Here is a 113557-nt window from a genome sequence, read left to right as displayed (position 1 = left end):
ATTGTGCGTACTCAGGATATTGCTGCTGTTATCTTTCTCGACAGAATTATGCCACTTCTTTTCAAGTAGCTCCTCAATCATTCTCACAATGCTAGATCAAAACAACAATTTTATCCCCCACCCCCCTTATGAATCAAACTTGGGCTGTTTGTACCAAAAGCTTGAACAGTAACCATTCAGCTACACAATAGCCTACATTGCATGGTCATATCTGTAGAATTTCAACAGTTTGCAAGTGCTATAGGAGTATTAGGAAGTGCTTTAGAATATTGGAAAAGATTGTGGAAGTAAGCTTGAAACTTGGAGATAATAATTAGCACAGTTAAAAGCTCCATGAAGAAATTATGATTTGAAAAGTAGCTTACACGAGCAGCCGTTCTTGATTTCTGGTCTTGTAAGACACAAAATTCTGGCAGATTTTCATGCAAGGCTTTTTATTTATTTATTTATTTATTTACTGCCTTCAACAGAGGTAAACCTCCAATTACAGACTGCAGAGGAAAAAACAATACAATTAGCAAATATATAAACATACATCAACCGATAATACAAGTAATCAATAATGTAATCAATAATGGAATTAAACAATTTGGCACTATCTCTTGCCTTTCACCATACAAGAACAAAGACTTGTGCAATAATTACAGATATAAAATACCTATATATATATATAATTGTAGAATATAATAGAAAATAATGGAAAAAATAGTGATACTGGAATAATTACAGTGTATTTTTGTCATAATTATGATGCAATCATTTTTTTATATAGTTTGAATGGCAATGATAAATGTAAGGCCTGGTTATTCATTGAAAGCGTATTATACAAATCACACATTCTACTTAATGGGCTGCTTTTATATTTCTGAGTTTTAGGAATTTTCGGAATCAGTAAGTTTCGCCCACGTAAATTACTTTTTCTCCTATTGAATTGTAGTTGACTGAGGAAATAACTATTGTCTAATATACCGTTTACAGTTTTATGTAAGTATAAGTGATACAGAACATTCCACCTATTACAAAGGCTCTTAAAATTAAATTCATGCAGCAAATTTTGTTATGGCACATTATTTTGTACTGGCTTATTATATTTTATATAATATATGTAAATACCTCAAAAATTTCTTCTGTGTTCTCTCGATCTGACTGGGTTATTTTCTATAATATTTGTTGATTTTCAAAATGTAGTATTATTAGTAATCCTGGGCGGTGTGCATCCTCCATAACAAGAGGGAGTTCTTGTTTTATTAATGCTAAGAGCCCTAAACCTGACCCACCTAACCGAACAATGAAAGTATTTAGCGATGTAATACTTCTTTCTAGCCCACACCCTTGAGTACATGGCAACAGCAGTCCATATCTAAGACAAAAGTAAAAGAATTGTGGCTGCTTGCATGTAGGAATGTATAAAAGGAAAATTCGTTCTCGAGAAAACATGCAGTTCATAATCACAACGACTCTTGAGGTATGTGTTAACAGGCATAAACAGAACATGATTAATTCGGAATTAAACTTGGGCCAAATGACGATTAAAGTAGAAACGTTTCACCTTCACTGGCAAACCTTTACTTGTGAAGAAAATACATAATCTGGATGGAAGCTTCTGGAGTTAGCTCACAGCCAAGGGTTGCTAAATTACACCCAAATATACCAGAGTATTTCTGTAAAAGAACATGCTTAAATTGTTGGGAAGTTCTGTGCGTAAAAATTAACATGTTGCAAGTAAAACCTCAATGAACGCGTAGTAACATGTTTATGTAACCATTACAACCTATCAAAAAGATACTAGATGGTGAAGACGAAGGAGAAACTATTCATCAGAAGGTCTCAGTGTAGGTTACACGTACATCTGAACACTTTTAATAAAACCATTTTCTGCATATACATCCCAAACAGAGCAGAATGTGCAATACTATTAATACAATACAATACAATATATTTATTCATCGTTAGACATTGTACAATGCAATAGACGTCATCAGTTATTGGTTACATATTTGCTATTGTATATATGTAAATATATAATTACATATATAGAGAGGGATTACATGGAACTACAATATGTTATAGATAATATGAGACCATTAAGCCTTGTTTCCATGATATGAAAAATGCAATATGCTGACCAAGGCAGAAATTTATTCTTGGTACATTTGTACTTGGTGCAGAGTCTGAAGAAGACCTTGCTAGAAGGTTGAAACGTTACGTTTAGTTTATGTTTTATAATTTAAAAATATGTCTGCCTTGGTCAGCATATTGAGTTTTTCATAATATGAGAGTATAAAGTAAGAGCATGTAGACATAAAGGCCCAGCAGGGAGCATAAAACCTAGCAGGGTTAGAGTGTAGCAGGAAGGATGCCATTTTAGTTACAATGGAGCGTTGGACCAAGATGCATCGCACTTTTGTGATTGAAGCGTATTTCAAAAGTGGTGACAGTGCGGTAGATATGCAGCGGAATTTTCGACAGCAATTCAACATTGGGAGACATGGAAGAGTACAAGAACGGCACACAATTCAGAGGTGGGTTGATCAGATTCGTGCTACCACAAGTGCCACGAATAAGAAGCCACTGGGAAAACCGAGGACAGCGCGGACACCAGAAAACATTGAGAGGGTACGGAATGCTATTGACAGGAGTCATAGGCGTTCAGTAAACAAACATGCTGCAGTTTTACACTTGTCAGACAGAAGTGTGCGCCACATTCTCCACAGTGATTTAAGTGTTATTATCCGTACAAAATATAGGTGACCCATAAGTTATCCGAGCATGACTATGCCTCCCGTAAACAATTAAGTACAGACCTTATCGACCTATTGGACGAGAATAGAGACATTCTTCCCAACCTGATTATGTCGGATGAGGCACACTTTGAACTGACAGGCCATGTCAACAAACAAAACATGCGATACTGGAGTAATGTGAATCCACAGGAACTCCATGAAAAACCACTCCATAGTGAAAAGGTCACTGTTTGGTGTGGTGTTTCGGCTTCCAGGATTATTGGACCCTAGTATTTGGGATTAAACAGGAAACGTAGTCCCAGTCAATTTGGAACGTTACAGAAACCTACTGACGACTTTCCTGATTCCTGAATTACAGAGACAGGGCATTGATTTGTCATCAGTTTATTTCCAGCAAGATGATGCAACTGCACATACCGCTGGAGTCACGATGACAACGTTACGTACGGTGTTCGCGGGCAGAATCATCTCATGTTTTGGGGACATACCGTGGTCAGCGAAATCCCCAGATCCGAGTGCTTGCGATTTCTTTCTGTGGGGGTACCTCAAGAGCCGAGTGTTTACATCACGTGTCCCCAACTTAGAGATTCTGAAACGTTGCATCAGTGAAGAGGTCAAGGCAATTCCACCTGAAATGCTGGTGAAAGTAATGGACAGTTTCGTTCGTCGACTCAGTCAGAGCATCACAAAGGACAGTGGTTATCTCACACATGTGATTTTCAAAAAATAATTATTGTGTCATAAAATGGCATTATGTTATTTATCAATTATCACTATCGTCCTTTACATTCCCTATGTAGTGTTACTGTAGGAACTATAATAAACTGGAACATTGTTTCTGCCTGACCCAACTATGGCAGTGGCAATATACATAATAATACATAAAACAGGAAATAAACAATACAATACATTCTAGAATATTAAATCATTTTTGGGATGGATTTCAAATTCTTCTAGTTTGTAGAAGACTTTTCTCTTAACCAAAGTTGAAGTACACTTTTAAATTTCTTTAAGAGAGACACTGTGATCAGCTTCTGGCAACATGTTGTATAACTTAATTCCTAAATACTTATAACTATTGTGTGTTTTACTTAATCTGATTGATGGTGTGTCGAGCTTGTAACAGAATCTTGTATTGTGTCTGTGCACAGTGTGTCTTGCATTATAATTATGTACATTTTCTTTTGTATACACTAGACAGGTAAATATATACTATAAGCTTGGTACAGTCATTTTTTTTAGTTCTTTAATGAGATTTTTACAGGAAACAGACTGATCAAAGACCCCTGCCATGATTCGTAAAGCTTTTTTCTATCAGATAAATACATCCCCAGCACCAGATGAGTTTCCCCACAAGAGAATTCCATAAGTCAGAAGGCTATGAAAAAATGCATAATATGATTGCACCAACAAATTCTTGCTTATGCACGTTCTAACCTTTTTAAGCAGAAATGCCACCCTGGCAAGTTTGGAACATAGGTGATTTGTTTGGGACTCCCAAGATAATTTGGAGTCTAAGTGTAAACCAAGAAGTTTTACACAAGTCCATTCATGGCCATTTCCTAATGTAAAAAATAAGTTCTCTGTATTATTTTCATTAATTGTAAGTTGATTTGTTTCAAACCAAAAATTGGACATTTCCTCTATTTCCTTATCAAGCTTCTCTACTGTAAATTTGTCACTACCCACTGTAAGGAATGTGGTATCTTCTGCATATAAAACAGTCTTATGAGGAATAATATTAGGTGTCATTTATATAAATATTGAACAATAATGGGCCGAGGACAGAGCCTTGTGGAACTCCATTCTTTATATTTAAGGATTCTGATTTTATGTTGTCTACAGTGACCATTTGTTAAGTAGGATTTTATTAGACCAAGTTAAGTTCCTTTGATGCCATAGAAGTGCAATTTTTTAATTAATTAATATTTGATGGGAAACAGAGTCAAAGGCAATTCTATGACAAAAAAGCAACAAAACGAATGAACGGCAAATATTACGTCTACATAAATACTTTGCCTCCTGTCAACTACAAGTTTCCAGTTGGAATTAGAAACTATTCATGGTAAATATTTAATCCCAGCATAAATTACCTATCAAAAATAAGCTTGGATATTGAAAAACTAAAGTACAGATATGACAATCTATTTGCAAACTGAACATTAATGAGTGAATGGGTAAATATTTCACCACTAAAACATAGATAAAGATGGACACTCGTTTCAAATGAGGAAAATAATAAATAATTTTACATAATTTACTACGAATTAAACCCTAACAAATAACAAAAATGGTAAAAGTGGCTTACAAGATATCCGGTGATACTATTTCTTGCCGAGTTACTGCGGCATTGACAAATTTATCATTCAGGCATTGATTCTCATTTTATATATACAACGTTATATTTGATTCTATGATCTCGAATCATGTTTGCACGTATATATTATGAATGTTAAAATATTCAAAATTATCTTCCCCTAACAATTTTCTTTACATTTTATTAACGGTAAACAAAATTCATAAACTTTTATTTGAGAGGATAACACTGTATAAAGTATATTTCAACATTGTTATATTTAACGGTAAGGCTAATCATTTGATAACTCTAATCATCAAGTCATATTACAAAGTACATAAAATGCGTTAAAAATTAAAAATACAAGTTATGCATTCTCGTATCTAATAAAATTGTAAAATTATGATTTATTTTATAATACCACATAAACAAAAATTAAATTATAGAGGATTGGCCTGATTAGACTCTTCTTGTGATTTCAGTGGCGAATAAACAGAGTGTACGTGGATAATTTGTTGGCTGGCAGCGGAAAGAGTTTCTAAATTAATCTAGCAGTCAAAACGACTATTTACAAAGAGTGATTTCGAAGCTTACGTATCGAAATTGCGTAAGAAACTTCAGCCATCATCAAAATGGATTTCCTAAATTCCATTCCTACACATATGGTAAGTTGGACAGTTCCGAAATCAATGTCGTTAAAATGTCTTTAGTACCTTAGTCACCTTAACATATCTGCATATGTACTTTTACTAATAAGTACGTTGTACATTTACACAAAATTGTATAAAAGTACCTGTATTACGGGATACGGATAAGATACATTTTTTCTGAAGGTTTAAAAAATGCTTCGAACTTTAGAAATTGACACGTTTCGGCTAGAGTCTAATTTACGTCCTTCTTGCCTTTTGGTGGTAACCGATGGGAGTTAACAACACTGCATGGTTCTCTTTGTTTCCGCGTTGTGAATGCGTGTTAAAGAAGAACAGGTTCCAAAAACTTCTAGATAGTGTAGCCTAAAATACGTTTATCCCCAGTGATAATTCAGTGCATCGTTCAAAACCGTGCTAGCAGACAGCCGGCGCTCCGGCATCTCTTAGGGTAGCAGACAGCCGGCGCTTCGGCATCTGTTAGGGTAAGTAAGTTTTTCTTTTTACACTTTCTGTTCACGATAGACCCACTAACCATTCACGGGAACGAGGTATGCCTACGAGGTTAGGTTAGGCCTGTTAGGTTAGGTTCCATTAGCACTCATTTCACCCCTAAATATGTGCTTCATCATCGAAAAATGTCCTCAGTACGTTCAATCACGCAAATCCGGACAACATCGGTTTTTCTCGATTTTCTCCTCCAGGAAATCTTTCCCCGCCTTGGGATTTACTTTGTTGAATTCCTTATACAATAACCTTTCCAACGATATATGACACGTATTCCTTAGAAAAAGGACGTAAACTAGACTCTTACCGGCAGTCGCCCTCCCACTTTTTCTCGCACTATGCTAAACCTTATCATTACTACTTTGATCTAGTCAAAACACCTATAACTCATTTATTTCGTCCTTTTTAACATTGCTACTCACTTATTTTGCATTGCGGAACATTCTATAAGGTGTAATTATGAATTTCTCACGAAAATAATTTCAATATTTCATATTACGAGTAATTATTGCTGTTCCTTTTTTTTTTCGGTGAAAATTTACAGTAGTAACTCCACCGGAAGTACCTACCGCCATTTTGAAAATCACGTCATCATACCAAACTCGCATCATAACCAATAAAAAATGAACCGCCATATTGAAAATACAAAATTAACAATTTCCGAACACAAAAACGATTTACGCCTTTAAACACACAGTAAAATCAAATTGGAACCACACCAGTAAACACGAGGAGGAAACACGCCAATAAACACAAGGAAGAAATGAGCCTTAAAAATAAAAATGTAACCACGCCAATAAACACGAGAGAAAAACACGACATTAAAACACAAGGGGGAACGACAAAAAAAATCATTTACCCCTTTCAACGCACAGTAAAATAAAATTGGAACCACACCAGTAAACACGAGGAGGAAACACGCCAATAAACACAAGGAAGAAATGAGCCTTAAAAATGAAAATGTAACCACGCCAATAAACACGAGAGAAAAAGACGACATTAAAACACAAGGGGGAACGACAAAAAAAATCATTTACCCCTTTCAACGCACAGTAAAATAAAATTGGAACCACACCAGTAAACACGAGGAGGAAACACGCCAATAAACACAAGGAAGAAATTAGCCTTAAAAATGAAAATGTAACCACGCCAATAAACACGAGAGAAAAAGACGACATTAAAACACAAGGGGGAACGACAAAAAAAAATCATTTACCCCTTTCAACGCACAGTAAAATAAAATTGGAACCACACCAGTAAACACGAGGAGGAAACACGCCAATAAACACGAGAGAAAAAGACGACATTAAAACACAAGGGGGAACGACAAAAAGAAATCATTTACCCCTTTCAACGCACAGTAAAATAAAATTGGAACCACACCAGTAAACACGAGGATGAAACACGCCAATAAACACAAGGAAGAAATTCGCCTTAAAAATGAAAATGGAACCACGCCAGTAAACACGAAAGAGAAAGACGCCAGTAAAGACAAAGGGGAACAACACCAGTAAACACAAAGGGGAACGACACCAGTAAACACAAGGGGGAACGACACCAGTAAACACAAGGGGGAACGACACCAGTAAACACAAGGGGGAACAACTAAAGACAAAAATAAACCACTTCAATAAAAACTTTCAATTAAAAATCTTCATTTATACCAATGTTGGGGGCTCCGCCCCCAAACCCCCGAAACAATCCAAATCAAAATCACTAAATCTAAATTTCTATGAGTACCCGAATTTAAACCAGTAAACACAAGGAGGAACAACACCAGTAAACACAAGAATAAACCACTTTAATAAAAACTTTCAATTAAAAAATCTTCATTTATACTACTGTTGGGGGCTCCGCCCCCAAACCCCCGAACCAATCCAAATCAAAATCACTAAATCTAAATTTCTATGAGTACCCGAATTTAAAACTAAACGAAAACTAAAAAAATTACATTATAATCACAAATTACCTACTCGAAAATAAAAAGAAATCAAACTTACCTTACTAATCACAATTAGCTGGAACATAAACTTTTGCACATTCTGCCAAAAATTCCAAAAAAAAATTCTTTTCATTCTTCATTCGACGGTACATAAATTCCACCAAATAAGACTCAAAAAGTTCTTTGCTTCTATTAGCAGAGGGCAAAAACCTCTTCACTTCACTCCACAACCCCTCAATAGCGTTCGTATGACAACCAGTCTCCTTATCTTTGAAAGTAATAGAATGATTCACAGTCAAATGACGAAAACCTCTTTCAGACAAGCAATCATAGGCTTTCCAACAATCTGAATAAATAATGGTACCAGGCAAAATCTTCTTCTCAATCACACCCAACAAAGTATTCGCAGAACGATCTTCAACACACACCAAAAAACACTTCTTACCCTTCCTTTCCACTCCACCAAACACCCACTTTCCTTCCACAGTACGCCCTCTACTATACTTTCTCTTCCCAAACTTACTTTCATCAATTTCTACAATTTCATCAACACCACCAATTTTATCCTCTGATGAAAACAAAATCTCGGCGCATACTTCCCGACAAAAATTATACCAATCACAAACAGTCCTAGATGACAAGTTAAGTTCTCTAATAGCAACGGAATTACCAAACCTCCAACACCAAAAATACGTAATGTACAAAATCGTACTCAAACAAAGCATAGACCCCTCAAACCAACTTCCCTTCCTAACAGAACGACTAACAGCATGCCTCTTTCCATACACACGTCTCTGACATTTCCAAACAACACCATCAGAATTTGAATGTTTCACTTCATTCATTAACTCTCCACACACAGGACACTTGTAATTCGAAGATAAAATACCCCTTTCACGCAGCCATTTCAACAAAACCAACGAACCTTTATCACACAAACGCACCAAATCAATAAAACAATTGACTTCACCAAATTCGACGTCCGCGGACGTAGAAGCCGAGGCCATACCAACGGGGTGACCACACCAGTAAAATACGCTCAACCGGCAACTGATAACAAACTACTACACACCAACCACTAGCTAATTGAACATCACCAGAGCCACCTACCATGAACTTACTAAAATAAACATACGCTCGCTGACTTATCACATACAAACCACAACTTCCGGTGGATACACGGCACTAAAGTCACCAGAGCCACCTACCATGAACTTACTAAAATAAACATACGCTCGCTGACTTACCACATACAAACCACAACTTCCGGTGGATACACGGAAGTAAAGTCACCAGAGCCACCTACCATGAACTTACTAAAATAAACATAGGCTCGCTGACTTACCACATCCAAACCACAACTTCCGGTGGATACACGGCAGTAAAGTTTAACCTTTTTTTCACTTCCGTGACACACATTATGGCGCGAGCGTTCTGGATCGTCGTGCTTGTGTTTTGTCGATTGGGAGTGGGTATGCAGTGTTTCCAACCTTCTAAACCAAAAAGTACCTACTTCCGTTTTATTAATTTTCAATTTTTTCCAGTGTTTGAAATTATGCTAATATCTAAAATTTGGGTTGTATAACCATTGGCGGATAGCCCCATGAACCATTCACGGTAAGGTTAGGTTAGGCAAGCGTAGCTAAAATTTGGGGTCACGTCATCTTCTTGAAAAAACACGGGGTGGTTGGAAACTGACAGGGTGTTACGTCATCAAACGCACGGAACATCCGGTTCTCGTAGAGGAACTACATGGAAGGAATGGCAATTGCAATATTTTTATACATATAAACATGAATTATCGCTAAAAAAGATGAAACAATGACAGAAAATACATTCGGGAACTTCAACAATGCTACAGAAAGTGATTTGCGTAAGTAGTTTCTTCTGTAAAAATGAAGAAATCCATTTTGACTAGTTCAAAGTAAATCCATTTTGACTAGTTCAAAGTGTTACCACCTTATATACCAAGAGAAAATTAACTGTCCTTGCCCCCCACACACACACACACACACTCAGTTTTGAAACCCATTCGCCGCCACTGTATTGGAACATACCCTCTTCAACGGTTGCAACAGCTTTTGTAAAGCAGTATTTCAACCTTTACATTTACAGCAAATAGAAGATCAAAAAATGGAGCGAATTTACAATACCCCTCCCCGATTTTTGTAATAGTTCGCATACTCACTAATTGAGGCCTCCTAATCACGAATTTGAAGTTAAAATTTGGGAGTCGTGTGTAGAAATTGCAAAATAAGGGAGTCCGTGATCGCAACCGACAATGGACGATTGTTCATTATTTATCGCAAGATTTTGCTTTTTGAATACTTAAGGAACGAAATATATATTCCTGACCTTACTACGACCCCAAATTTTAACTATGCTTGCCTAACCTAACCTTACCGTGAATGATTCGTGGGGCTATCCGTCAATGGTTTGTGGGGCTACCCGTGCATGGTTTTACGACCCCAAATTTTAACTGTTTGCTTAACCTAACCTTACCTAAAATGGTCAGTGGTGCTATCCGTGAATCGTTTTGCGCTGATTGTGATAACGAACCGATAAAAATGTTATTTTCATAGCACTTTAACAGAAAACGCCATTTTCGTATCCTGCAATTTTACGATCGATGCATTGTTGCCAAGCTTACCTGTAATCAAATCAGTTCACATTCTCTTCTGCCATTCTTACACGATCCATGCTCTCCAAGTATGAAATCAACAGTGGTGCAATGCTGTAGACAGCGTAACTAATTGCAAACGTCAATTGTTCATATCAACAAACATGGTTGCCATACTTGCATACGGAGAATCATTGCGAGAAAAAAATGCTTATTTTACAACTTCTACACGTTAATGAACAATTTCTACACCTCACCCAAACATGTTAGCCTCAGATAAATTTCTTGAGTATAAGCAGTAGCATAGAAATTACACAAGGGTATTGTAAATTCTTGCCATTTCTTCACAAATCAAGGGTGTTTACTCCGTTCACGGACCCACTTTTTTTTTACTTATTTTGCAATTTCTAGACGTGACCGCCAAATTTTAACTGCAGATTTGTGATTGCTATGCCAAAATTAGTGAGTATGCCAAATTTGAAAGCAATTGAAGATACTTCCGGTATTGTCTATTTGCTCCAAATTTTCAGCCGATGGTGAAATTTTTTAGTTTCAAACTTTTCTATGTGAATTTTTTTTCAGCTGCATATGTAAGAGGCACAGATATGGTTGATTTGTCTTCCAGAACTCTTCCCTTGCAGAAACATTCTTTGTTTTGAAAGTTATTTTAATTGAAGTTGAAGCATTGTTTGTGTTGGTTTATAGTAACATGTTCTAAAATGCTGCCATATCATAGAAGCAAGAGTTTTGACTAACTCCAACACATAAAATTCGTAAGATAACACAACATCCAATGATGATGTCACATTCAAATGCAATTGTAACAACTTTCATCCTTAGTCTGTTTTACTGCACAATATTGTTTGTCTGAATATTTAATGGTTTTTAGCATTAAAAAATGTTAAAATTATCTGTACGTTTTGCAACAACACTATACTTGCAGTTCCACTTCAGAAATGTCATATATTCTTCAATTAGTGGAATTAAGTCGTTTTTTTACCATTATAAATGCTGTTTATTAATCATTCTCATTTTTTCTAGGACTATGATGGACAAAGAAAGGCAGAAAAGCTGTCTAGGATCATCATAACACTCTTTGGGGTAAGTACATGTCAGGTAAACTCAATTGTAAAGTAGGATATTAGAATATGAGCCTGATGAAGTTTATTTTGAATCAATTTTATAAACAAATAAACTTGTGGAGACTAAACAGCGAAAAGTAGAACCTGAATCATGTGCTCCATCAGGAATGAAACAATCGAACCCTGATTACAAGATGATGCTCATTATGCTACTTATAAATTATGAGCTTAGTTAAAAAAAATGTATTAAGAAATATAAAGATATCAAAATTTAAGGAGACACCCATCTGACAAATATGAACGTTATATTCTGCTCACATTCTTATCTTCTGTTCTCTGTAAATCATCGTTTCTCAACCTATGGGGAGCGACCCACTGCTGGGTCCGAAGGGGGCTGTTTTGTGGGTCGCGAAGTTGGGTTCGAAATTTTTTTACTGTCTTTTAAGAACCTATTACATTTAAATTACGAAGTCTTGAAAATACATATTTACTATCTAGAATGAAGTCTGTGTAACTTGTTTAAACAAGCATAAAAGGGGGCTTCTTAAAGTACTCGATGTTAGGAAAAATATGATTATGCACCCCTGCAAGTTATTCTGCCGGTATCCGTGCTTAGAGGGTCCCATTAAGTGTAATATCCTTCAAGGTGGGTCCTGGACTGAAAAGGGTTGAGAACCACCAATCTAGATAATGTGTCCAGGTCAAGTGATGTATTGAGTTTCGTTTTGTCTGGTGTGTGTTGCCTATTTCTTTCAATTTGTGAAGTGTCCAAGAATCACAAGTAGCAGGAATCCATAAGAATGTAGGTGTTAGACCCTGAAACAAAATCACCTAAATTAGCCTACTATATGTGATACAACATAGTAATTTTACACCAATATGAAAGTGATTTGTTCTAAAATATTTTTAGATTAATATATGATGTGTTCAGAGCACAATTGGCATAACTCAATTTTTTATGAAAATTGAGTTACATGTATAACTTAGAAGTGTGAAGTATCAACATTTCAGTGCTAGAAGTAAATATCTCCTAAGTTTCAAAGTCTTGATCATAGAGGCACCTTTTTGTGCTCCAGCAGCTAAACATAGTACTATCTGAATGTGCCATTTTCTCAAAAGTGTCTTAAAATGGAGTTATGCCTCTTGTGCTATGAACCCCTCATATGTTACTACAATATTATAAAAAATATTCCTTAAATCAACATTTTTCTTTGTCCCACATTTCACATAAGTAGATTCTGGATTGTTTCAAGTCAGGAGATAATACGTAAATGTTTTATTTTTATAAGTTTACTACACACTTTGTATTTTGTTTGACATTATTTCATGATAAAACATGTTTTCAAAATGTACCTGAAAACCCCTAAAATGTTAAAGAGTATATCACCTCAAAACTTTCTGTGAAATGATCATAATATTTGTTGCAAGTAAATGAAGTTGATTTGTTGCATTGGCTTCCTCTAAAGTAGGCGCTTGTATTTTTTTTCAGGGTGTTGGACTTATATGGGGCTACATAATCCAGCAGTTTTCACAGACTGTTTATATCCTCGGAGCAGGTTTTGTTCTTGCTTGTATCGTAAGTATTGAATCAATTTATTGTCATAATTATTACATAGTTTGCAGAATAATTCCTAATCTGTGGAGTTGGAGTATGGTTTCATATCATTAGAATGGTATTGACAATTACATCTTCAACTGCTGCTGGACCTGTACATGCAAAGATTTTTTTCAGTAAAATTTCGAGAAACAATCAATTTGTGTAATCTAGAGATGCTTAAGAGGAAGAAATGGCTTGTGCCTTAACTCCATGTGTGCTTCTTGTGAAAGAAGAATAGAATAGAATACTTTATTAGTCGTTAGACAACATGATTGCAATAGACTTCGTCATAATAAGTATATAAATACTAATATAAAAAATTACAAAAGAAAAGAAAATTAAAAATACATATTAAAATATTACACATTCAACAATACAGTTTGCAAATTACACTATATGTTTTATTACAGCGAGAGCAATTGGAAAATAGTACTCTATTTTGATTACAATACAAGTCATGTACAAAAACCCATTTTACAGCTCTGTGATGCATTATGAGTAGACATTTACATTTTACAGGCCCTGACGGAAGTGTTCTTCAAATTCCGTGACACTATATATACAATGTCGTACTAATATATTATTAATGTGTTTAGCAAACTGCTTGTTTTCTAAATTACGTATAGAAGCTGGTAGCAAATTGAATAATCTCATTCCATTATGTTTAAAAGATACATTTTAGAAAAGTTTGTTGGTACAGGCAGACGACCAGCAGGATTTTAGAAATCATGTTAATCTACGGTTGCTGCCGAGACTCTTGTGCTTTCACCATACTCCTTGCAAAATAATATAATGCTGTTGTTTTAAGTGGTTTTTATTTTTTCCATGATGCTTGATACTGGTTACCTGGCACTTCCTCCTGCTTACCCCAAGATGAACCCACACACAACAAACAACCTTGTACTTAAAATAACACTTATATTATTTTGCATTTATAAAAGTGGTTATGCAAACCTATAGGAACATAGTTATGCCATACTTGATACTGTTCCTTGGTTGATTTCTCACCACGATTCTTGTACCCTAAGTTTTCTTACAAGTCGTTCTTGAAAATTTGCAATTCTATTTTCTGAATACAAGATCTTATGTAGTGTTTTAGCTAAAATAAAAATTATAGCACCATAAGTGTACAATAGATATATAAGTGCATACTTGTATTAAATAATTTTTTACAGCTGCTACTGAATGTTCGAAGAGTTTTATTGGAGGACACAGTATTATTTATTTCCATATGTTTAACTTGAAATAGTTATACATTCCTCTTGTTACTTAATTTTAATAAATAAGAGTAAAAAACTAAACAGCGTGTACAATATTTATGCGTGAAAGAAATATTCCTTATATTTTGCCCAACTAAGAAAGTTATCACCACAGAGAAAAACTTCTTGACATATCTACCATTTCCTGTCAGAACTATAATTTCCCTCTGTACTTGATACACCATAGTATTGAAGCATTTCATCAGTATATCTTACCCAACACCACAAAATACTTTCTTCTTATTTATCTGGATCCTGATACCCAGGGACGTCTCGGGCAAAGTTGGGGTGGTTTTCAAATGCCCCTCCCCCAACATCAGAATATTTTAGTCCAAAATACTGGAAACTCTATTCTCCATCTAAGGGCTACTTAAGCACCTTAGTCTTCATTTCCATAATTTTCCTGCAATTTACATGGTGTGTTTTACCTGGGTGAAGATATAACTGGTCTTTATCCCACAATAAACAACCACCATTTTTCCACCAAAACGTAGACATCACAGTTGTCCTCACCTACTCAATCATGAGGAAAATGTCTGTCTAGGGCGAAACCATGGCCCCTCCTTTGAATAAGTGAAATGTCAACAAGTTTCACATAGTGTTTCCCTTATCCACTCATTGTTGTAGATCTGCCAGTAAACATGTAATGGTTTCGACTACCAAGAGTTACAGATTCAAATCAGAATCTAAACATGGTAGTGCGGTTGGAAAGCAAGAAAAAATGGAAGAATATTTCACTTCTGGCGGAGAACGTGCCCTATGGGGCCATATACTACATTAATTCCCAAACCTAAAATGCCCCAGACCCCAAGTTTTTAGTTTTTAAGCCCTCTTTTGTCTGTAATGGCTTCTTCAAAATGGCTTTAGAGAAGCAAGGTGTTGTGACAAGGAAAGACAGCGTAACCAGCAGAGGTAAAGGTCCCCATTTGTCCAGAGTATCTCCAAAAATTGGACTATAGATTGGATATGGATATCGAGGCCCTCCATGGGTGTCACTGGCCCTTTGGCTGTGTGCCAGAGGCGTCTGGAGGAGAAGCAGCATCATGACGGAAGATAGCAACCCGTAACACACAAATCATTACATTTTTAATATTTTTTTCTGCTGGTTTTGGTCCACTCCACTGCTTCCTTCCTTTTGATGAACGGTACCAGATGTCTTTCCTTATTCATTGAGAGACACAACTCACTCGATACAGCTAACCTAGGGCTCCAAAGGTGAAGTCTGTGTGATATGTTACCCTCTTAATCGTCATTATTGTTGTAATTTCCGATTTGTGCCAACAGAAGATGTTGTCTGAACGCAAATATATTTTAGTGGTGATCTGCTCTGATTAGAAGGAAAAAAATTAAGACCCCTTTCGTTTCAAAAATTTATTCTTTGTTCATATCACTGTGCCCTAATGAACAACCTCTATTTCAGATAACATTAACTAAATTACAGGTTTTGTAGTTGTGTGCTTGTTCGTATGTGTGCGTGTCTGCACACACACACACACACACACACACACATTTTACTTTGTCTCTAATTTTGCATCATCATTCTCAATTTACCGAGTACAGTACGGTGTATCGATAACGTAAATGCCCCCTTAAGGACGAAGCATGTGGCAACATGACGATGCCAGTTCTCATTGAGGTTCGTACCAGTGAACATCCTCAACAGTGCATCCTACGTTGAAAATTCAAGCACATTATATTGAAAACCTCATATTTCCAACAACTTTCCCCTCTTACCATTTCTTGCCATCTGCACTAATATTGCAGTTGTGTCAGACTTTTGAAACACCCTGTACATATGCAGATTGTTAAAACTGAACTATTATTATTTCATGGGCTTAGTCTGACACTATTTTGGATGCTACCGTTGAGTTCTGGCACATCGAGGACATAAGGTTTGATCCAAAACATGATCAAATAGCTGAAAGGGTTATTTTTAGACTTTTTGCAGCCATATTGGCCGCCATGTCTAATATTATTTGATAAAGTGGGTCTTTTTAATTTGTTATAATCATAATAGTCATAAACTGCAAATTAGGTGAAAATAAGATGTGATGAATGATAAATAACTGCAATAAAATAACAGGTTTCAGGTATAGAATCTTTGTCATGACCGCCATTTTGAAGATGCCATTCCAGACAAACGAGGGCTTAAAAACTTGGGGTCTGGGACATTTTAGGTTCGGGAATTAATGTAGTATCCACCCCCATACTTGAAGTATCTTTGTTCAAAAATGACATTCTAAACAAATTTGTTGTCAAGATTACAGCAAACATAGTAAAAACGTTATCGTTGTTGTATTTTCTTTGAATACTTTATTCTGCATACAAATATGAAGAAAAAAAGAAAAGTGCTTTCCAGGTACTATAAGAACTCTCATATCCTTTTGTCAATACATATCTTGTTCACGGCAGCTGAAGCTGAGAAAATGTAATCAGAGTCAGACCTGAATGTAGGTGAAAAAGGCATTGTAAAAGGGCTTCGCATTTACAGGTGTCTTGCAAATTTGCAAGTTTCTCTGAGGTCTAGAAAATCAAGGGGGGGGGGGTCACCACTGTTTGTAATGGGCATTTGGAGAAAATCTGAAATGAAGATAGAAAATCGAAATAAAGTTACATAAAATTAAAAGACAGAGTGCAAGATACAATTAAATCATTATGGGATGCCAAACATCCAATTTAATATGAAATCTGATCATAAACTGCTCGCCATTAAAAATGCAACACCCAGAAAGAGTAATCGGAATTGGACGAAATGTGCACAGTGTGTAGAGGAGAGGTGCAGAAGGAAATGATTAGGTGTTCAAGGCCGTCATGCATCATGTGCACCTGCCACACCATCTGGTAAGTGGTACCTATAGCAGGTCAGATAGGTGCAGAAGAGCAGTGAAAGTGCATGGTCGTGAGTGTAGTGTGTTAAAATCGGTCATCAATGCCACGTCGTCGAATACGGCAGCGATTCCAGCAGGTTTCCCAGTTTGATCGCGGCCGAATTGTTGCATACCTTGAATGCGGATTATCCTACCGTGAGATCGGTGCCCGTGTAGGACGGAATGAATCCACAGTGATCCATGCATGTGTGGAACCAGTGGGTCCAGGAAGGCACTGTAGAGCGACGTAGAGGTTCACAACGTCCACGTCGGACGACGGAACGAGAGGACAGAAGTCTGATACGCATGGCCCTTACAGACAGAACGGCCACGTCAACGAGGATTGCGCATGAAGTACGGGATGTTTTACAATGTCCAGTGTCCCCACGAACCGTGCTTCGTCGTTTGGCAAACCGGGGAATTTTTTCCCGGCGCCCACTGTTGCGGATTCCTCTGACGCTAGCATAGGCGTTTGCATCTGAGAAGGTGCCAAGACCGTCGTGCATGGATGGCGGAGTGGAATGCTGTAGTGTTCTCTGATGAATCCCGCTTCTGTATACAACATCATGATGGACGTACACGGGTGTGGCGGCACCGTGGCACTAGGCTCCATGACACCTGCATCATGCATCATCACACAGGGCCTTCATTGGGTATCATGGTATGGGGTGCCATCGCCATAGGTGTTCGTTCGCGTCTCGTACGCATTCAAGGAACATTGAACAGCCAACGGTACATCACACAGGTTCTCACCCCTGTTGCTGTCCCATTAATCCATGCACTGCATAATTCCACTTTTCAACAGGATAACGCATGCCCCCATGTTGCAAGGAATGTCCTCGCATTTATGGAAGCTAACCACGTGCCCCTGCTTCCTTGGCCAGCACGTTCGCCGGATATGTCGCCAATTGAACATGTCTGGTCCATGGTGGGTCGCCGGCTGGCCCAACTCAGGTTTCCGGCACGTAATGTTGAAGACCTCTGGCACCGTGTGGAAGCCGCTTGGGACGCCATACCGCAAGCAGACATCGATAGACTCATTCTGTCCATGCCTCGCCGTGTTGCAGCAGTTATTGCCGCCCGTGGAGGCTGTACACTAGGGTTACGACTAAAAAAATTTTTGCAAAATTTTTTATCTCCTGTGGTCGCAAATGATGAGCTTTTGTGACCTGATTACTAAAAAATAATTATTACAGGTGGCTCTAAAAAAAACTTCCCGCACCAACCCGTTTCAATTTCAGTGTGTGTCACAAGAAATGTATGTACGGTACTGTAGCCTGTAGATCTTTATAATATCGCTCACGATAAAATTACTAATAAGATGTGTTTATATTTTTAGTAAAACATTATTTAAAATAATACGTGTATTTGTATATGTATGTAGTTACAGATTATGCTAATTATACAGTGTGTGTGACTGTTGGTGGTTTCAAACAGCGAGGATTCTTCGGAAAGAGCATCACAATAAATTTAATATTTTTATAACCCTACATTATCAATAACAACTATTTTTGGGGCTCTTTCGAAACATACCACAAACAACATTTGAAAAGGGTATTATTAATGTAATAATTAGTAAATTAATGTAGTAATTATTAAATGATTATTTATTATGTGACAAATTGTGTATATTTTCAGGTTTCGTAGTTCAATATTAGTATTATAATGGCATATTATAAATCAAGTGAAGCGATTAAGAAAAAATGTGGAATCGTGGACGCAGAATGTAGCTATTGATGCAACAATAAGACGAGATGTACCTATAATTGAAATACTTAGTTCTTTTACTCGACTTCCGCGAAAGAAAGACATTATTGGTCGCTATCATACACTTCTGGAAACCGAGAAAGATAAGAAAGAAAGAATGGCTATGATAACTGGTGAGCTTCCTGTTCTCTGGGAAAAATTTAGCTTTCTAATTTTATCAAAACAAGCAATTATGTCAAAAGTAGTTAAATTGATTGAAGAGAACGATAAAAATAGAAAGAGGAAAAAGGATTCACTTCAAGTTGAAATTGAAAATATATTTGACATAACGAAAACAGAGTGACATTGGTGTGCCAAGAAGATAAAGAACTATACAAGTTACAAGTTAAATCACAAGGTAAAATTGGATATGTAACAAGCACAGTTGCTCCACAATCGTCCATCCATCCCTCTAAGCGAGTGCGAAAATCTGCTTCACAATCTGAACCAAATTCTGTCTTTGCCACTGATGTAGACGACGCATCATCAGCAGAAGTAAGTAGTGATGAAATTTTTCTGACACAGCATATGTATGTGAAAATGAAAATGACAAAAGAAAACGAGTCGTGCGTTTTTCAACATCACATGCAACTTAGTTGGTGACAAAAAAATATCTTTCAATTAATAAAGCTGCTCTAGTGTGCTCCAGTCTAGTAGAAGATGGAATCAGTGTTACAACACCATCACAGTCAGGTGTTTGGCGAGCTGTTATAAGAAGTGGCGAAGATGAAAGGCATAAAATAAAATCTATTTTGCAAGAAGAGAAACAATTCTGCCTTCATTTCGACGGTAAGCAAATTGCAAATCACGAGTATCAAGTGGTAATCTTGAAGAGTTCACTTAGAGAATTGAAATTAGGTATAGTAAAATGTGAGAGCAGGTTATTGCAGGATATTTTTAATGCACTGCAAAGTTTGCTGAATTAATTTGATGCATGGAAGAACTTCAAAATGATCTTATGTGACACAACAGCAGTAAATACTGGACGAGTAAATGGAATTGTTCAAAAATTAAAAAGTGAAATCATCACAAGAGGATTTGATCAGCCACAGTACATTGGCTGCCAGCACCATATTCTTGATAGAATCGTAAAGCATGTGTTAGACTTCTTTAATCCGATTTCTTCTACCAAACCAACTCTGAAATATGAATTCGTGGACGAAGTGATAAAACAATACGATGTCTTGCAGCAGTCCTACAGGCCAGAAAGTTAAATGATAACTGTTCAAAATCCAGGTTGGCGAGATGATTTTAGATTTCTGTATGAGTTATGTAGAGCATTCAGTTTCCTTAAAGAAACTGGTGCAATCCCAGCAATTAAAGGGAGAAAATTACCGTCTCTTCACAATGCCAGATGGAATTCACGTGCTACATATGCTCTTATTTCGTACTTCTTCATTCCTAAATGGAGAATATCACTGCAAATACCATGCTCTTTCATCTCAAATACATGGCAGGAAGCCTGGTTTTCTAACCAAATGTTCAACACAGAGATTCCCCAGAAACTGATGGATGGAATTTCCGAATTAAATTGCTCTGCAGCCATGAAGTGCTTTGTAACTCACTGGAATATTGAAAGATCCGTTGTAGATATATCACGGACGAATATTTGTGCCGAACGAGGGGTGAAATTAATGGAAGAACTGTACCGGAAATGCAAAACATAAATATTTGAATCTGAAGCTTATTTCAACTAATACATTTTGATTGTGCTGAATGTACTTAAATTTGAGAATTTTCATTGTCATTGGTGCGGAACATTTTTTATGAATTGAACGAAATAATTGTCATTTTCTGATTCTGTATTAAAAAGTTCATTGATTTCTACTACAGGCTAAAAAAATATTTTTTTGTCATAACCCTACTGTACACGCTACTAGCTCCTTTGGGGTTATGCAACCATGTTCTACGTGTCACATGTCACACCACCGAGCTCTAACTGTAATCATTTTCTTATCATATTATGAACTACATATTTGCCAAGTTTCGTGTTTCTATCTCAATTCTTTCTGGTTGTTGCAATTTTAATGGCGAGCAGTGTATTTTGACACAAATCATGTATTCCACTCCAGTGTGTATCAGTACTAATTTCTAGTTCCATTGTATTGTATGCAATACAGTATTGCATACAATACAAGCCACCATAGTTCCAAAGTACTGCAGGCAATGCATGTCATTTTCTTCAAGTGTATCTCTTGTGCAACAGTAGTTATGCAAATATAGTGCTAATAGTACTAAATTATGTTGCTTTATGAAAGCTTACACACAAACACAACATCTGACAACAAGGTAATTAGGAGAAAAATGAAACTTACCAGATGATAACATAGCTTCCTGCACCTGCAAGGGGTTCCTGAACATTACAAAGGTGCCAGCACTGCATCAAACACGCTGCACATGCCCAACAGTGTTGCCAGAACAATTTCGATCTTATAGCATGTGCTCAAACAGAAAATGCAAACTTTGAACTGTTTCTTGCATTTGAGAGGCCGATGGCATAATATGTTGTTTATTCATTCTGCAGGGTGGCTCAAAAAGTCACTTAACACCCTCGGTACACGGCCACTGCAGCACGGAACGTGGAAATGGTGATGACCAATTGTTGTCAGGCCAAGGGGGAACCACATTGACGCCACCCGCATGGTTGGCGGTCATCTTGATGTCCGCCATCTTGAATTCCACTTTAGAATTTTAAATGGGAAGGGGGTGATATGATATATCAAATCAGGCTAGAATTTCACGAGAAATGCAATGGTGAAGGTTTTTTTTTTATGTATCTTTAACCAGTAAAAAGTTATGACTCAATTCTTGTACCAATTTGCTCCTTTTCGAGGTGTTAGAAAAATGCCTTAAAATTTGTTTAGCACATCGGTAACGCATCGAGACCACAACTAGAAAGTGAAGTTAGCATGCCATTGCACAAGATTTTAATTGGATATATCCATGAAGAGGTGCGCATTATGAATGGTTGTCGCGAACAGTTGCCAGTGTGACGCTTCCATTAAATGAAAAGTCCTTCACAGTGACAAGGCTAATGTTTATGTTCATAAGGAAGTTCATAAACAGAATATTCGATGCTTTTTATCTGATAACCCATTTTCGACAGATCAAAGCTGAATGGTTAGTGCTGGTAAGTTAATGGTGTGGCGTGCTGTGTGGAACACAATTGGTTAGTCAATTTTCCATCAACAGAACCTTAAATGCTTATGGCTACTTGGATTTGTTAAATAAACAGGTTTTATCATCCTTTCTTTTGGAAGAAGGTACTTTTTACAGAGTTTTTTTCAATAGGGAGGAACACCAGAACACTATGGGTACGTTGTGAAGCAGTTTCTGTCCAAAGTTAGTTATCAGATGACAAGGGGTCGCATATTCTCTTTATGAACTTCCTTATGAAGGACTTTTAATTCAATGGAAGCGTCACACTGTAAATTGTTCGTGGCAACCATTCATAATGCACAGCTCTTCATGGATGTATCCGATTAAAATCGTGTACAATGGCATGTGAACTTCTCTTCCTAGACATCACTTTGATCTTGATGCATTACCGTTGCGCTAAACAAATTTTAAGGCACTTTTGTAACACCTCGAAAAGGAGCAAATTGGTACAAGAATTCAGTCAGAACTTTTTACTGGTTAAAGATACATCAAAAAAACCTTCACCATTGCATTTCTCATGAAATTCTAGCTTGATTTGATATATCATATCACCCCCTTCCCATTTAAAATTCTAAAGTTGAATTCAAGATGGCCGCCAACCATGCGGGTGGTGTCAATGTGGTTCCCCCTTGGCCTGATAACGATTGGTCATCACCATTTCCACGTTGCACGCTGCAGTGGCCTTGTACCGAGGGTGCTAAGTGACTCTTTGAGCCACCCTGTAGTTTTTGGACTTTTAACCACTGTTATTTTTAAAAAAAGATTTACCTACATTTCAGAGGCTGAATCTGCCTCAGTCTTCAGGGTAGTGTGTAGTCTGTTAGATCATATAAATGATCTATAAATGGTTGCCTTGGAGGATTATTCTTGGTGGCCTAGGCTCCACCGTGTCTGTTGGTCACAAGGACCTCTATATACATAAAGTTGCCAGGTAGGATTATCAGTGGCCCAGGCTCCACTTCGTCAGAGGACCACGTCGAGGCCACGATCAAAGCTTCGTGTCGCACCATTAGGTTTCCACCTGGATCCCCAGGGACCGGATCGCCCCGGATTGCATGTTGACGTAAAGGGATGGATAATAAACCTTTTCGAGCAAGGCCTCATCTCCAGGAATCTATCAACTTGGGCAAGCCCTGGCACCTAGCAGCCTGTTGAGTGAGATGAGTCAAGGCAAAATGGATAATAAACCTTTTCCTGCTCCCACAAAAATAGAAACTTTTTCAAAAAACAATAGATAGCAGCACTACACCAACGCATCCCCATGTCATACATTTACCCACAGAACACAACATAAACACTAAAAAATAGTTAATAAATTGTACAAAAATACAAACTACAAGAATCATAAACAACAACGGGACCAGGGTACACAATTTGGACACTATCCCTCCACACACATAGATCTCATGCATAGTCTCTATAGACTATTCATATACATTGCACACCAACCCTGCTTTACGTCAACATGCAATCCGGGGCGGTCCAGTCCCCGGGGATCAAGGTGGAAACCTAACGGTGCCACACGAAGCCTTGATCGTGACCTTGACGTGGTCATCTGACGAAGTGGAGCTTGGGCCACTGATAATCCTACCTGGCAACTTTATGTATATAGAGGTCCTTGTGACCGACAGACGCGGTGGAGCCTAGGCCACCAAGAAGAATCCTCCAAGGCAACCATTTATATGATCTAACAGACTACACGCTACCCTGAAGACGGAGGCAGATTCAGCTTCCGAAACGTGGGTACATCTCTCTTGAGTCACCAGAGATGAATTGTAAATGATTTGGTTTACGGATTGTAGAAATAAGCTGATAGGTAGCCAATTTTTTGTTAATGTTCTAGTTGAAATAATTAATTATTGCAAGTGTAAGTTCAATTTCTCTCCTTTACAGCTTACAATCCCTCCTTGGCCTATGTATCGAAGGAAACCTCTTTCATGGCAGAAGCCCAGACCAGAAGGTGACAGTGAAGTAACTACTAAATCCAAGAAGAAGAAATGATAATTTTGTTGAGGGAATGTTTTGTGTAATGTGCTGCATTCCATTGGTGATCAGTGACTTTGCAAATTGTTACAGAATTTTGTACATCGGTCTAAGGAGAGTGTATGCACCAGCATTTAAGGTGATGGAAAAGTGTGCAGTATGTATGTATATTTAAAGCTCTATAAATTAAAAAAAAGTTTGTGTATTATTTTCACCTAACCCTCAAATCTACATTATACTCGACTCCATGATTCAAGCCAACCTCCGTGGCAGAGTGGGTATCACAGCATGCTATGATGCCAGAGGTGCCCTTCCACATAGTAGTACACCGCAATGTCAACCTCACTTCCATGTAGTACCCCCTAGACTGCATTTTGCAGACTAACGAGGCTCTGGCATCTGGACCTATGGCCAGTATAATCCTCTGTAGGGCTGTGTGAGTTGTCCTTTGTTTTTTCGTATATGTCTGATTGTCCCTTTGCAGCCTGAGCTTTTAATCCAGGTAAGAATATTACACGTGTTTATTTGAGCTATGGTAAGGGACTGGGCCCCGTATAATGTGACAGGTGCAAAATAGGTGCTGACACACCCATAATTTTCAATTCAGTCAAGCGATGGGTGTTCTTTATGAATGTCCCTTCATCAATTTCATCACATCATCAATCATCCTGCTGGCAGAGTGGTTAGCAGATCGTGCTCCTGGCCTGGATATTTGTGAGTGTCCATTCATAAATTTCATCATATCATCACTCATTCCTATCTTCGCAAATTAGCCAAAAGTGGCACAAAAAGCAAAGTAAAATAAATCAAATCAAATCAATCATCCTATCTTCATGGTTAGCCAGAAGTGGCAGAAAAGTTAATTAAAATAAACCCAATCAGTCAACCGCTCCATAATTTAACAACCCTTTGAGAGCTAAGGTCTGCCTAGTGAATTTTTGTCAAGGGTGTGCATAGTTCAGGGTTGCTACGCGACTGGAAAACCTGGAAAACAGGGAAAAGTCAGGGAATTTGGTTGGTCAGGGAATAGTCAGGGAATTTTGGATATTTTCTGGAATTTACGTGCATTTTGGAGTTGCAGGAGAACCGGTTACAAAATGAATGAACGGTTCATTTCCACTTCCAAATTCAGTCACTTTCCACTTCCAAATCATAAAACATTCGGAACTGTTACCTTTTAAAAGACAGATTTCGATGTTTTCCGTAATATAAAATTGGTTCCAGCATGTGGAAAACTCAAATAATGGAGATATTTGATTCCTAAGTATGGCCCGCGTATAATTTTTTTTTGGGTGTATGGTTGGTCACCGGCCCCATTCAAGTTCTGAATTTCCGTAATATGTACTATTTTCAATAAATTAAAAATATAATAATTAAACATATTGCATATTTTCTAAAGGTACATGACCTAATTTTCTGTTGTTTTTCATTTGTATTGATATAGGCTAATTGAGGTTGTACATAGGTTACATTATAAAGCTTTGATATATGCCATTTTTTTTATTGATTTTTTTACACCACCTTAATTGTAATGACTTAGTGAAAATGGGGAAGTACAATTGTTATTTATTTTTTCATTGAATAGCATTATATTAATCACTTGGTAAATTTTCAGCTAATAACTTTGTATATTCATATTCATAATAATTAACGTGCCTGCATATTTAATTGAAAAATATGAGGTTCAAAAGCAAAAATCATGACGACAAACATGTCTGGAGAAATTTTATTTCTGGTCTGGAAAACCTGGAAAAGTCAGGGAATTTCATAATCAAAATATCGTAGCTACCCTGATAGTTGCATCAACTCCAATGCCATCATTAATTAGAAGTAGATTACAATTCTTGTCAACTGTGTGATTGATTTGGTTTATTTTACTTCGAATTTCTGCCACTGTGGCTAATCACGAAGATGAGTGATATGATGAAATTGATGAAAGAAAACACAAATAAGACCCAGGTCGGGATTCGAATCTGGGATCCATGGCATCGCAGCATGGTGTGCTAACCATGTGTGAACTCTTCCCTCCCTCCCACACCAAATCTGACATAAGTGTAGAAATGAAATGAAAATATTAATTTTCGAAAGCATTTAGAGACCAGAAATGCAGAATGTTTAGATTTTCATGCATTATGTATTCAATGTTCATGGTCACAATAAAGTTTTCCCTGATTGGGCAAACCTCTGTGTTGGAGTGGTTAGCACAGCATGCTACAATGCTAGTGGTCCTAGGTTTGAATCCCAACCTAGTCATGGGTGTTCTTTTTGAGCATACCTTCTTCAATTTCATTGTATCACCATATCATCTGCATCTCAATTAGCGAAAAGTGGCAGAAAAGCACCATAAAAATAACCTAATTCAATAAATCAAAGTTTTTCCAGATTTTACATTTTTCTAAATTTTATGTGTTTTCTCCCTAGGTCCCTGAAAAACTTCAAATTTATGTGCCACTATGTACACAAATCTGAAAATGGTAATTTCTCTTTTGTGATAAGTAGGGCTCGGGACTTTGTCCTATAAAACTTTCAAATATGTATGTAATTATGTTATAAAAATACTGACAATATATTGTGAGGTTCACTGCAATTATCCAAAATGTTATTTGCTATTATGTCATTTTTACACCTTTGTGGAAAGTAAAGCATAATTGGCAGCTCGCTATAAAAAAAGGGGGAATTTTTGTTCTGTACTAAAAGGTGTAAAACTTTGCTTCCGCCGTGTTTCCCCAAAAATATGACGCTGTAATGAAAAACATTGCTTACCCAGGCATTATTCAAAGTATTGTCCATCGCTGGCCACTACTTTCTCCCATCTTTCGGGCAGCATACAAATGCCGTGTCTAAAAACTTGATCATCTTTGGAGGCGATCCACGAATCGATCCACTTTTTGACTTCTTCATAAGATCGGAAGTGTTGGTCAGCCAGTTCATAAGCCATTGATCTAAACAGGTGATAATCAGAGGGAGCGATGTCTGGAGAATAAGGTGGGTGGGGTAGGACGTCCCATCTTAATGTTTCCAAGTACGTTTTCACCACTTTGGCAACGTGGGGTCTTGCGTTGTCATGCTGCAAAATCACTTTGTGCCTCTCGCTGTATTGCGGCCGTTTGTCCTTCAATGCTCGGCTCAAATGCATTAATTGCGTTCGATAACGAGCACCTGTGATTGTTTCACTTGGTTTTAACAACTCATAGTACACGACGCCGAGCTGGTCCCACCAAATGCAGAGCATGATCTTGGAGCCATGAATATTCGGTTTGGCCGTCGACGTGGAAGCATGGCCGGGATATCCCCATGATTTTTTGCATTTTGGGTTATCGTAATGAACCCATTTCTCGTCCTCGGTCACAATCCGATGCAGAAATCCCTTCCGTTTTTGCCTCTGAAGCAACTGTTCACAAACGCAAATAATCTTGAAATGCCATGGGCCTATATCCAGCAGTGTTGAACTCTGTTTATAGTGGTCACTATTTTATTATTTTTTAGCATCTATCTTAATCTATTAGGTTTGCTACTTTGATAAGAACACAATTAATTCTTATGCTTATGAACTTATCAACTAGGACTGTGAAATACTAATTAATGGCAATTTTTTAAAAATTTCTTAGGGCATTCAATTGTTATTACACTTATTACATATTTGATATTTTGTTTTGTCTTTATGCATCTCTAAGTTAATTAGCCTGTCATTGTTCTTAGAATTTGCAACACCACTGTTTAATATTACAAAATAATACAGTAAATGTTACTACTAAAGTGTGTTGTTTTTTTTTTTTCTTGTGGCAAAGTTTCATCCTAGCTCCCCAGAACCTTCTCAACTTTATGCTACCACCTACCTCTGGAGTGGAGTGGTTGGTACATGCTATGCCAGGGGGCCCAGGCCTCAGCATGAGTGTTCTTTGTGAGTGTCCCTTCATCAATTTCATCATATAATCACTCATCCTCAATATGGCAATTAGACAAAAGTGGCAAAGCATGGTGCTGAATAACAAAAACAAAACACACACATACATCATCATTATGTGTCTAGTCACACTGCACTAATAACATTTGAACAGTTTGTATCTTCTCCCAGGCTTTGTCCTAGGAAAATACTGTATCTTGTATTGTAGGCTTGAAAATGTTCTCTGAAACCAGGATGAAACATAGCTAGTAGAATGAATAATATTGTAATAGAAATATTTTTTGTAATATTTTGAAATGTCAGATCTATGAGAACAATGACATTAAGTGGAATTCATGAACACTGATTGATATACCAATAGAACTTGTCTTTTACCATTTTTTTAACATATTTAGCCAGAAAAGGTACGACAATTGTTGCTATCTTCATGCAGGATAAAGTGTTTTCACAATCTGAAGCTGTTTTTTATACATCCACAATTCCACTTTTCATGCTTTATTTTCGACTGCACTGGTTCTCTACCAGAGAGATTATTCACTATTTGCATATGCTTGCAGCCCACCCCCTCATGGAGCATTTCGTCTTTGGTTAACAAAGTTCTTTGACCAGCTGAAAAGGGATGTAGAAATTGTTTTTGCCCACCCGACTGTGGGTGTCTACAGGAGTTGTAAGCTCTACACCATAGTTCCTCTATCTTACTCGTGCAGGGAATGGACAACAGAAGTCTCTGTTGAATCTGTCGCATTTCACACTATGCCTTAGAAGTATTTCATTCCAGTGACAGGATCTTAGAGTAACCAACACTGTAGTATGGATAAGGAAAATGAAAGGGGGAAACTGATCTTGAAAAGACTTTTGCTTACATTTTCTTCCATTATTTTCAAATTTTATGTTTCGTTCTTGCAATGCAATGCCTGACAGAAATACAGTTGATATGCACCATGTTCATTCAAAAACAAATTAAGCACTCTTATTTGTTTCTGATTGAACCTCCAACGGATGATGAAGTTGTTCCAGCAATGCTTCTTATAATAATTATTATACATTGCTCGATTGCTTTTTGTGAGTAAAATGCATATTAGATTGTTGTTAACATTCATTGCCTAGGAGGGGGTCGTGCCCCTCCTTCTGTACATTCATATTGGTGGGTATTTCAGCAACTACTTTCAAAGCATGGAGATTTTAATATAATATCCACAAGGACACAAAATTGTGCAAATGGGAAGGGGGAGGTTACCACTATTATTTCATTTTATTGCTGCTTCTCTGCTATGTTTATTTTCTTGTATTACTTTTTCCTCCCCTTTGTATCCTATCTGCTTTCTATTATCTTTTTTTCTCGGTAACAGTTCGCTTTTTTTCATTTTTACAGAAGAAACTACTTACGGAAATGAGTTTCTCCAAGCTTTCCAACGTTCGTCGAGGTATTTTCTTTCATTGTGGAATATATTTGACCGGGAAATCTTGTATTTTTCAAGAGAAATATCTCACCGACGTACAATTGCCATTGCTTTCCTTACGTGAACTGCATGCTGCGTACGTTTGATGATGTAAACCCCTGTCAGTGTTTCCAACCCCTTTTATTTTTTTTACTATGCTTGCCTAACCTAACCTAACGGGAAATGGTTTGTGGGGCTATCCATCAGCTACCTGTGCATAATGTAAAATTTTCACACGGGACGAACACGATAGTAGGTATTTTTCGATGAAGAAGGTTGGAAACCCTGCATACCCACGACTTGTCAAAATGTGCCTTCCATATTGTGTGTTACGGAAGCGAAGAAGGGAATAAAAAAGACACTCTGTATGTGAAAAATTGTGTTGTTTTCGTGTAAAAAGCATAATGGCACCTTGAACTGCTTGAACTATGTGAAACACAAAATATCTGATTTTAATGTGTCTCCGATATAACGAACTGTTATACCCTCTTTCTCTCTCTCTCTCTGTCCTCTTATAATAATTAACGTAAATGACTGTGTTGCAAGTGATTGATTATTTTTCCAACCTGCGCAACACCTACGGCCCTCGCCCCTCCTCCAGAGAAACCAATGCTTGTTTCAATATTTTTCAAATATATGCAAGACCGTATAATATCTGTAAAACAAAATCTTTCGATCATTGGTTGAAAATAAATCATTGCCTATTTCTTCATGAAATATTAAAATACAGTGGTTTCCCATATATTAACTGGCAACAGTGTATTCGTAGTCGGCCAACGATTCGTCGTCTGTTATTGTAAAGGCAGAATTTGAAATCTCTCGCACGTCATGATGGTAATGGTATTCGAATGGTAATATTTCGTATCGCGTAAACGTACTCCAGAGAAGTTTTCTTTATAGAGAGGCACAGACTTCGAAGGTAAGCTTTATAGAAAATTGTGCTAAGTTTTAACTTCTGACTAGTACGACCACAAATTTGCACGAACTTTTTTTTTGGTCGTTCATTTTTTTTATTAGCGTTATGCCCAATGTTTGAGTAATTTATTAAATTTTCTAACGAATACATTTTGTTTAGTATTATCATTCGCATTTTTTGGTATAAGATCAAGCTAACATTTGTGGCATTATTTTATTTACATTAATAGGAAGATACAGGAGTTATTTTCTTGTGATTAGCCACGACCAGCTTGATGGCAAGTTGCAAGTTCTGACTTGCCTAGATTGCTTACCATTTTTTTTATATATGCAAGAACTTGAATTGTGCGAATTGACGCACAACGATGATTTGTGGACATTTTTAACTTGCTTAAATATAAATAACACATAGTGGCGTGATTGTAGATAGGATGTAAATGATTTGTCAAAAGTACCGGTAAATGAATTATCAGTTTTGACGCGTGATTATTAGCAACCGGAGAAAAATATAATTTAATGTCTTAACCAATGCTGGAACTGGGAGCATGCTACTTCCTCAGTTTTTATAAGAACATTTTCATGAATCGTCCCTCAAACTCGACATAACATCTTCCAGCAAGTGATTTCCGCTTTATGAACATATTGGATTTTTTTTCAATGTTGTATATCCATACTTTTCTGTATTTTTAACAAATAACTTAATTCTTCCTGAACTTATTTTGGAGTGATGCATGCCTAAATAGAAAAAAGGATGTATATTGGAAAATAAGTTGTGCTGGAAAGAAAGTTTCCTTCAAATGTTTTTTTTTTTAAATTGCAGGACAGATTTTTAGTTAAACTTGTAAATATTTCCTCTGTTTAGAGAATTTTGTAACTTGTACATTGTCAGTGTAAGCAAATGGTTAGAAGTGCTAGTATGGTGAAGCGTAAGGGTAATTTTGAGTCGGAAGCATGCCATTATAATTTTTTCACTGTTGGTAGCTGAATTTTTAAATCTGCAGGGATGTGGTGGATATGGTCATATATTAGAATGTATTGCACAGTTATTCATGCTGTTACCAGTTGAGTCTTCTTTACGAAGGCCACTCTCTTGCAAGAATTGGCTCAACTTCCTTTTGTTTTATTGTGATTTCATCATTCTATGAATACAATTTTAGCATCATTTGGGTAAAAATTTACTATCCTTCGGACACCTCTAATTTTTTCGTTTCGTCAATTTTTGACATTCGTACTTACGTATCTGCTTCGCAGAACATTCCTGAAGGTGTAGAACATCTAGAAATTGCAAAATAAGCGAAAATAAGGCGTTAGTTTTCGGAATGGAAACTGTCGGTTTTCACAATTTTTTTTGTTTCACAACCAAATATATATATTCCTGATACTACCACGACACCAAATTTTAACTATGTTTGCCTAACCTAACCACGTGCCAATGGTTCGTGGGGCTAGCGTCAATGGTTCGTGGGGCTAGCGTCAATGGTTCGTGGGGCTAGCGCCAATGGTTCGTGGGGCTAGCGCCAATGGTTCGTGGGGCTAGCGCCAATGGTTCGTGGGGCTAGCGCCAATGGTTCGTGGGGCTAGCGCCAATGGTTCGTGGGGCTGGCGCCAATGGTTCGTGGGGCTAGCGCCAATGCTTCGTGGGGCTGGCGTCAATGCTTCGTGGGGCTAGCGTCAATGGTTCGTGGGGCTTGCGTCAATGGTTTGTGGGGCTAGCTATTCTCCGTCGGAGAATTAATTTTCAACAAGCAACATGAATTTCAGCTATGAAACATTCCCACATCACACAAAACACCTTCCCGATGTTCGACAATGCTACAGGAACTTATTACGGTAAGTAGTTTCTTCTGTAAAAATAAATAAATCTGTCCGAAGGATAGTAAACTAGGACCGTTCCTGTAGCATTGTGTAACATCTGGAAGGCGTTTTCTGTCATGTTGGAATGTATCATAGCGGAAATTCATTATTTTTGTTGAAAATTAATTCTCCGATGCACAATAGCCTTTGGTGCGTATACCTTCGTACATTATCGTGCATCGTGATTGTGTTTTGTTGATTGCAGGGTTTCCAACCATGCCATTGTTTTCCGAAAAGATGACGTGTCGTTGATGGATTTTGAAATTCATACCGGGTGTGGAAGATCCAGTGGATTTTGTAATTGGGTACTTGAAAAAATCGGTAGCCCCACAAACCATTGACGGATAGCCCCAAAAACCATTCACGCATAGCCCCACGAACCATTTCCAGCAAGGTTTGGTTAGGCAAGCATAGTGAAAATTTTGTTCGTAAAATAATGCGAAGAAGCTTAAAAAAATTCCACTTGAGTAGTTTTTGGGTTATGAAGGCTGGAAACACTGCATCGACAAATAACAAGCACGACGCGAGTACGTGCTATACTGTGTCTTACGGAAGCAAAACAACTCAAATAAAGTAGTACTCGTAATGTGAAAAATTGAAATTACTTTCATCCAAAAAACGTGAATACACCTTCAAGAATGTTCCGCGAAGCAGATAGGTAAGTACGAATGTTAAAAGTGACAAAACTAAGAAGTTACATGTGTTTGTGGAATAATAAATTTTTACCATAAATTAAATAAAATGTTTAGCTTTATCTTAGTTGGGTTCATGGCTTTCTTAGACCATGATTTAAAAATAGAAAAATGCTGGCTCCTGAATTAGTTTTTAGTTTATACTACCCCTGATGTGAATACATGTATTTATATCTAAGAGAAGGAGCCTCCCTGATGGCATAAAGTAACATTGTCACCTTGGAATCAAGAAGTTCCAGGATTAATACACAATGGATGAACAGTGATTCAGGTCCCATTTTAAGCTGTAGGTCCAATGCCAATTAGCATATCTGAGCATAAAGTTGACTTAAACTTTTACTGACAGAAAGGCAGATTTTTTTTTATTCATTTGTGGCAAATCCATTTCAGTTTCTGCCTCAGTTTTAAGGTCATCGTGCACTAGGGCAGTGTTTCTCAACTGCCTGGGTGTGTCTCGGTACCAGGCCATGACAGTTCATTAGATCTAGTAGTTGCCAACTGTCTTAAACCAAATGTTATATTTGTCAACAAGTCTAGACATGTACCATTTGCCATATCTTATTTATTAATATTTAATTTCAGGGATTCTTATTAGTGTGTAAAGTTTAAAAAAATAAATTTTTGACCAATTTTATAAAATGAATTTGCCATGCTGTACCGTAACAACTCTTGACCACTACAGTAGGTAGCCAATAATGATGAAGACTTTGTCAGGTTAAGTGACCATTAAGTCAAATTATACATGGTACACTTGAAATTCAGAATAGAAATATTCTATACTAAATACCAACGTAAAGGAGATTTGATACTAGATTTTCAATTTTACATATAGTTCAAACAAAACTGAATCATTTTGTGTACATTTGACAAGTGTGTTAAGAGATGTATTAATATCCATTAAAACACATATTTTTGCAACAACGGCTTGTGTCGAACTGTGACTTCCATGTCAAAAATTGTATTTCAAATTTAGATATGGGTGTCTTTTTGCAGTAGATAGATATATGAAAACTGTTGAACAAGAGAAAAGAACAGCCAAGTAATGTATTTTCGTTGATTTGAAACACTGGGGGTTTAAAAAAACTGAAAAAGGCATCCAACCAAAAAAGCCACAGAATAAACTTTTTTTCCCCCAGAATGTATCTTTACTCTTGCAGATAGTTTTGTTGAAATACAATTTTAATTAAGCAACTTCTTCAACATTTTATCTGAGAATTTTTGCGACACAAATGTTTCACATAGGATATATTTATTGTTTCATCATGTTTTACATTTGTGAATAGCAGGTTAAGTATAGCCTATTGCTTCTGCATGTTTATGAAGACATGATAATGAATTAACTCTCATCCTTTGTGGCTCCTTTTTTATTATTTGTATTGTTTTCCTTTTATTTTAATTTACCATTTGCAATTTAAATCCTCATTTTTTTGCCATACGTTTTCAGTGTATCACCACTGCAGTCAAATATATTTTGAGAAAAGTGTCAAACAAGAATTCATCTTATGGCTGAATTTAGTTTCAATCCACTAGTGGATGATGAAGATGATGAAATTTTCTTGGGCCCCATTACTCTGAGGGAAATAAAGAAAACACTTTTCCAAGAAAGGAAACCTGAAGGCAGAAGGTGAGAATTGTACATTTGTCAGTAACAATCTTTTTTGTTATTATTATTATTCAAGGGTTAGAAAATATCAAATCACCCAATTTAAAAATAATTGGTGTCATGATCATTTTAGAAAAATAGAATAGTAAATAAGTTTCTACATGCTACAGGATGGCAGAGTTAGTGTTTAATATTTTTTTTTTATTTGGTTCTGAGGTAACCATTTTCTCAATGTGGTGTCACACATTTAAAATTTAGTAAAATTGGAGGTGCACATTTTAAGTGGATAAGAAAATGACACATATATCCCAATTTCAAGCCATTGTGCATTAATAATTTAAGAAAGCTTATTGTGTCTCAACATTTTAGGTATGTATAATTTATAATTTCAAAGTTTTATTACCAGGTGTGCCGGTTAATAATTCTTAAGTGATCCGAAAGTAACAAGTGTATCTGGGGAGAAAGGTAACAAATGCTTTATTCAAAGTATGCGCCATCGCTAGCTATACGTTGTGCCCATCTGTCCGTCAAATTGTGGATGCCCTTCCAGAAAAATCGTTCACATTTTGAGGTGATCCAGTCAGCAAGCCATTTTTCGACTTCTTCGTAATTGTTGAAGTGTTGCTGCGAAAGTGAGTGAGACATCGATGAAAACAAGTGGTAGTCCAAAGGAGCTAAGTCTGGTGAGCATGGCGGGTGGGGCAAGAATTCCCAGCCAAGTGCAGAAATGGTGTGTCTGATGCCTTTTGCTGTGTGTGATAAGGCATTGTCGTACTGCAAAATCACTTTTCCGTGTCTTGTCGTCCAATGTGGGAACTTTTCGATCAATACATGGTTCAAATTGATGAGTTGTTGACAGTAGCGAACGGCATTCACTGTTTCACCTGGTTTCAGAAGCTCATGGTACACCACACCCTTCTGATCCCACCAAATTCACAGCATTGTCTTCCTTCCGAAGCGATTCGGTTTTGTGGTCAATGTTGAGGGTTGTCCTGGGTCAACCCATGACTTTTTGCATTTTGGGTTCTTGAAGTAGATCCATTTTTCATGCCGAGAAAGCAACACTTCACACACAGTTTTTCGCTTTTCCATTTGTCTGTCGTTCAGATGATGTGGGACCAATTTTCCTGCCTTCTGGATCTTTCCCATGGCATGAAGACGATCAGATATGGTTTAGCGACCAACATTTATCTTCTCTGCCAGTTGTTGTTGTGTATAGTCTTCGTCCAACAGTGCTTGCAATTCGCCATCTTGGAATTCTTTCGGCTGGCCCGGTCGATCTTTGTCTTTCAAGTCGAAATCACCACTTTTGAAACGTCGAAACCAACGCACAGACGCGTCTTGCTTTAGGACACTCACCATATGTTTCCACAAGGATACGATGGCTTTCACTCTCATTTTTCTTTTGATTGAACAAGAAAAGCAGGACGTGCCGAACATGCTCCTTATTTGGTTTGAAGGGCAACATGTTTCCCACACAAACCCAATATCACGATCAATAGCGCTCGGTTGCACATCCACAGCATTTTGACAGGTACTATCCTGGCAACACACTGACGTAACAGTTGAGACTGTGCACCAACCCTTGCTTCCAGCGACTAAATTAAGAATTATTAACCAGCACACCTGGTATACCCCAATGTTTCAATCTCATGGGTATTCCCATAAGCAAGTTGATTTGGATCATCTAAAACTTTTGTGTTGCAATTGTTGTAAACTCAATTTTCATTAGTGATTGCTTTTTTAGATATAATTTATACATAGAATCCCCAAACCGATGTATCACTCATAAAAGTTGTGAGTAGCTGATTTAAGTGTAAGCTGTGCCTGAATTTTTGTCTTAGGTATTAATCATTTATCTAAATGATTTCCAATAATCTTCCAGCTTCAATATTGACAAATATTGTTCTTGTGCCTTTCTTGCAGACCAAAAAGTATGTTTGTTCCATGCATGCCACCAGTGTCAGAGAGAAAGGGGACACTCACAACAACAGGTATGATGTGTTTGTATGTATGTATGTGTATTCATGCATGTGTGTGTCAGTCAGTTCAGTCAAGAAGTGTATGGTCTGGCTGCCTTGTGCAAAAACAATGAATTCCAAAATACTGCCATAGTTCTTAGGTATTCGCGATTAAAATTACCACCTGAGCGCTAGTGTCGCTTCCAATATGGCCGCTCTAAGTAGGATAAATCTTTGTTTACATTCAGCAGCAGTACAAAATAGCAGCGTGTTGTCATGACTGGTATGGTAGAAAACGTTTAAATTACGCATTACTTTTAAATATTGCGAATGCGATGTGAATTCCAGGTACTCTAACAAACGTGAAGCTGTACTGAGAACGAAATATTTAATTATGATAGACAAAAATAACACGGAAAATGCAGACGAAACCTATGTACATGTATACGCACTGGTTGTCCAAAGCAGTGCTGTATCATCTACACGTCATGTTGTAACTGGGGTTCTCGGAAATTATTTGAAATAAAGGAATTGAAATTGACTTGTACTTGAAAAGCTGGGACAGGAGAAAATTGCGAACATATCGTTGCAGTTCTTTCTCGAAAGAGAAAGGCTGGTTTAATAATAATATTCACGATTTCATGGCCAGGATATACTCACTGAAAAAGGACATCGTTCTAAATGAAACGGTAACATTAGCATGTCCACTTTTTTTCTGGTTACATTTGACATTAATTCATTCTCAAACTATTTTCATCTTCTCTCTTAATCGACTTGCACCTGTTCACAACTTCACACATACGTAATACCAGTAATATATGGACGCATTGGGTAAGACGCTTCATGATTTTTCGAAAAAAAACAACTTTATTTATAAAGTTCACTTTAAAACTTTACTTTCATGGTAATATATATTTATCTCTCGAAAAATAAAGTAAGCAGACTCGTGCATTCTTCGTAATTTCCTTGCCGAATTACAGTGTTATATCCCCATACCAATCTTCTGTCAATTACGTTTTCCCTGATTTATTAACAAATTTCATTTTGTTGATTCCACGGGGTGGAAACACATGAAAACTTTTAATTTGTTCTTACCCATAAAACGATTTAGAGCAAAAAAACCTGAACACTAGACCTTAGTCTCTCGCATATTCCCCATGCTTTAAACGACTTCAACACAACGCATCCTACTTAGAGTACTTCCTGAAAACCCCACCAGATGGCATATCGGTTAATTTAAATCGCGAATTGCCTGGATAGTTATGCACATGAAAATGCATACATAGGGTGGAGGCACCGGTTATGGCCACCTTAAGACATTTTTTGTACTGTAGATGTAATTTTGTAACAGAAAAAAATTGATATTGATTTTGGAAGATTTGAAATGTATAGTTAGAAGTTTTGTGAATCTTTTCATATGGTCAAATTTATTCTATACATAATTCCCAAAAGATTAAAACATTTTAAATTTTTGATGACACGTTACCCCACTTTTGACCATTCTGTATCTAGTTATGGGCATCACTTTCTCCACCTATGGCCAACCAAATTAGTCTTAAAATTCAGCTACCAAATTCAGGTTTATGAAATAAAAGTACACAAAAAGGAAAAATCATTTAATTATACATGAAGGAAAGGGTATGAACTGAAATATGCCAAGACATAGGCACCAAATGAGGCGTAAATGATAAAAAAAATATGGCATTTATAAAAAGCAGATTCTTAATGAAAAACAAATAGCCTACCCCAGTTTGAAATAATGTTACAATAATTAGTGTTTTTCAAATGTTTTGACAGCCCCAGGAAATACATTTACCAACATCCGACCCTTTTCCTTAAGGATTGGATCTGGTAATTTACCGATGATGATCACAATATTGATTTGTGATGTCATTCTCAATGATTACACATTTTAAACATTGAATAACAAACTCACAATCAGATATTTTGTTCACAATTTTTTCCCTGCGAGATAAACTTTCGCCAATGCGGATTCTCCCACTTTTAGATTTTCTGTACCACTTAACTCTATGTCCTCAGGGTCATTTAACTCCCCCAATGCAACATCATTTAGACTGTCCCCACTTTGAACATACATATTCTTCATCCGAGCTGCTTTGATTAGATTTGGAAGATCTAGGCTTCTGTGCTTTCTTTTTCGTTATCCCACAAGCTACCTTCAGTGCCTTGGAGGCTTCTTTCAGTTTCCTATTTAGGTTGCATTTCAATTTTCTTCCATTGTTTGTCTTTCCTTCTCTTTCTTCTCTTCCTTTAGCATGTGCAATTGCAACCACTTGTCACTACTGAGGGTGTAATGTCTTTTTTCTTCTTACCTTTAGGATCTTTAGTATCTGGCCATCTGATCACATATTTAAAAACTGTTGCTAGTGTTTTTGGAGGTGTTATTTGGAAAGTAGTACTCTTACTCGAGCTTTTTAATTTCCTGTCTCTGGATTGTGGAGTATTAGCTGTTGATGGTCTATCTGTGTCAGTGGAAAGTGAGATAGCCATAGCTGATGTTGAGAAAGAGTATTTGAAACACTCGGGAGGGAAGTGAATCCAGGGGAAACAGTCAAATCTAGGCCTAAAGGTAGATCAATTGTTGTAGGAATGTTTTGGCCTACTACATTATGATCTTCCATTTGTGCAGCAGGAAGGGGTTTGCAGTGATCTGCATAATTTTAATTTGTAACATTGAAAACAACTCTGCCATCTAGCTCAGCTTCTTGTTCAATATCATTCAAACTTTCAATGGCTGGTTCGTTACTGCATGGTGTCAGCTGAGAGTCTTCAAAATTTTTTTTCCATATGATCAATGTTTTTCTCCTTGCCTCCTGCCAGTGCTGCCGAACCTGATGCGCATAAAAGAACTAAATTTCACCTTAAATTGAGTTAAAACTGACTTTCATGGAGCTAGATTTACGAAGGCTGGATAAAGTGCCTCTTACGGTAATGTTAGTTGTCAAGGGGTGGGGCACTGCTATTATCATTAACTCTAAATTGATGACGATTTATTCTTAGTTTTCAACATCTAGATCTGGCGGTATCGCCCATTTCAATAATCCACCGATGGTCGTATGAAATCAAAAGTAAAGAATTCCCTGATCACAATATTTTGTCAATTTTACGTTAAGAACGGCACTATAAAGAAGTAGCTGGGGAGATAAGAGGGAGTGGGGCGACGCAGCCAATATAACAATATCACACCACGTGCAAAATGTATAATGACAAAAGTTGGTCTATGTGGGCCGGAACCAGTGATGGCATCATAGTGGGGCACGGGCATCCCAGTTCACAGCTGAGCGAGTACACCAAAGAGCCAGATCTGTTGGCACACTGCCACAGACGGAAGAGCTTGGGGAGAGTCCCGTGGAGATTGTATCACCGTAGAGTTATGCAATAAACATAATGCCTTGCAGGGAAGCGAGTATTTCAGGATCTATGTATCCTATTTTTATTGTCGCTGACTACATCATTTTTGTGACTTATGGCTAATCACAACAACGAGGATGAAAGGCAGGTACAAACTCTTATGGACAGGACTCCAGAACACAATCATAGAACCCCACAGCCTAATTAGTCTGCAAGAATGGAGTTTCGTGGCTGTACTAAAGGTCTTTTATACTGTTACGGCGGCCGATCCATAGGCTGGCAAGGGGAGCGGGGAAGCCACCAATCCAGCACGATAAGAAACGCAGCAGCCAGTAGAACAAGGTTCACGCGTCGTGTGTCTCAGTGCCATTGATGTTGTCTGGTTGGTCTGCAGCATAATCCCCGCTCCCCACTTCCCTTGCCAGAACTAGAACCGGCTGACGTAAGAGTGGAAATGACCTATAGTGGTCGAGGTTTGCATTTGGCTTTCCACAAAGGCTTTCCCTGAGGAATATTTCACACCTAAGCGACTGCTGTCAATTTGAAAAGAAGCAATAACCAGCAGCGTTACATACTGTGGCAGCACAAGCGTACATTCGGTTGGTGGAATCCTCAAGCGGCACACGACAGTGTCGCTTCGGTCTGAAAGTTTCTTACACCCCCTTTCCCCTATCTTAGGACGTTGCTACTGACTTTCTACAAGTAATTTATTCATTCTAATGGTTGGGCCTCCCCAATGGCGCAGTGATAGTGTTGTTGCCTTGTAATCAAGGGATCCCAGGTCCGATACCCGGTGGAGGCATATTGTGGTTCGGATCCCACTTTAAACTAAGTCCAGTCCCAATTAGCTTTACTGTGCATAAAGTGGACTTTAAACAGCAACCATATCAATCAATCATTCTAATTGTTGTTGAAATGTCAATTGCCTCGATTCCTAGATGGGAACTTTTTCAGCAATGCCCTTGCATGGAGATGCTCTGGGATTTACTCATCCTCTAATAACTAGGTACCTGTGCCAACCCTGAGGGTAAAGGCGGCTGGAGCATGATACTGATTGCATCATCCCATTAAGCTGTTAAAAAGTTGAAAGATTGCCTTTTGCGGTGACCTTTTCTTTACGTGGTAAACATTTTGTGAATGCAAAGACGTCTATTTCAACAGTTTAGCAAAACGTCACGCACAAAAGCAACCAGAATTGTTCGAAATCGTGTGGCAGTTGACAGTGTGTTAGGAAAGAGATTCCTTTGACGTCTCCAATGTTCCTACAGGGCTAGCACGCTATAATGTTATCCAGAAATCTTTGTTCGGGTCCCAGACAAAGCATAGGTGCGTCCTGTGTTATTTTAGCCATCTTCATTGTCGCGATTGATCTAGAGGTACAGAAAAGAGACTTGATACTTAAAAGTACAAATCAAAAGTTTGCCTGCTTCCATACTTGTAATGAAAATGGCACGTCTTGAGTTTCTAGAGACCGTAGGTTCGAATCCAGTGTGTGACTGATCAACAATGAATGCATTCGGTTTGTAGTAACGGGTTTTCGGGTTGAATTTCCCGGTAGGTTTGTTGTTCCCCTTTGAGCTGTAGCTCCAGAGTGTAAATTGTTATTTTTTTCTCCCTGGTGTCGTGAGGGCATGCTGGTCTCGACAGCTCAAGACACGAAGACTCATTATTTGTGACATATCACTCCGACGTCCCGTTCGGGTGGTAATTTCAGCATGCCTCGTGGGGCGTGGTCATCGGGAGGTCAGTCATGGACCAGGGGGCATGGTGAACGCCTCATTTGGGTGGGGCTTGCAAGACTAGTGGGTCCTGTCGCCACATCTCAACAGAACAATCTCTGCCAAGTCCCCCCCCCCCACCTTGAATCAGTGCAGTGGAACAACTGTCAGCTTCTGTCTGTGTCACGTGACCGCTGCAGTGAGGCGCTCCGTGACCACGAGGGTCTGGTGGATTTCTTACCTGAGGGGTTTTGCCTCCCTCCTCACTAGAACGGTGCGACAGAACGCTGACCGGCTTGGTGAAATATGATGTTGACTCTGCCATGATAATCATTCTTGCACTAACGTATAATCAGAAACAAACAGCAGGAACTGTGATGGAAACGATTCATACACATTGCTTGATCGGAGAGAACCAGGGGGGTACATTTGTTTTTGTGTACCTCTGATCAGCGACTCTGAACTGAATGAAGCACAGCGCCACCTGGTACGTAATAGGATGACGTGCTTCCCAAACTGTGGATTGCAATTCGTTCTTGGGTGGTCTACGACTAGGAGTCCTGGGTTTGAATCCCGACCGAGGCATGGATGTTCTTTGTGAGTGTCCATTAATTTCATCATTCATCCTCATCGTCGCGAACAGCTTAAAGTGGCAGTAAATCGAAATTCATCATGGGGATAATTTTCCTAAGGGTTGGTCTACACAGACACTATTTAATACATTTTTAAGCCCTCAAATGTGAAGCATTGTTTTAGAACAGGGGTTCTCAACCTTTTTGGGCCTGCGCCCCCCCCCCCCCTATTAATTCCGTTGATGTTCAGTCAATTTCCATTGTATTCGCTACAATAGAATGTAACCACCCCTGTGATGAGTACTTGAGCAGTTTTATTTTTTTGTTGCTGAGCTGTTTATATTATATTAATTTATTTTACTATATTATATGACTTATATTAATGTCAGTGCTACTAAGCAATCAGTTTCACATTATTTTCTTGCAATGTTTACAATTTTCAAAAAATCAAACAATCTGGTCTTATCAGTGAAGGGTATTGTTCATTACACAGTTGTGCATGAACAATTATGTTTTGGGGATAGGTATAATTTACGTGGGTTGTCAAGAAAAGCTACTTATTTTTTAACCTTCTCGGGCTGGCTGTCATTAAAATCACCAGGATTAGAGTTTTGTTCCTGAGTCTGCAACTCTGAACTAAGGATGTTGCGCTGGCGCCATGAAAAGAAAAGGGATTTGTAGTTTTCAGACTCGAGGAGCAGAATGGGTCAAAGTTCATATGTTCATGGACAGGAATGTAGTGCTACTATTTCCTTATGAATATGACAGGAAAGAACTGCTCATATTTTATACACGTGCCTGGTGAAGCAGTTGCTGGAAGTTTCGGAGTAAACAAAACGTCTTGGTTTACGGATAGTGACAGACGAATGGCCTTGTTCTTCTCAGAGTTGCCAACCCGTCGCACTATCTCTGACCCCTGACCACTGCCTTTCCAGGAAATTTTGTCGGGACACCTCAAAAGTATTTACGAAGCTTTGCCTTTGCCTGCGACAGGGAAGTCGCCCTCATAAAATATCTTGTCGACAATCCTGCTTGATATGAATTGTGATTGTTCGAACGGTTTGCTTTGGCCAGCCGCACACCGGATCCGACACGACGACTCATTTTGTTGCAAACCGACTCGAGGGAACGTTTAACATGGGGCTCTTACGCCGCTGCCGCACACCGGACGATACAATTGACTTGAGTCACCTCGAGTCACGTTGCGACAAAACAGTGAAGGTCCTGGGAATTTGGTTTCGGAGGATTACAATGTGACAAACGCTCTGCACCTGCGCATGCTCGAATCCTTTCCTCTCAGCACACCACCTGCATGACTCATGACTGTATTGCTTGGCAGCACATATATATGTAAGTATGGTCAAGGTTATGGGTACAATAATAAGGACAAAATTGATGTGCTATGGAATGAGGGGTCACAGGAGATGAATTACATTACGTGAAAGAAATAGACTTATTAGAAATTATCTTGTAATGTACAAAACATTTCATAAATTGTACAAGAAAATGATGTTCAGGGCAGTTTAATATCTCTTCCTCGAATAACTATGTGGTTGCAGCACGCGAATTAAACTTTTTCCTTTTTTGGATGGAAGCAGCGTTTAAAGTGAGCCGCAATGCACCGGAACTCCATTCTGGCAAAACTGAATTCCTGCTGCGACTTTGGACATCCATGTTAGTTATTTAATGCACCATTCAAAAGTCTATTCTTTGTTACATTAATTCTTGTAAAGAATAAATGAAATGGATAAAAACTAAGTTTGTCTCTTGTCGGTGGAAACTTAGAAAAAAAAAATATTGCGGCGAGTGCTATTCGTTTAAGATGCAAATGAGAAACTAATTTCCTGAAATGACAGATGTCATAGTTCTTGTGTTATACATTTACTTTAGATGCAAGTATATGTGAAAACGAAACTAAAAGAATTTTATTTTAACGAAAGAAGTGTGTGTTTGTGTGTGTGTGTGCGACTACATGTATTCATGATCATTAGACCTCGGATTTTTAGGTTCTAAAAATGTACTTTTAGGTTCCTAAAATATGTTCTAAAAATCGTAAAATAAGTTTTAAAAATATTAAATACGACTAAAAGAATCCTCAAGTAGGTTCCAAATAACTTACAATGGTTCATAGTTCCTGGAAAATACAAATTAGATACAATTGTTAAAAACAAAATTTCAAAAGGACCGTGAGAAATTTTAATAGATATGTAACCATCAAAAATATTAATCTTCTAACCAAATATTTATTTCTATGCATCAATTTCAAAATGATCTACTCATTGTTGCAAGACTAATACTTGTATCATTAGCAATTTTGCTCTCTAGAGTATGTTTCAAACAAGTTAGTCATTGAATTTTTTCATTACGAAACTGAACAAATACCTCTGTGTGATGTAACAATAATATAAAACCTTAAAAATATATACAAAAGCCTAAGAAAAGGTTTGCTTTGGGCACAAAAACCTAAAATAGGTTATTTTAGGCACTATAATTTATTTAATGAAACGCTGATGTAACGTTTTTATTTCTCATTTACCTGCAAAGGAAAAAATAGGTTAAATACCTAAAATCCAAGGTCTAATGATCATTTATATACCACAATATTTAGAGCAGTTCTTATGATAAAAGCAATAACAAATAATAACAATAAACTAACTTGTACCGAAAACTTTCTTTCCAGAAAAAAAACACTGATACGAATTAATATTTGTTTCATTTTGTTGGAAGCAAAGTGACTCGTGTTGCTTTGTGTCCCGTCGTGTTGCGTATCGTCTCGTCGTGACTGGTCGTGTTGTGTCGCATCATGACTCGTCGTGTCAGAACCGGTGTGTGGCTGGCCTTTGGCTCGTTTCCAAGACATACCTACTCATTATTAGGTTAATTTCCTTTGCTTTTATTTTCTGAATGAGTTCTAACTTTCTAATATTTATTTTTAATATTATGTTTAAAAGGATGCTGCTTACTCCGTTCAATATAGTTTTCTCATGTGAGGTCAAAGTTGACCCTTAAGGTAGTGAAAATTTGACCATTTTCCTCGTCATGCCATTTACAGTTTAACTTTGGTCACGATGGCACATTGGTTCGGATCCCACTTTAAACTGTAGGTCCAGTCCCGATTAGCCTTACTGTGCATAAAGTGGACTTAAAACACCAACTCAAACCAAAGGAAAGCATCTTGTGGTTGTGAAATTGCAAGAATATGTTAAACTGTTTAGGTTGTCGTTGGTATTTACTTTATCTATAAGCTAACACATTGACTGTCGTGTACTGGTCAACAATTTTGCTATTTCTTCAAATCCTACTCTTTATTGTTTGCAATTTTATTTGTACTTTCATTTCCATTTTTCAGGAATGATTCCCTATTCTTAATAAAGAATGTCTTGAAGTACCATACTATTGTTTTCAACTTATATTCCGCTTACTTGTTTTCTAATTACAGTAAAACCTCGTTAATCCAGACTAATGGGGGTGATAAGTTGAACGGTTTTAACGAAAATCTGGATTAACTGAAATAACCTAAAAGAAGAATAGAAAGGGCATTAAAACTCCGTTTATAGCAATAGAACACGTTTATGTTGTATTTGAAAGGGCATAGGCCTAAATACACTATACAATACACAGGATGGCAACAGACCTGGAAAACCTGGAAAATTCAGGGAATTTGAGGTGTCCAAAAAAGTTTGGAAATTTTGTCTTGATAGATTTTTTTATATATATATCGTTATGGAACTCTGCACGGGAACAAGAAATCTTGTTGCTAAGTTTTGGCCTCAACTTTTATGCACAACACAACCACGGCGCCAGAAACCAGTTATGCCAGGAGGAGAGAGAGGGGGAGAGACATTTGTGGAGGGGCAGAAAAATTTGTTACACCTTTAAATATTATGTGGAAAATGCATTGAATTATCATTTTTTCTTGTCTGTATTGGAGTAGTAAGGGTACAGAACTGTCAACAGATGGAGGGGATGGGAGCAGGTGGCATCGTCCAATAGTTGTTGGATGTCGTAGTAAGGCATTTTGTTGGACAAACTGAAGGAACATGGAAACAATACGATTTTTGTCGAATATCGCCAACCGACAAAGTATCTCACTATCACATGCAACAGAAATTGCATGCATGGCACTCATATGGATTTGATTTTTGTTGGACGTCTTCAGATGGCAACATCCAACAAAAATCGCATACATAAACAAGAAGAACTTTAGACTGCAAATATGCTGCTGGAATTTTATTTCTGTTCTGGCTCACTTCACCTTATTTAATGTAGCAGTACTTACGAAGGATTTCTTTCATCATCCTGATGTATTACTGGTTTCACAGAAGTTAACATATGTTTACTATGACACTATTCTTAGATATGAAGAAAATCCAACAAAACGGAATATATATTGAATACTATTGCAAAGAATTGAACATAATCTGCATTGGTGAACGTTATAAAAATTGGCAAGTGCATGCTCCCAACCTCAAATTTACTGCAACACTAGTATTGCAATGAAATTAACGCCACTCTCTGTCCTGTCCGTTTAAACTAGTGAGAGATGGTCATTATCTCACTGAGTGAAGTTAATGTCCAATATTATGAAATAAAATACTAATAATAAATATTTTAATATGTTTACTCGAATCATTCAATCATAAAAGAAAATCATTTTCTTCATCATGTCTTCTCTGCCAGCCCTTTTAAATTTTCACTTTCCATCTACTGATTTATACGAGGGGTGGCCAGAAAGTAATTTCCAATTAGTAGGGACATTGATTTTTAGCAAATGCGAAAAACTTGAAAAAATTGTAATTGCTGCAAAGTTGTGTTTATGAATGTGCAGTGATGTCTGGACCAGTGGCGATTCCTTCATGTAGGAAGTGAGGAACTTATTTCCAGTTTTCTACTTTTTTAAGAGTTTAATGAGTGCAATAAAGGTTCGCTACCGACTCTCAAGTCAATATCGTTCCAGATCTGTTGCCCAAAGACGACCGACAGTCTTTGCCTGATGCTGAGGAACCTTTCTTGTCATCCTACAGGTAGATTGGTGAGGGGCAGAGCAAGGGAGGGCACGAGTACGTGGGGGTTTGCCCAGTTATATGGTCCACGAGGAATGTCCCGTGTGTTCCTCAACAGTGATTCCAACTCTAGCATAAAGGTTCCAAACCTAGCAAAATTTGAACATCGTTGGCACCTAGCAAGCACTCTGTGTTTGACATAATGGAAAATCCAGCATCATCTCAGAAACTGGCATCCCTGGGAAGCAGAGAAATTGAATTCTAATGAAGATATTTTGAGGAAATATTTTTTTGTAATAAAATCTCCAGATCTTGGTTGTACTTCTCTGGCGGATTTGTTTGAAACAAAAGGAAGTATGCCGACCAAGGGACAAGCTTTTACAGGCCCTGATCCATCCTCTTTTCTTTATCCTCCTCGATGAATTTTCTTCAACTTTTTTCAAGCACTTGCTTGCTTTTTTTTTTAATTTTTAAAAATTTATAATGTTACTTATAATCAATAACACAGTTCACAACTCCAAAATAGCAAAATTAAATTGAACTTAAAACTACTACAGTCATCAGAAAATGATAATAAATTAATAATAATTGTATAATAGTAATAATAATAAACCCTTGCAAAATGTTATCACATTTAGTATAATTTATGAGTTGAAACAGCACCTTTTCATATCAGGAGGTTTGTATTGGCTAAGCTGTTCTTAATCCACACATGACAGGCAGGGCAGCCTGCAGCTAACATTACAAATCCAATGGCTAATCCAATGTACAGGCAATACATGTCACTGTGTAATTGAACGCATTTTCGAAAACTTTCCTCGGTCTGTTTACCATAACTTCCTACACCCCAAAAATTCCACGAGTCGCTAGTGGTCTGGACACATTTTTCACATGTTCGAAATATCAAAATAATGCGAATTTGGCATAAAATTCGAATTGTTGCAGTTTCTAGCAATTGTTTTTAAACAATGTCCTAAAACATGGAAAAATTCCATGAAATCCAACATTCTTGTCTTTTCTAGGCCATGTTTGTGTACATAGAACGTGCAAGTTTTCCAACGTTTTATTCAAGAGTAAACTATAATGCTAGTTATACATGGAATAATTTTCACAGCCACATTAAATCATGTATTTCCCACGATTTTTTCAATTTCTATCAGAACCATTTGCATCACAGAGCAAAGTGACAGGGTTCTAACAGGAGATCGAGTGCATATCTACCGTCACATGGGAGCCACATCTTCAGTATTTGTCACGCGAGATGTGTTTTGAATTACCAAGCTAAGTGCGCACCAGCGGCATTTGTCAAGCGAGGTATAATGGAGCTCAGTCGTTAGGGTGTCTGACTACCATGCAAGAGACCCGGGTTCAATTCCCTGTGGGGAAGAACCAGGATCTTTTCCACCTATTCAAACTGCTCCGTCGCCCACCCAGCATCATATCAAGCAAGTACCTGGAGGAAACTTTGAGGGATAAAGGTAGCCAGGAGCGTGGTGCAGATCACATCACCCCCACCTTGAGCTGTGATCAAGAAAGTGTGAGGCCCTAACTCCACACCCCTATACACCTTCATGGCAAAGTGCAGGGGAGCACTTTACTTTTACTTCCTCAAAAATCTGTTCCAACATATCAAACTGTCACAAAAATACGTAGACCATGTGACCTACAATTTAAAATAATAGTTTAAAAGCACAATGGAGTATTAAGTTTCGGTATATTTGGCAGAAAAATGTTCTAAAACAAAAACGCGAGTTTTTGGAAACAACACTAACCAGTCAAAAAAAGATAATGCCAATTTTTGGTGCCATAATATATCGGTATCTGTCACCTGAGATTGATTGATTTAAATTTTTTGGGTGCGTCACCACTTATGGTCAGTATGAAGGGGGAAAATTCCATTATCTAAAACCCTTACATTAAAATTAGAAAGGGGGTATGGAAAATAACTTTCAAGATATATCAAACACTCACAAAGAGGCGTAAGCCATGTGACTTACAATTTGAAACAGTAGTTAAAAAAACACCATGAAGGTATAATTTCAGATATTTGCCAGAAAATGCGCTAAAATGAAAATGTGAATTTTGAGAAAAATAATACCGAATAGTAAAAAATAAAAAATGCACCAATTTGAAAAAAAAAATAACAAAAAAATCAAGGTCGCTACAGATTAGGCATAACTAAAACAAGAATATCAGTTGTAATTTATTGCATTAGTAACAGTGAGTACTAACCAAATTTTCGGCATAATCACCACAGTTGTTCTGGCATTTAATCGCACTAAATTTTGTATGCCCATGGCATATGTGTGTGACAGCAAAGACTGGAACTATCTCTGCCGCAGTGTAGCTGTCATATCTTTGTTCTGCCAGACTGGGAGTGGTCCAAGATCTCTCACCTGAAGTGATGCAAAGAACCTGCGTGTACTCAGCTGTATGGGGTTGTGCACATTCGATTGGCCTTCCGTGAATTGTCTGCACCTTCGTGTGACCATACTATCAATCTCGATGTCTGGTTTGCACACCTCACACGATTGCTGGGGGCTCTGTGCCAAATTCTGAGCATGCAAAAATCTGATTACTACATGTAGGCTACATCGCAGTCGGTGAGGGACTGTATGAGAGCTGCAATTTTTAACCTAGAACTGTCCGGCTGCATTGCAACTGTACCAGATTACAGCTACATGCCACTCCTTCCTGCCTGCATGTATGTGTGTCGCTCTCCGACCACTAGTGCTGCATATAGGCACCATTGGAGCTTTTTTCAGGATGCCCCTCGTATATGAACTTTCAGAATCTGTTATTAACAGTGTGTTCCTGTTTTTACTGTTTGACCAGCGATCCGAGAGCTCCAGTTGGCAAAGTGCCAAGAAAAAGGGGAAGTTGGCGATAGGAAGGCAGGCGCGAGAACGCCGCTCGCGGTTGCACGTTGAACAGTGTTACCAATCTGCGAGGATGCTTATCCACCAGAACATAAGTAACGAAAACCGAGGGACATGCACAACCGATTGAAGAGTTGAATCTCGATTAGTGTTATTGTGCTGTGCTATTTTTTTTATATATAATATAAAGACCTTGGGAGTACAACCTGGCAGTGAATGAATGGATGACTAAACACTGCAGGCAAAAGTGACTTCGCTTTACGGAAAAACAGGTGGTGGCCATGGACGTCCGCAGGACTTTTTCCGGGGAGGGGCAAGGAAGATTTTTTTCCCCCAGGGGGGGCAAACAAGGCACATTTTCTCCAGAAATAGTGTTGTTCCCTAAAAACGCATTGCTTAAATTTGAATTTATGGTGATCATGCAATAATTAACACATATTATTGTGGCTAAAATAAAATTATATGTGTGAAATACATAATTTTTGGATGACTTTCATTTTTCAGTCTTGGCGTCCCCCGTTGCCCCCCTTCCGGACGCCCATAGTGGTGGCTCGAAACCAGATACGGGTCCAGTCGGCTTCCTCTGGGGTTGGGTCAAAGATGCCGAACTGGCGCTACGTTCAAGACTTCAGCTTTTGCAAAGACGCCTCTCCACGGCCAGAGCACTTCCAATATCTTGTGACAATATTCTCCGGTTGGCAACATTGCTCTCTTTCCCCACGTGACACTCGCGCTGCTCGCGTTTCAGAGAAGCGGTTCCGGAAACTCCCCCAATTTACCACTGGACTCTTCTACTTCGGGCATGCACAGAAAACTCGAGAGCTCTCGGATCGCTGGTCAAACAGTATGTGTGGTTAGCTAAATCAGGTACCTATACAATGCAATTCTATAAAAATACTTTGCGTTAAATTTCTAATACCTACATACCTTTTTTGTCAGCAATAATGATATAACTGCAAGTTCTCAGTTTCACGTACTTCACTTGGATATATTGTACTGAAGCAGAAATCCCTTTGATATGTAAGAAAATATGACACTTTCTTTCGTACAATTCAATTGTTTCACTTATATATGCAAGAGTTAAGTTCTTTGCTTTACAGAGAATAGAGAAGTAGCTTTATGCATTGAAAAATGAGTTGGCAATCATGGTTCTTGCAAGCAGAGGGTTCCAAACCTCAGTGGAAATATCAACATATAATACCGAGAATGTATAAGGAGACTGATATATTACAAATTGTATTTCTTAATCAATCACTCTTCACTCTAATCTCTTTTTGTCTTAACTTAAAAAATAATCAAGTATTTTATTTTAAACTTACTGCATATGATAAAATTCCGTAATCCTTCCCTAGCTTGTGAATTGTAATAATTTTCCAAATTCACTATTTTGCTGTTTGATTTCAAATCATAGAGAAATTAAGACAATTTCATAGATGATAATATTTCTTAAGAAATCCATGCCTGGATCTGTACGAGTTTATTATTTCCATTTGCAAAAACATCGATTTAGTTTAGTTTGTAATTGTCAGGGAAAAATGTAAATTTTGTCCTGAAAAACCTGGAAAGGTCAGGGAATTTCATATCATCTTGTTTGTAGCCACCCTGAATACAGTACAAATCTGCGGGAAACAGAATTTCATCAGTGGTTGACTGCCTTTTCCTTGGGAATTTCTCTTGTTGATTTCTAGCCACATTTAAAATGCCTTTTTTTATTTTTTTAAATGTATTTTATTTTATTTTTTGCGTATCATGATTAAGCGAAGTCCGGTTTATTGGGGTCTAGATTAACGAGGTTTTACTGTATTGCCAATAAATTTAGGGTGCCCGGTACTGTACGACTTTCCCCTATATGGATATAAAATGTCCACGATAGGAAAGAACTGTGTATGTATCGATAATCGTAATAAATCCATACAACTTGTGAACGTTACCCTATCAAAATAGAAAGGGGAAGATGATAAAACAATGGAGCATCGGCTTCATTGTTTCAGCGTCCGGCGACCAATTGTTCCCTGTCCGCGTAAATACACCTAAAGAACATAACTTCTTGCCGTGCTTGTAAAAGAAGCTCTCTCTCCTCGCAGAAATTTGAATACAAAAGTTGTTGAGAATCCCGCACCATTGTCGTTTGGCGAGCTTCGAGGAAGTCCACAGCAAAGGAAGACAAAAGAACTTATGGAGACACAAGGTGGTAAAGAAAAGAGCCACAGGGGAAAGAAAAAAAAAACGCCCAATTTGCGATTGCATACATCCCGCTGCAACAAAAGGTATTTCCAATTTCAAAAAAAGTATATGGTTTTATGTGCGCAGTTTGCAAGTTGGCTGGAAACTGAGGACTTTTAGGTCCTGATCATAATTTCATGGTCTGCAAGACCCGAAGGATGGATGCCAGTGACCGAGCTCTCTGATGAAGAAAGACATTATGTTGATCACTGAGACATGGTAGAATTGCTTGATGATGATGAAAAACCCAACTATTCCAATTTTGTTCCATCGAACTCAGTACCTAATGAGCAACAAGAAGAAATCCAGAAAATACAGGTAGCAGACCCTGAACTACATGCACACATTTCACTCAAAGAGCACGATCCAGACCACCTTAACGTCAGATACTATACATTAGATCAAGGCGTCCTGTATAGGCTAAATACAGGGTTTCCACACACCTGGAAAACCTGGAAATCTCAGGGAATTTGAAAAAAATACAAATCGCAGGGAAAATCTTGTAAATGATTAATGGTTCCCAATGAAGCAAAACTGAGGGATTATAATGTGCTATCAGTGGATAATCCAGGCTGTTGTAGCATTTCTCTTTCAGCAAGGAACTCATATCTATTTGTTTGTCTGTTTCTTGTTTTAAATGTGATTCCAAGGCTGGTGACCAAGTGTATACCCTCAAAAATTTTGCACTTTTTAAAATTTAATTAAACGATTTCGATCTTTTACATGACGTAAAATATATACGATGTGCTCAGTGCATGGAAGACCTGATACAGGAACATCTCAGGAGAAAGAGAATGAAGGCTGTAACTGGTGATGAAGTAATTCGCCAGTTTCAGACATTGTTGCACAATGTCAGTAGTGAAAAGGAATTGAAAGAAGTTTTGTAACTTTTCAATCAAAACTGATGCACTAGATTCTTTTTTTACAGGTGTCGTGAAAAGCAAGGATGACTTCTCTGAGTTATGGAGCACTGTTAAGTTGGTTTTGATTTTATCGCATAAGAATGCATATGTGGAAAGTGGGTTTTCTGTAAATAAGCAGGTTTTAATAGAAAACTTGAAAGAAGAGTCTGTTGTGGCTATTCGGCAAGTTTATGATGCAGTGAAAGTGGTAGGAGGAGTGTCAAATGTAGAAGTAAGCAAAGATATGATCCAGAGTGTTAAAGGTACATGTATTAGATACGAAGAAGCATTGCAGAAGATGAGAAAGAAATGTGATCGCAAAGTACACAAAAGGAAAGAATTGAAACGTAAAGCAAGTGAGATCTGTGCTTTACAAGCCAAACAACAAAAGATGCAAGAAGCAGCAAAGGCTATTGCAGAACAATTAAAAAAACTTGAAGCTTCTGAGAAGTAAAGTTTCTTAATTTGCTGTATCAGACATTATGTACATTTCTTGTTTTATATTTCAGTCTCAGTAACTTATTATTCCTTTTTACATTGGTGGTAATAGTTGTCACTTCATTTTTATATGTTTTAAAAATTCCAATAATTTGTTTATCTTAACTATTGTTGTACGCATTACAGATTAATTGATATTGTATCTATTTATAAACATCTATGAAAAGTGTGAAAATATTTTAATGTTCTATATCAGATATGTTATAAATTAGTTCAGAGTTGTTTAAAGTTCTAGAAAACTGGTCATCTTTGTTCTTAATTACATGCAAAGAAGTGCAATTTTATTTTATTATTGAACTAATTTTGTTATTTCAGGGTGGCGACAGACCTGGAAAACCGGGAAAAGTCAGGGAATTTGAGGTGTCAAAAATAGTCAGGGAAATGTCAGGGAATTTCGTCTTCATTGACTGTTTTTTTTATTTAATTTAAATATATCGTTATGGAACTCTGCACGGGAACAGAAAATTGTTATAACTCGGGCACTATGGGAGCAATCTACTTCAGATAAGTTATGTTTTGCAGCTAAAACATCAGCGCATGCAACGGTGTACAATTTAGAACACCGGACCGAGGAAGGGGGGCTTGGGGGCACGTCCCCTGCATTTCAATGGAAAAAACAAAAATCTGGAGTTTGCTCCCTCTTCTCCCACTATTTTGGGGAGAATGTGCGAACTTTAGTATTCTTTTCAAAGAATGGACATTTCTCAAGACAATGAAACATGTTTTATGATCGTGGGTGTCATACAAGTTGAATAATAAGCCAAAAAATATGATTTTTTTTTACGAAAAATAGGTAATTTGCATTTTTAGAGGAAAATTGTTATAACTCGGGCACTATGGGAGCAATGTACTTCGGATAAGTTTTGTTTTGCAGCTAAAACGTCATAGCATGCAACCGTGTACAATTCAGAACGCCGGACCGAGGAACGGGGTTTGGGGGGCGCAAACCCCCGAATTTCAATAGAAAAAAACAAAAATCTGAAGTTTGCCTCCTCTTCTCCCACTATTTTGGGGAGAAGGCACGAAATTTAGTATTCTTTTCAAAGAATGGACATTTCTGAAGAGAACGTAACATGTTTCATGTTCTTGGGTGCCATACAAGTTGAATAATAAGCCAAAATGTGATTTTTTAATTTATTTTTTTTCCAAAAAATAGGTAGTTTGCATTTTTGGAGGATAATTGTTATAACTCGGGCACTATAAGAGCAATCTACTTCGGATAAGTTTTGTTTTGCAGCTAAATCATCATAGCATGCAACCGTGTATAATTCAGAATGTCGAACCAAGGAAGGGGGGTTTGGGGGCGCGACCACCGAATTTCCATGAAAAAAAAAACAAAAATCTCGAGTTTGCCCCCTCTTCTGCCGCTATTTTGGGGAGAAGGCACAAACCTTAGTATTCTCTTCAAAGAATTGACGTTTCCAAAGAGATTGAAACATATTTCATGTTCCTGGGTGCCATACAAGTTGAATAATGAGCCAAAATGTGAAACTGTTCGGAAATGTGGCATGGATATGTTGCAGAGAAGGGGGAGGTTGGTCATCAATATGAATTTCGCAGTCTTGCTCCAGACCTGTGTCAGAGTTTCCACCCAAACATAAGTGTATGAAGGTCCAAAAAGCACATTCATTTCGTAATCAGCACCATGATACCATATGGTATCATCGGGCAAGTACGACCTTACACTGATTATACCATATGGTATCATCGGGGGAATAAATGTTTAGCCTCTAAATAGTACGTGGAAAATGCATTGAATTATCATTTTTTTTCTTTTTTGTCCGTATGGGAGTAGTAAGGGGACTTGTCAACAGATGGAGGGGATAAGAGCGGGTGGCACCGTCCGATAGTTGTCGGACGTCGTAGTAAGGCATTTTGTTGGGCAAACTGAAGGAACCTGGAAGCAAATAGGTTTCATTGATACATACGATTTTTGTCGAATATCGCCACCCAACAAAGTATCTCACTACAACATGCGACAGAAATTGCATGGACTGCAACATCCAACAAAAATCGCATGCATAAACAAGAAGAGCTTTAGATTGCAAATATGCTGCTGGAATTTTATTACTCTTCTGGCTCACTTCACCTTATTTAATGTAGCAGTGCTTACGAAGGTTTTGTTTCATCATCCTGACATATTACTGGTTTTGCACAAGTTAACATATGTTTACAATGACATGGCACTATTCTTAGATATCAAGAAGAATCCAACCAAATAGAATATATATTGAATACTATCACGAAAAAGTGAAACATAAACCTGCATTAGTGAACGTTATAAAAATTGGCAAGTGCATGCTCCCAACCTCAAATTTACTGCAACACTGTAAATTCCTGTCTGTTTAAACTCATGAGAGATGGTCATTAATCTCTCACTGAGTAAGGTTAATGTCCAATATTATGAAATAAAATACTAATAATAGATACGTAAATATTTGAATATCATATTTACTCGAATCATTCAATCATAAAAGCAAATCACTTTCTTCAAGAATTGACTTTTCTCTGCCAGCCCTGCTAAATTTTCACTTTCCATCTACTGATTTATACGAGGGGTGGCCAGAAAGTAATTTCCAATTAGTAGAAATATTGATTTTTCGCAAACTCGAAAACTGTGAAAAATGGTAATTGCTGCGAAGTTATGTTTAGGAATGTGCAGTGATGATGTCTGGACACATTTTTCGCCCGTTCGAAATAATGTGAATTTGGCATAAAATGCGAATTGTTGGCATTTTTAGCGATTTTTTTTTAAAGAAATGTCCTAAAACAACGAAAAATTCCATGAAATCCAACATTCTTGTCTTTTGTAGGCCATGTTTGTGTACATAGAACATGCAAGTTTTCCAACATTTTACTCAAGAGTAAACTATAGAGTTATACGTACATGGAATAATTCTGACAGCCACATTAAATCATGTATTTCCCACGATTTTTTTCAACTTGTATCAAAAACCATTTGCATCACAGAGCAAAGTGGCAGGTTTCTAACAGGAGATCGAGTGCGTATCTACCGTCACGTATTTCCCATGATTTTTTCAACTTAACAAGTGAAAAAAGGATAATGCCAATTTTTGGTGCCATAATATATCGGTATCTGTCACGTGAGATTGATTGATTTTAATTTTTTGGGTGCGTCGCCACTTATGGTCATTATGCACCCTTCAGTATATACGGGGAAAATTCCATTATCTAAAATCCTTACCTTAAAATTAAAAAAGGGGTATGGAAAATAACTTTCCCGAAATAACTTCAAGATATCAAACTCTCACGAAGAGGCGTAAGCCATTTGACTTACTTTGAAACAGTAGTTTAAAAACACCATGAAGGTATAATTTCAGATATTTGCCAGAAAATGCGCTAAAATGAAAATGTGAATTTTGGGGAAAATAACACCGTGTAGTAAAAAATAAAAAATAAGAAAATACACCAATTTTTTTAAAAAAATAACAAAATATCAAGGTCCCTACCGATTAGGCATAAATAAAACAAGAATATCAGTTGTACTTCATTACATTAGTAACAGTGAGCCCTAACCTAATTTTCGGCATAATCACCACCGTTGTTCTGGCATTTGTCGTAGCATGGCACTAAATTTTGTATGCCCATGTTATATGTGTCTGACAGCAAAGACTGGAACTATTTCTACCACAGTGTAGCTGTCAAATCCTTGCCCTGCCAGAAACCTCTTCAGTTAAACAAAGAGATGAAAGTCGGTACATTCAAGGCCAGGGCTGTACAGGGAGTTGTACAAGATCTATCGCCCAAAGTGATGCAAAGTACCCGTGTGTACTCAGCTGTATGGGGTTGTGCACATTCGATTGGCCTTCCGTGAATTGTCTGCACCATCGTCTGACCTTACTATCACTCACGACGTCTCGCACGATTGCTGATGGCTCTGTGCCAAATTCTGAGCATGCAATGTAGGCTACATCGCAGTCGGTGGGAGACTGTATGAGAGCTGCAATCATTAACCTAGAACTGTCCTAAAACGGCTGCATTGCAACTGTACCAGATTACAGCTACATGCCACTTCTTCCTGCCTGCATGTGTGTGTGTAGCTCTCCGACCACTAGTGCTGCGTATAGGCACCTTTGGAGGAGCTTTTTTCAGGATGCCCCTCGTATATGAACTTTCAGAAGCTTTTATTATTAGAGTGTTCCTGTTTTAATGTGTGGTTAGCTAAATCAGGTACCTATACAATGCAATTCTATAAATTCCTTGCGTTCAATTTCTAATACCTACATACCCTTTTCGTCAGTATTAATGGTATAACTGCATATTGTCAGTTTCACAGTACTTCACTTGGATATATTGTACTGAAGCAGAAATCCCATTGATAATGTAAGGAAATATGACACTTTATTTTATTTGATTCAATTGTTTCACTTATATGCAAGAGTTAAGTTGTTTGCTTTACAGAGAAGAGAGAAGTAGCTTTATGCATTGAAATATGAGTCCGCACTCATGGTTCTTGCAAGCAGAGGGTTCCAAACCTCAGTGGAAATATCAACATATAATACAGAGAATGTATAGCTAAGGAGACTGATAAATTACAAATTGTATTTCTTAATCAATCACTCTTCACTCTTATCTCATTTAGTCGTAACTTTAAAGATAATCAAGTATTTTATTTTAAACTTACTGCATATGAAAAATTATGTAATCGTTCCCTAGCTTGTGAATTGTAATAATTTTCCAAATTCACTATTTTGCAGTTTGAATTCAAATCATAGAGAATAGAGAAATTAAGTCAATTTCATAGAAGATAATATTGGTACTTAACAAAACCATACGTGGATCTGTGTGAGTTTATTATTTCTATTTGCAAAAAGAACGATTTAGTTTACTTTGTAATTGTCAGGGAAAAATGTAAATTTTGTCCTGGAAAACCTGGAAAAGTCAGGGAATTTCATTTCTGCTTGTTTGTAGCCACCCTGTATTTGCATCAGAAAACAACAGTAATAAAGAAGGTGAGGATGGTATGGCTATGAGGGGAAATGGAGGAGGCCATTATAAAATTATATTAGTCTTTTACTGTGCATTCAATACTCTGTAAAAAATATGAGGATTCTGGAAAACTCAGGGAAAATAGATTTGGAGTTTGCGTGGGAACCCTGTAGATAAGAATCGGAAATTGCTAGTTATTCCCACAAATAGGATAGCAGATGTTTTGTCAGATGTGCATGACAGTCCATACACTGGAGGTCATACCGGACAGAGCAAAAGTCTTCAAAAGGTATTTGAACGTTATTACTGGAAAACTGCTTGTAAAGATGTACTTCATTACGTCCGTTCTTGTACAATTTGCCAAGAAAAAAATATGCCCACAGGAAAACAAGGATTTTTTACACCCTTTTCCCCTGGGAAATGTAGGTGAGCGATGGGCATCTGATATTTTTGGCCCGATCACTTCTTGATGTGGATACAAGTATATTATATTCAGTATTGATCTGTTATCTTCATGGGTCGTGGCCCAACCACTGAAAAGTATTTCTGCTAAACAAGTGGCAAAATTCTTTGTTCACAAAATGTTTAGTTTTCGGCCCCATTCGGTCCATACTAACTGACCGTGGATCAGTATATCAAGCGGCCCTGGTTGAAAATGTGCTGGCAGATCTAAAAATTAAACATCTGAATACAAGTGGTTACCACCCTCAAGCAAACGGGAATAAATCATACTATGGCCACAATGATAAGTAATCTCCAAAAACCAAAAAGATTGGGTCTCATACCTAGATCTTTGTGTGTATGCTTATAATTGTAGTCTATTAGAAGGTATAGGTTTTTCGCCCTATGAAATATGTTCGGGTGCAAGCCCAAATTTCCTCTACAAGTTGGCCTAAATGCAAACCCCATAGACCAATTCTCCGGTAACTTTCGAAAACACTTACTTCAGTGCAGGAAATAACAAAAGAAAGGCAGGATAAATGCCATCAACAAGGGAAATGTCGTTTCAACGACAATAGACCGAAACCAATTTATACAGTCGACGATCTGGTCATGATACACATGCCAGCAAAGAAAAAAGGTCTTTAAGATAAGCTACGGCGAAAATATGACGGCCCGTACCGCATAATTCATATCAGAGGTAGAAATGTATGCGACATAGAGAAAGTCAAAGGTATATAGCTGGGGGTTTTAATAGAATTGTGACCTGGTTTTTAACAAGTGTTTTTAACCAAACCTTTTAACACTTTTGACGCGGCATAAAATTATTTGTGGCTAGATGAAAAGGTACCTGAAGAAGGGGCAGTCGAACCCCGAAACAAAGTTTCGAAATTTAATACTCACTCACCTAAGTAAGACCATTTTATACAAATTTTGTATAGATTGTAATAGTGTTATTTATAAGTCATAGAAGTCGGGGTATTTAAAGACAATTGAGAGTGTTCATACATATGCTAAGCTACATAATTACTTCAAGAAATTTGCAACTTTTATTGAATTTGTTATTTTAATAACAAATTCAAATTACTATCAGAAAAACTATGTGGCCATAAACAGTGCTATGTATATAACCACTTACGGCCACCTAGTGGCCATAACTAATAACTGAAGAAAAGACATGACCCACTGATGGCCATGCACATGTTCATGATGTTTTTGAGGTTATGTCGGTTACGATCATACAACACACAAATAATATAATGTTTTCTTACCTGGGAACTGAGTTTCTTTTTTGCAGGTCTTCAAATGGATTTCCTGCGATTTTCCAAAAAGCTTAGTACTCTTAAGAAATTTCATAAGAAATTATACATTTCAGAACATCACAACCAAGAAACCATGACATCACATCTGTATCCATCAGAGTTTGAATGGCTACTGTGTATGCCTGTAGCTAAATATCAGATGTTTTTTATAAGCTTGGTTCTGATTGCTGGAAAATAGTCGGATGTTTAAAAATGGTCCAATAATATGCAAGTCGCCATAAGGGGTGTCGTTGCCATAACCCGTACCTCCACCCTATAAACTCCTAGCATATTTTAGAGCTAACAACCACCCTCTACTAAAATTGTATTTTACGTATGCGCATTGGGTGTATTGTCTTCTCAATTAAAATAACTTCCTATTTCCTTCCGTCACAGCTGTTTATTCTTCGCTTTCAGGGTGACTGCTCACTGGGAATTCTACATGAATTATTGGCTCCGGGAATTTTACGTAGACTTTTCTCCGTAGATGTGAAAAACTGCAAATTTTATTAATGCCAATCTCATTAAATTTATAAATGCCTTGAGGCAAGTTTTTAAGTTTAGCTTTCATTTTTATCGAGGAAGGGAAAGAAACGTGCGTGGAAAATAAAACATTACCTCTGAATCCGTTTACTTTGTTTGTGTCCTTTGCAGAATGATCTGTCTGACAGACTAAGATAATTGCAAGATAAGGGATCTTGCAGTTGATCAGTTAAATTTGAGTTTGAAATTCTTATACAATTAACAATTTTTAGTGGATTAGTGTTCTCCATGCGTAAAATTTGTGACTTGTCTTTGTAGATGTATTTCGAATCTGAAATGGCAAATTTAAATCTGCTCCTTAAATTAAATATTTTAAATATTAGAGCTAAGCCGTTGAATTGAATTAGAATTTTTGGATACATTAAAATCACACAGTTCTTTTATGTTATTACTACTATATATGTGCATGTGGGTGTTGGGGAAGGGGGGGGGGAGGCAGTAATATGTAAGCTTGAAATAGAGAATACATCTGCTTGTACCCTTGAATTTTGTCATTGTTTTCTAGTGGCCACCTAAGCTTTCTTTTACAAAGCAAGGCGATAATACTTCTCTCGTCGTCCTTGTGGGAACACAACCATTATTCTTGTTGAGAGAAAAACTACAACAATGCAATAGATGATCTTGAACTTGGCATGTCAGATACTCTTTCCTTAAAATATTGGCCAATTGTATCTTGTGAAGTAGAGCAAGTTTTCTCAGAGTATAAAAGTATTCTTGTCGAAAACAGGAGTTTCAAGGTTGAGAAATTGAGATGTTTTAAACTATTGTAATCACAATCTTTAAGGATTGTATTTTTTCTCTTTTATAAAACAGCTGGGTAAATATATACAAGAGAGTGTGGAAGAATTCAGAACTGCAATTTTCATATTTATTACATGTTAAATTGTAGGAGCTGATAAAGAAGATATGTTTTCCTAAAGTGCATTTATTTGCATACTTTGTATATTTTAAGTGCATAACTATCTGGACCCTAGTCATGGGCAACAGGTACACTTACCCTATACCAGGGATTCCCAAACTTTTTAGTTTCATGGCACCCCCTTAGTGTTTCACGTTTTTTCCGTGGTGCCTAAGTCAGAATGTAGACCTATCGTACGCTTGCAACACTCAGTTAGTGTGCTTGCCTTAAGTTGATAATATATTTGACTCTTATATGTAATAATGAAAACAAAAGAACTTGTTCACAATGTGCAACAATTAGCAATTCGGTGGGAAACATATTGAACAATCTAACATATTGTATCTAAATATATCCATTTGGCAGTTGCAAGGAGAGAGGTAATTCATTCTAATAAGTTCACAATTCATTTTCCCGCAGTTTTTGTTTGTGATCGATTTCGCCACCTGATTGGTAGCTTCATTAGGCACGTACTGCCTCGCTGCAGGAGGTGTGGTTCCTTTTTCTCTCGCTCGCATTTGTGGTGTGTCTAGTTGACACAGGTCTTTCATTTTCTGTTCCTCCGGTGCGAGCATGGTACTTCCTTTTGCCACGCATTGGGATTTTGGCACTGTCGGTTCCCAGTCTCGTCATCTGAATCCATGCAAAGGCACTAGATTTCACTCGCATGTGGACTTTTTCACAGGTGCTTACGGTTCGTCCCAAGGAGCAGAAACTGTAAGGTTTAAGTCAACTAGTGCCACCTAGAATGTGAGCGGGAGAAAAAGGAACCACACCACCCCCACCAAGACAGTACATGTCTGACGAAGATACCATGCAAGTGGCGAAATTGATCGCAAACAAAAACTGCGGGGAAAAAATTAAACTTTAACTTAGAGTGAATCTAACATATGTTTTAAGAAAATGTTTTAATTTTTTGTCATTGTAATTATACTTTCTTTCCTTGCAGCCAACAATACCAGTGGACATACTTCAAGGGATAAAGATGAATCCATGAATGTTGAAGAAAGCAGTGTGGAAATAGATACTCAGAGCGAGAATGTCTCGGCTCATTACGATATATATGATAGTCCTGAAGGCAGCCAAGGGGAATGTTCGATCAAGCAGCGGAAGTCGCTCACGGAAGCTTCGCAGTCTGCATATTTCACAGCAGAGGAAGACACACAAGATCTTACTCAATTCTCAGAAGGGGATTACGAGGATCGGTTCGACTATGTAAGTGCTTGCAATGTAGATGATATACCATCTGAGGAGGACCCTTTGTACGAGGAAAGTGATGTCAGTGAAGAAGACAGTATGTCGGGAGTTGTTAATGTGCCCAATAACACACCTGATTTTTCTAACAAGTCCACTTCTGATGAGCTGATAGAAGATGTTATAAGTGTCTCTTCTGATAAAACTAACAGGTCTTCAATGCAGCAAGCTATATTGTTAGCAAATGGTAGTGAAGAACAGGTTGAAAAAGTCATCAGTGACAATGCTTACAGTCATGAGTACTCGGTTTTGAAGAAATATGGTACACCATCCAAAATACTGCCAGTATCTGATTACACATTAGATTGTTCTTTAAATTCAACAATGGACAAGACTACTGGTAGAGATATTTTTGCTATGCATGGTGACTGTAAAGAAGTTAAAGTTAATGATTCAAACTGCAAAGATGAACCAATTGCAGGTGATGTATATTTTGAAGAAAAGCCTAAAAAGATTGCATGCAAGTATGTCAACATTGAAAGACAGCTTGACGAAAGCCATGAATGCTTGATTATGAGCAAGAATGATACACAATCAAAAGTTTTAACTATGGATGAAAACTCATTTTGTGAGTCTATAATGGAATTCTATGAAAGTGACAGTGCTTCTGCCAGTAATGTTAAGAAAGAACATGTGCTCTCTGAATATCCACTGGATGAGAAGTATGAAAGCCCATCAAATGTAATTACTGTGCCTGATAACTCATTTGAAGACATTTCATTCAGCCCAACGTCTGAAACGGCTCAGGTGGATAACTTGAATCTGCATTCACATCCAGGCAATTCTTACCCTGCAGAAATGAATAATTTTGAAGACCATGAAATTACAGAAATTCAAAGTTTTGGTGGTGCCAACTCAAGTTATGTGTCTACGGATGACAGTGGTATTTCAGAAGTACAGCATGATTGCAGTAAAGAAATATTACCAAAGGGCAAAGATAGTTTCACACAGGCGATATCACAAAATGAAGATGAAAGCTTGAAAAAAATGAGCGTTGAGAAGTTTGAGGCCAGTAATCTATTAGAGAGTTCTGTTTCAGTAGATAAATACTGTCCTGATTTGTCACCAGTGCAGATCAGTTATGCTAGAGAGTCTTCTGAAAAAGAACTATCGATTGAGGTGATTTCATTGGACGAAAGTGTGAATTGCAGTCCCAAGGAAACAGTCGAAGGTGAAAAATTTGAGCCATTCTTCGAACGCAACCTTCTCAACTTGCAGAACTGGAATAGTGACATTGAAATCAATAAACTCGGTGATACAAATAAGCAATATTTGATGAAAATTTCCTCAGACCGAAGAATCTCTCGCACCATCCATGCTTCAGAAGACAATACTGACCATAACGTGCCTGCTGATTGTGAAAATGTAAATACTAGCAGTGAGTTTAATGACACACTTACAGATATAGAGAAGTTTCTAGCAGAAGGTCTTAAAAAAATGCAGCTCAACGGTTCTGCATCTAGTCCGTCTGATGAGAGAAAATCATCATCGCCTCAAGCTTATTTCCATGAAAGAGATATTGAATGCCAGTCTGTTGGAGAAACAACCACACAATGTGATCGAAATGTTAGATTACCGGAATCTAGTCGCAGAGTTTCTGAAACTAAATCATCAGACATTAGCCCATTTAATAAACATACACAAGTACAGAGAAATGTGCAACACCACCTGACTGTACCCAAGCAAGTTGTTAAAGATATGCTTTTTGTACAACCAACATCACTTCCATCTGAAAACAAAATTGAGAAGGACATGAAGATCGTATCTACAAGATATCAAAAACAAAAGGTTCTCAATTTTGACGATATCATAAGCCCAGTTGGTGAATACATCAGAAGCACTCCAACAACACCTCTGATAAGGAATGTAAGGCCAAGGAATGTAAACAGAGTACAGAGTGTAGTTGTTAAGAACAAGACTCCATCTCCGTACCTGTCGCAACGTGTAGCTGGTCAAACCCCATCTCCTTATGGTGGTGGTAAGAAACCAGATTTGCCGAACAGAAATGCCTTAAGTGAAAATGTGGCCACATTTAAGAGCAATGCAATAGAAAGACGAGTTGTCACTACCGAGAAACCCGTGAAGAGTGATAAGAGTTCACGCTTACCAGTACCTGTGCAATTTTCTAGGAAATTGGATTTTCAGGTACGTATTTTGTTTTTGCAGTTACTAATATTGCCAGAGAGTGGTTGAAAGTAGATGGAATGCAATATAAAGTGCATTTTTATTTTTTTATTGATAGTCTCATTTTGGTAGGTGGCCAGGGGTGTGGTGCTGATCACACCACCCCCAACTTCAGCCATGATCAAGAAAGTGTGGGGCCCGAACTCTACACCCCCTGTACGCCTCCATGCCATAGTGCAAAGCACAGGGGAGTACTTTATTTTTTTACTTTACTTTAGTCTCATTTTGGTATAGGGTTATGTTTACCATATTTTCGTACATTTACCATTTTTTCTGTTATTTTGAATTTGAGTACAGGGAGTTATTTGAAGTATGTGAAATATTCACCTTTTACACACATATTCAATAATACCAAGTAGTAACTTACGAAAATACCTACTTTATTCATCAATCGATTTTGGGACACTGTCACCATTCCGAGATAGTCATGCTATCAGTTTTGTAGCAGATGAATCTATCATTCATAACATAAATTCATTTATGAAAATATATTTTTAATTTTAGTTGATGGTTTGCACTAAGAGTACCTGTTCAACCTGACCATATTTCAGAATTGTGTGTGATGTTTTTACACTTGATTTTAATGCATGCAATTTTATGTGTGTTAAAATTAGAATAAAAACAATGCATACATGTATGTACATGTGTGTATTTGTTTTTATAAAATTTATCATGTCTCCTTATTTGAGACATTGACTTAGGTGCAAACATATCTTCAAATTTTGTATTTTATTGAAGAGAAGAGACTGTCATATGAATATTTGCATTAAATTAATAAATATGTGAATTTTATGTGTTTTCTAGCACAAAGGTATCCAGGATGCAGAGATAGAAAACTTAGATCCTGAGATTAAACCAGCACTTCCAATTAAAACTTACAGAAAAGCACCATCAGTTACAGTGGTGAGTATAATTTAATAATTGTTATTACTAATTTATATTTTTGTGGCCACTTTATCTACAGAGCGATCCATTGAAGTGTAGACTTCTGCCAGTGTTTCTATTATCGGCAAGCGAGGCACTCGCATCCGTTTTTCGGTATTGTCGAGTGTCGATGAAGCAAGCGCACAACAGTTTCCGTAATTATTTTAAAAAAGGGATTTACTTAGCAGGTTTATGAAAGAAGACCTCTGTTGCACACACAATTTTTTATACATCTTTATTAAGACGCCTACTAATGTAAGCTTGCGAGATGGGCTAGAAACCGTTTTTTACGGAGGTCCTGAAAGTAGCTTGAGGACTAGTGATAGGGGTCCTTGTTTTGTATTGTGTGGCCTGTTTATTAGTCTGGTGACTGAAATGATAGGGTTCTTGTTAGGTATTGTGCTTTTTTTAGTGTATTTAACCGCAAAGTGTGTTATGGCTCAGCAAATGTTTTCTACTGCGCAGCGCTATTTATTTATGATTCATATGGTTTTGGAGGAGGCAGATCAACAGTAGATCTGATATTCACCATAAGGCAATTACATTAAAGGCACTATGAGTATGGAAATTATTTGATTGTGGCATTCCTAGATATAGGAAAGGCATACGATAGCATAGACATAACAAAGATTCGGAAGGCTCTAAGAGAGAAAGATGTCTAGGAAGAGAGAGTGTGTAGAGTGCAGAGCACATACAAGGCCAACTAGAGCTCGTGAAGACATGAGTGGGAAGAACGAAGTATAAGTAAAAGAGTAAAACAGGGAAGTGCTCTTTCCTCACTGCTCTTCATAATTACAATAGACATAATTAAGGAAGAGGTGGGGAAGAATATAGGAGAGGAAGAGACGAAGGCCCTGTTGTTCACTGATGACTTAGTAATATGGGGAAACAGGGAAGAAGAACAGAGACAGCTTGATAGTTGGAATGATGAAATCATTAGAGCAGGAATGAAATTTAGTGCAGAGAAGAGTGAGACGCTAATAACAACAAGAAACAGAACCAGAAATGTACCAAGATTAAAGGCGGACACTGAAGAGTTGAGCGTTTAGTTGATTTCAAATACAGAGCATTCCCTGACATTCGCTACGAGACTCGGCGGCAAGTGGCCCGGCGTCAGCGCTTGTCTTTCCCGGGGAAAGGGGTCCGCAACAGTCGCTATAGTCTATTAAAATTACAGTTTTCATATTGTGTACTAACTTTGACTACAGAAGGTGTTGAAAATGATGTCCCTCTGCTGCAACACATTCCTGGCATCTCCGAAGGAAATTGGCATTTACACGTGCAAGTTCGTCTACTGTAATTCTCCCGATTTCTCACAGATGGTGTGCGGATTGTCTTTGTATACTTTATTTTTTTAGATTTCCCCATTTTTCTTTCCACTTTTATTCAGAACTGACCCTGTTACTCTAAACTTTATGAGGTTTAATACAGTGGTCCTATGTGGAACGGGAACACCAGGAAATTTCGTTGAAAAACATCGTCACACTTCTCCACAATTCCTCTTTCCGAAGTAACAATCGACAAGATAAATTCTTTGTTGTAATGTAAACTTTTGTGGTGCCATATTAAGCCACAATCTTCAACACACGGACACGACACAACACAACTTTGGAGGGATGATTGTACTGGTGTCAGTCTGCAACGTCAACAGAAAGGGGAAGAGAGTGAAAGCAGGGAGAGCAAGAAAAACAGACTGTAGCGTGTGACTGTCACGGACCCTGCTCGCCGGGAAAGACAAGGTTGACGCCGGGTTGCTTGCTGCCAAGTCTCATAGGGAATGTCTAGGAAGCATAATTGAGAGAAATGGAAGAGTAGATGAGGAGATAAACAGGAGGGGGACAAATGGGTGGTGGACTATATCAAAGTGTTCGAAGATTAACATGGACAGGGTTGTACCTATGAAATGCAAGAAGGTAATATATAACACGTACTGTGTGCCAATAATTATGAATGGAGCAGAGACATGGACAATGACAGAGAGACAAAAGAAAGATACTGGCAGTGAAGATGAAAATTTTAAGGAGTATATTAGTGGGGAAGACTAGAAGGGATAGAATAAGGAATGAGGAGATTGCAACGTCCTCCAGTTGGACACTAGTCATTACAAAGAGTCCGCTGCTCCTTGTGTCGGGAACATGAGACTCTTTGTAACTCGTCAGGCCATGCTGGGTAACAAGAAACTCAACACTGTTTTCAAAGTTAGACACAGTTTTATGATCACTTATATTTCCTATAGTATGTGAACTTACAAGCAATGTACATATTTACTCACGTTTCTTTGCTTTTCCTGAAGAGGCGAAAATAACAATTCTTACAGCATTTCAAATCACAATCATTAACACACAACTTCATATAGTATTAACATTGGACAAAGCCAATAAAAGTACATGAACGTTTCTGCAAGTAATCAATATTTCAGCAAATTAATGCAAACCAATAACACTATTCTGGCATTCCATTTTCCGTTACCACATTCCTATTGATTCCCCTACCTTCTTTTGTTTTCCAACACTGCCCGTCGTTAGTTGAAAATATTCAGGCAGGTTCATGCACTTTCTCTGCCATGATGGAAAAGTGACGTCAACACTAACAGATTATTTTGCATTTCCGAAACATATGTACAAGTTCCAATAAGAACTTGACCAGTCTAAATATAGTTGTCTGTGATATTCTGAACATTATTTAAGATAACAAGCCTTTAAAAAATCTTAACATTTTACAAATATAAAACAAACACTCTGGTTTGTTACAAAGTCCAACAGACAGTGAGGGTGGTGAAGCTTCAGGACAGAATAGGTCAAGTACAGATGAGATGGGTCGGACACATGAAGAGGATGGGTGTAAAAAGACTGCTTACAATACACAAGGAGTGGAAATAAGGCCAAGGGGGAGACCAAGATGTTGGTGGAAAGAGCAGATAGCGGAGAGTGTTAGGAGAAGAGGAAAAGATTGGAATACCTCAGAAAGAAAGGAGTGTTTTTCTTGTATGTACGCATTGCTTGCATTATAGAATTATTTTCTTGTAGTTTACGGTTATTACAAGCATAAGAAAACAGTTTTTCTTTGTGACGTTTCAGGAGAACACACGCTCCTTTCATCAGACATTTATTTTCATTTTGACTAAAGATACAGTTATAACAATGGTTAGTAATTTTTAAACAAAAAGAATCCGTTATATAATGGACGTTGTCAATGTTACATTGTTGTAATATAGCAACTTAACTGTGGGAAAAAAAAAAAAAAAGCAGTCTGTTGTATTTTTATTTGAGATTTTTTAAATTATGAATCCCAAATATCATCAGGTAATTCAAATTCATCATTGTTTTCACACAGTCTCTTGATGTTTTCTGTTACATTAAATTTCAAAGATGGTGGCTTACTCCATTTGTGAAAAAGAAAACTCCATACTGGATCTACATTACCATTTTCATTATTTAATTTATTCCAGTGTTCTTCTGCAATGAACGAAGCTTCCCAGACATTCAACTCTGTGTTTCCCGTTAATCTTTTTAAAACCCTTCTCTTTTTAATCAAATGTTTTTCTTCGATGATATGAGTTGACAAACCTGTTCTTGGGTTTAGATTTATAATGTCCAAATCGTGTTCATGCCATCTTATTGCCATTTTCCTTGCTGTTTGTCCCACATAATCCTTTGAACATGAACAACTTATATTATATATTCCTGTGGTTTCCGCATCTGGTAGAGAGTTTCTCATTTTGAATTCATTAAATGTACATTCCAAACTTCTTGGTGATTTAAAAACAATTTTGAAATCAAAACTTCTGAAAATTTTTGCAATTTTATGTGAGAATCCCTTGTGGAATGGAATGCACACAAATTTCTTTTCAACAGATTTTTCATCTTTGTCTGTATTTCTCTTTTCCTTTAGTTTTCTTGCTACTTGTTTTTTGATTTGGTTTATTCTGTTAGTGTGAAAGCCATTTTCTTTTGCTATATTAAAAAGCCTTTCTTCTTCATTTTTGATATCCTCATTATTAGAACATAGTCTTTGTGCTCTCAGGAAAAAATTTAAAAATATGTTATCCATTGTTATACGCGAATGTTCTGAATTGGCATGGATGTATTTTTCACCCGCTAATTTTTTTCTATGGACTGATGTTTGAATTGTTGAGTCAGTTGTCTTAATTTGCAGATCAAGGAAAGAAATTACATTGTTATTCATGGGTTCACAAGTGAATTTTATGCGACGATGTGATTCATTTAACAATTTAAATACGTCCATGATGGTGTTATCATTTTTAGCAATAATTAGCACATCATCTACATATCTGATGTAGAGTTTGATATCCGCACCTATTGCATTAACAATTGGAGATTCTATGTAATGAAGGAAAATGCTGGAGATGATTCCGGATACTGGGTTTCCCATTGATAGACCATTACTTTGCTGATAGATTTTGCCATCAAATATAAAGTAATTGTAATTTGCACATACAGTAAACCATCGAACCATTTCCCATGATTCTACTGGGTTAACCTTCATCTCAATAAGCCATCTGTGTAATGCATCTGATGAAAGGAGCGTGTGTTCTCCTGAAACGTCACAAAGAAAAAATGTTTTCTTATGCTTGTAATAACCGTAAACTACAAGAAAATAAAGAAAGGAGTGGTGGAAGACCAGAAAAATATGACTTCTATGCCGACCCAGCCAGAGGCAGGAAATGGCGAAGGATGATAATGTGTTAACCCAATCGGCACATGAAGTTCAAAGGCGATTTGAAACAAGATTCCTGGGTGTAAAAGTTCCATGTCATAAAAAAATCACTCTTGAAACTAGTTACGGAAACTTGCATGCTTGATTCACGGACAGTCTACAGTGCCGACATACGTTCGCAAGCACCTCGCTCGCTGATAGCAGAAACACCAATGTGGCGTTCTACACTTCAATGGATCACTCTGTATAAGGCACCAATACTAAGACGTATTATTATAGGACAGCCTGTTTGAGAACATTTTCTCCTAGTTTTAAATCATTCCTGTGCCCAGTTGAAAAAGTGACAACCTCTGTGGTGGAATGGTACCAAATCCTGGTCTGGACATGGGCATTCTGCATGAGTGTCCCTTCATCAATTTCATCATAACTAATCCTCATCTCCGTGATTAGCCAAAAGTGGCAGAAAAACTAAGTAAAATAAACCAAAATCAATCAGTCAATCACAGCTTAAGTACAGGGTGTCTACCAGTCTGGAAAACCTGAAAAGTGAGGGAATTTTATTTTTCTGGAAAAGTCCGGGAAATTTACTATTTTTCTGGAAAAAATTGTATTTTTGTTTCTGGGCCATACCAAAGCTAGTGACTTGCTACTGGCATTTCAAGAAAGTGTAAAAGGTATCAATTTGAAAAACATAGTGCAAATATCCATGGATGGACCAGCAGTTAACTGGAAATTTCTCGCCTTTTTCAAGGAAAACATTGCTAATAATGAGCCAGAAAGTACAACATTGCTGGAAATAGGAAGCTGCAGACTTAATGTTCTTCATGGTGCTTTCAAAGCATCTTTTCAGAGTTCTGGTTGGAACGTAGTGGGATTCTTAAGAGCAGTGTACAATTTATTAAAAAATGTTCCAGCTGAGAGAGCAGATTTCACAAGAATTACAGGATCAAATGTTTTTCCAAAAAAGTGTTGTTCAATTCGGTGGTTAGACAATGGAAGTGTGGTGGAAAAACCACAGTACCTTTTACCATTTCTGAAAACCTATGCTGACAGAGTTTGTGGTACCAAGGAACAACCAAGGTGTGAAAGCTTAAAACTATTAAGTTCGCAAGAGGAATCTTCTGTTACAGTCAGGCTAGCTTTCTTTCAGACTATTGCAAATGATATACTGTAGAACCCTTTCTTGTTAGGTTTGTCTGATTCACCAGTGGTGCCTTTCCTTTATGAACATTTGATCAAGCTACTGAAATCCCTTATGTCCAGGTTTATAAAGAAGTCCATTCTGCTTGAAGCTGTAAGTTCTGAAGATCTTTTGAAACTATATCGAACTGATCCAGATTGGTGGGTGTTCTGCAAAAGAAGTTGACATTGGATTTGCAACCCAAGCAGCATTTAGATCTATGCAACTATCTGACGTTCAGGTGTTACATTTTCGTGAAGATTGTCTGAAAATATTACAATGTTTGTGTTATGTAGGAGATCGCCATTGATATAGGCTCACATATGGTGCAGCATGTCTCTCTCCAGCATCTATTTTGGATGGAAAAGTAGGTGAAGACCAAGTAAATGTGGCATTACAAGTCCTAGTTGAAAAGTGCCATTTTTCTGGCCCTGCTGCAGATATATATACTGACTTATGTAGTAATGACAGTGGGATTGCAAGAATGAAAAAAATTGACATTGCTGTTGATCGGCTGGATCAGATGTGGATGACATTGAAAAGACTGTAACAACAGTTCCTTTATACTCAAACAAGTGTTCTTGGGTTACTAGTCATGTTAAATTGGAGTTGGCTTCCAACGTTTTGAGGGCATACATTGCTCATCTTCAGGGAATGTAGAAATGGAGACCAATGTAGGTTAATATACATGACTATAATGTGGGGGAGTTTGGATTCTGTCTTCCTATTGGCTCTCTCTGGATCCTGGTGTTCTCATTGACTGGTGTCTTGTTTTTACGGAGGAGTGGGTTCCAGGCGTGACTGAGCTTGGAGTCCCTCGTCCCTGATGAGATTGGTGCTTTCCCGTGATATGGCTTCCTTAACCCATCGGTCCCAGTAACCAGCATATTTGGATATTATTTTTGTGTCTGCTAATAAAATTCTGTGTCCCTCAGTGATGCTGTGTTCCCCAAGTCCTGACTTTTCAGGTTGGAATAATTGGATATTGCGTTGATGTTCACTCGCAGGGTATTCGGTATACTCCTGGAATACGGAGTTCCAGGTCATCTTTGACTGAACGGAGTAGGGCTTGGTTTTCACCCTTTGCCTGGCTAGAATTCTGCTTAACTTCCCGGATGTGTGTCCTACGAGAACACTTGTTCGAATCACATCGTCAGGAAAGCTAAAATTCCTATTTCCTTTATACTGTTTGTCCTGAATATTTCGATGCTTTCACATGGAAATGCTTCTGTTGAGTGAAGTTTCTCTGTAAATAAGCGATGCCTTGTAGATAATCTTGATGAGGACTCACTTATTGCCCAACGATGTATACATGATGCAATTGTAAGTTACAGAGGGTTGAAAAAGTCCCTATAACTAAATCTTTAATCCATGCAGCAAGTAATGCAAATGGAAAGTGGAAGGAAGCATGATACAACAAAAACTCATTTAGAAGAGAGGAAAAGAAGTATATCAGAACTGAAAGAACTGAGTACAAAGAAAGCTAAAATCCTTGAGAGATCAGCAAAGGAAATCCAAGAATTTGATGAAAAGATGAAAGCATTAAAGAAGAAAATAGTGTAGTTTTTTTTTTTTTTTTTTTTTTTTTCGAGTAATGTGTTCTTTTACATTTATTTTACAAAATTACATAAAACTAACTAACTCCCTAGCCTTCTTAAACCCGAAGGTTCATGGCTGCAGCAACACAGGCCTTCCATCTTTCCCTATCTTGAGCAAGATCTATATACTCTTTTCCATCCCTACCGATTTCTCTTAGGTCCATCTCAACGTTGTCCCTCCATCTTCGTCTTGGCCTTCCTACAGGTCTCTTACCATCAGGTTTCCCAACAAGAATCCTGTAAACTCCTCTTTCCTCTCTCATTCGTGCTACATGGCCTGCCCACCTAAGTTTTCTCGATTTAATTATTCTAATAATATCTGGACATGAATACAAATTATGTAGTTCTAAATTATGTAACCTTCTCCACTCACCTGTCTCCTCATCCCTTTTAGGTCCAAAGATTTTCCTAAGGATCTTATTTTCAAATACCCTCAATTTCTGTTCCTCTTTCAATGTAAGGGACCAAGTTTCACATCCATATAATACTACAGGCAAAATTACTGTTTTGTATATTTTAACTTTTAGTTTTTTAGATATTAAACGAGAAGACAAAAGTTTATGAAGAGAGTAGTAACATGCATTTCCTGAATTAAGCCTACTTTTTATTTCCTCTTTAATATAATTTTCATTCGTTAATATTACTCCTATGTATTTGAATTTGGAAACTGATTCAAACGAGTTGTTATCAATAATTAGATTTTGATTATTACCTAACACTTGGTTTCGTCCTGTAAGCATATATATTTAGTTTTCTCTTTGCTAACTTCCACACCTCTCTCTTTAGCTGTTTTGAAAAATAATTTAGCTTTTTTTTAATTGTATTTACATCATCCCCCACCCCAGTAAGTCTACATCATCTGCATATGCTAACAACTGAGTCACACCGTTTAATTTTAGTCCTTCGTTAGTTTCTTTTACCTTCCTAACAGCGTATTCTAATGCAAAATTAAAGAGCAATGGAGATAATGCACCTCCTTGTTTTAACCCATCATGAATTATAAATTTGTCAGACACATAAATATCCACACGAATTTTACTTTCTGTTTCACTGGTGCATATTTTTATCATACTAACAAGCTACTTAGGTATTCCAAACTCTAGTAATATATTATATAATTTATCTCTTTTGACCGAATCATATGCTTTTTTGAAATCAATGAATAGCTGATGGACATTTTGATTATATTCCCATTTTTTTTCAAGTGTCTGTCTGATGTGAAAAATTTGATCTGTAGTTGATCTGTTACGTTTAAATCCACATTGATAATCACCTATAATTTCATTAGCATATGGGGTTAATCTTGTTAAAATAATGTTAGACAATATTTTATATGTTGTTGAGAGTAGAGAAATTCCACGGTAATTATTGCAGTTCATTTTATCACCTTTTTTAAACACAGGAACAATTATGGATTCTTTCCACTGTTGAGGGATTTCTTCTTTATTCCATATTAAACAAATTAATTTATGAATTTGACATATTAATGAATTTCCACCATATTTAATTAACTCAGCTGGTATTAAATCAATGCCAGGTGCTTTGTTATTCTTTAGCCTTTTAATAGCATCTTTAACTTCAGTCAAGTTAGGTTCTGGAACTAAAGGTTCTGCTGTGTGGACTTCATTTACTTCTGATTTATCTCCTATATGAACATTTAAAAGGTCATTAAAGTAGTTCTTCCATCTATTTAGAATATCGTTTGGGTCAGCTAGAAGATCACCATCTTTATCTTTTATCAAGTTTACTTTAGGTTGCCACCCCTTTCTAAACTCATTTACACCTTTATATAAATCTCGGATATTATTATTTTTGCTGTTTGTTTGAATTTCGTTAATTTTGCTTTTCAAGTAATCTCTTTTTTTACTTCTAAATGTGCGGTTAACTTCTCGCTTTATTCTATTATAATTGTTTAGATTTGTATCATCAGAGTTATTTAACCACCTAAGTCTAGCCTGATTTCTTATTTCTATTAGATTATGACATTCATTATCAAACCATGGCTTACTTTTTCTCGGTTTATGGTATCCTATACTTTCTTTAGCTGCTGATTCTATTGCATTACGTATGTGCTCCCAATTCTTATTTACGTCTGTTTCATTTATATTTTCATCATCATTTTAATCCTGCAAAACATCAAATCTATTTGACAGTTTAATTTGGTAATCCTTCTTAATTCTTTCATCAGTAATCTTTCCTGTATGAAATTTTAGAACTTTTAGATTTTGTTGCTTATGATTTATCACTGAGAGTCTCTCTCTTAATTTAGCAATTACTAAATAATGGTCACTGGCACAGTCAGCACCTCTATGTGTACGAACGTCAATTATACTAGTATGCCTTCTCTTATCAATGAGAATATGATCTATCTGATTATGAGTTTTACCATCTGGAGAAGACCAGGTATATTTATGGATATCTTTATGTTTAAAAGTGGTACTTTTCACAATTAAATTCTTTGAGGTTGCAAAAGTAATCAATCTTATACCATTATCATTACTTAATTCATGAAGACTTTCTTTACCAATCGTGGGTTTAAATGTCTCTTCTTTGCCAATCTGTGCATTACAGTCACCTAACAGAATTTTCATATCATACTGAGAAAATTTATCAAAGACCTGTTCTAACTCTGTATAAAAATCATCTTTATCTTCCGTTGGTGCATGTATGTTTATTAAAATAATTTTACACCACCTACCCTGTAAAACTGCATATGATATCCTATCATTAATAAATACTGTTTTAAGAGCCGAGATAATTCTATTATTTATGAAAAAGCCTGTTCCAAAATTATGATTTTCAGTACCACCATAGAGAAAAGTATAATTTTTAGTTTTACAATTCTCTTCTCCTGGCCACCTAACTTCCTGGATAGCTACTACATCTAATTTATACCTAACTATCTCATTAACTGTACACTGAAATGCCCCAGGCCGGTAAAGGCTCAGAACATTCCAGGTGCCTAATTTAATATCCTTATTCCTAATGTATATCTTATTCTTAGTCCAGGGACCTCCCAAAGTAGTCCCCACCCGGAGATCTGAACGGGGGACTATTTTACCTTGGGAACATCCATGGCCTTATATTGCCGATTCTTGACATGGCTTTTTTACAGTGCAGAGTTGTCAGCTCTACGCCTAACCCCCAATATGAATGGAGGAACTACTACACAAGACGAACACAAACACATTAGACAGCACAACTACTATACAAGACACACACAAACACATCACAACTATAACACAATATAAACACAAACACACCACAACTACTACACAATATAAACGTAAACAAACTACACACCACAACTTGTCTTGCGTAGTAGTTGTGCTATCTAATTTGTTACAAAATTACATTCAGTTTATAAACACACACTATTTTTCTTGTGACTACTGAATTGTTGTTGAAATAAATTAACTCCAAAAAATTGGTAAAAAAATTATTTTATAATGTATGGGTGGATCGGATGGTTATAAGGGGTGAAGGGAGGCCATCCATAATTTCAGATAATGTGATAATGAAAGCTTGCTAGTATATTGGTAAATTTCCATAAATATACAGGTACAAGAGAATAAGTATGCTTTGTGTTGAAAACATTAATCTGATGTACTACAGTTTACGGTTATAAACTTGAGTGAATTTTCATCTAAGTGCTCTGATTTTCTTGCATATATCACCTTTGACTGGGTGCCAAAACTTTGTGGTTAGTTTTCTTGTTAGATAAGGGATAGCATTAAGAGATCATACTGGTGGAGCAAAAAGTAGGGGGACAATCCCCCCACACACTCCCCTAATCGCTGCTACTGTACATACATGTTCATGTACATTAATTGCCCTAATGACTTGGTCTGGAAAACCTGGAAAAGTCAGGGAATTTAGTTTTCACAAAATAGTAGACACCCTGTAAGTATTACCAAGTAAATTGTCCATCAGTATGTTCATTCACTTGTAGGCAATCCGAAGTTCATGAATTGCATCAAAATTCCAACAAAGTAGTTGACTACCTCTACGCCAGCATCGGTACAATTCCATTCTTTAAAAACATGTAAGAGAAAAATATTTAAATGTAGTGGACAATTTGCTATTGCAGTAGTTATACATCCCACTGTTTACGGGCATGAGTTGCCTGCAGCTGTGGCAAAATTCTGAACTGCTAGTGTTGCTAATCATCATTCATCTTTAGGGTTGCTATTGACCTAAAGATGTTAATCAAAAGATAAAGCTACACCATAGAAGGTACTTGATTTGGCATAAAGCTTACAATGGCAACATTTGTTTGTCTCTCATGAACAGGGCATTTAATGCCATATACAGCATGTCTACGATTCTGGAAAATTTAGGGAATTGACTTTTTCTGCAAAAGTCTGGGAGAGTTACTGTTTCTAGAAAAATCAACTTTTTTGTAGTAGTGCACTAAAAGTAAGTTTTTGAACAAACAGAAAAATGGGAAAAGCAAGAAATTTTAAATTTGTTGTGGACAAACTATACTTCAGTTTGGTACACTGAGTATTACAGTACAAGTTGTATATTCTCTAGAAAAATGTCATGTTTTGAACTATTGAACATGTAGAAATCACCTACCATAAGTGGCTATTGAAATTTCCAGTTTCTTGTTGCAATTTTTGGGTAGATAATAGGATTAATACACATTTTATTACTAATCTTACTATAATTATGTATTGTTTATGCTGTAATTGTTAACCTTTTTTTGGATAAAAAATATAATTCTGCTAACCATAAGTCAATCCTGCCATTATCACTTTTACATGTGAAGCGAAGTGTGATCTTAGCTAAAACATAGTGATCTTTTTACACACACATTTAAATATATGGATTGCCGTAATGGCTTTAGTCTGAAAAATTCTGGTTCTTGGTTTGGAAATCCTGAAAATGTCACGGAATTGTGATTTTACAACCTTGTAGACACCCTTACCACAATGCTAGTGTAGTGAACAGTTGCGGAATTCCTGATCATGTGGTAAAATGGAAAATTCTAATAATTTACACAATGCTGATGTTATTTTAATGACAATTGCTTAATTTTTGTTTCTCTCAGGCTGGTTTTACCCCTAGAAGACCTCCATATGGGAAAATAAAGCAGCTCGTACCAGATCCTAGTCCTATTGTTATTAAACATACAGGTAAGTTGTAAAAAGCAGCTTTTTTACACAAGATAGTTTGATATTTTAACCCTTTTGGTGCGTATGGATATACTCCCTCTGTTCCATAATTATAGTCCGGTATGCCAAAATGGTAGTACAGAAATGACAGACGAAGAGGCAGATGGAAAGCACAATTTGTACTGATCCTTGAGTAGTAAAGTTGTATGACACATTCCCTTGTTTCATGTTCTTCTGTATACACCAATGTAACAGTTTGAATATCAGGCAATTGTTATGAGACAACAAACAAAGGTGTACCGGACAATAATTATGGGACAGAGGGAGTAATTGGAAAGTTCACAGCCAACCTAAGATTTTTTACCCTTTTGTGAAAATGAATTGCTCTGTTACTATTTGCTATATAGACATGAAATTTTGCACACTGATTCAAAATACTAAGGGATAGAAGTTATCACATAGAAACGTTATGTATATTTCTTCAATCGTCAGTGTTGCCATACCAAAATATATTTCAAAATTTATTTTTTGGTCTTGCATATCTCTACTTTTCCAAGTATTCAGTGGATTATGGATATTCATTACAGTAAGGTAACATTTTTATTTATTATTTATCAATTACTATTTATTATTAAGTACGATTACATTGACATCGGACACGTAAAGCAGTTTCAACATCACGAGAAATAGTAAATAGTAAATTTAGCATTCATCTGGGAAAAGAAAGATTACATGGAGCATACAAGAAATAAAGTTGACATTGGCATACAAACATATCTTCAGACCCTCAATTTTGTGTTTGAATACAAAATACTAAAGTTTACAAAATAATTTACAAAAGAGTATGAAATTTTCTTCAAGCATCAGTGTTGCCATCTCATAATAATAAAAATTTCTAAAAACTTTCATTATCATTAAAATATTCAACCAGTGATACATATTCATCCAAATAAGACATTTTTTTTAATATTTTTGTGTGGTATAATTTTATAATTTCGTCAGTGTTGCAAACCAGAAACAATTACAATATGAGTAAGAAATGTAAAAATCAGTTCATCATAAAAACAAATATGTGGTATAAAAAAATGAGAAGTTCAGTTTACTATGGCATCGAAACATATTTTACATTATAGTTTTTGGATTCTTGATTATGTGAAATCAACAGAAGTTCACTTTCGTGTGAGAGTCTTCAAAGCATCCTATGAGGCACAAAGGAACTTCACATTACAATTTCATCCAGACATCGCTGAATATCATCAGGGGAGAGTATCCACTGGGAACAACCTGATACAGCATTGTCGGCCATTGTGCAAACTCAACAAAAAGCACAGAACAGTCGTGACATGTAAGAAAAACAATGAAATCACACTTGTGCTGCACCTACCAGTCAAGTTATGTACTAAAATATCCAGCCTTTGCAGCGAAACAATCTTCTAACCACATAGAAACTAGCAAGAATTTTCATAAGCACTCAAAAATGAAGAACATATATATACATTATCCGCGATTTGAGCCAGGGTTGGCATTTTGCCCGGGTTTTTTGGTTGTTTTTTTTTTTCAGATAAAACCTGCGCAAAACTGGGTTTTATTGGTTTTTTTCAGGTTTTGTTTAAAAATATGTATTTTAAAAATGAAATACATTTTACCCCTGGTAGTAATGTACTGTAACATTCAACTTGTATTGCTTTAATACCCTGTCCCAACTATCTCTGGAGCAGGCAAACTAAAGCAAGTCTCTGCGCAAGTAGTTATGCAAGATGGCTCCCCCAATGAACACGTGAAAGGGACCTGGATTGTGTGGATGGGGGGGGGGGGCGACTGCAGATACCAGCCTTCACAGCAACGTGTACTGCTTTGCTTTTTATGGCAGTGAGAAACGTTACTACATACTGGTACCTTACTATAGGCGAGGACTATTAACATTTTATTTTAACAAGAGAAATGTGTATGATGTCAGAGATCCTGGGTTCGAATCCTGGCGTGGGCATGAGGATTCTTTGCAAGTCTCTTCATCATGTCATCACTCATTCTCATCTTCATGATTAGCCAAATGTGGCAGAGAAAAGGAGTAAATTAAAACAAATCAGTCAATCAAACTAGAGAAATGCATATGTGTGTGCTTGGATGCATCATCGTTTATGAACATAACACAATCTTGAGTACTTGTTATGATGCACACATTAATAAGCAACACAGTAACATAAGAAATCAACTTGAATAGTGCAGGAACCATTCTTCCCAGAAAAAAAGAAGCAATGACAAACTTTTTTACAGTGAGACTTTTAATTTTATCATTCAAGTTTGTTACTTTCTTCCTCCTGCAAGGTTACTCAAATTTAACCCTTAACATGAACCATGTTTTTGTTTGTTCGTAATCCAAACCACCCGGTCTGTCAGACTGACATGCATATTTTCTTTTTTTACATCGAATTTATTTATTTTTTGTTAATGATGATAAAAGATATTTGTTCTGTGAGCCTTAATTATCAACTTCCAATTATTTTATCTATGTAAGGTTCAATAAATAAGAAGGAATATTAATTGTTTATTTAGAACACAGTAAAAATTTGGACTGCTTGCAGCCTTCTTTGAGAACACTGAAGGATATTTTCATGAGCGGAGTTAAAAATTGAGGAGTATAAGAAAATTATAAGAAGAGCCCTTCGCTCAGTAAGATCAGGTGTTATGTGTAGGAGTGTGACTATGTTTTGGCGGTTCAACACTTCTCTATATGTATGGGTTGCCTCTCGCACTGCCAAACTAAAAACTGGGGAGCTGGTCGAGGGGTGTGACATTTCAGTTGATGTTGGCTCTGGCAGAGAACAGGTGACGACATGAGCAGGAACTTCACAGTTGTCCAGAATCAGTTTTCTTCATCATCACTACTTGTTCCGGAATCTCCACCATCCTGCAACTCAAGAAAATAAACGTGATCAGCATAAAGAGTCATCGATTGTCTCAGAATCAGCGCTCTCATCCTCGAGTTCAGACTCTTCATTTTCTAATAGCTCTCTAACACGTTCGTCAAAATCATCATCTGAGACTCGCAAAATGGCTAATTTCTTTCTTGGGCCATGGTAACACTGTTCACAAAAATACAACGAAAGTGACAAAAACAAACACCACAAATGTACACAACGGATTGGAACGATTCCAACGTAAATCAAACTACCCGGTCCCACAAGACCCCGTATCCTCACAAAAAAGCTACCGTGCCGATCGGTACTCAACAAGCCATTGATATGGTTTGGCTAGTTCAGAGGTAAACATTGTGGGGGGAAAGATTTTGATCAATTGATTGATTTGGTGTTTTAAGTCCACTTTATGCACATTAAGGCTAATTGGGACTGGACCTACAGTTTAAAGTGGGATCCGAACCACTATGTGCTTCCACTGGCTGAGGGAGAACGGTACAGGGAGTTTCCGGGTGTAGAGCGCAACAAGCCCGATGAAATTTTCAGGGGGTCTGTCAGACTGATGGTTTGGGTTAAGGGTTAAGCATATTAAAGTATATGTTTTTCAAGGTGCAGAACATTTTTAGTAAGTACTATTAGTGAATATTCCATTCTGAACTTTTTATGAAACAAATTATTTTTTGAATGCAGTGTTGTGTCTATGTTGGAATGAATTATGTTACAGCTACAAACGCATTTATTATCTCATTTATTTCATATGCCATAGACCATTAAATAATCCAAAAGTACTATGCAACACAATGTTTTCAATCTCCTTCAATACAATTTGTTCACAGTTGTGTCTTCCCATTATTTTTCTGGATGTTTCAAGCATAAATACCTCCTCCGTGTATTAACCATGCCAAATTATAATTTTGCCACATTCAATTGTCTGGCTGATTTCATCTTATAGATCCTCTAAAATATGTCTACTATCTTTAAACATGACCAATTTTTCTCAAATAAAATGCGAGACCAACCTTTCAAGTTATCTTGCAACTATAAAAATTGCAACTCAAAAGCCTTCCATTTATGGTACTTATCATAAATACAACGTTTGTGATTTTACCACCACTCCTCTCGTAAACTATGAAATATTTTAAAAGTTTCACTGCAAAATTGCGGACCAATGAAATCTCTAAAATGAATGACTGTGTTTAATTCCTTATACTCCGAAAATATATTCTTGACAGTTTTGGAAAAAAAATGTAGAGCAGAGCATAGAGTTGCATGGGGAAAATCAGTTTTTCATCCACCATCTTGAAACGCATTGTCCAATTTTGCTCACAAGTCTTCTAGCTATAGAAATAATTTTACCTAAATGATTCTAAATTTACAGCAGCATGGTCACTAAATAGATGACACTCTGCCCATCCACCCTAACTCATGCACCATATTTTGATGATTTTATGGTCAAATTATAGTGCAAGTACATAATTCTTTTGTAACTTTAATGCGCAAACTCAAAACTATAGTCTATTCAAAGGTTTGAAAATGTCAAAAATGATCAAAATATGAAAGTCCGTATACATTTGCACAGTATTTACTTGAGTACCCTACACCTTTAAAAAGAAGAAAGAAAAGAGAAAACTGAAATTGTGGTAGATAATGAAGGTGCAAGACTTACAAGTGTATAGAACTCCAAACCAGACATAAATAACATTTTATGTTGCACAGGCAAGCAACCCATTATGGTGAGAAATGAGAAAAATCATTTAAAGAATGTTCCGATTTAATTATGCCACAATTAATGGCATTTCAATAAAATGTACTCAATTTGCCCTTATAATGCTTAAACATGCCAAAAATTATTGTATCAATTGATCATCACAGTTGAAACTATGATGTGCCGCTATTGTCCCCCCCCCCCCCCACATAAGGAAGTGACTGATAACCAAAATGCTACCACAATTAAAAATTATAAGCTTTGTTCAACTATGTTGCATCAATTAATGCAAACCTTTTATCTAAAAATGTCCGATACTTTTTCTTTTTTGTTTCTTGGATATATATATTCTTGTTATTTGTTAAAAGTCCACTTCTAGCATGAATTGGGGAAAATAGCCTGAAAAAAACCACTATGACTTGTTCTATATTCATTATTTTTAGTATTATAAGCTATTCTAAGCCTTTTCTTTACAAGTTTTCCAAAACTTTTTGACAATCTTAGAACCTCAGAAGTATTTAAAGCAATAATTTACAAAATTTTCTGAAAAAACAACAACACATTTTCACTGTTTTTTTTGGTGGGGTTTTCAAGGTTGGTTTTTCTGAAAAAACCTGCATGGGGAAAACTGGGCTGGGCCCACCCAGGCCAACCCTGATTTGAGCGCAACAGGAGATAACTTATATATACGTTCTCCGTGCCGAAAGGGTTTACTCTACACAATTGGGGTGTAAGGTGTGACCTTCCACGTGGTATACCCAATTGTCAACCTCACTTCCATGTAGTACACCATGGACTACATTTTGCAGACTAACGAGGCTTTGGCGTCTGGGCTTATAGCCAGTATAATTCTGTGTGTTGTCCTGTTTTTTGTCCTTGTGTGTGCTGAGTGCCCCTTTACAGCCTCAGCTTTTAATGAAGCTTTTAATGAAAGTCAGAACATTTTATTGTAGTGCCACCACATTGCAATTATTCTATTTTAGTTATGGTAAGGTGCTGGACCCTGTATAATGTGACTGGTACAAAATAACCTAACTGCTGATGCACCCAAAATTTTAAATCCAAATTCAAACACTACACAATTTTCAAAATATGCATTTAACATAAGGGCTTACCATTAGTAACGTGATAGTTATTGCAATTGTATGACTACCCTATCATATAAGGCACATAATAATAATGATTGTTAATATTGTCACCTTGTAATCAAATCCATGAGAGTCCATTTCCAAAGTGTTTTGATTATCATTGAAACCTGCATGGTATGCAGTTACCAAGTGATGTTATGCATTAAATTTTCTCTAATTTCTGCTTCTCCTGCTTCCACAAAGTTCTACGGAAAATCCACCTACGCTTTTTCTGCACTGTTGCCAATAGGCAAGTGGTGTACTTAACCAATCCTGAAAACAGGAGCATAATATATAGGAACATGATTTTTTTTGCAACATCATGGTGGGAAGACATGGATTTTCCGATTAAATAATTCTCATGTGAAATTATGAATATTTTAAAGTAAGAGTGTGGTAATTTAAATGGTAAAGTTATATTATTTTTTAAAAAATATTTAAAACTACTTAAAATTGTTATAATTCAGGGGTAGACAAATACAGGGTGCACAGTCACCATGGTGCCTGAAAATTTTTCCTGGTGCCCAGATTTTGAATTGCTGATAGCTGAATTTTAAAATCTGCATCTATATAGTAAGTCAGCCATGTACTGGAATGTATTGCATAGTTATTCGTGCTGTTATGGGTTAAATCTTCTTTAGGAAGACCACTCCGGTGCAAGAATTAATTGCTTTCAATCCAAATATTTTATTAATTCATAAATGTTGACTTGATCTATATCACATTTCAAAATGTGTAGCTTTATCTTGGTTGGATTCATAGCTTTCATAGCCCATATTTGGAAAAGAAAAGCTGCCTCCTGAGAAGAGAGGGCTGGCACCTGAATTATTTTTAGTTTTGTCTACCCCTGCTGTTAGAATTGGTCCAAAGTGGTTTCGGCTTGGTTCTACATCTCGTGATACCAGAAGATCCATATCATATCTCATTTTTAGTCTTCATTTGGTACCTGGTGAACCAACCAGACTCTCATCAGATCAAAGGTTTTTGCATTATGTGTGTTCATGTACTTCTTTGTTGCAGGTCGCATAACAAGGAGAGACGCCGAAGCATTCGGAGTAGTGTGTGCTGCTAACAATAGTGCAAGCGATAGCTTTCTTCATGATAGCACCATTGCTTCAGGGGCTGAGGTATCTTTGTTAGAAGTAAGAAACGTTGCTCATACGTATACTCTGGATAGATGCTGAAACAACACAAAACTTGTTTATGTTTATAAAGTTCACTAATATATATATACACTTTCAGTTATAGCTTTAAAAAATCTTCGTTCATTTCAGACTATTGTAATCTAATCTGGTAAAAACAAATTGTTTGAAACATACTGTGCTTTGGTTTTATCAACATAAGAAAATAATGGGCTTGTGAAAATTTTATTTATTATATGCTACTCTTTATACATATTCTTTTTGTACCTTTCAGCATATGTTGAAGCAATTGCACATGTTTTTACAGGCAACGTACTGCATTACATACATACATGATGCCATGAAATTCATATGTGAGCAGTATTATTTCTTGGATGTATGTTTTGCATGTGCATTTTTATACTGCATAAGTGAAGCTTTACAACTGGATGTTTTGAAATTATTTGTAGTGTGAAGACTGAGTTTTTATCGCCATGGTACACTGTGATTCAAGAAAATGTTGACACTATATTGGAAATAGAAAATGTACTACTCACTGTCTATGTTTACTTCTTTAATTAATATTATTGTAACACCCATGTTAGCATAGACTGTCGCACACTAAATTCTTGTCATTGCAGCCAGGTTTCCTCCTTAAAGCAAATTTTATATTTCCCATATAGTCTTAACATTTTTTGACTCGCCTTGTACATTCAAATTTCGATTTTATTTATAGATTGTTTATCTATATATAAGAAAAATATTTACTTTCATTTTAACAATGTTCCATTTTGGGGGAAAAAATCAAAGGTAATTGTTTTTAGCATATTTTATTTCTTGATAATTCTACTTTCTATACATACTGTGTGGGGAGAGTTTCTCAGAAATTGTATTCCAAAGTAGCAGCTTTTGCATACTCTGCTTTTATGAAGCTTAATGAATGAATATAAATACATTGTAACATATATAGTTTCCACTGCAGCTGCACCAAATTAAACAAGTTTGTTACAGGGGGTGCATTGAGTTTAGTGGTTTACTATCTTTTTTAAATTTGCTTTTGACTTGCGTTATTAATATTAGCAAGTGTGAAAATTATAATTCTAAAGTTTGCATATTACCTCTTCTCATACAATTACAGTAAATATTACAATTGTAAACCACGAATAATAAAAACAGTTTTACAAATAATCACACACGCACATTATCAGTTCATGCACTTTTCAAACTTGTTTCTGAAAAGTCTCATGGGATTATTATATAATTGTATAAAAAGAGATTTCAGCTGTGTTTATGCTAAGAATTGAAATTGTACTTCTTTTCCAACACAGGTAAAATGCTAACATTATTTTGATCATTGATTCAAGTTTTCACACTTATTACCTATTCTGTGTGTAATTCTTTAACAATTATGTTTCCAGAATATTTTTATTATCAATGTTTGGTGATGTGCTTTTTTCACATGTGAAATGTAATATAGCAGGTTACAATAAAGTTACAATTACAAAATTAAAATTACAATTAAAGCTGCCTTAGTTAGTCCTCTGGAGCTCGTTTGAAGCATCCAATAGATGCGAAACTTGGTAGTAAGAAGGTGATACTCAAACCTAGTGCACAGTAAACAACATCCTTCGAAACGCTTTGTGTGACCATTGATATCACTGTGTTATGCTTCCAAAGTGTCATTCACGTTGATGGCGTGCATTTTGAACTCTGCTGTTCAGACATAAACTAAAAATAAAATTTTGCATGTCCAACTTCTGCTTGCTAAATCAGTGCCACATTGCCACCTGGTGGCGAAAATGTGAACTTTTTCCATTAGCCTTTGCTTCTCCATGGTCTCCATAGCCACTATACAATGTTTCATCGAAATCTGCTGCCTTCAGACGGCTCTGAGTAGGGCAAATTTGTGTCCACTTCGTACAAGAGAAACCCTGCCATTTGTTAAGCAGTGGTTTATTTACGTTTTGAATATGTTTAAATTGTTTAACTTGCTATAGAAGAGATTTTGTTTAATGCCTAAGATACTCTGAATGGGTGCATTATGTTAGGCATGTTTGCCATTGTTCATGGTTAATGAAACTTAAATCTCTGCATAGTCTCATACTACAGAATGAATGTTTTTCATGTAAAACCTGATTTTATTCATACAGATCATGTAAAACCTATGCAGAAATTTTGCAGTATTATTTTGTAATAAAAACATTCCTTTCTATGCAATTTGTTTTCATAATAAATTAGAACAATCACAGGATGAAGGTGCAAAACTAATAGATATGGAATATAGTCCTATGAAGATTTCAGTGACATTTGGTTTTCCCACCTCAGTGACCAACAACAGAGGTACCTCGAGTCTGTGAAAGAAACATTCACTGCTCATGTGTAACCACCAAACCAAAGCAATATGATGCGAAAATGACATGTGTAGCTTGTCATTTCGGTATGAAAAGATGCATTTATTTCTGAAGGTTCATTTCCAGGTGGCTTTGGTCTGAAATCTCCTTTAAATGTCCATTGTTTTCAGTGTTTATTGTGGTACATCCTTAGTCAAATGTATTTTGCTTTATGAGTATGACATCGCCTGAGGCTTGCCGATCATGCATTATTTTTTGACTTATTACATTCTGATTGCTTTTGAGTCATTCCCCATATTCTGACTGACTTGGAGGAAACTGGATTTATGCCAAGAGTATCCCAATTCTAGGCTTCAAAGATTGCCCGAATCTTTTTCATCCATTACATCATCCTTAAAGCTCTGCTGGATCTTTGGCCTATGACAACGAAACAGTTTTCGAGATTACCTCTTCTTTCGAAAAATTGCAGTCATATTTCAAATTCTGAAGAATTACATCTGCGTAGAAGTCCTAGAGCATTCGCGTCAGTCTTCGTATGGTTTACTTTCACTGTTCTCTAGATATTCTCAATAGTCTTGAATAAATTATTAAAATGGATTAGTAATTATAGGTAAGCCCAGTACCAGTTACTTCCAAAATCTTAGTTTCCTTGCTGGAAAAAAATCCGTGCAAAAACCTATGATAGATGATAAAAAAGAAGAAAAAGAAATGAAACTGCAAAAATGTACATTTTTTGTGAACTATGTTCAAGAAATTCTATTGTCTCATTGTTTGATAGCCTTTGATATACAGTTGAACCTCAATTATATGTATGTCAAGGTAAAGAGAGAAGAAAACAACTTACGAGGACCACTATTTATATTTTGAGCCTTGGCAACACTGATTGAAGTTAGGTGCGATTTGATGTTTGCACAGAATCGTCTGGCATTATTGACCATAACGTACTTCAAATGTTTTGTCAATAGCTTCATTTGTGTTGTTTATGTTGCCTTGAAGATTGCGCGACATCAATAAAATGGAATTAACTCGTGAACTCGATGATTTTTTATGATTTTCGACGTGGATTATCAAGACGAGTGCATCGATCAACTTACTTCCACATTTGACGATGAAGCCCCATCCTTGGCCACTGTGAAATGCTAGTATAACGAATTTAATCGTGGCCGCCATTCGCTCACCGACGAGATTCGCGAAGGTCGTCCAAAATCAGTTGTTGTTCAAGAAAACATTGATGCTGTGCAAAACCTAATACTGCAAGATCGTCATGTGACATACTGTGAGATTGAGGCAACCATAGGCATTAGTTCCACCAGCATATATAAAATATTACGTGATCATTTAGCTGTGAGAAAGGTATGTTCTCGTTGGATCCCACACAATTTGACAAAAACTCAAAAAGACGCTTGCGTCAATTGGTGCAAACAAATGCTCAATAAATACAATCGTGGTGCTTCAAAAGACGTATATAAGATTGTAACAGGTGACGAATCATGGATATATGCATATGAGCCTGAACGTAAACAGCAGTCGACTGTATGGGTGTTTCAAGATGAACCCAATCCAACCAAAGTTGTTCGCACTCGAAGCACATCGAAACAAATGGTCGCCTGTTTTTTCGGGAAAACTGGTCGTGTGGCAACTGTGCCTTTAGAGGAACATAGAACGGTCAACTCTGAATGGTACACAACAATTTGTTTGCCAGAGGTCTTCTGTCAAATACGGAAAACAAACAAACGCCGTCGGATCATTCTTCATCAAGACAATGCCAGCTGTCACACATCTCGTCTAACAACAGACTTTATGAACAGTCAAAAAATCGAATTGATGGGTCATCCGCCGTACAGTCCTGATTTGGCACCCAATGACTTCTTCTTGTTCCCGAATGTCAAGAATAAATTGGGTGGACAACGATTTTCGTCGGCGGAAGACGCCGTTGATGCATTCAAAAACCATATTATGGAGGTGTCTCAAGAAGATTGCAAAAACTGCTTTGACAAATGGTTTGAACGAATGCAAAAGTGTATTGACTATAAAGGAGAATACTTCGAAAAACAATAAAGCAGTTTTCAATGCCAAATTCCTGTTTTTTCATTGTTAGGCTCAAAATATAAATAGTGACCCTCGTAGAACTGAGAATTACTTGCAAATCAGATTTAGATACCATGTCATATCATTAATAAAATATTGTAATAGTATATTTTGAGGAACACTAGTTATTTGTCATAAAATGGCAAATTAATGAATCTAAAAGTTTGATTGTTAAATACATTACATTTTATTAGTGAACACTTTGATACTTATATACCTGGTCTTCCCCAGATGGTAAAACTCATAATCAGATAGATCATATTCTCATTGATAAGAGAAGGCATAGGAGTATAATTGACGTTCGTACACATAGAGGTGCTGACTGTGCCAGTGACCATTATTTAGTAATTGATAAATTAAGAGAAAGACTCGCAGTGATAAATCATAAGCAACAAAATCTAAAAGTTGTAAAATTTAATACAGGAAAATTTGCTGATGAAAGAATTAAGAAAGATTACCAAATTAAACTGTCAAATAGATTTGATGTTTTGCAGGATTTAAATGATGATGAAAATATAAATGAAACAGACATAAATAAGAATTGGTAGCACATATATAATGCAATAGAATCAGCAGCTAAAGAAAGTATAGCATACCATAAACCAAGAAAAAGTAAGCCATGGTTTGATAATGAATGTCATAATGTAATAGAAATAAGAAATCAGGCTCGACTTAGGCGGTTAAATAACTTTGATGATGCAAATCTAAGCAATTATAATAGAATAAAGCGAGAAGTTAACCGCACGTTTAGAAGTAAAAAAAGAGATTACTTGGAAAGCAAAATTAACGAAATTGAAACAAACGGCAAAAACAAAAATATCAAGAGATTTATATAAAGGTGTAAATGAATTTAGAAAGGGGAGGCAACCTAAAGTAAACTTGATAAAAGATAAAGATTGTGATTTTCTAGCTGACCCAAGCGATATTCTAAATAGATGGAAGAACTACTTTAATGACCTTTTAAATGTTCATGTAGGAGATAAATCAGAAGTAAATGAAGTCCACACAACAGAACCTTTAGTTCCAGAACCTAACTTGACTGAAGTTAAAGATGCTATTAAAAGGCTAGAGAATAACAAAGCACCTGGCATTGATTTAATACCAGTTGAGTTAATTAAATATGGTGGAAATTCGTTAATATGTCAAATTCATAAATTAATTTGTTTAATATGGAATAAAGAAGAAATCCCTCAACAGTGGAAAGAATCCATAATTGTTCCTGTGTTTAAAAATGGTGATAAAATGAATTGCAATAATTACCGTGGAATTTCTCTACTCTCAACAACATATAAAATATTATCTAACATTCTTTTAACCAGACTAACTCCATATGCTAATGAAATTATAGGTGATTATCAATGTGGATTTAAACGTAACAGATCAACTACAGATCAAATTTTTCACATCAGACAGACACTTGAAAAAAAGTGGGAATATAATCAAAATGTCCATCAGCTATTCATTGATTTAAAAAAAGCATATGATTCGGCTAAAAGAGATAAATTATATAATATATTAGTTCAGTTTGCAATGCCTAAGAAGCTTGTTAGTATGATAAAAGTATGCACCAGTGAAACAAAGTAAAATTTGTGTGGGTATTAATATGTCTGACAAATTTACAATTCATGATGGGTTAAAACCAGGAGATGCATTATCTCCATTGCTCTTTAATTTTGCCTTAGAATATGCTGCTAGGAAGGTAAAAGAAACTAACGAACATAGGCGCCGACTCCATGGGGCTTAGGGGGGTTCGAGCCCCCCCAATGTTAATGATGTGGGGGCAGACCCGCCCCAAATAATTTTGCTTAAGAGGATCTAATGTATTATTTTTTTTCTCTTGTAAAGTTTACTCTGAATTGTGCCACATGAACTTAACTTTAAATACACATTTGAAATGTTCTAGACCATCAACTTTGGGGGGCTGTGACCGCTAAACTGTCAAATTTGGGGGACTAGGACCGGAGACAGCAAAACACATGACTTATTACTATATACTAAGTATATAATTATTATTTACTATTATACACATATTAATCAGAGACATAATGAATTTAGCCAACGACTTGTTAAAGACTGTTTGGGAATCCCCTAAAAGAATGCAAATATTCAGGAATATTTTTGATGTGAATGAGAAGGCTGGCCACACTGGACTGCGTCCACTTTGCCCTCGTCGGTGGACGTTGAGAGCCTCCAGTATGCAACAGATCTTAAGGAACTATGAAAACCTTCTCAATTTTGTTGAGAAATTTTCTGAAGAAGATTCTGCTGACACAGCATCAAAATGTGCTGGATACCTGGAGACAATGCTTCACTTAAAGACATTTTTCTTTCTCTTCCTCTACTGCCATGTGATGGGTCCAATAGAATTGTTCATCAGAGGTGAACTGCAAGATTCAGTCTCCACGCATTGGTGCTGCAGAAGTGGAATCAAAACTAAAATACTTGACTGACATCTTTCAAGAAAAGCGAATGTGTTTTGAGCAGTTCTGGCTGAAATGCACAGAGGGCAAACCGAGCCTCGTTGATGAGCCAGAATTGCCCCGGCAACGTCACGTCCCTAAGAGACTTGAAAATCCTGATGCTGCCAAACATCACAAGTTCTAAACTCCAAAATAGTATTATAAATCAATATACACTGACGTGTGTGACACAGCAAAATCATGTGTTAAACAAGGACATGAATCTACAGGACTACAAAAAGTAACAGCCGTAGAGAAAGAATGCACTCAGTTGTGAACAGTTGCACAACAAACTTTCAGCAAACGCGAGAATTCTTTTGCCAAGATTTGGATGCCGATAGGCTCTCCTTATAGCAAACGCAGTATACACATGTCCATGCTTGGTGATATCGCCAAACAGAAGAAAGTGGTTCTAACTACCATGCGTGACATAAGGAAGTTTCTTTTGGAAGACAGCACCCTCCAGGAGCCAAATTCATGATGGTCCTCCACACTGTGCCAGTGACGACAGCCTCAGCCGAAAGGTCATTCAGTGATCTTCGCCGACTACAGACATATTTAAGATCTACAATGAGGCAGAAGAGACTAAGCAGCTTAGCGGTACTGTACATGCATCAAACTGTGCTTGATAATTTGTACCTGAGACCGCTCGTTAATGAGTTCATAAAAAAATAACCCAGTGCGTAGAGCAACTTTTGCTTTATTTTGAAATTATGTTCATATGTTTTTGTTGTGTATGTCACTTTATATCTTAGTGTACATGCTATTTTTTTGTTATTGTAAAATTAAATTTAAAAAGTAAAATATTGTAGCAAGAACAAAAAAGTAAAATTATTTTCCTGCGATTTGTGTTAGCATTTATGTAAATAATTAAATAAAACTGTTAAATATTTGTTATTTTATGGGTTATTTGCAACCCATCACATGTCTGTTGCGGACATTAAAACACACCCATGTACGTGCCGGGACTCGAACCCGAGATCACTGGATAAAAGCGAGTTGAGTCAACCACCCAACATGCTTGGCTACCGAGGCCGGCATGAAACTGTTAGGTTGGTCTCTTAATGTAAATACATACTTTTCAATAAAAATGTTAATTGTTATCTAAAAAACAAATGAGAAGACACAAAAGACATAAAGAGACTTTGAAACATTTTCTAAACGTTTTTCATGTTACATTTCATTTGCATGCAGGATATAATAGCTGCTTAAAAACTGCTATAAGAAGACGTAATTTTTATTTTTTAAAAAAGGAGGGAGTGAATCATTCATTCATTTATTTCAGTGATCAGAGCCCCCCCAATAATTTTGACAAGTCGGCGCCCCTGCTAACGAAGGACTAAAATTAAATGGTATGACTCGGTTGTTAGCATATGCAGATGATGTAGACTTATTAGGGGATGATATAAATACAATTAAGAATAATGCTAAAATATTTTTCAAAACTGCTAAAGAGATAGGTTTGGAAGTTAACAAAGAGAAAACTAAATATATGCTTACAGGCCGAAACAAAGTGTCGGGTAATAATCAAAATCTAATTATTGATAACAACTCATTTGAACCAGTTTCCAAATTCAAATACTTAGGAGTAATATTAACAAATGAAAATTATATTAAAGAGTAAATAAAAAGTAGGCTTAATTCAGGAAATGCATGTTACTTCTCTCTTCATAAACTTTTGTCTTCTCGTTTAATATCTAAGAAACTAAAAGTTAAAATATACAAAACAGTAATTTTGCCTGTATTATTATATGGATGCGAAACTTGGTCCCTTACATTGAAAGAGGAACACAAATTGAGAGTATTTGAAAAGAAGATCCTTAGGAAAATATTAGTCCTAAAAGGGATGAGGAGACAGGTGAGTGGAGAAGGTTACATAATTTAGAACTACATAATTTGTATTCATGTCCAGATATTATTAGAATAATTAAATCAAGAAGATTTAAGTGGGCAGGCCAGGAATGGAAAAGAGTATATAGATCTTGCTCAGGATAGGGACAGATGGAAGGCCTGTGTTGCTGCAGCCATGGACCTTCGGGTTTAAGAAGGCTAGAGAGTGAGTGAGTTAGTTAGTTTTTGATACTTCAATACTACAGTAGACACTATAGTTTTACTAGCCAATTTTAAAAAATCGTCTAAAATAGCATTTCTTTTACTAATGAATGTGCAAAGTGTGGTGTAAGCGATGCCTAAATCTGCAGCTGTTTCATTCAGTTTTAGTTTTATGTGGATTAGCGTCCACCAGGGTTGTTAAAGGTCCAGGAACTCATAAATTCTAATTGATTCTATTGGGTTCCGCTGCAGGACCGGAACCTTTTTTCTTGCACAATTTAAATTTGGTCAAAGTTGCGTATTGTTATATTGAAAAATTGTTCCTGGACCGTATTTAAATTGATGCGGGGGAAAAAAGGTTCCTGTACCGAATTGAAATTCTTCCGTAAAAAAGGTTCCTGGACCGAATTTAAATTCATCCGGATAAAAGGTTCCTGGACCGAATTGAAATGCTTTAAATATGAAAAGGTTATACACTGTCTGGAAATTATTTCCGTTTGCTGATTTTCTCTCCCAGTCCGGGATTGAATTTATTTACAATTACAGACCAGGCTTGAGCGATTAAAAGTTGCTTCTAAAAATGTCCGCGAGTACGTTTTACATTGAAATGTCGCACTGCGGGTGTAGAAAACGTAGCACAGGAAATAAATCAAAATGCTGTTGTTCTCTCGTGGGTCAGATTCAAAAACTCCCTTGTCGAAGAGTTACTGTATATAACGCAATGGACTATATGGCGTCACATTGAGTTCAAACAAACCCATCACGTGTTGCTCTGGCATCCGATTCAGGAACCGCAGCCAATAGGAGCTGTTGATGAAGTAACGTTAGGCTGCTGTTTTCCCAGCAGATATTAAAACAGGGATCGGCAGTTCTGCTACAACCAAGTGAAGGAACGCGTGCGAGAGAATGGGGCTATATAGAGAGTGTTAACGTGACTGCAGCGTTTGCGTTTCACCAATTTCTACCTTGTACCTTACATTCTTGAGACAGCCAGCACATGGATTAGTCTTTCATGCTCACAAGTGGATAATTGTTTATCGTCAGGTTTAAACTGATTCGGAAAAAAAGGTTCCTGGACAGTATTTAAATTGATCGGCAAAAAGGGTTCCTGGACCGAATTGAAATACTTTACAGATAAAAAGGTTCCTTACGGTCCAGAACCCATTTACGCTTGCTGATTTTCTCTCCTGGACCGGAATTGAATTTATTTACAATTCCTGGACCTTTAACAACCCTGGTGTCCACTTCCCGTATAAAATTTACTCTCCTTTTTCTGTTCTCCATTGCAGACCAGTAGCAACTGAAAAATGTGACATTGTTGTAGCTTGGTTACGTAGAAATCAACTTTATTTTATGAAAATTAGTACATATAAACACATAAACACATTATGTACAAGTAAAGTTTTTAAATTATATTTTGCCGGGACTGATAGTAATTGACATGTAAAACAATTATGCAGAACTGAGTTACGAATAAAGCAATCTCGACTGTATAATTGTATTGTGTTTGCATTACCTGAAAGCTTCAAGAAAAGTCATATTATACAAGATAGTTTTTTTATGTAATTGTTCACAGCAGACACATATATTCCAGACTGCCCAGGTAATCAGAACTACTTCAATTGAGTTTTCCAAAAGTTTATTTGCGTCAATGAATGCTACCAATAGCACTCGTAGGAATCAGAGGCTACGGTTTGCCAGCAAACGATTGTGGGAAAGCAACTCGTATTTTTTTTTTTTTTTCTATTTTATCCAAAGCACCGTGTTGTAGAACAACAAATTAGGTTGTCTTGATGGTCAAGTATAAGTATTAATCTCTTGATCTTGGTAATAAGGTTGTGGGTTTGAATCCAAGCCAGGCATAGGTTTTCAATTGATTTCATTATTTGAACCAGTTATTCATCCTCATAGGGATAGGCGGATAGCCAGTGATGGCGCCAGCCTGAAATAAGTGGAGGGGCTACAGATTTCGGAGTCAAATTCTTTTGGGGCTAACTTATACTGGCTGAAAGGCATTTACTACAGTATAATTTTACCAGTGACATATTCTACAGTCATATCCAAAGATAAATCACTGCACTTTGTTCCAGGCACGAATCCTTTGTCAAATACAATGCAATAATTATATTATTTATTTTCCTAAGCCATCATTGAGTGAAAATATATCACAGACTTACTAATCATATGAACAATACAAAATACGCCATAGAAACTACAATTATTAACTCGCTGGATATACATATAAATACTGCACTATTTCTATGTAAAGAGTTTGAGTACTTTTTTGCTAAAATGAGAAAATTAACCACAGCAAGAAATTACTATAGTATATGGCTATTTCTATGAACAGCTACAATCTTGTTCAAATCCAAAGACTTAAGAAAGCTCTTTTTCAAAGGACAGAATAGATAGAGCATTCAACCTCTCGTTACTAATTCGATTAGGAAGGTAAAACGTGATTTGCAGCAAGCAGCCGTTAATGGGGTATTCACATCATTAACGCAAAGCTTGAAAAGTTTGTAAAACTCAATTTTCAATGTTTCAATTGTAGCAAGTAGTTGCTGAAGGGTCTTTACATGTTTTGAGTTCCCTTCTGCCCCATACTGTGCCATAACTCTAAACTGTCCAAATCACAACAGTAGGGAGCGGCAATAAATTGTAGCTTTTGGTGCTTCAAAGTAGTGGCACTAACTTAATAAAGTAGTCATCAAATAAACAATACCACCCTTAAATATAAAGTTTGTTAATGATACCATTTTTTCTGCCAAGATGAAATATATTAAGTTTTCTTGTTCAAGGACTGGAATTCAGAAATTAGGGCTAAAAGTGGGGAGGAAGTGAGAAATATCGTCCACTTAGGAGATGCCACTCTCAAGGAACAAATATATTAACATAAAAGTAACGAATATAGTTGCAACTCTTGCACAGAGAATTTTGATTAGTGAAAATATTTGCTGAAGATTATAATTTTATTTCAGAATGTATTATGCATAAATACTATTCATAATTGGATTAATAGTTGTAGTAGATGTGCTTCAAAGAATGATTCTCCTGCATGGAACCAAATTTGACCACTATATGGCAGTTACTGTAGAAATTTTATTTTATAAGCTCACAAATCATAATTCATTAACATGTAAGACTAGGATTGCGAGCAATAAAATTGCCCAAGCATGCTGATTTTTGCACTGTATTGCAATGATTAGTTGATTAGAATTGGTGTGAGGGTCCACTGTCTGTACAGAGGCTAATCGGGACGAGATCTACAGATTCTAGTGGAATTTGAATCACTTAATGAAATGTTACCTCCACCAGGAATCGAACCAGAGACCCCTTGATATCAAGGTAGCAGTTTTATCGGGGCTGCGAGCCCAATTTTAATATTTCCACTTCTTAGCAATTAAGAATTAGGTAGTTTGTGTACTCTTTAATTCTTTAACATCGTATTTCTCCCCCTCGAATGTCTGCAGCGATGAGGATAGATGCAGCGACGTGCACTGAGGAGTAGCTAGTCTACCAGAGATAGATCAATCAATCTCACATTTCTAATTATTTTCAAATCACAATATTTTTTGTCTTGTTAAAGCCACAGTTCATATGCAACACTTTTTTTCACGCGCTTCTCGTCCCTCGGTGCGATCCACGCGGGCCAGCTCGCTCTTCCTCCGCCTCACCAGTTACAGGTAGAAACGGCCGCCAGGGAAGATTTCTGCCTCTACCTCCCTTGCCCCCTCACTCCCCGCTGCAATGGTTGAAAGCCCGTACTTTCAGGTCCCTCAGTCTATATAGGAACAGATAGGGATTGGTTTCCCTTCGATTTCTTTATAAATTCTCTACGAACATAGGAAAAAAAAATCTGCAGTACTTATGTTCTCTGTATTTACACCACAACTTTTTACACGTTGTACAATATGTATGTATAATATGGGAAGTAGTTTTATTATTTATGAAATGGAAACGTATTATGTGAAGACAATAATGTTATGCTTCCTTTTTCCTTTTTTTTCTTCTTATCCAAACATGGAATATATAACTAATATTTGCTCAGGCTCTCTCTCGCTCTCGTTTTAGTAGTGTTTTATTTAAATATACTAATCTCTTGGCCTCCAATAAAAAAATGGGTAAGCTAAACATTCATAAATACGGATGTATTTATTTGGGCAAGAGAACGCGCGTTCATATTGTTGTTGTTGATTTGGTTTACTTCGCTTTTCTGCCATTTGGTTATCGCAAAAATGAGGATGAGTGATGATATGATGAAATTGATGAAGGGACCTTACAAAGAACAATCCAGGCCGGGATTCGAACCTGTAATGGGCGCGCATTCTTGTTCCTATGTGTTGTACTCTGCAGTGAATAATGAAATAATTTGGAATGAAAAATGTATCCCAGAATTCAAAAAGCCAAATGAATATTATTGAAGAAACTACAAAAAAGGGTGTTTTGTTACCTACTTTGTTTCTGTGCATAAAGTGGACTTAAAACACCAAATCGACCAACAAATCAACCAACCGTGGGGACTGGTTATCACAACGTGCTACGACACCAGGAGTTCCGGGTTCGAACCCCGACCTGGGCATGGGTGTTCTTTATGTTTGTCCCTTCCTTAATTTTATCGTATCATCTTCGCGATTAGCCAAAACTAGCAGAAGAGCAAAGTAAAAAAAAACAAAAACAAATCAAACAATCAATCAATGATTTCATTTGATTTTTGTTACTTAACGTCGCTTTTTGCCACATTTGGTTAATCACGAAGATGATACGATAAAATTGATGAAGGGACACGCACAAAGAACATCCATGGCCAAACCGAGATTCGAACCCGGGATCTCTGGCTTAGTAGTCAGATCAAATCGTTTTTTATTTTCGAAATGGAGTGGGAGTTACATGTACTTTTTTTTAGTAGGTACTCTATTCATCATTTTGCAATCTTTTCCTGTTTTCGATGTTCTTCTTTTTAGGAATACTGAGCCCTAAAAGGAGGAGGGGTATGACTCACACCAACCCCCCTTGGGTACGCCACTGATTGCTACCCCAAGTGTCGACGTCACCGCACGTCACTGGATAGGTGAAAGGAAACCAATGAGAGAACCTCGCTAACACTCATGCAGTTGTCGCTATTCAAATGAGGAACTAATAAACAGAAAAGAAACATGACGATTCTTTAGATTTTGAATGTCGTCCTACTTATTGAAAATTCATTTGTCACACCTGTTAGACCTATTCTGAAATATAGTGATACGATTATAGAGACTAATAATTGTACACATTTAGCTGCATATGCCAACAATCAAAGAACAATATCACAGCCACTGAATACGTCCAACTACCAGACAAGCGGCAGATTTCGTAGCAAGTTTGGAGACTCATGATTGGCCAGTTACTTAGTATCAAATGATCAGTGGCCACTGTTATCCAGGCATATCTACATCTGCCCTCTCCCTTTCATTTTACAACACATCGTAATAAAGTAACCTTGTGATCTAACCGAACTAGAAAATGTATTTGAACATTGTATATACTTGCCCCAATGGAAGTTTTATAATGGAAAATATGAACTTTTACTTTTCAAGTTTTCAGTTGAAATGCATCTACCATACTACAAAAATCTAGGGGGTCTACAGAGGGGTAGCCCTAGCCCCACTGTAGCTTGTATTGAACAACATGGAGACAATGTAGTAGGTGGAGGGATGTCTATCCAAATTATGCCAACTGGGGGATGCTTTATAAAAATGTTCTTAACTGGGGGGATGACATCCCCCAACTTCGAACACTGGTCATAGAGTTAAGGCTCGGCAGTCTATTAAACTATTGATAATATCTAGACAACAGTGAAAGAAAACTATACGAAAATTCACGTCAATGCTCTAGAAGCAATTCTAAGCGTATGTAATCTTTCATATTTTGAAATATCCAAGAGGTTTTTCGAATGGAGAGGAAAATTTAAAAAAAATCGCCCATTCGAATGCCAAAGGTCCAGCTGAGCCGAAGTTATTTGCACAAAAACAAAAACACAAAAAAAACGCATTTCAGACGAAAGACTGCATATACCACAGGGCACAATCCGGTGTACTCACCGCCCCTTGAATGGAAAAATACCATCACCAAATTCTAGTAAGATGTACACATAGTCGCAGAAAATGGGCAAAAATCGTTTGTTTTTTTAACTTCAAAAATTTAATACGTCGAACTCAGTCGAAAGGTGTTCTAAATACTCATTCGGCCAGGTAATATGCAAAATAAGACCAGTTTCATGTTCCTAAAGTTATTAGTTACCGAGATCTACACATTTGAAAATATCGTGTTTCGTAAATAAACGAAATTTTAAAAATGCCTCAAAATCTAACAATTTTTTTCCCCAAAACCTTTGCAGATCACCGGCCTTCCAAAAATTGTCATAATCGAGAGTTATCTGATTTGACGTGGAATCTCCCATATATAACATCGCCAGAACCAGTGTCCTATCCCTTCCAGTTATTGATTGACTTGATGTTTTAAGTCCACTTTATGCACAGTAAGGCAAATCGGGACGACTTACAGTTTATAAAGTGGGATCCAAATCACTATGTGCCTCCACTTAGAACCCGGGACCCCTTGATAGCGTCTACGCTACCACCGCCATCGGGGAGGCCATTTCCAGTTATTGACCAACCTGTATGTATTTGTCTTGTTACCATGCAAATGTCAATTTGTCCCGTGCAAGGTATGTGGAATTAGCTCATTCAATGCGAAGTGTGATGTGTGTAAAATCAAGGGCTGCAGCAAATTATCTATCGTTATTATTCAAATCCGATGTTTTAAGGAATGGTATTATACCTCTCCTGGTAATACGACAGGCATTGCTTTATGTACAAGAGAAGAAGTTGAATTCAGTTATAATTGCAACCGATTCAGCCTCTGTGCTAAATTCTTTACAGTTTGCATCATGGTCATGTCATACGGAATGGTACATTGTTAACATAACTCGCACTGAAATTAACGAGATTGGGATATATCATCAACTTTATTTCGACACCTGGACATTCTTTAATAGAAGGGAACAATATAGCAGATACTTTGGCAAAATATGCAGCGAATCAAACAATCCAACGGCCGCTTTCAATAAAGTTTCCGTCTGTAGTTTTGGAATCACACACTAAAAAAATCCTATTTACTGACTGGCAAAGCTTGTGGACAAATACTGGCACTCAATCAAGACCATCTTGAGGTAGATAGAGATAGTAATGACTCAATGCGGTAAGGCCTACTATTCTATACAAGAAAGAATTCCAAAGGAATGTTGGTTTAAACCAAGGTTATTAGAAGTATAGGTTGGGCCAATCCGTTGTTTACTCGTGATGACGAAACGACGGTAAGAGGTGAATTTATTCATGAAATGAATTCCAAATCTATGCGCTAGTGTTGCACTATGCAGATAGGAAACCATGCCAGAAACTGAACAAACGAAATCGAGTACACAAATGAGCATTTCCACCCATTTACATTTTGTGGCTTCAGACAAATTGAAAATAAATATCGATGGGTACTTATTATTATGCGGCACAGAATATTATTGATCGGAACGGTAATTTTTTTTAAAATCCCGACATTCGGGACTGGAAATATTCAAAATTTCTCGACTAGTCGGGAAATTTCCGAAATTTCCCGAGGCTCTGAAAATCTCAAATTCTACACGTCACTTTCACCTTAAGTGATTGTCTTTACATTTCTGGAATGAAAACTAACAATTTCCGATAAGTTCCAGACACTTGCAATGTATAAAACGTCAAGAATTAAAATGACCATTCGGTATTTCCCGATTCCTCGGGATCCAGAAAAGTAGGGAAGTCATTTGTTGAAGTCGGGATCGGGACGGAATTTTTCTCTCGGAAAAATGGAATCGGCCCCGGCGCCCACCCAGCGTCGAATAACATGGGTACCTGGGGGAAACCCTGGGGGGTAAAGGCGGTCAGGGGCGTGATGCTGATCACATCACCCCCACTCATGACCGGATCAAGAAAGTGTGGGGCGTTACCCCCACACCCCCTATACGCCTTCATGGCGTGGTGCTAAGCACAGGGGAGCACTTTACTTTTTTTACTTTTTCCCGGTCCCGACTTTTCGAGATACCGCACACCACTTGTTATTATTATTTATTTTAGTTCAGCACAAGATACATCTTCCAAGTACGTTGAAGATAATATACTGTGCATACCAGAAAAGAAAAGTTCAAATGAGCATTTATGTACGCTATATTTACACTAGGCTACGCACTTGTATTTTTTTCTTCAGTGCACAACATGTTTCCGCGAATATATCAAAGTCTGCTTAACATGAAATGTAATACTGTTCAACTTTGCTTTCACGCAAACTTGGCATGAAGAAATATTTCATTCTCTCTCAGGCACTAGCGTGCCCTAGAGGGAGTTGGTGGGGGTTATAACCCAACCCCCCCTTGGCCCAGTATTCCTAAAAAAAAAAAAAGAACGTCAAATGTAGGAAAAGATGGCAAAATGAGGGATGGCTACCAAAAATAATGTAGGTAACCCCTCCCTTTCGAAAATCCTGGGCACGCCACTACAGTCTCAGGTTAACATGCAAGGGCACATTTTTTCCACCTTTTGATGTGTAGTCTTTAATTTCTGCAGTAGAAACCAAGTGTGGCTTCTTTCCGATGTGTAAAATGATTAATACGACAACTTCCGTGTCGAAATTTTATATGCACAAAATATACACAAATTTTTGTTCAAAGCTAAGTTGTGTTACTGCGAAGCCGTAATTAGATTTTGATCAGCTGTAGGAGTTTAGCTTAATGGTTTAATTTTTGCTTTGTAACTTGGCCATAAGGTAGAATTCAGTTGCAGAAGTATTGTATTTTTTAATATCGCTTATACGTTCTATGAAATAAATATTACTGTGTCTGTAATGGTCTTACATAGTAGTATACATTTTTAAGAATACTTCAGTGAATTGAATACGTTGCCACAAATATTTAAAATACTATTACTAATTTGTATAATAAATTTTAAACTTCTGCTCTATAGACTCCTTAACCCTTACGCTCCGCTCCTGCTTTAGTTTACGCTCAACGATGAGGATGAACGATGATTTCATTAAATACATTTCACAACAAAGACAAATTCACTGTGTCATGTTTGTTTGTTTTCATTTTAAAAAATGATGATACTTGCATTCCACTTATGTTTCTAACAAACTGTTAATTGTTATAAAATGTAAAATATATTCACATTCTCATCGGCTAATCATATATTTATGCCGTGCAAATAAGCAATAAATTTGATATTTCATAACTTGAACATTTGAAGCAACGATATGATAGTATCATTCATTTGCATGTCAGATGTTAAGTTTAAGATGATACAAGGTATATTTATTTAAACTCATCCTCATACCTATGTGGGAATTATGTAGAAATTAATGAAAATGAACAGTAGTATTAATCGTGACTATAGATAGCGTGAATAATTTGCGATATGAAGCCTCGCAGCAGTGGACCTTAACAATCATATGAAATATGAATTGGAGAAAGGTGGAGGAATTGTGCGTTCCTAAACATAATTACTCATGGCCGGGCATGTCATGTAATGGAGTTAAACGAATTGTAAAGAGTAAAGACACATACATTTTGACTGGAATACTTTCAATCCTTCAGGGCAGAAATATAGTTTTCTTGAAACATTAAAGGCGTACAGCCAACTACAAAGATTAATTCATTGATTTCCATTCAACTGATCATACAAGTATACATTTCACTATGGTATGGGATATGTCAATAATACTAATGTCTAATTTTGAATACAAGGAAATTAACCTATAGTCTAGTTACATCTATTAAATTAGTAAAAACAATAATACTTTAAGAAAGTTCAGAAGTAATGTAGTGTATTTTGTAATAAGAAGAAAAAGTTTTAAAGTTAATGTCCATTAATGGAAAATGTGACCCAAATATTCTTCTATAAAACAAAGGTTACATTAGCAAGCTCTTTACTGTGGTTCTAAATTTAGATGTATTTTTATTCTTGAATCGATAGATAATAGCAGGCAAATTGTCCATCGCTATTTTCATTTTTTTCTACATCCTGTGGTGTTTTAAATAATGGAGAGCAGATGTTGTCCTCTGCTTATTTCAATTTGTGATCTCCAGATTAGGGAAAACAGACTGGAGGAAAACGGTGATGGGCAATTCACCTACCATTTCTTTTGCCATTGGTGTACAATTCTCTCTCGCTTTTCCCTACATATTTACATAAAGCAATAAAAATTCAAACTGCTAATTTTTCATTCTATTTTGGTTACATATTAAACGGTACGTGTTTGTATTTATATTTGATAAATTTACTTTGCTCTTCTGGCCATTTAAGTCAATTGTCGAAAAGTCCCGCGCACCTTCATCCTCTTCCGTTCAACTCGGGCTATAAGAGAGCATGCTCCACTCTCCCCCTCCCCTCCACACTGGAGTACGGTGCACAGAAGTCGCGAGTCTGCGCAGGTTTCTTTGCTTGTGGTTCCACTATAATAGTAATATAAAAATGTACACTCACCTCACTAAGTTCTCCGGCAGTTTTTTTCTTTTTACATCATATTTGGACAAGATACAATTCAATCTATAGGTGTACACTGTATATAACACACCTTATTACTGACTTCCTTGACTCTGGATGTACAGGGACAAGGAAAACAAAGAAATGAGCATAATTTTCTCTTCGGGGAAGATATTGAACCTAAACCAAAAATAACACAAATAATGAACTCGACAATGTAAATTGATGAGATTTAGTAAATCATTTGATGAAGTGAACTAATTCTGAGTGGATTAATCCCAGGACATAATCAGCTCAGATCCTATTACTTCTTCATGGTATGTGACGCAAAAAATTTCCCGCCCAACCGTTTGACGGCCTTAGTGGCTATCGTATCTCCTTTTCCACAGCCTGTAGTACACATCCTCATTTTTTGCATACTGCAGCACTGTCGTTCTGTCATTTCACGTGACTTCACATTGAAGTGATGCATTCACTTGGCCGGTTAGACGTCATCGCACACAAAAACTTCAACCGTTACCATGGATATGGGTCAGGGCTGGTTTAAACCATTGAACTATATATAACTGGAACGCTCGCTGCAACGCTGATCGGCCGCAAGAACTGAAGCCACTTTTGCGATTAGTTTCTCCAGGGAAGACGGGAAGGAAACGTCGTGATTCCATAAGCTAACATGTATTTACTCGCCTCTTTGCTTTCGTATAGCACCAAAAGAAGCATAATTTAACCATATTTATGCATTCCGTGCTATAAATGAATGTCTTATTAAGTGTTTCTTCGCTACATTAATAGTTGACATGTGTTTTTTTTAGAACAAATTATCCAGTCTTAAGTGGATTTAACATGGTACAGTGGGATCCATAAGTATTATCGTGCGAATTGTCCATCACCATGTTTGTGCACTTTATTTGACCCAATAAGAGCTTCAAGAATTAAAAGCAAACTCAAAACAAGCTGTTGACAACTTCTGCACCAGCATACATAAAAATCCATCGCTTAAAAACACACACGATGCGAGGGAAAAATTAATGAAAATAGTCATGGACAATTTGCACGGTGATACTCATGGATCCCACTGTACGGTCGTGTTCGGCGTTTGAATGTACAAATCGTGGTACTACTTTACTATACCGGATACACCTATCGATGATTTATTTGCAACTTTTTACATTGCTAACGTACTATTCTGCATTGCGGAACATTTCTTTAGGTGAAATAGTGAATTTCTAACGAAATTAATGTCTATTTCTTACATTAACGAGTACTTACTGTTGTTCCTTATTTCCCACAAACAATCCACGGGTAGCCCCAAAAACCATTGACGTTAGCCCAAAAATTCACGATAGCCCATGAACCATCACGGGGACGAGGTATGCCTACTAGGTTAGGTTAGACCTGTTAGGTTAGGTTCCATTAGCACTCCTTTCGTTCAATTTAGCATATACGGTTTTTCTCGATGAAAGAAAATACACGGAATTCTTTTAATTTTAACCTTCCACGTCCTGCATTCCACTTCTTTCTTCAAGATTCCATGTTGAATTATAAATTCCACGGCATCTTCCACACCCGGCAACATTCACGATTAAAATTAACCGATATGCCATCTGGTGGGATTTCCAGGAAGTACTCTAAGTAGGATACGTTGTGTTGAAGTCGTTTAAAGCATGGGGAATATGCGAGAGAGTAAGGTCTACTGTTCAGTTTTTTTTTGTTTTTTTTTGCTCTAAATCGTTTTATGGGTCAGAACAATTAAACGTTTTCATGTGTTTCCACCCCATGGAATCAACAAAATGAAATTTGTTAATAAATCAGGGAAAACGTAATTGACAGCAGATTGGTGTGGGTGATATAACACTGTAATTCGGCAAGGAAATTACGAAGAATGCACGAGTCTGCTTACTTTATTTTTCGAGAGATAAATATATATTACCATGAAAGTAAAGTTTTAAAGTGCACTTTATAAATAAAGCTTTTTTTTTTCGAAAAATCATGAAGCGTCTTACCCAATGCGTCCATATATTACCGGTATTACGTATGTGTGAAATTTGGAACAGGTGGTAGTCGATTAAGAGAGAAGATGAAAATAGTTTGAGAATGAATTAATGTCAAATGTAACCAGAAAAAAAGGTGGACATGCTAATGTTACTGTTTCATTCAGTACGTTGTCCTTTTTCAGTGAGTATAGTCTGGTCATGAAATCGTGAATATTATTATTAAACCAGCCTTTCTCTTTCGAGAAAGAACTGCAACGATATGTTTGCAATTTTCTCCTGTCCCAGCTTTTCAAGTACAGGCCAATTTCAATTCCTTTATTTTCAAATAATTTCCGAGAACCCCAGTTACAACATGACGTGCAGATGATACAGCACTGATTTGGACAACCAGTGCGTATACATAGTTTCGTCTGCATTTTCCGTGTTATTTTTGCCTATCATAATTAAATGCTTCGTTCTCAGTACAGCTTCACGTTTGTTAGAGTACCTGGAATTCACATCGCATTCGCAATATTTAAACATAATGCGTAATTTAAACGTTTTCTACCATACCAGTCATGACAACACGCTGCTATTTTGTACTACTGCTGAATGTAAACAAAGATTTATCCTACTTAGAGCGGCCATATTGGAAGCGACACTAGCGCTCAGGTGGTAATTTTAATCGCGAATAGCGCGTATTGTGCTCTCGTGCAGAAAGCAAATGGCGGCAGCAGCAATAGCGCGTCGGAAATAGATTTTCGTAGAAAACCACATGCATTCGCATTAAAATGGATCAAAACTACATTCCCGAACATCAACAACGCTACAGAATATGATTTGCGTAAGTACTTTCTCCTGTAAATTTGAAGAAATCCGTCTCCGGTATAGTAAAGTGTTACCCAAATTGTTTAGATAATTGCCCAGGTGTACACTTTTTATCGGTATCATTCTTAAAATATGTGTATACTACGCCTAAATGTATTTATTAGAAGTTGATGACGGTAATTAAATGTTAGCGAAAGCTTTCCAATAAGTTTACACCCACGTGTTTCACACACTGTCGCATTTTTCATAACTTATAATTATATGAAATTAATTGAGTTATGGAGAGCAGCTAATCAGAAGTAACAAAGAATTAAGATAATTCATCTCTGGATAGATTTTTTGTCGTAAAATATTAGTTTTATCTACATGCCATGCGTACGAGCAATTTGTGTATATTGTTGGCATGTCAAACAGTATTTCCTACATTTTAGTAGTGCACACAAAAAAGTGCCCCGGTATTATGGCCTAACTTCCATACAATGTAGTGTATGTTTTTCGCAAGATGCACAGGAAGGAAAAAAATGTGTGGAATCTTCGAAATGAATGTTAAATATTGTTTGAGGTTAGTTGACCGTGATTCAGTTGTTTTTTTTTTAATTGTGCATTAATTTTGTGCCCAAAGTCACGTTATCAGGGTGTCTACAAGCCTGGAAATCCTAGAAGAAATCAGGAATATTTGTGTATTTGTGGAAAAATCAACGTTTTCGTAGTAATGCACCAACAGTAGGTTTTTGAAAAAGGAAAAGGACAAGCAATAAATTTAAAATTTGTTGCGGGCAAACTTACTTCAATCTGATATACTGAGTATGACTGGTAATTATACAGTAGAAATTGTATATCAAATACTTTACGAAAAGGTAATATTTCGAAATTTCCCACCTTCTTTTGCAATTTTTTAGGTTGTGCTTGGTAGATATCAGGAATAATTCAGATATTTTTACTCAATTTTACTGTAATTATGTATTATTTATGATTTAATTATGATATGTAAAAATAATATTTCGTTGCATGCCAAGTATTACGTAAAAGCTCACCCCTCATAACCCTTTCCAACAGTCAGCTATTTAATTTCCCTTCTTGTTATCACTTTACGTTAAGCGTTTTTTATCCCTTAAAAGGTATTTTACACACGTTTTATTCACAGGTAACAAGAATATGTCTGCATTCAGACACCACGTTCTATGCAATGTTTTGTCATAAATTATGGCTTTCATTTCGGAAATAATCTGTCGTAAGAATCCATTTGCTGCCACAGAAAAATTCGTCTACTTCAGCTTTTCTTTCTCCGTTCCCTGGCGTAACTAAGCGAGAAAATGGCTTCACTTTTGCGCCATAAAGCAGTCCTTCCAGATTCAACCACAGATTGATTCAACTCTCCCGGAGTTCCCTCACAACTATAATGCGCTGCAGGTTAAAATCTCACTATCGCCGCAGCTCACCTTTACAAGAAGAATTTAGTGACTACACCAGTTTGTTTGTGCAATGAATATACTGGAACTCCGAACCACATTATATTTCAATGCAAACTTTATGAAACTTACAGAGAACCATTTTCACGGGAATTGTACAGTAGTGGACATCAAGCGCCACTGACACTGCCTTGTTTACTGACTTCACCTTCATCCTCGGAAATCTATATTCTTACAAAATATCTTAATAAGTCGAATATAATTCTGTAAAAGTGTAATGAAATTTGGTAACTATTTATTATGAAAGGAATAATTGTGAGTAAATATTATGTGCGTACATGTATATAATACCAATTGATAAATTGTTAACTGGTGCATGGATTTTGTCCACAACCAATATATATATATATATATATAAAAGGAATGGTATTATTCTGATGCTGAAGGTGCATGTCCTCTGCCCCTGGTATTTTTAATTTTTTTATTTTAATCCTTGAACCTCGCATTGAGGAAAGGAAGGGAGATAATTACCTTTATGTGACTGTACATTTGTTAGAGTATTTTAACAAGGATGTGGTGCGAATTACTTCCTAAATTTCTTTTCTGGTTTATGTGATAGACAGTTGGGAGAAAATATCGTGCGTCGAAAAGTAGTCGCCATTACACTGATCACGAAGAAATAGCTGGCAGATATTTAAAAGGTAAGCAAGCAAGTTCTTTTTTCAAACTTCATGTCTTCAGTTACCAGCAACTTGTTCTTTCATGACTGTTATTCTGTTTTATACCCTTTTTATTTTAATTTTTTCCTTATTATTTTTCTATTGAGTAGACATTTCCTATTAATTTCTCAAGATTTTTATTTGTTTTAATTCCAGTTTTGTTTTTATGAATGTGTTTATAACAAATATGATTTTAATATTTGGTTCTGCGAGAAGACTGGAGATAACTGGCATACGCATAGGGGTGCTGATGTGGCTACAGCTCCTTCCAAAAAAAAAAAAAGCAAAAAGTAAAGTGGAAAGCAAAGTGATAAATGCAAACTTCCCTTAAAATTACTCCCGATTACCATTTTTGTTTTGGAACAAATTAGCGAAGGTTAAAACTGGTAATTACGAAATATTTTATAGTGTATCCCACCCCCAACAACAAAGCTATGTAATATCCACCTTTACAATTCCATCTCCCTCCGAAAGAAAAATAAATGCTTCATGCGCTGATGCTGGAGATTGAAGTTGGAAGTGGTCGAGTGCGGCAAGTTTCATGCACAGTTAAAGCACTTAACCTGATTCTGTAATCATATTTCTAGAATATTTTGATCAACTTGTGTTTAGAAAACTACCTTTTAGCTGTCTCCGAAGATACAGGTAGCGTTAAATTCAACTCAGTTACGGTGCACGAATCAGGTAAATGTTAGCTACACAGCTTTTGTCAACAAACAAAAAAATTGAGACGTGCTCAATGAGAAAAATGCGAACTGCATCTGAGGTACACAATATTCGGACGCACTGCACGTTGCCAACTGATCCAAGGACGCCTGAAAAATATTAAAAAATCTGGCTCCTTCCTCGTAACTAAACTTATTCTCGGGTAGAATAGCCATCACAAACACGATGATTTTTTTTTAAAAATAGTTTTATATTTTATTGAAGGTAGGGAGAGGAGTAACACAATCAGTGAAGAATAGTCGTAGAAAACATAAATGGGAGGACGTCAATCCGAAAAGGGGGAAGAAAAGGGAATAAAATATATCTGAAGAGAAAGAGAGAATAGATGTTTGTGAATGTCGTGTACTTTATACCAACCTAATTTCACCCCTGCCCATGAGGTCAAAATTTTATGTCGCTCGTCTGAGCATGAACTAGATGAGAGCTAAATAGATGTGCAATTATGGTAGATTTCAGACCGAAGTGGCACGCGACACATGTCGCTTGGGAACGAGTCAATCAACAGCAACTTTTCACACCGTAGGAGTATGACATGTGAAATCCTCAAGAGACACATGTAGGGGTGTGCGGGATCGGGGGGGGGGAAAAATCCCGTCCCAATCCCGACTTCGGGAAATTACTTTTCGGGATCCCGAGCAGTCGGGAAATATCGAATGGTCATTTTAAGAAGTCGTTAATTCTCGACGTTTTCTGCATTGCAAGTGTCTGAAACTTATCGGAAATTGATAGTTTTTATTCCAGAAATGCAAAAACAACCACTTACGAGGGGGTTCAAAAAGTTTCCATATCCGTATAGAAATAATTCACGTAGGAACATAAACTTGTGTAAGTTGAATAGGTACAACCTTGTCCTTTTGTATGTTATGTGCCAAATATGACTGCAGTTGAATCATTACTGTTTCCGTGCCAAGTGTTACAATGAATGTGCGACAATGCACAAATTGGAATACAGAGCCGTGACCCGATTCCTCTTTCTGCAAGGCAAAGCTCCCAAACAAATCCACGAGGAAATGTTTACTCTATATGGTGAAGAGTGTCCATCCTATAGTGCTGTTGCTGAAAGAAAAGAAAGTTCAAAACAGAAAAGAACCGCAGCTTTAAAGTACGAGAACAGTGGGTTTTTTATGTTTCCTTTTGTAAGATAAAATCAAGTTTCTGTTGACTTATAATCTAATGTAGTTTTAGCAAACCAGTTCTAGGCAAATAATGTACAAACATACAGCAATCTGTTAGATGATAGTACGAACTTTGGTTTACACAAGCAATTTTTGCTCTTTTTATGAATTCAGAGATCCGGAAGGATTTTTCTGTCTGTGAACGAGGACGTTTCATGGATCATTAGGTCCAAACGGGATGGAAGGACAGGAGTGTTGCTCAACGCCACGTGTGTACTTTAATCACAGTTTTTTTCAGTGAAAGCATGAAAATTGCACTTTGTTTCAATAAAGTTTACTTCTTTAAAAAAGCATGACACTTTGATACGTTGCTAAATAAAAACTTTGAGAGATCAGACATGTTTCCTTCATCCCAGACAAAATAATTTAGTCACGAGGAGATTTATTTTACAGTGATAATTTGCAGATTTCATGGCAATTTGGTTGGAGTTCCGTTTAGTACCAAAGCTGCGATTTCGATATCAATATTTCACGTGATTTTGCTTCTGCAGACGTTGTAGACTAGAAAAGCTGGACCTGTCTCGACATTCCTTTCATATATGGAGATTTGCCCCGAACCGACATGTGTCTAGGAGTGTGCGGGACAGAATTTTTTGGGTCGGGAAGGGATCTGGACGGGAAATTTTTTAAATCCCGAAATTCGGAACGGGAAATGTTCGACATTTTCCGAAGATCTGGAAATCTCGAATTCTACACGCCATTTTCATCTTACGAGGGAAGTTCAAAAAGTTTCCATATTGACCTAGTTCAAAATGTCTGAGAAAGTTGAAACTGGGCAGAAAGATTATGTCTTTTCTACATATTTACCACACAATGTTACACATTTTCCCCACCGTTGCAAGCACTTATGAATACCATCTTTGTAAAACGCTGGAGATTGGGCGTTTAGCCACGCCTCTGTTGTTGTCATCTTGAAAATGCTTCCCCGCAAAAATTTCTTCATATTAGGGAAGAGGAAGAAATCCGAAGGTGCAATATCCGGAATATGGAAGACAGGCAAGAAAGATATCATGGCCACACTCACGTGCTTTGACCTGAACACGATGAGATGCATGGGCAGGTGCATTGTTATGCAGGATGGGCACACCTTTAGACAGCATTCCTCGCTTGCAAATTTTAATTTTCTCATACAATTTGGCCAGAAGGTTAATAGTCCCCAGTAATTGTGTGGCCTTTCGGAAGGTAATACGTGAGGACACCACGTTCATCCCAAAAAAATATATAACATCATGTGGCTCCAAATGTAAAAGTCGCAAGGCGTCAAATTGATCGGGGGATCGAGCTGGGCAGCCATCATGCTGGTAAATCGTGTCA

The 113557-nt window shown here is 36.9% G+C and overlaps 2 protein-coding genes across 2 annotated transcripts; both read left to right on the top strand.

Moving 5' to 3' along the window:
- Positions 1-5527: 5527 nt before the first annotated feature.
- Positions 5528-24645, top strand: Spase12 (Signal peptidase complex subunit Spase12). The gene is made up of 4 exons (XM_083134865.1): positions 5528-5705; positions 11798-11857; positions 13328-13414; positions 24360-24645. The coding sequence occupies exons 1-4, from the start codon at positions 5673-5675 to the stop codon at positions 24465-24467; spliced, it is 288 nt and encodes a 95-aa protein (XP_082990991.1). The 5' UTR covers positions 5528-5672; the 3' UTR covers positions 24468-24645.
- A 5942-nt stretch (positions 24646-30587) lies between these two features.
- Positions 30588-88134, top strand: LOC145998730 (uncharacterized). Its single transcript, XM_083135258.1, has 7 exons — positions 30588-30711; positions 34698-34877; positions 36783-36850; positions 63067-65516; positions 66360-66458; positions 78991-79075; positions 85822-88134. Exons 2-7 carry the CDS (start codon positions 34756-34758, stop codon positions 85983-85985), a joined length of 2988 nt encoding a protein of 995 aa, XP_082991384.1. The 5' UTR covers positions 30588-30711; positions 34698-34755; the 3' UTR covers positions 85986-88134.
- The last annotated feature ends 25423 nt before the right edge of the window (positions 88135-113557 follow it).

Source organism: Lepisma saccharinum, chromosome 14 (assembly GCF_977018435.1).
Source record: "Lepisma saccharinum chromosome 14, izLepSacc3.1, whole genome shotgun sequence".
NCBI lineage: Eukaryota > Metazoa > Arthropoda > Insecta > Zygentoma > Lepismatidae > Lepisma > Lepisma saccharinum.
Note: the sequence above shows the minus strand (reverse complement) of the source record. Positions and strands in the feature narration are given on the sequence as shown.

Bases quoted from the DNA above. Each gene is read 5' to 3' on its own strand.
- Spase12 (XM_083134865.1), top strand. From the start codon at position 5,673: ATGGATTTCCTAAATTCCATTCCTACACATATG. The intron at 5,706-11,797 runs GTAAGTTGGACA...CATTTTTTCTAG, and splicing joins ATTCCATTCCTACACATATG to GACTATGATGGACAAAGAAA. The intron at 11,858-13,327 runs GTAAGTACATGT...ATTTTTTTTCAG, and splicing joins TCATCATAACACTCTTTGGG to GGTGTTGGACTTATATGGGG.
- LOC145998730 (XM_083135258.1), top strand. From the start codon at position 34,756: ATGGCTGAATTTAGTTTCAATCCACTAGTGGATGATGAAGATGATGAA. The intron at 65,517-66,359 runs GTACGTATTTTG...TGTGTTTTCTAG, and splicing joins CTAGGAAATTGGATTTTCAG to CACAAAGGTATCCAGGATGC. The intron at 66,459-78,990 runs GTGAGTATAATT...TGTTTCTCTCAG, and splicing joins AAGCACCATCAGTTACAGTG to GCTGGTTTTACCCCTAGAAG.